The sequence below is a fragment of the Chenopodium quinoa genome, unplaced genomic scaffold (assembly GCF_001683475.1).
Source record: "Chenopodium quinoa cultivar QQ74 unplaced genomic scaffold, ASM168347v1, whole genome shotgun sequence".
Classification (NCBI taxonomy): Eukaryota; Viridiplantae; Streptophyta; class Magnoliopsida; order Caryophyllales; family Amaranthaceae; genus Chenopodium; species Chenopodium quinoa.
In genome coordinates this window covers 1,402,646-1,519,574 of record NW_018743099.1, presented here as the reverse complement: position 1 = coordinate 1,519,574, position 116,929 = coordinate 1,402,646, and the positions used below count along the sequence as shown (strand labels likewise).

The window sequence follows — 116,929 nt, the reverse complement described above, 5'->3', positions numbered from 1 at the left end:
GGGTTTGGTTTTGGGGAGACAAAAATGGGTCCAATATAACTTGCCTAATTTTTTGCAATAAATGTAATGTTTTGGTCAAAAAATGCATTTTAAACTTTCATCGAGTTATTAAGTTCAACCTAAATTAAAGTTATACAACTAATCTATAAACACAATATAAATAACCAACTTATACACTTATATTTAAAAATAAAAATAATAAACAATGAAAAAAGTACGATGTTACAAATAAGCAAGTGAAAAAAAAACGATGATGTACCCGATATGAGCATCCAAAATTCATCTTTTGAAAGGGATAACTTTTATCACTATTAACATCATCAACATTTTTAATAATGAAACAAAAAAATTTAGTTGTTTTTTAATAGGAAAATTAAAAAAACGGGTAAACGGATCTGGGTCCGGGTCTAGGGGCCAGACCCGGATCCAGATCTGTTTTTCTTAGAAGGACCCGGATCCGACCCGAATCCAACGGGTCCAAAATTTAAAGACCCAAATCCATGCAAAACGGATCTGGATCCACGGATCTAGGTCGGGTCAGGATCCATTGCCATCCCTACTCTGGCTATGACCAAAACAAGTTGACATTTGTGCAGTATACGGGAATAAAAATCTGGATTTACTAAAAAAAAACTATGAATCGATTTTAGGCATATTAATTGGTTCAAGTTAATTAATCAATTAATTAGGAAAAGTCCTTTAGTCGTTGGTTAGTTGGTTAAGACTTTAATTACAAACACAAGTCAAGACAAACGGTTAGTGTAGACACCTAAAAATGTCTCCCCAAAACCAAACCCGATGATGAACAACCTTTCACCGCCATTATTGGTCGGGTTGAGTATTTAATCATGGAGTGCATAAATCCATATTTCCATTTCATAAACCAACCCAACTTCTATCCCATTTCCCCAAACCATAACTTATTTTCCTCTTTTCGTGCCTTTAAACCCAAAATAATTCATTTCGTGTCCTTTAAAATCATTCATTTCGTGTCCTTTTTATAAAAATGTTTAGTCCAGTTTATTTTTGTCCATAATATGGGTCCGATGATTGAATATTTGGATGGGGCTTTAAAAGAGCTTTCCAACGATATATTATAAGCCCAAATCCGAGTTATAACGAATAAGTTATGGCCAAATTATTAAACTGAGCCCAAACCGAACCTAAGCCCACCTTACCTACGACCTAATGATCATGTGGAGGGTCCAAATTATTTTATCTAATTCCTAAACCAATTAGGATTAATTAGAAACTTCTATAAGTTTCTAAAAGATCCTAATTATCCTTTTTGAAAAGATAAGATTAAAGAGTTTGAAATTGAATAGAACTCCTTTTTTTGAAAGTCCTAATTTTATTCGAATTGAATTTCAAAGATAGACAAATATTATTTTCGTACCTCATATTTTTTATCCAAGTTTTATATGGTTGGATTTCCCTTGAAATTATCTTTTTAATAATATATTATAATATCAATTCCGAGCTATAACGGAAAAGATATGAATAAAATATCAAACTCTATCCAAAAATGACACTGTCTCCTATTTCGGCCATATATTTTATTATATAAAATATTTTAATCTTATTCTAATTGGGTTAGAAATTAGACTTCAAGAGATTTCCAATTATATCTTATTCATCTTATTCCGATTTCTGGATCAAAAGATATGATAAAAACAAAAACCGCAAAAATCGCAGTCTATCGAGTTTTATTCCGATTTAATTCGGATCTTATCTCAATTCTTCGACCCTTCTTTTTTCTCTATAAATAGAGGTCATATCACCCCTTTTCCAATAATCAACAAGCTTGATCATCAAATCATTCTCTTTTCCTCTCTTTTACACCAAAAATCATTCTCTTCTCTCTCTCTCCCATATTCTAAGCCTTACCATATATTCCTAACTACATTATTACTTCCCTAAAGCACTCCAAGGAGTCTATACTAAACCTGAGGTTCCATCCTTAAACCAAGGCATGAAAGGTATAAATAACTGAGGGTTTGGACCAAATCAACTCTACTTTTTAATTTAATTTCCATTTGATTTATATTTTTATTGAAGTTACGGACACTTTATTCATGATGTAGAAATTCAAGGAAACGTGAAAAGTGAGTAATTAATTCACTTAATTACTCTTATTATTTTATATTGCTAGTATCATGATTAGGGTTATTTTATATTTGATTTGACTAACGCTATTATTGTTAAATTGCTTCCTATATTAATGTTTATTCTATTATTATTGTTATGATCACCATATTGCATGTTTAAAGAGAATATGTAATTGAAAATCACGCCTAATAAGATAATTTGGACAACCGGTTTAGGTTCCTTTTTAATCTTGTTGTTAATTAAAGTGATCACAAATTTTAAAGAATTATGTGTTGCATTAATATTTAACCAATTTAGCCTAATAATAGTTTGGAGCAAATTGAATCTTTGTTTGCATGCCTTTGAGATCGCAAGAATCACTTTTCACTATAAGAATCGAGTAGAGGCCAATACGGGCGAATGTGACTCCATGACTCACTTCGTACCATCATCCCCGATCCTCTTTTCGTGGTTCCGAACCATGTGGAGTTAGTAATATCATGGATTATGAATGGGGTGTAACCTTCACGGGTCAATCGTTGTTGCCTATCGTTGTCCCTTATTCGTGGTTGCCTTTTATGATCCATTAACGGTTTACAAGTTCCTTAAAAACTTGTTCGCGGCTCCTTACTTTGCTTTGTCCCTAATCGTTGTCCCTAATCATATATGTCAATTCCCACTTCCTATGAGTGCCAAGCATATTCACAACATGCTTTTACATAGGCGCACTTCAAACGACGCCTACAGTTAGCTTAGTCACGTAATAAGTATGCACAAGTAAGAGATGCACAAGTAGTCAAGTAGTCACAACATGATGCAATGAGTTTGTAACCTAATTATGACTCTAGTTCTCTAAAGTTCAAGATATGGGTTAGTAAAAAAGGGTCCATGGTTGTAGGGAATATTTCAAGCATTAACCCAAACTTGAATCCCATTATGATCATACACTTAAGCATGGTGACGTCCAAAGGGAAGGAAGCTAGAGCAAAAGAGTCGCCAACAAGTTTTAGGAACTTGTAAACCGTTCACAGGGTGAAGGTTACACCCCTTAACGATCCAGGAGATTGTTAACTCAAATAGGTCTGGAATCAAGATTGGAAGTTTGGGGAAGAAGGTACAAATCCAATCTAAAAACGAAAGAACCTTCCATAATAATAGGCCTCTACTTTATTCTACTCGTATTCATGTGCGCTTTCTGACTAACATGCAATCAATAGATTAACCCTAAACCTATTTAATCTATGTTGGTTGAATATTAATGCACAAATAAATCTATTATTGGCGATCACTTGAATTTAATCAAATTAACCCTAAACAAGATTATTAATTATCTTATTAAGCGTGATTACAAGAACAAATTTTCTTTAAACATGCATAAAAGGCGTGATCAAGCAATAACAATAAATATATATCAAGCAACATAATAATAATAATCATAATCATTATAATAATAATCATAATAATCAAAACAGTCATGTTAAAGCATAATATTAATAGCAAGACCCTAACATAATACTAACATGATATTAGGAAAGACACTAGGAAGCATCATAGAAACCATAATTGATATTGGACAGTTATTCTTTACCCTAAACATGATACTAAAGAAAGCATCCTAACATGATACTAAGAATCAAAATATTAATTTAAACATGATATCTATATCAAAATATCAATAAAACAATTAAAGTACTTACTTCGATGCCTCGTATCTCTTTCAAATAACAAAATACACACGTTAGTAACTTCAAGAAAAATAATATACAAAACAATTAAATTAAATAATTGAAATAGAGATTTGGGACCAAACCCTCAACCTTTCACGTCTAGGATGAAGACAATTTCGAACTTGGCTAGGTGTGTCTAGTGCTAATGAATAAGGAATTGTGTTTGTAAAAGGCTAGGCTAGAAAGAGGGAGAGAGAGAATAAGCTTTAGCTTAGAGAGAGAAAAAATAATTAGAGAATTCTGGTTGAGAGTTGATGATTGAAAACGGAGGCCAGGGACCTTATTTATAAGAAAATAGTCCGGAATCGATAAAAACGAATTAGAGTTCGAAAAGGAATAAAAAAACGCCTTTGTTGCCAACGGCAGAACTTGTCGTTAGGCGACGGGCTTTATTTGTCGCCAGGCGACAAACCTGTCGTTTGGCGATGCAGGACAATTTTTGCGGTTTGTATTTATCATATCTTTTAATCCAAAAGTCTAAATAAGTCATATAATATGTCTTTGGAAATCTATTGAAGTCTACTTTCTAACCCAATTATAATAAGATTAAAATATTTTATAGATAAAAAGATATGGCCGAAATAGTGGAAGGGTGTCATTTTTGGATAGAGTTTCGTATCTCGTTCATTTCTTTTTCGTTATAGCTCGAAATTAATATTATAAAATATCATTGGAAAGATAATTTCAAGATCTATCCAACCATATAAGATTTGGATAAATATTATGAGGCACAAAAATAATATTTGACTGTCTTTGAACATCTTTAAAATTCGAATTGAATTAGGACTTAAAAAAAGGAAAGTTTTATTCAATTTCAAATTCTTTGATTTTATCTTTTCAAAAAGGATAATTAAGATCTTTTAGAAACTCATAGAAAATTATAATAAATCATAATTAGTTTAGGAATAGGATTAAACCTTTGGATCCTCCACATGATCAACCCAGGTAAAATCCGGCTTGAGACCAGTTTAGTATATTGGCCATAACTTCCTCATTATTCATCGGAATTGGGCTTATAATATATCGTTGGAAAGGTCTTTTGGATCCAAATCCAACTACATCATTTTTGGATCCTTATCATTGACCAAACCAAACTGGATTGGACATTTTCATAAATAGAGTAAAAGAAGAAATATTTTTTAAAACAGAAAGAGAGATATTTTAATAAAAACATCCACATCACTAGACCTTTCACACTTTTATTTCATTCGATAATCAAATGACATGAAAGGTATTCATCACTGGGTTTGGTTTTGGGGAGACACATTTGGGTGTCTACACAATTTTAGCTAGAACCGGTCAAAGCAAGAAGGCATACTTATGGCTAGGTATTTATAGACACCCAAATGTGTCTCCCCAAAACCAAACCCAGTGATGAATACCTTTCACGTCATTTGATTATCGAACGAAGTGAAAGTGTGAAAAGTCTAGTGATGCGGTTGTTTTTATTAAAATATATCTTTTTCTGTTTTTGAAAATATTTCTTTTTATACTCTATTTATGAAAATAGCCAGTTCAATTTAGGTTAGTCCATGATAAGGGTCCAATAATAGTGTAGTTGGATTGGGCTCGAAAAGATCTTTCCAACGATATATTATAAGCCCAATTCCGATGAATAATGAGGAATTTATGGCCAAAATTCTAAATTGGGCCCGAAATGAATTTTATATGCGGCCCAAAGATTTAGAGGATGGCCTATTAATTAGGGGGTTGTTAAACGTCACTCCCCTTTTACTAAGCATTGCTCGCATTTTTTGTTAGGATTTTTCATTTTTACCCCTATCAAATAAATACCCACGACTTACTCTACGGCACTCACAACTCTCATACTTCACTCTAATCATAATCTCATTCACTCTCATTTTATCACTCTAAAATAATATATATATATATATATATATATAATCAGGGAAATAAAAAAAAAAGAGGCACAACATTGATCACAACAACAGTAAAAGTACTAATACTAATTACTCAATTAATCACAAAATGAATAATAACCATAATAAAATAATAATACAAAGATTACAATAATAATTTAATTAATTAATCAATTAAAAAAAAACCCAACATCCGCCCAAAAATTTAGGATCCACCTAGGTGGATCCTAATTTTTTAAGTGGGTCCACCTAGGTGGACCCAATTAAATTTCTGGATCCACCAAGGAAGATCCGGAAATTTTAGGTGGATCTCCCACATACGCCTAAAATTTCCGGATCTTCCTTGGTGGATCCTAATTTTTTAGGCGGATGTTTTATTTCAATTTTTTGTATAAAAAAAAGTACGACGACTTACAGATTCTCCGATGAAGCTTTCGGTGTCGGATTTGGTAGTGTCGCGATTTTTTTTACCACGTGATAGTAGATGGAGGGGTCGGGAATGATATTATGCCATTATACACTACAACTTACACAAAGGGCAATATTATCCTTCCATGTCAAAAAGGGAGCGTTAGTATGTTAAATGGGAGTGACGTTTAGCAGTTCACATTAATTATTATTCCTAAAGTTATTACGATTGACTTTAATCTTCAAGAATTATCTATAAGGTTCTTTTATATTCTAATGGAATTAGGATTGATAATTATATTTTTAAGGGGTTTTACTTGGAATAAAATAAGTGTTTTATGATAAACCCGATTTTAATTTGATAAACATGGAATTTGCTGCTTAATCATATTAAGAAGAGGATTCCGCGTACCAAGCGCGTTTTATTTTGACTCGGCGCAAGGTGACAAGCTTGTGGCCAGACGACAAAGTATGTCGCCTAGCACTGGTGCCTGCCGTCTGGCGCTAGCTCCTGATGTTCGCGACAACATGTTTTTTATTACGAATGGAACTTGATTTCTTTTCTATTAGTTTCCGGACTATTTTTCTATAAATAGGGTCCTTGGCCTCTGTTTTAAAATCACCAACAATCACCCAGAATTCTCTAATTCTTTCTTTCTCAAGCTAGACAGGAAAGGTTGATACTTTCTGAGGGTTTGCTCCCAAATCTCTATTTTAATTATTTAAATTAATTGTTTGATTTATTATTTTCCTTAGATTGAAGTTACACTAACGCGTGTATTTTGTTATTAGAAAGAGATAAGAGGCATCCAAGTAAGTAATTTAATTACTGTAATTATTCTTTTGATATAAAAATCATGCTTTGATTATTTTAATTCCTAGTATCATGTTAGGATGTCTTTACGATTCCTAGTATCATATTTAGGGTAATAACTAATATTTCTAATATCATGTATGCTTCTAGTATTATGTTTAGGTTGCTTCCTATTCTTTCTAATATCATGTAGTAAAAGGGCAGTGGTTTTGGCGCCAAACCGCTGCCCATTATGCCTAAATAAATAAATAAATAAATTTTATTTGGGGGTTTTTTCAGTCAAATTGATATATACACAAGAAATTAACATATATATAAACATAATTATTTTCATTAATCAATTGCTTCAATATTACATTTTCTGATTTTCATAAAAAAAATACACTAAATAAGTTAATAAAATGGTTGTTGCTCTTATTCCAGTTCCACCACCAACCATGCACACCACCTACCTCGCGTTCCACCAGCTTCCACCTATCATAGCCACCACCAACCACCTTAAACCGTATCACCACCACCACCACTACCACCACCCTTTCCCTATTCACTCGTATCTGCCAAACAAGCACAAATTTTAGGGAAAAAAATTGCGCTAATCTAATCTAAATGTAAGTCCAAAAAATCAAAGAAATTCCAAAATCAAGAATGTAATTCCAAAATAAAAGAAATTCCAGAAAAAAAAAAGCGCAAACTAGCAAAGTCAAGTATATGATATCAAAGAAATTCTAGAAAATTCAGATCAATCAAATCAAATCAAAATGTAATTCAATTAATAAAGCAAGAAATTAAACCAAAATCACGAAAATTAAACATGAAAAAATCAATATTAGATACAAAAACCATACCATTCTGAAGATAAGGGCCATAAGTTAACAATCCAGATTTGTGACCTCTAACAATGGCTTCTAAGTATATGGCATGAATTTTGAAGTTCATAGCTCCGAATCCATACATGATGGCGGAAAATTGAGGGGTTTGTTAGGTCAAAAGCGTAAAAGTGGTTGAACCCTAACGCCTTCTTCAATTTACTCACTCGTTGTTGTCATTCGCCGCTCATCGTTGTCGCTCGCCGCTCGTCGTGGTGAGGCGTGAGAAAGGAAAGAAGGGAGGCTAAGAAAGGAGATGAGAGAATAAAGAGAAGGAGATGGAGAAAGGAGAGCGTGTGAGAATTTTTAATTTTGTGAATGGAGGGGAGAGAGGAGAGCGAAGTAAGGTTTAAAGAGGAAAGAGGAGAGAGATCGTGAAAATTGAGGGTTGAGAGGAGAAAGAGCGTGAGAAATGAAGGGAAAGGGGAGAAAGGAGGCGGGAGATTTTTAGGGTTTTTTTAACAAATGGCAAGCGGTTCAATGTTCAAACTGCTTGTCATTTACAATTTTGCAAGCAATTCACCCAAAACCGCTTGCCATTTGCTTGTTTCAGATTTTTTAAGGTGTTTTTGAAAGCGGAATTCAATAACCGCTTGCTATTTGGGGCTTCCCATTTACTTTTTTCTACTAGTGAATAACAACTTAAAATAAGGGTAAGATAGTTATTAACAGCGTCGTGAGTAATATTTTGTCATCGCTAATCCCTTTTACATGCACCAAGTGCACACCATTGCTAATGTGAATTGGGCCCTCCTACATGTGTGAACAGTACGTGAACAAAATCTCAAAAAAGCTCAAAGCCTAGCAACAATGGAAGAGAAAAAAAATCCTCAAACAAATGCATACAATTAATTTTTTTAATTTGTATTGTGAGAATTTGATTAAAGGTTTTCTTTGAATTAGTAGCAATGACAAAATTCGAGCTTTAATCATCAAAATAATAAAAAAAAAATTGGACTTGAAAATTGAAATCATTCAAACAAGTTAAATTTCTTAAATTAAGTTTCGTTATTACATTAAAAAAATGAACGGAAAATAGAAGCTCTAAGAAAGTTATCATTTTACTTGAAAAAAGTTCCTCTTAAACATACAGAGAGTTAGGCCCTATTCACTTCAACTTAAAAAAAATAGTCAGTAAAAATAATTTTAGTTCAGTAAAAATAAGTTCAGTTCAGTAATAATAATTTCAGTACATTAAAAATAAATTCAGTTCGGTTAAAATAATTTCTGTTTAGTAAAAATTATTTTAGTTTAGTAAAATTCAGTATTTTTAAAGAAGAAATACAATAGAAAAATCAGTAAAAATAATTTTAGTTTAGCAAAAATAATTTCAATTCAATAAAATTAATTTCACTTCAGCAGAAATAATTTTCGTTCAGCAAAAATAATTAGTTTAGTAAAAATAATTGGAAAAATGGAAACTAATAATCCCACCTTTGCTATTTCTTCTCAAAACAATCTCGCCTTTACGAAATCTGGAAATAATCCCACCTTTATACTTTATATTCTCAAAATGAGCGTTTTACCGGTTTATAAATTTGGTAACCTGTTTTAGAAGGTGACTTGACACATGTCACCTTCTGATTGGTCGTTTTAAATAATTTTATATAAAATAATAAAATATTTTTTTAAAAAAAAAATCCTCTTTCCCCTTCATTTCCCTGCCGGAACCCCTTTTCCTTGCCGTAGCACCCTTCCCCTGCCGGACCTCGCTGTCGTAAAACCCAGCCACACCGTCGGACCTTGTCGTCGGCTCCAGCCGGAACAACGCAACCTTATGCCCGCCCCTTCTTCGATTCCCTCCCCTTCCATATTGTACGTCGTCGAATTCCCTCCCCTTCACTCTTCCTTATTTCCCCTTCCCCGATTGTATTACAAACAATTAATACAATCAATCCCTTGTGATGAATTTTAGCTTTTATAATTCATACAGTCAAATAGTTTAAGAATTAGCAAACAAAGGGGATTTATCATCATTATACTTCAATAGCTAATTAATCATCTTAACCCCACCAAATTAAAGCTTTGAAAATGTGGCAAATTATCACAAATTTCTTACAAAAGTCACGAATGACCAGAAAAATGACTAATCAAAACCCAACTCCAAACTTTCAATTCGACAAGGTGGGGGTCGGGGTGAGGTGGTGTAGACACCCATTTGTGTCTCCCCAAAACCAAACCCAGTGATGAGTACCTTTCGCGTCGAATCATAATCGAATGAAGTGAAAGTGTGGAAAGTCTAGTGTTGCGGAAAGTTTTAATTTCTTTTCTCTTCTCTCTCTGTTTTTGAAAACTTATTTTAAGAAAACAGCCAATCCAGTTTGGATGGTCCATGATACGGGTCCAATAGTAGTGTAGCTGGATGGGGCTTGCAAAGACCTTTCCAACGATATATTATAAGCCCAATTCCGATGAATATTGAGGAAGTTATGGCCAATTTACCAAACTGGGCCCGTTTTGAGCTTTATGTATGGCCCAATGATCTAGGGGAGGGCCTAATATGATTTGTCATTCCTAATGCAATTAAGAATGGTTTTAGTCTTCTAGATTCTTCTAGAAGGTTCTTTTAATTCCTAATTCAATTAGCATTGATAAATTGACTTTTTGACTTTTCAGAGTTTTAATCAAAATCAAATAGCATTTTCGAGGAAATTATATGATTTTATCCTCTAGTACGGCAAACTTATCTGATTTTCGAAAACGCTTTAAAATTAGGCTTGGCGCTTGACCCCAGGCTTTGGCGCCTGGAACCAGGCTTGGCGCCTGGCGCTAGTGTTGGCGCCTAGCGCCAGTTAACTAGGGTTTGCGCCAGCTCTGTTTTTTGTGCGTCATAACCTGTTTTGTTTATTTTATCTTTTTTGGCTGATTTTCTCTATAAATAACGTATTGAAAACTATGTTTTCATTCACCAATTATCATGATTATTCACCGACAATCAGTTTTCTTATTCTCTTATCTCTCTCTCTTTCCCTTAATTCTAAACTTTGTTTTCACATACAAAATTCCGCATTCACAAGATCTAGACACACCTAGCCATATTCGTAGTCGCCTTCGCCCTAGACGTGAAAGGTTTAATTTCTGAGGGTTTGGTTCCAAATCTCTATTTCAATTATTTAATTTAATTGTTTGATTATTATTTTTCTTGAAGTTACTAACGTGTGTATTTTGTTATTAGAAAGAGGTACGAGGCATCAAAGTAAGTCCTTTATTGATTTTTATTGATATTATGATGTAGATATCATGTTTATATTGTTATTATGATATTCCTATTATCATGTCTAGGGTAACTTTAATATCAAATATGCTTAATATGATTCCTGTGATGCTTCCTATGTTCTTCCTAATATTTATGATTGTTAGTATTATGTTAGGGTTAAAGATTTGATTTTTAATGCTGTAGACACCCATTTGTGTCTCCCCAAAACCAAACCCGGTGATGAGTACCTTTCACGTCGAATCATAATCGAATGAAGCGAAAGTGTGGAAAGTCTAGTGTTGCGAATAGTTTTAATTTCTTTTCTCTTACCTCTGTTTTTGAAAACTTATTTTAAGAAAACAGCCAATCCAGTTTGGTTGGTCCATTATATGGGTCCAATAGTAGTGTAGTTGGATGGGGCTTGCAAAGACCTTTCCAACGATATATTATAAGCCCAATTCCGATGAATATTGAGGAAGTTATGGCCAATTTACTAAACTGGGCCCGGTTTGAGCTTTAAATACGGCCCAATGATCTAGAGGTGGGCCTAATATGATTTATCATTCCCAATGCAATTAGGAATGGTTTTAGTTTTCTAGAATCTTCTAGAAAGTTCTTTTCATTCCTAATTCAATTAGCATTGATAAATTGACTTTTGTTGACTTTTCAGAATTTTAATCAAAATCAAATAGCATTTTCGAGGAAATTATATGATTTTATCCTCTAGTACGGCAAACTTATCTGATTTTCGAAAACGCGTTAAAATTAGGTTTGGCGCCTGACCCCAGGTTTTGGCGCCTGGAACCAGGCCTGGCGCCTGGCACTAACCATTGGCGCCTGGCGCTAGTGTTGGTGCCTGGCGCCAGTTAGCCAGGGTTTGCGCCAGCTCTGTTTTTTGTGCGTCAGACTCTGTTTTGTTTATTTTATCTTTTTGGCTGATTTTCTCTATAAATAATGTATTAAAAACTCCGTTTTCATTCACCAATTCTAACGACCATTCATCTACAATCAGTTTTCTAATCTCTCTCTCTTTCCTCAATTCTTTCTTCTAAACTTTGCTTTACATACAAAATTCCGCATTCACAAGATCTAGAAATACCTAGCCATATTCGAAGTTGCCTTCGCCCTAGACGTGAAAGGTTTTAATTTCTGAGGGTTTGGTCCCAAATCTCTATATCAATTATTTAATTTAATTGTTTTTATTATTATTTTCCTTGAAGTTACTAACGTGTGTATTTTGTTATTAGAAAGAGGTACGAGGCATCAAAGTAAGTACTTTATTGTTTTTATTGATATTATGATGTAGAAATCATGCTTAGACTGTTATTTTGATTCCTAGTATCATGTCTAGGGTAATTTTAATATTAAGTATGATTAAAAGTATGATGCTTCCTATGTTCTTCCTAATATTTATGATTGTTAGTATCATGTTAGGGTTAAAGATTTAATTTTTATAGCTTAGTGACATGCTAGGGTTTGTTATTAATCTTGTTAGTATCATGCCTAGGATCTTGCTATTATTATTATGCTTTAATATTAACATGATCATGACTATGATTATAATTGTTATAATTTATGATGATTATTATTGTTATTATAATTATAATTATTGTTATGATTATTATTATGTTGCTTGATTATTATTTATTGCTTGATCACGCCTTTTATTGCATGTCTAAAGGGAATTTGTACTTGTAGTCACGCTTAATAAGATATTTAATAATCTTGTTTAGGGTTATATTTCAATTGATCTCCAATGATAGATTTATTTGTGCATTAATATTCAACCAACATAGATTAAACAAGTTTAGGCTTAATCTATTGATTGGATGTTAATAAGAAAGCGCACATGAATACGATCAGAATAAAGTAGAGGCCTATTATTAGGGCAGGTTCAATCTCTTTTAGGTTGGATTTGTACCTTCATCCCCGAACCCTTATTTGGTTCTAGACCTTATGGAGTTGACGATCTCTTGGATCGTTAAGGGGTGTAACCTTCACCTCGTGAACGGTTTACAAGTTCCTAAAAAACTTGTTGGCGACTCTTTTGCTCTATCTTCTTCCCTTTTGGACGCCATCGTACTTTAGTGTATGATCACAGTGGGGTTCAAGCTACTGGGATTTAAAGCTTGAAATCTATTCCCTATAGTTTTTAGCGACTCCACTGGGGAGGATTTCTATTTTAATTCCTGAATTTGTTTCGGCAATGATTTAGAATGAGTGGATGAGACTCGAAAAGTTCTAAGTATTTCATGTGCATAATTTTGATTAACATTATTGTCATATGCATAAAAAAGATCTCATTAGAAAGACCATTCGTAATGAGTTAAAAACATAGGATTTTACACGTAGGAAATTTGAGAAATATCTTTCACAACTAGGACTGAAATAACACCGCGCGAAACTGGAAAATTTTATCGAGCACAGAAAGCTGCTGAGGCATGTGGGAAGTAGCGTCAGGGGCCAGAGCTTGGCGCCAGTATTTTAGTTGTAGCGCCAGACGCCAGTAGGGCGCTACAGCTAAAAGTTGGCGCCAGTCTCTGTTTGCTGGCGCCAATTTCCCCCAATACCGAGCCAGAAATATGCGTTCTAATTTCGACCAGTTTTTCGTATTGTTTGCTCGATCCTACTTCCTGATTGAATTTTTTCTCACTTTTCTGAAACCCATATGTGTTCTACATATGGACATAACCCTCTGGGAACTCATGCTCCATCTACCCGATTGAACGCTCTGCGCAACAAAGGGTACATCCGAGATGTTGAATTCACCAAACCATGGAAGCGAGTTTTTTCTAAAGCTCGCGGTGTCCCATCCACTCGCGCCAACCCTTCACGGTTAGGCTTTCGCGCGATGTATCCGGACAATTAACCATGGACCCTCTTTGACTAAACCATATCCCGAACTTTAGAGAACTAGAGCCATGGTTAGGTTGCGAACTCATTGCATCATATTGTGCATACTTGACTAATTGTGCATTATTTGTTGTGCATACTCTGTGTGATTTTTCCTAATCGTTTGTTTGACTTGTGTTAAGACTAAATAAACTGATTAATGACTAAAGGACTTTGTTTAATTAATTAATTAATTAATTTGAGCTAATAAATAAACATAAAATCGAGTCATTGTTCCTTTAAGTCAACCCGGATTTTTATTCCCGTATACTGCACAAACGTCAACTTGTTTTGGTCATAACCGGAGTTCTAGGAAGAACTACGAGTCTTACAAACTATGGATCTGTAGCCCAGAGTTTTATCTTTAATTTGGCGGTGGTTTCATCCAAATTAGAGTAACAGATAAAACGTTATGACTAAAATATCACAGTCTGTCCAGTTTAATGCATATATGTGAAGTCTTAACTTAATCTTTGCTTGAGTCTAGTCACGTAGTCTAGCCACATGGTCATGACACAAGTCTTAACATGTCACATACACTCACTAGTCATAGCACACACTTTTTATATGTCACCATGACCATGTCCTAGGTTCATGCATGAGTCGGTCTTTTCCGTCATTTGAGTTGGGGGGTACATTCTATTCCTAATTCTTCATATCCCTCCATCTAAATCTTCTTTCACATTCTATTCCAATCTTTCTTCACTTCCTCCATCCATTTCATGTTGAATAAAGTTTGAGTCAAATAATTAACAATAAATATCCCCAATTTCCTTTTCCACAGTACTTGGTCGAGGAGAGAAGGGCAATTAATCAAGGACAACCTCTTTGTTCAAGTCTCACTTTTTGATAAACCAATTCGTCAAAAGAGGAAGGCGAAAAAGATAATGGCAAGTCAAGAAGAAGTCAATGATCTTACGAACCAATTGGTTACCGTGACTGAGACACTGAAGCTACTCACACTCAAGATCGATGATCCCGTGAAGCAACAACAAATGAGCCTCATGCAAGAGAGTCTAAGCAAGCTATCTAGAGACTATAAATTTCAGGGCATGAGTTCACAAGGGCTCTCGCTGGACAAGGAACTTCTTCCGCATAAGTTCAACGCCACTGACATCCCTAAATTCAAGGCAACAGATAACCCTTATTTTCATCTAAGAGCTTTCGAAACTATAATGAACATTAAGGGTATCGATAAGAAGGTTTTCCCCTCTCTGTTCTCACTATCTCTTGAAACCGTTTGCCAACAATGGTACTTCTCCCTTGACAAGGAGAAAACCTCTACCTGGGAATCGATAGTAAACGCTTTCATTGATAGGTAAAAGTGCAATATCCAAGTTGAAACCGACCATAGACAACTTGAGATGCTAAGACAAAAGGAGAATGAGGGTTTTACTTCTTTCTTTAATAAATGGAGAGAAACTTCCGCCAAGATGATTGAAGTCCCCACCGAAAAGGAATCTGTGAGGATGTTTATCAAGAATCTCCAAGAGAAGTATTCGAAGCATTTAAAATATCAACACAATCTGAATACTTTCAAGGTCGTTTATGACATCGGAATTGAAATCGAATATGACCTCGCAAAGCAAAAAGCTACTAACAATAGTAACCACGGTGGCTGGAAAGGAAAGAAGGGCGACAATCCTTCTTCTTCCGAAAACACCCACTCTAGTAACAATGTTAGTACCTTTGATCTCAGTGAAGTTTTAGCCATAGATAACCAAGGATCTAAGAAGCAACTAAGGAAAGACTTCACCCTCATTGGGATGAGCTACGATACTGCCTTCGATCAACTCTATGCCAAAGGACTCATTAATCCCATTGGACCTATTCAAGATCCCGCACCTGAAAAGAGATTGCCTAGTTGGAATCCAGACGAACACTGCAAGTACCATCAATGTAGGGGTCATGCTACTGAGAGTTGTTGGAAGCTAAAGGAGGCTATCCAAAATTTGATTGATAACAACAAGCTTCCCATGCCTCCAGTTAACAAGAAGAGCGAGTGATGATAAAGGAAACAACACAAGACAAGAGGCGAGCTTCAACGACAAGATTTCGTGACCTCTTTTTTCTATTTCTTTATATTGCATTAAAAAAATGTCGAACTAAGCACAAGGTATACCAATGATTTGAGGCACCCCTTTTAGCCACATCATATCACCTTTCACCCTTCAAATTTACAAGCCTTTCTTCATAAACCACTTTGAGCTTCGTCTAACGATATACCCTTCTTTTTTCAACCTACATCTACTAACCTTGGGATGGGATGGTGTGCAACCTTTGCAATTCTAAAGAACAAAAGCTTGAGTGATTCAAAAAAATTAAAATAGAAAAAATAAGCAAAAGCAAAAAATAAATAAGAGTATACAAAAGGGCAAGTGTTCCAATGTCTTTGATATGAAAATATCTTCGATAAGAACACGTCTCAGATTGCCTCTCTTATCGAGTGCTCGGTACCATGCCTGAGAAACATGAATTCCAAGTGAGTGATAGACCGCATGATCGGGATTGTCCACACTTATAAAAATAAAATAGATTCTAAAACAAAAGAAAGAGCTAAAAAAGAGTTAAAATCCTCAAGCATAAAAATACAAAGATTTAAAAGCGAGGTTGCACACTTTGGGGGCTTATCTAGGGTCTTGAGCCTTTATCCCCTTCTTTTTCAAACCTTTAGCCTAACCACGTTACAACCCTTAAAAGACCTTTTTGAGGTATACACACTTGTGCGAGGTTCGGCTAGAGCTACGTTCGGCCTGATTCCTAACGGATACGTAGGCAACCTCACATCGAGGTGCGGCCGTAATAAAAATGCATTCATATTCACATTCACACACTCACACTATGATCATATCAAGGGATTCCCTATGCTTATTCCTATTCATTTAGAGCTAAAATTGCGGGCTTGATCCCTATATCATTAGCTTACCTAGCCTAAGAGTCACCATCATTTGACTCTTCTAAAAATAATATTTTCCTAAACACTTAGCTCTTGTGGCCTAACTTTAGTGTCACTTTCACACACTGCACAGATACATGACCAAATATACTTCCCTTAGGAACCCTTTGTCATGAAATCTTAACACAACATTAAAGCATGCCTTGTCATATCAACATCAATCATAATCATCATTGCATCGAAGTATGAAGTGCTTAGCCTCCGTGCCTAAGTTACCCAAATACTTTCATCATTGAGTCAACCATTGAGATAGCCTAGGATGAATTAATCCTTGCACCTTGAGAGATAGTATCAAATGACATTTGACTAAGCTCATTCAACATCAACCTTCAAAACTTCGATTCTTTTTCGCGTCTTTCTTTTTCGGGAGAAAGTCGGTACCCTCCACAAAAATGACGAATTTTTTTTTCTTTTTTGAGTCAACACTATGCACACACGGGTCATGAGTCACACGTGTCATTTCACTTTGATTTGAGTCTAACACATGTGTCAAACAGTTTGAGTTGAGTCAACCTCGAGTCAATCAATCACAGAGAGTCAAGTTTATACCTTGAGTCGTGTCAAGTCGATGAGTCAAGCAATACTAAACCTTAGGTCAACCCTAAGATAATTGAAAAGATTGGCAAAGTTCTATGGTCAAAATAAATACAGGTGCAGCAAAATAGGGAGGACCCTACTCCAATTCTTGGCGCCAGAGATATCTCAGTAGCGACAGAGCTCGAAGCCTCTCAGAAAGGTGATTTCGACCTCATACAGCAATTTCGGGTTCCTTGGTACGCCAGTTAGCCCCTATAAGCCATTTGACATGATTAAGTAGTCGGTTTGATTACGACAGCAAATAAGTGATCGACCTGATGAAAGATCGTCTCACTTAGCTTAAAGCGCCTAAGCATTAGCTCGAAAGCAGAAAAGGCACCAACGTATAGGTTCAAAACAACGAAAGCGCTAACGTACAGGCATAGCGGAAGCAAAGTTAGAGCGATCTTTAAAGATCGACAAGTGTTGGTCTTCGGTAATTTTCTTCGGAATATTATCGCAACAACTGAGGATGACTTCAAGTAAAGTTGTTTTCGACAGCATTCGCTAATATTGTGGAAATTGTCACCAAAGATTTGAGAAGATAACACGAGATGGGCGGTCTTCAACGACATTCGCTAAGATTGTGGAGGTTGTCACCCAAGATTTGAGAAGATAGCATGAGATGGGCGGTCTTCGACGGCTTTCGCTAAGATTGTGGAGGTTGTCACCCAAGATTTGAGAAGATAGCACGAGATGGGCGGTCTTCGACGACATTCGCTAAGATTGTGGAGGTTATCACCCAAGATTTAAGAAGATAGCACGAGATGGGCGGTCTTCGACGGCGTTCGCTAAGATTGTGGAGGTTGTCACCAAGATTTGAGAAGATAGCACGAGATGGGCGGTCTTCGATGACTTTTGCTATGATTGGAAAGGCTATCACTATGATTCAAGAAAAGGCTCGAGATGTAGCAACATTGATCGACGGCGTTCCCTAGATTGCGGAAGATCGTCAAAACAAACAGCAAGATGGCGTTCCCAGATTGTGGAGGGTTGTCGCAAACAACTGAGGATTGTTTCAAGATAAGCAATCTTCGATAGTATTCCCTTAGACGAGGAATATTATCAATGCGGATGGATTTTTCAAGAGAAGCAATCTTCGATAGCATTCCCTTGGACGCGGAATATTATCAATGCGGATGGAGATTGTTTCAAGAGAAGCAATCTTCGATAGTATTCCCTTGGACGTGGAATATTATCAATGCAACTTAGGATTGTTTCAAGAGAAGCAATCTTCGATGGTATTCCCTTGGACGTGGAATATTATCAAAGCGGAGGAGGATCGTTTCAGGCGAAGCAATCTTCTAATTTGGAAGCAGTTACGGGCGTAGCGATTTTCAAGCGGGATGGAATTCTCTAGCTTGTAGGAGGTCATCAAAACAATAGTGAAGCGGCAACAATCGGTTACTTTCAGAGATGTGTGCTCGACGGTGCAAGATACGCGTTTCTTAACTCTTTTATCTTTTTAACTAATGCTAGTTTTGCAGGTATCGGCGTTATAAGAGTGATTTAGGATCGCAGAACGTTCTGAATCATTCTCCGTCTGTAGACACCCATTTGTGTCTCCCCAAAACCAAACCCAGTGATGAGTACCTTTCACGTCGAATCATAATCGAATGAAACGAAAGTGTGGAAAGGTCTAGTGTTGCGGAAAGTTTTATTTCTTTTCTCTTCTCCCTGTTTTGGAAAACTTTATTTTAAGAAAACAGCCAATCCAGTTTGGTTGGTCCATGATATGGGTCCAATAGTGGAGTAGTTGGATGGGGCTTGCAAAGACCTTTCCAACGATATATTATAAGCCCAATTCCGATGAATAATGAGGAAATTATGGCCAATTTACTAAACTGGGTCCGATTTGAGCTTTATGTACGGCCCAATGATCTAGGGGAGGGCCTAATATAATTTATTATTCCTAATGCAATTAGGAATGGTTTTAGTCTTCTAGAACATTCTAGAAGGTTCTTTTCATTCCTAATTCAATTAGGACTCTTCAGAGCTTTAATCAAGATCAAATAGCATTTTCGATGGAATTATATTATTTTATCTTCCAGTACAGGAAATTTATCAGATTTTCAAAAACGCGTTGAAAATCAGTTTGGCGTCCAACCCCAGGCCTTGGCGCCTGGAACCAGGATTGGCGCCAGGCGCTAGCCAGTGGCGCTTGGCGCTAGCCACTAGTGCTGGCGCCAACTAGCCAGGGCTGGCGCCAATGTGGTTTTTCGATCTTCAGACTCTGTTTTCTTAAATTATCTTTTTTGGATGATTTTCTCTATAAATATCGTATCAAAAACTCCGTTTTCATTCACCAATTATCATCAATTCTGATCAACTCTCTTCATTCACCAATTTTCATTCATCTAATTCTTCGCAATTCATTCATTCATCATCTTTCTTTCATCAATTCTCAATAATATTAATTCTAGTATTCTTTTCTAAACTTTGCTTTTTCATACAAAATTCCGCATTCGCAAGATCTAGATACACCTAGCCATATTCGAAGTTGCCTTCGCCCTAGACGTGAAAGGTTTAAATTTCTGAGGGTTTGGTCCCAAATCTCTCTTTCAATTATTCAATTTAATTGTTTTGATTATTATTTTCCTTGAAGTTACTAACGTGTGTATTTTGTAATTAGAAAACGGTACGAGGCATCCAAGTAAGTACTTTAATGGTTTAATTGATATCATGATGTAGAAATCATGCTTAGATTGTTATTTTGATTCCTAGTATCATGTCTAGGGTAACTTTAATGTTAAATATGATTGTTATGATGCTTCCTATGTTCTTCCTAATATTTATTCATGTTAGTATCATGTTAGGGTTAAAGATTTGATTTTTATAGCTTAGTGACATGCTAGGATTTGTTATTAATCTTGTTAGTATCATGCCTAGGATCTTGCTGTGCTTTAACATGATTATGATGATTATGATTATGATTAATATTATTATTCATGATGTTGATATTTATTATGTTGCTTGATATGCATATTATTTTATTATTTATTGCTTGATCACTTTTATTGCATGTTAAAGGGAATTTGGTACTTGTAATCGCGCTTAATGAGATATTTAATAATCTTGTTAGGTTAATTATGATTATAATTCAAGTGATCGCCAATAATAGTTTATGTGTGCATTAAATTCAACCAACATAGATTAAACGGGTTTAGGGTTAATCCTATTGATTACATGTTAATTAAAAAGCGCACATGAATGCGAGCAGAATAAAGTAGAGGCCTATTATTAGGGCAGGTTCAATCTCTTTTAGGTTGGATTTGCACCATCATCCCCGGACCCTTATTTGGTTCATGACCTTATGGAGTTGACGATCTCTTGGATCGTTAAGGGGTGTAACCTTCACCTCGTGAACGGTTTACAAGTTCCTTAAAAACTTGTTGGGGACTCTTTTGCTCTATCTTCTTCCCTTTTGGACGCCACCGTACTGTAGTGTATGATCACAGTGGGGTTCGAGCTAGTGGGATTAAGGCTTGAAATTATTCCCTACAGTTTTTGGCGACTCCACTGGGGAGAATTTCTATTTTAATTCCTGAATTTGTTTCGGCAATGATTTAGAATGAGTGGATGAGACTCGAAAAGTTCTAAGTATTTCATGTGCGTAATTTTGATTAACATTATTGTCATATGCATAAAAAGGTTCTCATTGGAAAGACCATCCGTAATGAGTCAAAAACATAGGATTTTACACGTAGAAAATTTGAGAAATGTCTTTCACAACTAGGACTAAAATAACACCGCGCGAAACTAGATGATTTTATTGAGCACAAACGCTGATGAGGCATGTGGGAAGTAGCGTCAGGGGCCAGAGCTTGGCGCCAACATTTTAGTCATAGCGCCAGACGCCAGTATTGGCGCCAGGCGCTACAGCTAAAAGTTGGCGCCAGTCTCTGTTTGCTGGCGCCAATTTCCCCCAATACCGAGCCAGAAATATGCGTTCTAATTTCGACCGATTTTTCGTATTGTTTGCTCGATCCTGCTTCATGATTGAATTTTTTCTCACTTTTCTGAAACCCATATGTGTTCTACATATGGACATAACCTTCTGGGAATTCATGCTCTATCTACCCGATTGAACGCTCCTGGCAACAAAGGGTACATCTGAGATGTTGAATTCACCAAACCATGGAAGTGAGTTTTTTCTAAAAACTCGCGGTGTCCCATCCACACGCGCTAACCCTTCACGGTTAGGATTCTGCGCGGTGCATCCGGACAATTAACCACGGACCCTATTTGACTAAACCATATCCCGAACTTTAGAGAACTAGAGCCATGGTTAGGTTGCGAACTCATTGCATCATATTGTGCCTACTTGACTAATTGTGCATTATTTGTTCTACATATATATTCTATGTTTCTCTTAACCGTTTGTTGATTTGTGTTGAGACTAAAATTAATGACTTAAAGAACTTTTTCCTATTTAATTAATTAATTAATTTATTTGAGTCAATAAATTAATGACCTAGTACGACTTTAGGCATACCCCAGTTGACTAATAATACCGAAAACAACCCCAGACCGAAGCTCCAATATTGGCGCCAAAGTCTGAGCTGTAGCGCCACTGTATAGTGTGTAGCGCCAGAAATTAACTAAATTGTCTAGCGCTAATCACCATATTGTGACGCCAGTCCTGTCGCTTGGCCGACAGTTCGGATTATTTGCCGAGTCATCACCTAATGTCTAATTAGTCAGTTTTCTGTTTAATTCGGTTAATTTTGCCGACTATAATGCTTAATTAAATTAATGTTCGAGTTTAGGCACTAAGTCCCATGCTCATGACACGAGTCTTAACATGTCACCTACACTCACTAGTCTTAGCACACACTTTGAGTACATATCACCATGGCCATGTCTTAGGTTCATGCATGAGTCGGTCTTTTCCGTCATTTGAGTTGGGGGGTACATTCTATTCCTAGTTCTTCATATCCCTCCATCATTCTTCTCCACATTCTTCCATATTTCTTCACTTCCTCCTTCCATTGCATGTCGAATAGAGTTTGAGTTAAATAATTAATAATGAATATCCCCAAATTCCTTTCCCACAGTACTTGGTCGAGGAGAGAAGGGCGATTAATCAAGGACAACCTCTTTATTCAAGTCTCGCTTTTTGATAAACCGATTCGTCAAAAGAGGAAGGCTAAGAAGATAATGGAAACTCAAGAAGAAGTCAATGAGCTTAGGAACCAATTGAGTACCATGACTGAAACATTGAAGCTACTCACCCTAAAGGTTGATGATCCCGTGAAGCAACAACAAATGAACCTCATGCAAGAAAGCTTGAGCAAGCTATCTAGTGACTACAAATTTCAGGGCATGAGTTCACAAGGGGTCTCGCTGGACAAGGAACTTCTTCCGCATAAGTTTAATGCCACTGACATCCCTAAATTCAAGCAACATATAACCCTTACTTCCATCTAAGAGCTTTTGAAACAATAATGAACATTAAGGGTATCGATAAGAAGGTTTTTCCCTCTTTGTTCCCACTATCTCTTGAAACCGTTTGCCAACAATGGTTTTTCTCCCTTGACAAGGAAAAAACCTCTACCTAGGAATCAATAGTGAACGCTTTCGTTGATAGGTACAAGTGCAATATCCAAGTTGAAATCGACCATAGACAACTTAAGATGCTAAGACAAAAAGAGAATGAAGGCTTTACTTCTTTCTTTAATAAATGGAGGGAAACTTCCGCCAAGATGATTGAGGTCCCCACCGAAAAGGAGTCTGTGAGGATGTTTATCAAGAATCTCCAAGAAAAGTATTCAAAGCATTTAAAATATCAACACAACTTGAATACTTTCAAGGCCGTTTATGACATCGGAATTGAAATCGAAGACGACCTCGCAAAGCAAAAAGCTACTAACTATAGTAATCACGGTGGCTGGAAAGGAAAGAAGAACGACAATCCTTCTTCTTCCGAAAACTCCCACTCTAGTAATAATGTTAGTACCTTTGACCATAATGATGTCTTAGCCATGGACAATCAAGGATCTAAAAGGAAACCCAGGCGAGAGTTCACAACCATTGGAATGACCTACGATGCTGCTTTCGATCGTCTCTATGATCGAGGATTAATCAAACCTATTGGCCCAACCGAGGATCCAACACCAGAAAATCGATCTTCGAGATGGAATCCAAATTCCTATTGCAAGTACCATCGAGGAAACGGTCATACCACCGATGAATGCTACAGGTTTCAAAATCTCATTCAAGACCTCATAGAAGCAAACAAGGTCTCATTGCCTCTAGCTAGCAAGAAGACTGGGTGATGATGAAACAACACAAGATAAGAGGCGAGCTTCAACGACAAGATTTCATGACCTCTTTTTCTATTTCTTTTTCATTTTTTCCTTTCCTCAATAAGTCTAGCATAGGCACCTTTTCTTTTCCTTTAGATTATTTTTTTAGTTTTTCTTTTCTTTTCCCTTTTTAATAAAATAAGCATTTATTTCCTTATATATGATCATTTCATTATATTGCATAAAATATAATAAATAAATAAAGAAAAAAAGAAAAAAACCATGTCGAATCGAGCGCAAGGTATACCAATGATTTGAGGCACCCCTTGTAGCCACATCATATCTCCTTTCGCCTTTCTAATTTACAAATCCTTTCTTCATAAACCACTTTGAGCCTCGTCTAACGATAGACCTTTCTTTTTTCAACCTACATCTACCTAACCTTGGGATGGGATGGTGTGCAACTTATGCAATTTTCAAAGAACAAAGCTTGAGTGATTTCGGAATATCAAAATAGCAAAAATAAGCAAAAAAAAATAATAATAAATAAATAAAAGTATACAAAAGGGCAAGTGTTCCAATGTCTTTGATATGAAAATATCTTTGATATGAGCACGTCTCAGATTGCGTCTCTTATCGAGTGCTCGGTACCGTGCCTGAAAAACATGAATGCCAAGTGAGTGATAGACCGCATGAAAATACAAAGATTCAAAAGAAAGGTTGCACACCTTGGGGGCTTATCTAGGGTCTTGAGCCTTTATCCCCTTCTTCTTTAAACCTTTAGCCTAACCACGTTACAACCCTTAAAAAGACCTTTTTGAAGTATACACACATGTGCGAGGTTTGGCTAGAGCTACGTTCGGCCTTATTCCTAACGGATACGTAGGCAACCTCACATCGAGGTGCGGCCGTAATAAAAATGAATTCATATTCACATTCACACACTTACACTATGATCATATCAAGGGATCTCCAATGCTCATCCCTATTCATTTAGAGCTAGACTTGGGGGCTTGATCCCTACATCATTAGCTTACCTAGCCTAAGAGTCACCACCATTTGACTCTTTTCAATAATATATCTTTCCACACACTTAGCTCTTGCGGCCTAACTTTAGTGTCACTATCACACACATCACGCATACATGACCAAATATACTTCCCTTAGGAACCCTTTGTCATGAAATCTTAATACAACGCTGAAGCATGCCTTGTCATATCAACATCACTCATCAATCATAATCATCATTTCATCACGAAGTATGAAGTGCTTAGCCTTCGTGCCTAAGTTACCCAAATGCTTTCATCATTGAGTCAACCATTGAGATAGCCTAGGATGGATTAATCCTTGCACCTTGAGAGATAGTATCAAACAACATTTGACTAAGATCATTCAACATGCATTCGAAAACTTCGATTCTTTTTTCGCGTCTTTCTTTTTCGGGAGAAAGTCGGTACCCTCCACAAAATTGACGGAAATTTTTTGCTTTTTTGCAATTTTCGAGTCTCACGATCACATTACAATGCACACACGAGTCATGTCATGTCATGTCATATCACTTTGATTTGAGTCTAACACATGTGTCATTACACTTCGAGTCGAGTCAACCTCGAGTCAATCACATCGAGTCAAGTTTATACCTTGAGTCGTGTTAAGTTATTGAGTCAAGCAACATTAAGCCTTAGGTTAACCCTAAGATAATTAAAGAGATTGGAAAATTTATATAGTCAAAATAAGTACAGGTGCAGCAGAACAGGGAAGCCCTATCACAGCGTTCGGCGACAGAATTAATTCTTGGCGCCAGAGATATCTCAGCAACGACAGAGCTCGAAGCCTCTCACAAAGGTGATTTCGACTTCATACAGCAATTTTGGGTTCCTTGGTGCGCCAGTTAGCCCCTATAAGCAATTTGACATGATTAAGTAGTCAGCTTGATTACAATCACAATAAGTGGTCGACCTGATGAAAGATCGTCTTGCTTAGCTTAAAGCGCCTAAGATATGGCTCATTACAGAAACACCGACATACTGGTTTTAGCGAAAGCAAAGTTCAGGCGAGCTTTAGAGATCGACAAACGTTGGTCTTCAGAAATTTTTCTTCAGAACATTATCGCAACAAACATTCAAGCACCGAAGCTCTATTGTTCAGAGACGTGTGAACATTTCCATCAGAAGCTCTTTTGCTCCAGAGGCGTGTGGGCATATCATCAAAGCTCTTTTGTTCAGAGACGCGTGGACATTACATTCAAGCTCTTTTGTTCAGAGACGCGTGGAAAATCCTTTTCAAGCTCTTTTGTTCAGAGACGCGTGGACATTTCATAGAAGCTCTTTTGTTCAGAGACGCGTGAACATATAAAAAAAAGAAGCTAATTGTTCAGCGACGAGTGAACATCGAAACAACAAGGTGGCGTTCCCTAGATTGTGGAGAGTTGTCGTAAACAACTGAAGGTAATTTCGAGCGAAGTTGTCTTCGATCATATTCCCTTAGGCATGGAAGATGATCATAATGCGGATAAGAATTATTTCGAGAGAAATAATTTTTGATAGTATTCCCTTGGACGTGGAATATTATCAATGCAGGTGAGAATTATTTCGAGAGAAATAATTTTCGATGATGTTCCCTTGGACGTGGAATATTATCATTGCGGAGGAGGATAGTTTCAGGCGAAGCAATCTTCTAATTTGGAAGCAGTTACAAGGCGTAGCGGTTTTCAAGCGGGATGACATTCTCTAGCTTGCAGGAGGTCATCAGAACAACAAAGCAGCAACAAATTGGTTACTTTCAGAGACGTGTGCTCGACGGTGCAAGATACGCGTTTCTTAACTCTTTTATCTTTTTAACTAATGCTAGTTTTGCAGGTATCAGCGTTATAAGAGTGATTTAGGATCGCAGAACGTTCTGAATCATTCTCCGTCCCTATCGATACTTTGACTTTCGTTTTCGAAACTTGCGTTTCTCCAAACTCAGTCAAAGTGGGGGCTTCTGTAGACACCCATTTGTATCGCCCCAAAACCAAACCCAGTGATGAGTACCTTTCACGTAGAATCATAATCGAATGAAACGAAAGTGTGGAAAGGTCTAGTGTTGCGGAAAGTTTTATTTCTTTTCTCTTCTCCCTGTTTTGGAAAACTTTATTTTAAGAAAACAGTCAATCCAGTTTGGTTGGTCCATGATATGGGTCCAATAGTGGTGTAGTTGGATGGGGCTTGCAAATACCTTTCCAACGATATATTTTAAGCCCAATTCCGATGAATATTGAGGAAATTATGGCCAATTTACTAAACTGGGTCCGGTTTGAGCTTTATGTACGGCCCAATGATCTAGGGGAGGGCCTAATATAATTTATCATTCCTAATGAAATTAGGAATGGTTTTAGTCTTCTAGAACATTCTAGAAGGTTCTTTTCATTCCTAATTCAATTAGGACTCTTCAGAGTTTTAATCAAGATCAAATAGCATTTTCGATGGAATTATATTATTTTATCTTCCAGTACAGGAAATTTATCAGATTTTCAAAAACGCGTTGAAAATCGGTTTGGCGTCCAACCCCAGGCCTTGGCGCCTGGAACCAGGATTGGCGCCAGGCGCTAGCCAGTGGCGCCTGGCGCTAGCCACTGGTGCTGGCGCCAACTAGCAAGGGCTGGCGCAAATGTGGTTTTTCGATCTTCAGACTTTGTTTTGTTAAATTATCTTTTTTGGATGATTTTCTCTATAAATATCGTATCAAAAACTCCGTTTTCATTCACCAATTATCATCAATTCTGATCAACTCTCTTCATTCACCAATTGTCATTCATCTAATTCTTCGCAATTCATTCATTCATCATCTTTCTTTCATCAATTCTCAATAATATTAATTCTTTAGTATTTTTTTCTAAACTTTGCTTTTTCATACAAAATTCCGCATTCGCAAGATCTAGATACACCTAGCCATATTCGAAGTTGCCTTCGCTCTAGACGTGAAAGGTTTTAATTTCTGAGGGTTTGGTCCCAAATCTCTCTTTCAATTATTTAATTTAATTGTTTTGATTATTATTTTCCTTGAAGTTACTAACGTGTGTATTTTGTAATTAGAAAGAGGTACGAGGCATCCAAGTAAGTATTTTAATGGTTTAATTGATATCATGATGAAGAAATCATGCTTAGATTGTTATTTTGATTCCTAGTATCATGTCTAGGGTAACTTTAATGTTAAATATGATTGTTATGATGCTTCCTATGTTCTTCCTAACATTTACTCATGTTAGAATCATGTTAGGGTTAAAGATTTGATTTTTATTGCTTAGTGACATGCTAGGATTTGTTATTAATCTTGTTTGTATCATGCCTAGGATCTTGCTATGCTTTAACATGATTATGATGATTATGATTATGATTAATATTATTATTCATGATGTTAATATTTATTATGTTGCTTGATATGCATATTATTTTATTATTTATTGCTTGATCACTTTTATTGCATGTTAAAGGGAATTTGGTACTTGTAATCGCGCTTAATGAGATATTTAATAATCTTGTTAGGTTAATTATGATTATAATTCAAGTGATCGCCAATAATAGTTTATGTGTGCATTAAATTCAACCAACATAGATTAAATAGGTTTAGGGTTAATCCTATTGATTACATGTTAATTAAAAAGCGCACATGAATGCGAGCAGAATAAAGTAGAGGCCTATTATTAGGGCAGGTTCAATCTCTTTTAGGTTGGATTTGTACCATCATCCCCGAACCCTTATTTGGTTCATGACCTTATGGAGTTGACGATCTCTTGGATCGTTAAGGGGTGTAACCTTCACCTCGTGAACGGTTTACAAGTTCCTTAAAAACTTGTTGGCGACCCTTTTGCTCTATCTTCTTCCCTTTTGGACGCCACCGTACTTTAGTGTATGATCACAGTGGGGTTCGAGCTAGTGGGATTAAGGCTTGAAATTATTCCCTACACCGTCCCTATCGCTACTTTGACTTTTGTTTTTGAAACTTGCATTTCTCCAAACTCAGTCAAAGTGGGGGCTTCTTTAGACACTTATTTGTGTCTCCCCAAAACCAAACCCGGTGATGAGTACCTTTTACGTCAAATCATAATCGTATGAAGCGAAAGTGTGGAAAGTCTAGTGTTGCAGATAGTTTTTAATTTCTTTTCTCTTATCTCTGTTTTTGAAAACTTATTTTAAGAAAACAGCCAATCCAGTTTGGTTGGTCAATGATATGGGTCCAATAGTAGTGTAGTTGGATGGGGCTTGCAAAGACCTTTCCAACGATATATTATAAGCCCAATTCCGATGAATATTGAGGAAGTTATGGCCAATTTACTAAATTGGGCCCGGTTTGAGCTTTAAATACGGCCCAATGATATAGAGGTGGGCCTAATATGATTTATCATTCCCAATGCAATTAGGAATGGTTTTAGTCTTCTAGAATCTTCTAGAAGGTTCTTTTCATTCCTAATTCAATTAGCATTGATAAATTGACTTTTGTTGACTTTTCAGAGTTTTAATCAAAATCAAATAGCATTTTCGAGGAAATTATATGATTTTATCCTCTAGTACGGCAAACTTATCTTATTTTCGAAAACGCGTTAAAATTAGGCTTGGCGCCTGACCCCAGGTTTTGGCGCCTGGAACCAGGCCTGGCGCCTGGCGCTAACCATTGGCGCCTGGCGCTAGTGTTGGTGCCTGGCGCTAGTTAGCCAGGGTTTGCGCCAGCTCTGTTTTTTGTGCGTCAGACTCTGTTTTGTTTATTTTATCTTTTTGGCTGATTTTCTCTATAAATAACGTATTAAAAACTCCATTTTCATTCACCAATTCTAACGATCATTCATCTACAATCAGTTTTCTAATCTCTCTCTCTTTCCTCAATTCTTTCTTCTAAACTTTGCTTTACATACAAAATTTCGCATTCACAAGATCTAGAAACACCTAACCATATTCGAAGTTGCCTTCGCCCTAGACGTGAAAGGTTTTAATTTCTGAGGGTTTGGTCCCAAATCTCTATTTCAATTATTTAATTTAATTGTTTTGATTATTATTTTCCTTGAAGTTACTAACGTGTGTATTTTGTTATTAGGAAGAGGTACGAGGCATCAAAGTAAGTACTTTATTGTTTTTATAGATATTATGATGTAGAAATCATGCTTAGATTGTTATTTTGATTCCTAGTAGCATGTCTAGGGTAATTTTAATATTAAGTATGATTAAAATTATGATGCTTCCTATGTTCTTCCTAATATTTATGATTGTTAGTATCATGTTAGGGTTAAAGATTTGATTTTTATAGCTTAGTGACATGCTAGGGTTTGTTATTAATCTTGTTAGTATCATGCCTAGGATCTTGCTATTATTATTATGCTTTAATATTAACATGAACATGACTATGATTATAATTGTTATAATTTCTGATGATTATTATTGTTATTATAATTATAATTATTGTTATGATTATTATTATGTTTCTTGATTATTATTTATTGCTTGATCACGCCTTTTATTGCATGTCTAAAGGGAATTTGTACTTGTAGTCACGCTTAATAAGATATTTAATAATCTTGTTTAGGGTTATATTTCAAGTGATCGCCAATGATAGATTTATTTGTGCATTAATATTCAACCAACATAGATTAAACAAGTTTAGGCTTAATCTATTGATTGGATGTTAATAAGAAAGCGCACATGAATACGATCAGAATAAAGTAGAGGCCTATTATTAGGGCAGGTTCAATCTCTTTTAGGTTGGATTTGTACCTTCATCCCCGAACCCTTATTTGGTTCTAGACCTTATGGAGATGACGATCTCTTGGATCGTTAAGGGGTGTAACCTTCACCTCATGAACGGTTTACAAGTTCCTAAAAAACTTGTTGACGACTATTTTGCTCTATCTTCTTCCCTTTTGGACGCCACCGTACTTAAGTGTATGATCACAGTGGGGCTCAAGCTAGTGGGATTTAAATCTTGAAATCTATTCCCTACAAATGCTTAGTGACATGCTAGGGTTTGTTATTATTCTTGTTAGTATCATGCCTAGGATCTTGCTATTATTATGCTTTAATATTAACATGAACATGATTATGATTATAATTGTTATAATTTATGATGATTATGAATATTATTATGAATATTATTATTATTATTTTGATGATGATTATTTTATTTATTATTATTATTAAGATGATTATTATTATGTTGCTTGATATATTATTTATTTTTATTGCTTGGTCACACCTTTTATGCATGTTTAAAGGGAATTTGTACTTGTAATCACGCTTATATAAGATAATTAATAATCTTGTTTAGGGTGAATTTGATTATAATTCAAGTGATCGCCAATAATAGATTTTTTTGTGCATTTAATATTCAACCAATATAGATTAAACAGGTTTAGGGTTAATCCTATTGATTGCATGTTAATTAAAAAGCGCACATGAATATGATCAGAATAAAGTAGAGGCCTATTATTAGGGCAGGTTCAATCTCTTTTAGGTTGGATTTTTACCTTCATCCCCGAACCCTTATTTGGTTCTAGACCTTATGGAGTTGACGATCTCTTGGATCGTTAAGGGGTGTAACCTTCACCTCGTGAATGGTCTACAAGTTCCTAAAAAAACTTGTTGGCGACTCTTTTGCTCTATCTTCTTCCCTTTTGGACGCCACCGTACTTTAGTGTATGATCACAGTGGGGTTCAATCTAGTGGGATTAAGGCTTGAAATTATTCCCCACAGTTTTTGGCGACTCCACTGGGGAGGATTTCTATTTTAATTCCTGAATCTGTTTCGGCAATGATTTAGAATGAGTGGATGAGACTCGAAACGTTCTAAGTATTTCATGTGCGTAATTTTGATTAACATTATTATCATATGCATAAAAAAAAAGATCTCATTGGAAAGACCATCCGTAATGAGTTAAATACATAGGATTTTACACGTAGGAAATTTGAGAAATATCTTTCACAACTAGGACCGAAATAACACCGCGCGAAACTGGAAAATTTTATCGAGCACAGAAAGCTGCTAAGGCATGTGGGAAGTAGCGCCAATAACCAGAGCATTGGCGCCAGCATTTTAGCCATAGCGACAGACGCCAGCATTGGCGCCAGGCGCTATAATTAAAAGCTGGCGCCAGTCTCTGTTTGCTGGCGCCAATTTCCCCCAATACCGAGCCAGAAATATGCGTTATAATTTCGACCGATTTTTCGTATTGTTTGCTCGATCCTACTTCCTGATTGATTTTTTTTTCTCATTTTTCTGAAACCCATATGTGTTCTACATATGGACATAACCCTCTGGGAATTCATGCTCCATCTACCCGATTGAACGCTCCGTGCAAAAAAGGGTACATCCGAGATGTTGAATTCACCAAACCATGGAAGCGAATTTTTTTCTAAAAACTCGCGGTGTCCCATCCACTCGCGCCAACCCTTCACGGTTAGGCTTCCGCGCAGTGCATCCGGACAATTAACCATGGACCCTCTATTGACTAAACCATATCCCGAATTTTAGAGAACTAGAGCCATGGTTAGGTTGCAAACGCATTGCATCATATTGTGCCTACTTGACTAATTGTGCATTATTTGTTGCGCATATATATTCTATTCTCTTAACCGTTTGTTGACTTGTGTTGAGACTAAATAAATTAATGGCTTAAAGAAATTTGCCTAATTAATAAATTAATTAATTAATTTGAGTCATTAAAGTCTAATATTTTAATCGGAATTGACCTAGTACGACTTTAGGCATACCCCAATTGACTAATAACACCGAAAACAGTCCCAGATCGAAGCTCCAATATTGGCGCTAAGGTCTGAACTGTAGCGCCACTTTATGGAGTGTAGCGCCTGACGACAGCTCTGTCGTCTGGCGCCAAGCTCCACGGTGTGACGCCAGTCCTGTCGTTTGGCCGACAGTTCGGATTATTGGTCGAGTCATCACCTAGAGTCTAATTAATCAGTTTGCTAATTAATTCGGTTAAATTTTGCTGTCAATAGTACTTATTTGAGTCAATGATCGAGTTTAGGCACTAAGTCCCATGGTCTTACATCAGAGTCCAAGCATGTCCCTCACACTCAACGCACACACCAATACACATACTTTGACCATGTTTAAGAGAGTCTTGTGTGCGCGTTTTTTCTGTCATTTTTTTAAGGGGGTAAGTCGGATATTAATTCTCCAAATAAAAAAAAAACTATACTTAGTTCCCTAAAAATATGTACATTATTTTTGCCAAAAATATGCACCCCTTTTTTCTTTTTTTCTCTTTTCCTCCTTAAAATAAACCGTGAAGTCAAAGTTTATTCGAGTCAAGTAATTAAAACGCAAAATGATTTATTTACAGCGCGTGGTCCAGAAAAGAAGGACGGTTAATCAAAGACAACCTCTTCGTACAAGTCCAACTTTTCGACAAACCCATAGCTCGTAAGAAGAAAGCTAAGACTATAATGGCAACACAAGAAGAAGTCAATGATCTTAAGAACCAACTGGCTACCGTGACTGAGACACTGAAGCTTCTCGCACTCAAGATCGATGATCCCGTGAAGCAACAACAGATGGACCTCATGCAAGAGAGCCTAAGCAAGTTGTCTAGCGATTACAAGTTTCAAGAGCTTACGTCATAAGGGGTCTCGGTGGACAAAGAACTTCTTCCGCAGAAGTTCAACGCCAACGACATCCCAAAATTCAGAGCAATTGACAACCCTTACTTTCATTTAAGAGCATTTGAAACAATAATGAGTATTAAGGGTATCGATAAGAAAGTTTTCCCCTCTCTGTTCTCACAATCTCTCGAGAAAGAAAAGACCTCTACCTGGGAGTCCATAGCAAACGCTTTCGTCGATAGGTACAAGTGCAACATTCAAGTCGAGACTGGCCATAGGGAACTTGAAATACTCAAGCAGAAAGAGAATGAAGGCTTCACCTCCTTCTTTAACAAATGGAGAGAAACCTCAGCTAACATGATTGAGGTGCCAAGTGAAAAAGAATCTATGAGACTGTTCATCAAAAATCTTCAAGAAAAATATTCCAAGCATCTCAAATACCAAAATAATCTCCATACCTTCAAGACCGTTTATGACATTGGGATCAATATTGAAGATGACTTGGCTAAGTTAAAAGCTGCCAACAATAACTCCAACAGTGACTGGAAAGGAAAGAAGAACGACAATCCTTCTTCTTTCAAAACCGCCCACTCAAACAATGTTAGCACCTTTAATTTAGGAGAAGTTCTTGCTATGAACAAAGAAACCATTTAGGAGGAACTTCACTCCTATTGGTATGAGTTATGACACTGCATTTGATCGATTAAATGCAAAGGGTCTTATAACTCCTATTGGACCATTTGGGGACCCACCAGTTGAGAAGATGTTGGCTAATTGGAACCCCAATGCACACTGCAAGTATCACCAAGGTAGGGGCCATCTCACCGAAAACTGTTGGAAGCTTAAGGAAGCTATCCAAGACTTGATTGACAATAACAAGCTGTCATTGCCCCCTGCCAGTAAGAAGCCAAGCATTGGCAATGCACCTCTCGCTCATTCCCTGGCTATTTCAGATGAGGAAAATGAGGTTGACCCCTCATCTCTCATTAGACCTGTCAAAGAAATCCGTGCCATAGAAAAAGAAGAGGAAATCTTTTTCGATGTCAAGGATAACCTTCCAGAACCGGCAAATAAGGATGATATACAATTGCTCACACTGTCTATGAGGGAGGTATCGCAACTACTACGTGAAGCTCTCAAGGCTATGAACGAACTCCATAAGAAATATGATGAGCTTCCACTTCCAAAAGAAAAATCTAAAAGAGAATTCACACCCATAGGAATGACCTATGATGCTATTTTTTATCGTCTCTATGATCAAGGACTAATCAAACCTATTGGTCCAACAGAGGATCCAATATTAGAAAAGCGATCTCCGAGGTGGGATCCCAAATCCTACTGCAAATACCATCGAGGAAACAGTCATACCACTGATGAATGCTACAGGTTTCAAAACCTCATTCAAGATCTTGTGGAAGCTAATAAGATCTCATTACCTCTAGTTAGCAAGGGAACGACTTATGAGGCAAAGCATTTTCCCTTACAAGTCACTCAAAAACCCAAGAAGAGCAATAGAATTTACACTCCAATTGGGATCCCATATGCACAAATGTTCGAAATGCTCTCCGAGAGTGGCGATATCAAACCTCTCGAACCGAGACCATTCAACATTGAAAAGGACAGATAGATATTACTGTCAGTATCATCAATCAGGGGGTCACACTATAGAAAATTGTTTCAAATTCAAGGATTTGGTTCAGAAAATGATTGATGAAAAGAAACTAGTCCAAATTGAACAAGAAGAGGATGCGACCATCAATGGAGTTTGGGACAGTGATGAAGAAGATTTCTATCTAAAGGACCTAGTAGGACCTACACCTTTTGTGTCATACACCACAAATGACATTTGGGCTGAAGAAGACTCGTCAATAGACGTCCTCACAAGATCCGGGAGAATGCAACCTCTCGTTTCAACACAACCTATGCCAACCACACAACAAGTTCCCATACCTATCATTGAAGATAATGACATTATTAAGCAGTTTAAGAAGACAAAGGTTGAGATGAATGTGTTGAAACTCCTGGCAACGTCTTGAGAACATAGGTTGGCTGTAATGAATGCCTTGGACAAAATTGGGATAGATTCTAACACTACTCCTGAGGGACTAGCCAACTTCCTTACAAGTGACCTTCCTAGCCCGATTAATTTGATCACCTTTTCTGACAAAGATTTACCCCCAGAAGGTGACAAACATTACAAGGCATTAAACCTCACAGTAGTCTGCAAAAGGATGAATGTTCCTATGACCCTTGTAGACAATGGATCGGCCATCAACGTCTGTCCACTTAGAACTGCAAGGATGCTCGACATTAGGGACGAAGATTTAACTCCTTCCTACACAAGGAATAAGGCCGGGCCTACGACGACACTCGTCGCCAAGCTCTTGGCAAGATTACCCTAAATGTAACGGCAGGAGCAATAGAACATGCTACTACTTTCCAAGTAGTAGACATCAAAGCTTCATTCAACTTATTGTTGGGACGCCCTTGGCTCCACGATCTAAAGGTCGTCCCTTCATCTCTCCACCAACAAGTAAAAGCTATAGTTGGGGGAATTCCAATCACCATCGATGCTTCGCCTATGAGGATTAAATCCATAGAGAACCCAATTATTAATGTGGAGCACGACGAGGATGATGAAGATCTATGGGGCTTTAACGAAGAAGTCTCCTTAATCCAGGAGGATGAAAGGACCCCTCTTTGCCATGACCCCCATTCCAACATGATTGTCAATTCCATGCTGAAGAAACAAGGACACTTTCCTAGGATGACCCTAGGGAAGAAGAAAGGAATGGCAAAACCGTCGGAGTTACCTGACCTCCCTAAGTTAGACACTTTCGGACTTGGTTTCGAACCGACTCGGAAAGATCTCAAGCGAGCCCAGGAAAAGGCAAAAGCACGTAGGGACACTCGCATTCAAAAGAAAGCAATTCCAATGGATCAGTACCCTCTTACGCTTAATGGTCAGTTTATAAAAGAAGGAGAGGACTATCCATGCCATGAATTTCCCGAGCCATTTGTTGTAAACGGCATACGACAATCGGGATTCGAGATTTTCTTGGATTGCTACTTCATTGATGAAATCCCAACTCTTGTCCACAAGGAGAAAGCACCCCCATGCTTTGACTTTAACGTCATGGGATTACTGTTTGGGCGAGAAAAGAATGAGCCAACTTGTAAAGAGGATAACTCCTCGCTCATTCAAACAGTCCTACAAAGTGAAAACTTCGATCCCTCGAAGTTAATTACTCCAGCTGAAGGATCACTACAAGGGTGGCGCAAGACTATCAAGGTGACTACTCCAAGCGGAAGGAAGATATCCATCACGACAGGGCAAGGACCGATGTTTGAAGAGTCGTTTGAGTCAGAGTCCGAGTCCGAGTCTTTCCCCCTAGTGTCTTCTAAGTCTTTAGTAGTAACACCTCCCCCTCCTATTTCTTCTCCTAGGATAGTTGGTGATCCAGTCCCTGAGGACATATCACTCTTTGATGTAATGATCTCAGAGTATAATAACATCTCTCATTCTCCTTACTTCTCGTGTTCTTCTCTAACCCAAGATGACGAGCATTGCTTAACTAACAATGAAAAAGACAAAGAAATTATTAAAGCAATGGAAACACTCGAAAATAAAACACCAGTAATTGAAGAAACTGAAACAGTTGATATCTCAATTGATTCAACTCATAAAAGAGAAGTTAAAATTGGATTAACACTGAATAAACAAGAAAGAACCGATTTAATTAACTTACTTAAAGAATTTATCGATGTATTTGCTTGGTCATATGAAGATATGCCAGGCATTAATAGAGAAATAGCTCAACACACTATACCACTAATTCCAGGAATGAAACCTGTAAAACAAAAGTTACGTCGAATGAAACCCGACGTAGCTCTTAAAATAAAATAAGAAGTTCAAAAACAAATAACTGCAGGTTTCATCAGGGTATCCAAGTACCCCGAATGGGTCGCCAACGTCGTCCCAGTTCCGAAGAAAGACGGAAGTGTAAGGATGTGTGTCGACTATCGAGATTTAAATAAGGCAAGTCCAAAGGACGAATTCCCTTTGCCACACATCGATATTCTGGTAGATAACACAACGAATCACGCGCTTCTTTCGTTTATGGAAGGGTACGCAGGTTACAACCAGATTCTCAAGGCAGAAGAAGACATGGAGAAAACAACCTTTATAACACCATGGGGCACTTACTGCTACACGGTAATGCCATTCGGGTTGAAAAACGCGGGTGCTACTTACCAACGTGCAGCAACTGCTTTACTCCATGACATGATGCACAAAGAAGTCAAAGTATATGTCGACGACATGATTGTAAAATCAAAAGACCGTCCAGGCCATCAAGTAGCCTTAAGGAAATTTTTCGAAAGGCTAAGAAAATATAATATGAGGTTGAATCCATCTAAGTGTGCTTTTGGAGTCACCTCAGACAAGCTTTTGGGTTACGTCATAAGCTCTAGAGGAATAGAGGTAGACCTAACCAAGATCAAAGCAATCATGTCAATGCCACCGCCCAAGACTGAGAAACAGATTCGAGGACTTATTGGCCGGTTGCAATACATAAGTAGGTTCATATCAAAACTGACGACAATATGTGAACCAATCTTCAAGAAGCTCAAGAAGAATGTACCAGTAATATGGGATGACGAATGTCAAAAACCCTTTGAAAAGATCAAAGTCTATTTCGCAAATCCTCCCGTATTAGCACCAGCACTTCCGGAATACCTCTTGGGTTATATTTGACAGTTACCAAAGAAACAATTGGAGCTATGCTAGCACAAGAAGTAGAAGGCAAAGAGAACGCAATCTACTACCTAAGCAAGAAGATGCTCGAATACGAAGCACGCTATACACCACTTGAGAAGTTGTGCCTCGCCTTGGTGTGGGCCACAACTAAGTTAAGACATTACATGCTGGTGCATACCGTCTTCGTAGTCTCCCGGTTAGATCCACTCAAGTATCTATTCGAGAAATCTACACTCAATGGACGCATATCAAGATGGATAGTCAATCTAGCCCAGTTTGATGTAAGGTTCATGCCCTAAAAAGCTATCAAAGGATCCGTGGTGTCAGACTTTCTAGCAGATTTTCCAATAGAAGACTCGACGCCAATACAAGACAATGAATTTCCAGATGAAGACCTAATGGTTACTGAAGATGATACTTGGACCTTGTATTTCGACGGAGCCGCAAACCAAAAGGGATGTGGCGTTGGAGTACTACTAGTATCACCTAAAGAGGAGCATGTTCCAATCTCCATAAAGCTCGATTTCGACGTCACCAACAATGCTGCTGAATATGAAGCATGCGTGGTAGGCCTTGAAACAGCTCTGGCATTGGGAGTGAAAAAGTTAAGAATATTCGGAGACTCTTCTTTGATCATCAATCAGATATCTAAGAGGTGGAAAGTAAGGAGCGAAAGCCTAGCCCCTTACCAAACCTATCTGGAAACTCTTACCGATCAATTAGACAAGGTAGAATATACATATCTACCTAGAGAGGAAAATCAATTTGTGATGCCTTGGCAAGATTAGCCTCAATGGTTAGGATTCCCACGAAAATCGAGCAAATGCCTCTAACTATAGAAAAAAGGCACAAGCCAGCATACATCCAGGCCATAGAATACGACGAAGTAATCCAAAGCGAAGAAGAAGAAGAAGAAGAAGAAGAAGAAGAAGAAGAAGAAGAAGAAGAAGAAGAAGAAGAAGAAGAAGAAGAAGAAGAAGAAGAAGAAGAAGAAGAAGAAGAAGAAGAAGAAGAAGAAGAAGAAGAAGAAGAAGAAGAAGAAGAAGAAGAAGAAGAAGAAGAAGAAGAAGAAGAAGAAGAAGAAGAAGCAGAAGAAGAAGAAGCAGAAGAAGAAGAAGAAGAAGAAGAAGAAGAAGAAGAAGAAGAAGAAGAAGAAGAAGAAGAAGAAGAAGAAGAAGAACCGTGGTACACGGACATACTCAATTATGTCACCAAAGGAGAATACCCTCCTCATGCTGACAAAAGAGCAAAACGAGCATTAAGGCTTTTGGCTTCCCAATATGTACTCATAGACAACGAGCTACATAAAAGGGTACCTAAAGGTCGAGCTCTCCTATGTGTAGGAAAGAAGGATGCACAAAGAGCAATGAGAATAGTCCACGAAGGAATCTGCGGTACTCGTATAAATGGCAAAATGTTAGTCCAAAAGATAATGCGAGAAGGATATTATTGGACTACAATGAATAGGAATTGCCATCAATACGTAAAAAGATGCCCTAAGTGCCAAATTTATGCCAATTTACAACATGTTCCTCCATCTTTGCTCTACACCTACACATCGCCATGGCCATTCTCTACATGGGGAATCGACATCATTGGCAAAATCACTCCCCCAGGAATAGGAGGCCACGAATATATCCTAGTAGCAATCAATTACTTCACAAAGTGGGTCGAAGGGCAATCGTACGCTAAACTTACTGCAAAACATGTAGCACTCTTTATCGAGAGAAATATTGTTTGTCGATACGGAGTCCCACATGAAATGATAAGTGACAATGAAACTCACTTTCAAGCCGAATGTGAAGACTTGCTACAAAAATACGGCATTCAATATCATCATTCTTCCCCTTACAGACCTCAAGAAAATGGAGCAGTCGAGGCAGCTAATAAAAATTTAAAGACTATCATCGAAAAAATGACGGAGAATTATAAGGATTGGCCTGAAAAAATTCACTTCGCATTGTGGGGTTACCGCACGTCAATTTGTACATCAACAGGAAATACGCCATTTTCCTTGGTATATGGAATGGATGCCGTACAACTTGTCGAACTAGAAATACCATCTCTACGCATTGCGTTGGAGAGTAAACTCGATGAAGTTGAATGGACTAGGGCAAGATATGAAGAATTGATTCTACTCGATGAGAAACGACTAGAAGCTCTACATCACACTCAGTGTTACCAGACTCGTATGGCTAGGCATTTTAATAAGAAGGTCAAGACAAGAAATATCAAAGTAGGAGACTTGGTGTTAAAAGCACTAAGGAAAAATGTTTTAGATCCAAGGGGTAAATTTAGACCTAATTGGTTTGGACCCTACATTGTCAAAACAAATCCTATCAGGAGGTGCAGCAAAACTAACTGATATGGATGGCAATGAATTCTTGAACATGACAAATCTTGACCAACTTAATAAATACTACCCATAATTACTTAAGTAGGATACTCAAGAGAGCTACGTTCGGCCTGATTCCTTAAGAAAAGGATACGTAGGCAACCCTTTACGGGTGCGGCCCCTTTATTTTTCAAAACTCCGCACTTCAAAATTAATTAAGAATTCAACAGAAGATCGGCGAATTATCGGCATCGCAGAGAAGAACCTGGCGCCAGCCAATAACCTTCAGCGCCAGCTGATGAAATTGGCGCATGGCGCCAGACTTCAATGATAGGGGCCAATTGCAAATAACTGGCGCCAATTTGTAAATTCTGGGCGAAGTTCGGTGTTTTTCGGAAAATTTTCGACTTCCGTACTTGAAGAATTTATGGAAAATTAATTTTTCGGTTTTCATTGCTTTAATAAAATAAATTTAAAGTAAATAATTTAATTGAAAGCTGAAATTTCATTAATAAAATAAAATTACATTATTGGTGGAATTTAAATAAAGCTGAAATAAATAACTTTAAATAAAAATAATAATAAACTAAGTCTAATAAATTGAAAGTCAAGCAATGATCCTAATCTTTCTTTTCCTTTCTAGCCCTTTTCCAATACTTGTCTGCCTCCTCCTCCTCATCCATAACTTTAGCTAGTAGACACCCTTTAGAGGACCTACATTCAATCTTGGAGTAGATAGTCTCCCCTTCAGCTAATACTCCATGCTTCTTTTCCACCCAAGTCTTTTTATCTGTGGTGTTAGCTTTCCTTTTTCCTTCATCTTTGGTAGCACCTTTCTTCCTAGCCATTGCAGGTGTTTTGAATTCAATTCTTGCACCTAGACGTTCCTTGGCAGGAATCACCCTGTCACCCAGACGACTCTTTACATCAGTTCTACCCTGATCTTTCTTCGAATCCTTCGAAGGTTTCTTCAGCAACCACTTCTTCACATCATTGGGCAAAGAAGGAGGAACCTTTTGGGTAATCACTTCCCATAAAGGTCTAGCACTCCATGAAGCATCAAATCTGTCTACTTCTTAAGAAACAGGGTAATCATAGGGAGGACGAAGATGCCCAGAAGGAATATTCTGAAGCAAGCCTGTAGACACCTAAAAATGTCTCCCCAAAACCAAACCCGATGATGAACAACCTTTCACCGCCATTATTGGTTGGGTTGAGTATTTTATCTTGGTGTGCTTAAATCCATATTCCCATTTCATAAAACAACCCAAATTCTAGCCCATTTCCCCAAACCATAACTTAATTTCCTCTTTTCATGCCTTTAAACCCAAAATAATTCATTTCGTTTCCTTTAAAATCATTCATTTCGTGTCCTTTTTATAAAACGTTTAATCCAGTTTATTTTGGTCCATTATCCGGGTTCAATGATTGAACAGTTGGATGGGGCTTTAAAAGAGCTTTCCAAAGATATATTATAATCCCAAATCCGAGTTATAACGAATAAGTTATGGCCAAAATATTAAACCAAGCCCAAACCGAACCTAAGCCCAACTTACCTACGACCCAATGATCATGTGGAGGGTCCAAATTATTTAATCTCATTCCTAAAACAATTAGGATTAATTGGAATCTTCTATAAGTTTCTAAAAGATCTTAATTATACTTTTTGAAAAGATAAGATTAAATATTTTGAGATTGAATAAAACTCCTTTTTTTGAAAGTCCTAATTCTATTCGAATCGAAAGACGTTCAAAGATAAACAGATATTATTTTAGTGCATCATATTTTTAATCCAAATCTTAGATGTTTGGATAGACCTTGAAATTATTTTTTCAATGATATATTATAATATCAATTCCGAGCTATAACGGAAAAGATATGAATAAAATGTCAAACTCTATCCAAAACTGACACCGTCTCACTATTTCGGCTATATCTTTTATTCTATAAAATATTTTAATCTGATTCTAATTGGGTTACAAAGTAGACTTCAATATCTTTCCAACAATATCTTATTCATCTTATTCCTATTTTTGGATCAAAAGATATGATAAAAACAAAAACCGCAAAAACTGCTGTCTATCGCAAGAGTTTTAATCCGATTCGAACTCGATCTTTTCTTGATTCTTCGACCCTCTTTTCTCCCTATAAATAGAGGTCATATCTCCCCTTTTTCAATGATCAACAAGTTTTATCATCAAATAATTCTCTTCTCCCTCTTTAGCCTAAACACTAGCCACACTATTCTCTCAAAATACTTCCCCTAAGCGCTCCAAGGAGTCCATACAATACCCGAATTTCTATACTTAAACCAAGGCGTGAAAGTTATAATTAACTGAGGGTTTGGACCAAATCAACTCTAAATTTATTTAATTTAATTTAATTTTCATTTAATTTATATTTTTATTGAAGTTACTAACGGTTTATTCATGATGTAGCAATTCAAGGAAACGCGGAAAGTGAGTAATTATTCACATAATTACTCTTATTTTTATTCTTGTTGCTAGTATCATGATTAAGTTTATTTATATTTGATTTGACTAACATTATCATTGTTAAATTGCTTCCAATATTAATTTTTATTTTATTATATTATTGTTATGATCACCATATTGCATGTTAAAGGGAATACGTAATTGAAAATCACGCCTAATAAGATAATTTGGACAACCGGTTTAGGTTTCTTTTTAATCTTGTTGTTTAATCAAGTGATCACAATATTTTAGAATAATATGTTGCATTAATATTAAACCAATTTAGCTTAATAATAGTTTGGAGCGAATTGAATATTTTGTTTGTATGCCTTTGAGATCGCAGGAATCACTTTTCACTATAAGAATCGAGTAGAGGCCAATACGGGCGAATGTGATTCCATGACTCATTTCGTACCATCATCCTCGATCCTCCTTTTGTGGTTCCGAACCATATGGAGTTAGTAATCTCATGGATTATGAATGGGGTGTAACCTTCACGGGTCAATCGTTGTTGCCTTCGTTGTCCCTTTATCGTGGTTGTCTTTTATGATCCGTGAACGGTTTACAAGTTCCTTAAAAACTTGTTGGCGGCTCCCTACTTTCCTTGTCCCTAATCGTTGTCCCTAATCGTTTATGTCAATTTCCACTTCCTATGAGTGACAAGCATATTCACAACATGATTTAACGTAGGCTCACTTCGAGCGACGCCTGCAAAGCCGTATTGTCTTTTTACCCTGCAGGGGTAATAATAAGTCACACGAGAAAAGCTTGGAAGACGGCAGAAAGGTTGCTAACCATCCTTTCTATTTTCCACCATGGGACGATCCACTTGATAGCAAAATCACGAGATTCGAAGACTTTTCTCCACCCATGGCGCCCAATCTTAGGGAAGCGTTTCTTCCTCCTCACGAAGCAATTAGGAGTATACTTCTCAATATCGTCCAGAGGCCTAATTAATCCTAGCCTTTCCATTAGCCACATCTGTAAAAATTGCAATGCAAATATATTATTATTACAATACAAAAATATATTTTTTTATTTCTGTAATTAAAAATATTATTTTTCTACCTGTAATAAAATTGGAGAGCCGCAAAAAGGTGCTTTTAGGTCCCTTTTCAGTTCATCAAGACTAATCATAGTCTCTCCAACTATCAATGGCATTAGATTTCTCCCTAATTCAATTTGTTCTAAAACAGTGGTTATAATTGATTGGCCTTCATTATTTTTACCACTACTAAGAAAAAATTAATTAAGCATGCAAAATAGGAACGCCCTTCTTCTATATATATGAAAAGATTCAGAAAGAGGTTTATCAAAATAATGGCGTGCAAATTCTTTCAAATTAACTATGTTGCCATCTACTATTTTTGATAAATCCCTTTCTTTTAAATTAAAGAAGCGCTCAAAATCCTTATAATAATATGCATCTACTCTAGGGATTACTATAAGGTCTATTGCAGGGAAGCCTAAAATAACACCAAATTCCTCTGGCAAAGGGATAATCTCATCATACCCTATTCTAAAACAATGAGTATCAACATTCCAGAATTCAAGAGCGGTATGTACGAAATCTAAGTCAAGATCTACCCCTTTGATGCCATAAATCCCCCCCAAGTGAAATAAATCTAATTCTTTTCTCTCCCTAGCATTAAGAGATCGACACCATTCATAAGTGTATTGGGTGAAGGTTTTGATGACTAAAGACATGGTTATTATTTTTTCTAAAGCAAAAAATTATTTTATTCGCTGGAATTATGAGAAGAATCGGCTGGGCAGGGGGCTATTTATACACAAATTGCGAGAAGTTTTAATCAGAATGAAATACGGCATCAACGTCAATTGGCGTCAAAACCCGTAATCGGCGCCAGCCGCCAGCGCTTGGCGCCACGCGCCATATTGTGGCGCCAGCTGGCGCCAAGTTGCCACAACAGACGCGCGTGTTTAACTTGTGTTTTTAATCCTAAACTCGAGTCGGCTAATGACTTTATGGCTCCGATTATCTTTCCTAAACATCTTTTTTTATCCTCTTTCTTAATTAATTAAAATAGCTATTATATTAATTATATTATTCTTTTTTTTAGATTTTATCTAGATTAATTTCCAAGTTTTTCCTTTTATAAACACCCGATATTTTATTTGATATTTTTCCTTTTTATTTTTTTCTTTTTGGGGGAGAGAGTCGGATACCCTCCATCAATAATAAAAATGACGGAATTTTTGCGCAAAATTGTTTGTCACACTTCTCTTGCACACACTAACATACACATAATAATAACAAACAATATAAACTCATAATAGCATAAATATACAAAATGTGTCTATAAATAATGAGTCTAAGGCAAAGTTCTATGAAAAGTCAAAATAAAATATACACAGGAACAAACTACGGCGCCGGAGGACGTATGCCCATTATATCATAAAATTGCGTCGTACGAGGAGTCACCTCTCCACCAGCCCCATCTCCAGCTCCAGTCTCCGTGGGAGGAGGAAGACTCAATATAGGTCCACTCCACCCAGGATCAATCTGAGGCTGAGGCTGCGGAGGCTGCTGCGATGATGAGCCTACCTCGTACATCCCACCACCTCTGTAAGCCGAGGTAGCCTCTCCTACCGGTGCAGCATGAGCACCCTCAGAAGAAGATCTCGAGCCCTCTGCAACGTCAGTACGAGCAGCCTCAGAGCGACCACCTCTACCCCCTGACGAAGTATGACGACGTCTCGAGCTGGACCTCGCCGGATCCCTACGCCCCTCAGGTCTCGTGCGGGTGTGAGAAACAATAGGCTGGCCCTGCAAAAAGAATTAAATCAGAAACAAGGCAAAATTGAAGTGGTAATGCAAAAAATATATAAAGAAAGACTACCTCTCGAATGACGTCGTCCCGACGGCAGGTGGCTGCATTCCTCATCCGGACGAGCTGGCTCCGGAAGGCATCTATACATCGTGCCATTGCCAAAACCACCTCGCGCGAAAACTGTCAGAAAAATAAGTCAGTAAATATGCATGATATACGAACACAAAAATTGTGAATAACTAGGATTACTCGAGTCTGGTGGCGAGGAATCGACCGCTCTACGAAGCGCTCGCCCTCGGGAGCTGGAGAAATCATCTCCTCAATCGGCTCGTACATCACCTGGTAGTGGATGGACATACAGGGTGGCACGAACTCAGCGGCACCGTCCTAATAAAACAAAAAAGTCAGTAAAACATTACTTGGGGGCTACTTCATGGAAAGTAAAAGCTGAAAAATCTTACCCTCACATCCTCAGCCGGTACGGGGGCTGGAGCTAACAACGGTAGTAGCTCCTCAGCATAGCACTGCCCAGGGATCGCGTATGACCGCCAAGGGGTACCAACTCCCTCGGACATGCTCAACAACCGCGCGTCGTCGAACATATGACGCGGTGGAGCACCAGGAACGACAAAGACATCAGAGGAATGTTGTCTAGCAACCCTCTCTCCTAAGTACACGATCGCTCCATAAGTCCTAGAAAATAGCGACGCTCTGCAGAATACTATGCGGCTAACCCAGGGACTGTCCAGCCGCCCCACGGCCGGTACACCACCTTAGGACCCTACAATCAATCAGGCGAGAGTATACCTAAAGCATCGCGAAAAGGCAAATAAATAATAAAAGTCGTACCGCAATGATCCAGTTCCGGACATGTGTAGTAGACATATCCACATGGTGACCGCCCCAAGAGGCGCTCATTGGAAATCCGTGCGGCGATGGTCTCACCGGCGCAGCAGAAGGGAAGTGCTCGTAGAACCAGATCTATGAGGAGTTAAAATTGTAAGTAAATGCTAACTAAAATGTAGAGCTAAACTTTACAGGGAATAATGTTTACCTTTACAACCTTCCAAAAGGCAGACAAAGCAACGTTCGTCCCAAAGGACCGGTGTCGACACGAGTCCCTTAGCGCACGAACGAAGTCAGCATAGGCCAAGCTGGCCCAGTCATAAGTCCCGATCCGGTGAAGATCGCGGACAACAGGAAGATAGTAAAGCAACGCCCTACTACCTTTGTCAGGGGGAAATGTCCCTGACAACAACATCAGTGCAAAGATGCGCACCCGCTGCTCTCGGGTGGTCGCATCGTCATCAAAAGTCGCTGCCAGCGTCGAGCAGCGAATTCCCCTAGAACTAAACTAAGTCGTCTCGACCTCAGCTCGGGCCCAAATAGCGATCGGCCCCAACAGCTCCTCGACCTCCGAAGAAAAGACGTCGATCCCACTGTCGAACGGCAGTGGCACAGAGTTGAAATCCAATCCTGTGATGAGACTGAAGTCCGTAGGGGTGACCATCATCTCGCCCCAGGGGAAATGGAAAGTGTTGGTGGTGTCCCAGAAGAACTCCACCAAAGCGCGCACTACATGATGACCCCCGCTGGAGGCAACCATAGCCTCAGAGGTCTCGAACAAGGTAGACAGTCCACAAGACTCCCATAGGAGTCTCGTCTCAAGATCCCCGACGATGTACATCTTGTACAAGTCACCCAAACCATCACAGCCGGAACCGTGATAGCGCGTCCTCCCGACCGTGATGCCCCGTCTCACCCTCTCAGAAATGTGGTGGACGGGGGCGAAGAACAGGGTCCGCTCATCCCACTCGGGAAGTCGACCAAGCGAAGTGGAAGGTGTGACGTCATCCTCTATGGGCTCATGCTCCCGTCGAATGTTTCGGGACCGTGAACCCGAGCCTCGCTATCTAGCCATACTACATTGTGCAAAATCATCATAAATTAAGGTTCTATAGTATCTAAGGTTCGCCTAGCCGCATGATACTATGTTCGCAAAAACAGAGTACGTAGTACTAAAACAGAGCACAAATTCAAATTGAGCATATACGGCATTTTTCGAGAAATCACACAATTTCTTGCAACAAAATAGTAATTATTGTGACAAATTGGACAAGAATTGCTAGCAAAAACATCAAGAACAAGTCACATTGTTCTTCACGACCTTAGGAGGTCCAACAATGGCAAATTGCTCATTTCTTCACCAAATTGATTCAAACAAGTCTCAAATTACTCCCAAGGCAATATGTAAACATAATCAAGCAATTTCATGGCATAAAACTTGATAAACAAAGCAAATTGAGCATTATAAATTTTGAATTTACATAAAATTCGTGAATAAACATGCCAAAAATTCATGAAAACTGATGAGAGTTTGAATAAAACTTACATAGATCGGGAAAATAGATGAAAAGAGCTTTAATTTGCAACAAATTTGAGCGAATTCGGTCCAGAAACGAGCAAGAACCGAGCAATTGAAGTTTTCGGATTTTTTTGAGCAGTTTCGCGACGAGCAGCCAGCAAAATGAAGAGGAAAGGGGTATTTAAGGAAATCCCCATGCTGGCGCCAAGCCCTATGCATTGGCGTCAAAAAATTAGGCTTAGCGCCTGGCGCCAATCTCAGCGCCTGGCGCTAAGACTAATTAAGTGGCGTTGATGGCTTTTCAGCGGCGCCAGAGCACCCAGCCACTTGGTGAGGTTGTTCTACCTTTAAGCAACATATTTTTGGGTTCCTTGGTACGCCAGTTAGCCCCTCTAAGCAATTTGACATGATTTAGTAATCGGCTTGATTACATAAAGTGATCGACCTGATAAAAGATCGTCGCACTTAGCTTAAAGCGCCTAAGCATTGGCTCATTAGCAAAAAGCACCAGCATATAGGTTCAAAAGCAAAAAAAAGCACCAACGTACAGGTTCAAAGCAACAGAAGCACCAACATACAGGCGTAGCGGAAACAAAGTTCCAGGCGAACTTTTAAAGATCGACGGGCGTGGGTCTTCGGTAATTTCCTTTGGAAAATTATCGCATCAAATGAGGATGACTTCAAGTAAGGATATCTTCGACGGCATTCCCTAGCTTGCGGAGAGTTGTCACAAACAACTGGAGGTGATTTCAGGCAAAGTTGTCTTCGATCATGTTCCCTTAGGCATGGAAGATGGTCATAATGCGGATGGAGATTGTTTCAAGAGAAATAATCTTCGATAGTATTCCCTTGGACGTGGAATATTATCAATGCGGATGGAGATTGTTTCGAGAGAAATAATCTTCGATAGTATTCCCTTGGACATGGAATATTATCAATGCGGATGAGGGTTTGTTTCAAGAGAAGCAATCTTCGATAGTATTCCTTTGGACGTGGAATATTATCATAGCGGAGGAAGATTGTTTCAGGCGAAGCAATCTTCTAATTTGGAAGCAGTTATGGACGTAGCGGTTTTCAAGTGGGATGGCATTCTTTAGCTTGCAGGAGGTCATCAAAACAAGGAAACAACAGTAAAGCGGCAGCAACAATCGGTTACTTTCAGAGACGTGTGCTCGACGGTGCAAGATACGCGTTTCTTAACTCTTTTATCTATTTAACTAATGCTAGTTTAGCAGGTATTGGCGTTACAAGAATGGTTTAGGATCGTGGAACGTTCTGAATCATTCTCCGTCCCTATCGCTACTTTGACTTTTGTTTTCGAAACTCGCGTTTCTCCAAACTCAGTCAAAGTGGGGGCTTCTGTAGACACCCATTTGTGTCTCCCCAAAACCAAACCCAGTGATGAGTACCTTTCACGTCGAATCATAATCGAATGAAGTGAAAGTGTGGAAAGTCTAGTGTTGCGGATAGTTTTAATTTCTTTTCTTTTCTCTCTATTTTTAAAAACTTATTTTAAGAAAATAGTCAATCCAGTTTGGTTGGTCCATGATATGGGTCCAATAATAGCGTAGTTGGATGGGTCTTGAAAAAAGCTTTCCAACGATATATTATAAGCCCAATTCCGATGAATATTGAGGAAGTTATGGCCAATTTACTAAACTGGGCCCGGTTTGAACCTTATATATGGCCCAATGATCTAGAGGAGGGCCTAATATGATTTATCATTCCTAATGAAATTAGGAATGGTTTTAGTCTTCTAGAATCTTCTAGAAGGTTCTTTTCATTCCTAATTCAATTAGCATTGATATATTGACTTTTGTTGACTTTTCAGAGTTTTAATCAAAATCAAATAGCATTTTCGAGGGAATTATATGATTTTATCCTCCAGTACGGCAAATTTATCTGATTTTCGAAAACGCGTTAAAACCAGGCTTGGCGCCTGACCCCAGGCTTTGGCGCCTGGAACCAGGCCTGCGCCTGGCGCCAGTGTTGGTGCCTAGCGCCAGTTAGCCAGGGTTTGCGCCAGCTCTGTTTTTTTAGCGTCAAACTCTGTTTTGTTTATTTTATCTTTTTGGCTGATTTTCTCTATAAATAGCGTATTAAATACTCCGTTTTGATTCATCTTCAATCATCTTCATTCATCTACATTCACCATCATTCACCAATTCTAATCATTCACGAGTTCTCATCTACAATCAGTTTTTCATTTATTCTTTAATCTTTCAATTCTTTCTCTTCTTTCTTTCTCTAAACCTTGGTTTTTCATACAAAATTCCGCATTCACAAGATCTAGAAACACCTAGCCATATTTGAATAGACGTGAAAGGTTTTAATTTCTGAGGGTTTGGTCCCAAATCTCTATTTCAATTATTTAATTTAGTTGTTTAATTATTATTTTCCTTGAAGTTACTAACGTGTGTATTTTGTTATTAGAAAGAGGTACGAGGCATCAAAGTAAGTGCTTTAATTGATTTATTGATATTATGATGTAGAAATCATGTTTATATTGTTATTGTGATATTCCTAGTATCATGTCTAGGGTAATTTTAATATTAAATATGATTGTTACGATGCTTCCTACGTTCTTCCTAATTTATGATTGTTAGTATCATGTTAGGGTTAAAGATTTGATTTTTATTGCTTAGTGACATGCTAGGGTTTGTTATTAATCTTGTTAGTATCATGCCTAGGATCTTGCTAATATTATGCTTTAACATGAGTATTATTATTATTATTATGATTATGATTATAATATTATGATGATTATGTTGCTTTATATTTTGTATTTATTGCTTGATCACACATTTATTGCATGTTAAAGGGAATTGGTACTTGTAATCACGCTTAATAAGATAATTAATAATCTTGTTTAGGGTTAATGTGATTATAATTCAAGTGATCGCCAATAATAGATTTATTTGTGCATTAATATTCAACCAACATAGATAAACATGTTTAGGGTTAATTCTATTGATTGCATGTTAATCAGAAAGCGCACATGAATACGATCAGAATAAAGTAGAGGCCTATTATTAGGGCAGGTTCAATCTCTTTTAGGTTGGATTTGTACCTTCATCCCCGAACCCTTATTTGGTTCTAGACCTTATGAAGTTGACGATCTCTTGGATCGTTAAGGGGTGTAACCTTCATCCTATGAACGGTTTACAAGTTCCTAAAACTTGTTGGCGACTCTTTTGCTCTATCTTCTTCCCTTTTGGACGCCACCGTACTTTAGTGTATGATCACAGTGGGGTTCAAGCTAGTGGGATTTAAGGCTTGAAATTATTCCCTACAGGTAGACTCCCCGGTAGCAGATCCGGTGGATGAAACCTCAACCTCAGTCACTGGTAAACCAGAACCCCCAGCAGAAACACCGACAGCAACCACGGAACCCTCACCTGCAGGAACCACCTCAAATGGTGGTTCATCATGGGCCACAGCCTCATAGACCACCACCTTCGGCGTCTCCTCCTCATCGCTGACATACTCAGTGAATTTTTCCCCCGGGATCCGCCTCCTCGCAATCACAGAAGCACGGCGAACAGGTTTCATGTTACCCGTTCCACGCCAGGGCTTATAGGTGACACTACCAGATCGGCGGCTAGAAGCACTGGATTCTAGGGTTTCATGGCAAGTTAGATATAGGGTTTTGTCAGTAGGAGAAGCCATTGACGGAGCTCAAAATTTGAAACAAAGAAAGGATGATGGGAGGAACTCACAGAAAACAAACCAAAGAAGAGAGACAGAGAGAGAGAGAGAGGATGGGATTCGGCGAGTGACAGGAGAGAAAATAGGAAATAGGGTTTATTTAGGAGAGATTTATTCTGGAGAATTCTCCAGAATAAATGAACTCCAACCAATTCATCAGATGAATTGAATGAGGAGCATTCAATTGAGGTAGTTGGGGAGTTGTTGAATTTGAAGGGTTGGGGTATAATTTTGGTGGGAATGATTAATTTAATTAATCAGTTTTGTTTTGTAATCTGATAAGGTTAGTAGTTTAATAAAGTTGAATTATTAAAACAATAAGGGTAAAATGGTAAATTTCCCTAAAAAACTTTACTAGAAAAGGAAATAAATGGGAAAGTTGCAAGTAATGTGGACCAGCCCAAAAAGAAAATAGTTGCAAGTAAAGTGGAACGGAGGTAGTATAATAAAATCATATTTGTAATTTAATAAGGTTGTTTTAAAAAAAAGTAAGGGTATATAAGTATATTGGTCAATTACCACCCCAAAACATACTAAAAAAGGAAAGAAACAAGTTTGTTGCGAGTAAATTGAACTACCCAAAAAAGGAAATTGTTGCGAGTAAATTGAACCGGAGGTAGTAATATATTTTGTAATTTATTTAATTTTTACCTTTTTTAAATTTTACAATATTTGATATTAAAAAAGAAATGGATTTGGTGAGCAATAAATTGAAAGTGACATTTGTATATTTTAGAGAGTCTCACACTCTCTCCCACCATTGGGAAATTAGGCTTCACATGAGTTGCTAAATTGAGAGTTGAGTATGGTATCACCATTGGAGGTTAAAAACAACCCATTTTGTATTTCAATACTCAAATTTGAGTCTCACCATTGGAGATGGTCTAATAGTCTTAGTTAATAATGGTAGGTTTTTTTTTTTTGTTTTTTTTAATCCTTAGCCAGTTAGTGAAATTTTTTGATCCTTAGTCAGTTAGTGAAAATCTTTCACTTGAAGTACTAAACCGCTGAACCCAGAAAAAACTCTTAAATAGTCTTGAATCACATTAATTTATTGTACACCACTAATATTAGAGTCACTGATCGTTTTATTAATTAAAAAAGTCATTAGGTTAAAATAAAAGTTATTGTGTTAAAGAAAAATCATTGTGTAAATATAAAGGTCATAAGAGTCTAATTTTTTTAAAATGAAAGTTTATATATATTAACTTGTCAATATGAATAATAAAAGTCATTGTGTTAAAATTGGGGTCACTATATTTAACAAAACATCCGCCGGCACATGAACTTTAGGTTCACAATTATATTAAAAGTCACACAATTTTTAACACGGGCTACTATGTGAAAATTATGACCACTTTGTTTAACGTAACTTCAATTGCATGTGTAGAGACCTCAGGTCCACTCAAGTTTTTTTTTGAATGCATGGTGATATTGAGTAGTTGCATTTCTATTCAAATCTAATATATATAAATAAAGTAGGCATTTTTGGAGAGTATTGGAAGCGCCACATAAGAAAAGGTATATTTTCGACCAATTAAAAATTAGATTTCTATTTTATTTTAGAATTAAAAAAATCACTGGTCACCTAAACAAAAGTGACGAATGAAATTCAAATTTTTGTCACGTAGGTAAAAACAACGAATAGTAATTTATTAGGATTTTAATTATTTAAGAACATTAAAATTTATCATTTTTATTTGTTACAAAACTAAAAATTATATTTAGATATTAGGATTTATATTATTTAAAAAACTAAAAATTATATTTTGATATTTAAAAAATATAAATTATCATTTGATGTTAATGGTTTTATGTAAATATCTGATGATGTGATACTTTCATACAAAATTTTAAAACTTATAATGCAAGAAAAAAACTAAGAGATCACCAAAAAAATATTTATGTAAAAAAATGTATATAAAAATTCGTGCATCGCACGCCACATAAGCAAAAGTAATATTTCAACCACTGAAAAATTAGATTTATATATTAATTGAGAATTTTAATTTTCAGTCGCCATTTAAGAAAAAATTAACAAATGAAATTTAAGAATTGAAAACAAAAAATAGTAATTTAAGGTTTAAATTATGAAAAAAACAATAATTATCTTTTATATTATCTTTTACATTAGGATTTATATTATTTTAACAAATAATTAGAAATTAAAAAATATATTTTGATTTAATGATTTTATCTAACTATCCAATGAATGAGATAATATTTATTTCAATTTATAAATTCAAGTTCTATATACGTAAAATTTGAATAAGAATAATTTAAAACTTAACAAAATATTTTACCTTAAATTAATGTTAAAATAATAGAATAGAAAATAAAAACAAAAATATTAAGAAATTACAAAAAAAAAGTACAAAATGAAATATTTAAAAACCATGCATCGTACGGGCTTACATCTAGTTATATATACTTTTGGAAAATTTGATAATTTACCCATACTATAGTTCATGTTTTAGTTATTACCACCAAATATTTATTTATTTATTCATTTTGAATTGCTTTAAACCTTAAATTTTACCATCAGCTTGCCCAAATACCCTTTCATGACGTCATTCCCTTTAATGTTCCTCAATTCCATTTTATTTCTTCTTTAATTACCAATGATGTTAACCCATCAAATTAATTATTTCTCTATTGCTTCTCTGATCTCTCTCTCTCCTCTTTCATTTTCAATTTTTTTTGGGTAAATTTTTTTAAATTATAATTTAATGTCGATACAGGATAATAGGAGAGCCATCCATAAAAGCTAGCTCAGGAGGAGGAGAACCCATTGTCCCATATAAACCCCACATTGCCCTCATATGACCGATGAGGGACTCAAGTCCTATACCTTGCAATGGATCATTAAATTCGCAATTAAGACACCCTCATGTAGCCTCAACGAGAGGGTCATAACAAGTTCTACCTCTGTTTCATATTTTTTGCAACTTTGGAATATTTTATATCTCACAAATAATACTCAAAGTTGCAAAAAAATATGAAACGGAGGTAGTATATAATTTCATCGTAAAAGAACGCAAAGAGGGACAAAAAATGAACAACAAAGACGATAATATTAACCTTTGGGAACCTATTGCTTTCAAACTCGCGCATATTTATCAGACAAATAACTAGGTAAATTTGGGGTTTTTTTATTTATTGATTGTGGTAAATAAAACATCAATGACAACCATAATTTTGTTAATAATAATGTGAAATTCACAAAATTTGGGCTAATTCCCTGCACACCTCACTATAATCAAATTCTCAATTTGATTCCAAAACCCTAACAATTATTTGATTTCAAAACCTCGAATTTAAGTTTCCGAAAGCGCAAAACAATAGTTCATACCTTTTTCTTCGATTACATTTGAGTATTAAAGCAAGGAGAATGATTTTTGAAAGCCTAATTTTAGTTTTCACTTTTAGATTTTAGGTTTTTTCGCAAATTTGAGATAGATTAATGAATAGAGAAGGGAAAATCGTGAGAAAAGGAAAAAAAAAAAAGCGAAAAGTAAAGGTAGAACCCAAAAAAAAGACGTCATGCCAGAGGCTTAAGGCAAAGAGGTGGTACTTTTTGATGTTTTAGAAATGGTTGGTGGTAAAAAAATATTGGTTATAATTACTAAAACGTGAAATATAATACGTATTAATTATCATTATATAAAATTTTTAATTATGAATTGAGTAAGACAACTCGGGTCTCACGAGCAATTCGAACTTGACTTGATGAACTCTCGGTCAAAACTCAACTCGAGTTTGCTCGTGCTTGCTCGAATTAGCTCGAAACTCTATAAATGCACCAGAAATTCATTCAATCAATCAATAACTTAATACTAAAACAGACACCGAAAGTGACACATGTCACACCTGGATGTTGTTTTTTCCCTCCAAAATTCCCCTTCCCTTTTTAACTAATTTTTATTTTTGAAAATAATTTATTCTATCTATACTAATATTATTCTTAATCTTTCATTTTATCTTTATAAAATTATATTCCTTTTTACTCCGTATTTGGTGTTCATAATTTTTCTATACACATTTACCTAAATAATTATTCCAACTCTTTTTTAATCATCTTTTAAGCGGAGCATTATTAGATTTTGTCAAAAAATGTGATAATAAAATTAAGTCATAAAATTGATGTTAGAGAAATTATTTTAAAACATCACTTAAATATTTTTTCCAATACGTACCTCTAGCTAATATTTTATTTCAATTTCAATATATATAACTATGTACTCAAATTAATTACAATTTTGTTTGTAAAATTTTACTTTTATGTATATATTATCACAAGATAAGGATTTGTAGATCGAGTATAGTATAACAATAAAATAAATGTTGTGTTTGACAATTATATCAATTATATAAAATATCAACTATTGTTTTTGTTAATTACTTTATTAAAAAATCAATATCTTAGTAAAAGCAAAAAAAAAATTATTTTCTTTTACCGAGACACTTGATTGAGATGATAAATTTATTACATTTGACATTCATAAATATCTGCATATTGAAAGACACGCACGCTGTACATAATGACAATTGACATCTCCTTTTGTTAAAGATACGCGTACAATGAACAAAAATGATTCAACTACAATTATTGGATAGCTTCAAACACATTTTTTATAATAACAAAGAACGACGATATTATGTCCATAAAGCATCAATCCATCAATCCATAAACCAAAATTGTAATAATATAGATTGGTGTTGCCCAATTATCGATTGCTCTTGCCTTTAATGATCATAATAGTATTTATTTCCATTGAAATGTCTGTCTTAGATATAAAAGGTGATGTATATGGTACTTATAATTAATATATCTATGTGTATGTTGTGTACTTTGCTAATAGTTTTAGTGGAGATTATAGTCTATTGATTGATTAATTATACCAATTGGATGTTGGTGTAGTGGTGATTGGGACTACACTTGGTAACATGTGTTCGATCCCCCGCAACAACAATTGGGAGGGGACTGGAACCTAACCACCCAAAACTAATCCCCGAATCCGGATTAGCCTAAAGAGTGAACCGGGTGGAACACAAAAAAAAAAAATTGATTAATTATTTTTGATGTATATTAAAAGGCATTTACAAATAAGTGTTTACTTATAAGGCCACTAGACCTGATCAAATCAAGCCCCGCCTGAAAAAATTCTCGAGTTTTGGCAGCCTAAAAGCTAAAAAATCCATTTTTTTTTCTTTGTCTATCAATTACATACTATTAAAAGCGAATCTAAAAGGACACTTGTCAATGTGTTATTTAAAAAATTCCCGCCAAAATTACTTTCTAAAAAAAATATTATTACATTAAAAAAAAGATTGCATTTAGATTATGACTTTTATTATTACATTACATACTACTAAAAGCGAATCTAAAAGGACACTTGTCAATGTGTTATTTAAAAAATTTCCACCAAAATTACTTTCTAAAAAAAATATTATTACATTAAAAAAAGGATTGCATTTAGATTATGACTTTTATTTTATATAAAATCTAAAGTAAACTTCCTAAACTATCGACTTGCACATTATAACTACCACATAGTTAAATATTTTCTCTCTCATGTTTTTATTGTTTTAATACGAACTGCATTTCAATTTTAATAAGAACTGTATTTCATATAGTTTAATAGTGATCAATCGATTTAGTTTTTTAATATCTAATTATATTTTTATTATAATTAGTCAATATCCGTGCATTGCACGGGGTTTCACCTAGTTTATAGATTATGACAATATAATTTTTATATATTTGATGTGTATGTTTTATCAAACTTTGTTTGTTAAATATATATAAATAACTTCTTAAAAATTATTAGAATTGTGGTGTATGCTTGTATTTTTCTATTCTTCTATCTTTAAAAACAAAAATTACATTTAACATTTAATAAAATTTAAAATAATACTCAGGAAAATTTTATATAAAAAGAAAAATATATAATCAACAAATATTTGACAGACCTAATAACCTAAATATTTAAATGAGCAAATTGCCAAATCGTGATCGACTCGAATTTAAACTTAACGAGTACGAGGCGAACAACTCTGCTCATAATCGACTCGCTCGATTAAGATTAGGGATGTTAGTGGGGCGGGGCAAGTAGGAGACCCGTCCCATCCCCGACCCAATTGTGTGTGGATGGGTCTTGGTTTGGCGGGTGGTGGGGCGGGGATGGGGATAAAAATTATACCCGCCATGGGTGATGGGGCGGGGGTGGATTTTACATTGTACCCGCCCCATCCTCGCCCCGCCCCGCCCCACTTCGTACCCACCTCACCCCCACCTCACACCCACATCGATCTATATATTTTTAAAAACAAAATTATATATTTTTAATACTATTTTATAAAAAAAAATATAAATTAAAATAGTAGATATAATAATAGTAATACACTAATATTATAACTAAAAGAGCGTGTAATACTTCTTCAAAAAAAAAAATAAAAAAAAAAAGAAAAGAGTGTGTAATATTAACAATAAATTTTTTCTTGTAATCTATATTAATTATGTTGAATTGTGTATTGGGAGGTGGGGATTAGGCGGGTCTTAGGTGGGGATGGATATCTAAGTGGGGGGTGGGGTGGGGCGGGGATGGTTTTGAAAATGTACCCGTCGGGGCGGGGATGGGGATGAATTTTGAACCCGCCGCGGGATGGGGATGAAAATTTTTGGTGAGGATGGGATGGGAAGGCCAAACATCTGCCCCGCCCTGTCTCGCCCCGCCCTGCCCCGCCCATTGACATCTCTAATTAAGGCAATGCTCTTTTGAGCTTTTGGGCAGAACAGAGCAGATTTCATCATTATTATTATTATTATTATTATTATTATTATCATCATCATCATCATCATCATCATCATCATCATCATCATTATTACTATTACTACTATTTTACTACTCTTAATATTATCGCATTATTATTATAATTATTAGATATTAATTATTATTATAATTATTATTACTAAAAATTAATAATAATTATTTTTATTATTAATATTAAAAATGAATAATTAGTATTATATTTAAATATTATTTATTATCTTTAAATATTTATTTATATTATAAAAAATCAGTTATTATTATTATTAATTTTTTTAATAATAAGTATTATTATTACTATTATTGTAATTATTAATTTTTTTGAGAAATTATTATTACCATTATTTTTTTCTATTATTATTTATTTATTTATTATTATTAAATATTTATTATTATTTATAATTATTAGTTATTTATTATAATTATAATTCAATATTAATTATTAATTTAATTACTACCTCCGTTACATATTATTTGCAACGATTAAACATTTTTCCTCTCTACTTTATGTCAAATCATTGCAAATAATATGAAACAGAGGTAGTATTAAATAGTTATATTTATTATTTTTTATTAAATATTAATTTTTAATAATATTATTGTTATTAAATATGATTTATTATTATTATTATTATTAAATATTAATTTTTAATAATATTATTATAATTAAATATTAATTATTTATTGTTGTTATTATTAAATATTAATTTTTAATAATATTATTATTAAATATTAATTAATTATTATTAAATATTATTTATTTATTTATTATTATTATTAAATATTAATTATTATTATAATAATTCAATATATTATTTGTAAGCAAAGCAGAGTAGCGCGGAGCATAACATTTAGCGGTCTAAAAGATCCCTATCAAACACAAATACAACCCGTCCCGCACAGGGTATCTGAAGTGCCCCATCATCAACAAACTCTGTGCTCAGTGGTCACCGTGCTCGATAGTGAGACAGAAAAATGTGGAGAATGAGACGTTTTACAGACCAAGCAGCCACTGTAAGACGATCAATTCTAAGCTCTCGGAAACAATTTGCAAATCATGATTCTTTCGCATTTTCCCCATTTCCCAATCCTTCAAACTCTACCTCTGTCCGCTTTCTCGATTTCTACCAGGTTTCTCTTACTATAAATGTCCTATTGAATCTTGTTCAATTTTGATTTTATTTTGAATTTTTTTTTGGTATTTTGTGAATGATTATTGATGTTAATATGTAATTTCAGATGGGTAACAAAGATGCAATTGAGAAAGAACGTGCTCGACTGTATGTATTCATGATTTGTCAACTGTGTTTTTTTTTTTTTTACGAGTATTTTGTTGGGTTTCAAAATTTTGATATTTATGCATTTTGATGTGTGTTAATTTTTGTTTAAATTTAGGACAGTAAAGATGAGATGAGTAGGGGATATTTTGCTGATATGTCTGATCTCAAAAAAAATGGTGGCAAGGTAATCTTTTAAGTTGTTAGTTTAAAGGATTTTTCAATTTATTTCTGTGAAAAATTGTTGAAATTTGGTGTTACTTTGCTTGTTTTAGTCAATATGCAAATTGGGTTTTTGGTAATTTGATGTATTTCGACTTGTGTTATTCTGGTTAGATTGCTATGGCAAGTAAGACTCTAATCCCTGCTGCTGTAGCTGCAAAGTTTCCATCAGTGGATGTTAGTTATTCAGATGGTAAAAGTTTTAAGCTCCCAATTGGGTCAGATGGCAATGTGGTTGATCGCGACAATGTGGATCTTCCTAAAGCAACTTTACTTTGTCTGTCGTTTCGTGCTAGTTCTCAGGTTTGTATTTGAACTGTCCTATGCTACCTCTTCATATATGCCTTATATGTTAATTGTCTCGAGGATTATGATTTTTTCCGAAGTTGTTGAAATTGGGGATTGAAGTTATAGTTTATGAAGATCAAATTGCTGAATACTTGTTTGCATTTCAAAGATTAGGTAGGCATGGTTATTAAAATTGGCTTACCTTGTCAATTACTATTTCTCTGAAGTGATTCAGCCTTTTGGATTTTTAGTGTTGCTGTCTTATCGATCCTTCTGTTTCGTCCAAATTAATTTGTATTATACCATAATGAAGAATTGAAGAGATTAATGTATCATATATCCGCCAGCAACTCTTTTGTGTTTTCCTAATCTTCATGCCAAAAATGTCCTTACCTGTGAATTGCATTAGGCTTCACCCTCTATCCATTTTTTAGGAAGGATTTCACATTCACTCTCACATCTACGGGCTACAATCCAACTCTTATAAGGACCTGGTGGCTGCATTACTACTCTAGGAATTATCACACCAGAAGAAGCTCTGCTTTCTGAATATTCCCTGGTGGTGACGAAGTATGAAGTATTAGGTAGGAATTTCTCCTGAGTGATCTCTTGTAGCCGTTGCACTTGCTCGGTGACCCAGATATCACCCTCCCAACTTTTGGGTCTAGGCGTGGCATTTCAAGCGACATTCTTTTTATTATTGATTTATTTATTTTTATTATCATGGCCAACAGCTTGACTTTTTTAAACTATTAGGTTGTTTCAATCATAGGCTATCATCTGATCAGATATTACTTCGTTTAGATTCTCAACCACTACCATCTCTAGCCATTGCTAATTTGCTATATTAAATTTACACTGAGTTGACTGGCAAATGAAATTTTTGATGTATACTTCGGCATGTAATGGAACTCTTGTAGCACTCCCATCCCTGTTCAATGATCTTTCACTTCGACAATTAAGAAGACCAGGAAATATGACCCATAGGGGTATGACTTGTAGAGATTTAGCTGTTAATATCAATATTTGAAATCCAGTGTTTAAGGATGATGGCAAGATCATTCATGATGTGTGGCTCAGATTAGAGGACATTTCTATCCTCAATTGTCCTTAATTTCACAATGCAGTATCTTCATGTTGAAGTATGGTAGGTCGTGATAAGATTCCATATTGCATCAATAGGTTTTCCTAGATTTATAATTGTCAGTCTCACACACAACACGAGATTTAAGAGTAGCATGTTATTTCTCAGATTTACTTATAACCTCATCTTCGTGCGATTGAGCCACTGGATTTTGAATCCTCAATCATAGAAACAATATAAGTCAAACCCTTTTTATTAGCAGCAAGTCTACCTCCCTTCAAATCTTTGGTGAGGGTTCCAATTGAAGCTCCCTATCTCTTTTCTGAACAACATTACCATCCTGCAAATTCAGCCTTCAAGCGACATATTAGCATGAGAGGATTTCTGGTGGGTCATTTGATATGGCAGGCTTTGCCCAGACTTTTGGCCCTTTCCAGACGTATCACTTTGTCCATTTTTCTCCGGGCTGTCCACTTGATCTGAATGTTTGAGGTTGTTGAGTCTGTTTATATAAATGTAAGCTTGTGTTCTTGCTGCATCAATATTGTCCTTTTGAACGTTATTTATGGTTGAGCACTTACACGCAGCCATTGCTAATATGTGTAGTATCAGGAGATTTGGTTTAGCTGTAAGAAGAATGGTCGGTTATTTTTCATTTGGGAATCTGTTTTTCAATGTCTTGCTTTTTTCAATTGCATTGCTCTCTTGGTCCAGTGTGTAAAGTGTTGACTAAACAGCTGTGATATCCTAAAATACAAAATGCTTAATATCTTTAATTTTGTGCAAATCTGGATCTTGGGCCCTACTGCCCTAGGGCATTTTTTTTTTTAAAGATTATTAAGGTGACATGTGCTTTTGCAGTAGCTCTTTGGTCTGACTTTTCCATGTTCATTTACAGGCAATGAACGATACTTGGAGCAAACCATTTCTGAATGCTTTCAGTGATTCCAAGAATATCCACCTTTACGAGGTACATTATGCTTTAAAATGTATCTTAGGATTAGATAGTGGATTGGCCTTTTGCATCCCCTATGTGCACAAGGTTAACCACAGCCCATAGGTTCTATGATTTCTTTAGTAAGCTGTGTTGTGCAGTTGACTTCTATGTTACTTGGACTTGGATGAAGTGTCAAATTAGACACGGGTGTCCAAGCATCAGACTCGACCATTTTCTTGAAAAAAGTTGTGTTTTTAGTTAAAAATGAAGTGTCCAAGTGTCGGTGTCGGTGTCCGACACGAGTCGTGTCGACACGGACACGTCGTGTCGACACGGACACGTGAGGTAAATGAAAGAGTCCGAGTAACATAGGTTGAGTTTTTAGTAGCTGATGCTTTCATACGTGTTTTAAATGCATATGGTATAATTCTAATCTTTGATGGCTCAATAAGAAATATGAACAAATCCATGCATTGTGTTATGTGGCTTAGGTATGCTCTGGGGGCTTCCTCCCTAAATTATGTATATGCTTATTTTTATTTATTTGACCTATTGATAATATGAAATGTGTTTAACATAAAATTAATATGTTTATATTATTTTAAGTGCATTCTTGTATTAACCTGCCTGGATGACTTTGTCTAATTGATAACAAAGTTCAACCATCCTAGCATTACTTCTTCCAATTCACAGGTCATATTATCATCTATGTTATGTATCTTTCAACTGAAATTCTCTAGCCTTTTGCATCTACGTATTTAATTTTATGTGGGATGTTCAGCATTGAATTTAATCCCTATAATTTGTGCAAAAGGTGAAGTCTATTACATACTTTGTATCTATTCGTGTTTTCATCCTTGCAGCATTCCAACTAAGTTATTTAAAGCTCTAATGCACTTTCTGCTCAACAAATTAATAGTTACTGTATGAATCAAAATGATCATATTTAGTGGGTTGTAGCTAAAAATCCTTTGCATAGACATTGTTGCTGGGCAGTAGGCTAGACATTTGAATGCAGCTTTAATTTCTAAGGTCTAGTGACTATAGAGTTGAACTTCATTTTAGAAATTTTTATTTCTAAACTTTTTCCTTCCAAAAGAGGTCTTGGCACAATCACCTAAATTTCCTGGCAGCTTAGCTGATCTTTGATTTAAATTTTTAAGGATTTGATGTCATTTCAGAGCTTTTAACTTTTTGCAATACTGGTATGACTAGTGCTAGTAGCTTTTACTATTTTGAGGGCTGATCCTAGTCAATTCATGAGGTTTGGAGTAACTAAAAAAGAATAACCTGCAGAATCATCTCTGATGAGTGGTTCCAGCTCCCCCTCTACAGAATATTACTAATGCAAAATGTAATGAGAAGCTACATCTAGATTAAATCTTTCTAGTTTTATGCCTGTGTATTGGTGGCCAGTAGTATATAACATGTTAATTACTCCTAATAGAGAATGAAAGTTCTAGAGAACTATGTGCAGTATGGAATGGTGGGTTTTGTATAGATTCAGAAGAATTTTCCTGGTACTCGTATCTAGCAACTACTTACTCTTGGGTTTAGCTATAGTAGTTGGGATTTTTGTGCAGCGTGTTGCCTGTAGGTTTATGATGGTGCTGCTATGTCCGCAATTTATTGATCACTTGAGGGGGTAGTTTTCCTGGAGAAACTGCAGTTTGAAACTCGGTGACTCGTCATCCCCAGTAATTAAAAGCTTAACTTGTCCAGTATTGACAGTATGATTTGTTTTATGTGGATGCTTTGAGCAACTCTTTGATGGGGATGAGTATGGCTGGAAGAGCAAATTGGTTGCGTTTTTGCCCTTTACCTTTTTTAGTCAAATTGGTTCAGTTGTAAATGGCGACAGTAGTAGTCATAGAATGAAATGGCCAGGGATCTCACTGAAGTCTGAAGGCCAATCCTCATTTTAGTTTTCTTCTTTGGGTTTTACTGTAAATGAAAGGAGGATAGACGAGCACAAGCTTCTCTAACTTGAACATATAGCTTTTTGCCTTTAGGCCTTTCCTACACAAATAATAGTCAATTTTACTAATTCTCTGAGATCCATGAAAATTTGGATGGCTAGCTATTGCTTGAGGCTACCCCTTTAACAGGTAAGGTTAAATTTTGAATATTCAAGCTCACTAGTCAGTGAGGGCAGCTGAAGTCATGCTCCTACTTTGTGTTGCAAAAATGGCAAAGCATGCACCATGAACCAATTGATTAGGAATTTATTTTGATTTTTTGTATTTAGTTGGCTTGTCACTAAGTGAAAAAGCTGAATTCAAAACAACATAATAGAGTTAACTACTAGTAACGAGCGATGATATATGGATGGAATCACAGTATATAATAGATAACGTGTATTAAAACCGAAATCTGAAAATAAAAATGAGGATAAAGGAATTTGGGAATGTAGGCGTTGTTCGAAGTGTGCCTACGTTAAAGCATGTGTGAATATGCTTGACACTCATAGGAAGTGGGAATTGACATATACGATTATGGACAAAGCAAAGTAGAAAGCTGCCAATAAGTTTTTAAGGAACTTGTAAACCGTTCACGGATCTATTAAGGCAACCACGATTAAGGGACAACGAAAGGCAACAACGATTGACCTGTGAAGGTTACACCCCATTCATAATCCATGAGATTACTAACTCCATTTGGTTCGGAACCACAAAAGGAGGATCGGGGATGATGGTACGAAGTGAGTCATGGAGTCGCATTCGTCCGGATTGGCCTCTACTCGATTCTTATAGTGAAAAGTGATTCCTGCGATCTCAAAGACATGCAAACAAAGATTCAATTTGCTCCAAATTATCATTATGCTAAATTGGTTGAATATTAATGCAACATATAATTCTATAATATTGTGATCACTTGATTTAATAACAACATTAAAAAGGAATCTAAACCGGTTGTCCAAATTATCTTATTAGTCGTGATTTTCAATTACATATTCCCTTTAACTCATGCAATATGGTGATCATAAAAATAATAATAAAATCAACATTAATATTGGAAGCAATTCAACAATAAATTGTTAGTCAAATCAAATAATAATAATAAACCTAATCATGATACTAGCAATATTAAAATTAAATAAGGAATTAAATTAATTACTCACATTCCACGCGCTCCTTTAAATTATTACATCATGAATAAATTGTTAGTAACTTCAATAAAAATATAAATCAAATTGAAACAATTAAATTAAAAAGTAGAGTTGATTTGGTCCAAATCCTAAGTTAATTATACTTTTTACGCCTTGATTTAAGGACGAAACCTCGGGTGTTGTATGAACTTCTTGGAGTGCTTAGGGGAAGTATTATGGAAGAATAATTCTTAGGTCGTCAGACCTAATGGATTGACTTTAAATAATTTGTGTTACCTCTAGTAAACCTAGTACTATTAATTCTTTGACCACTCAAAAAGAAGTATTTGATTTGCGATTAGATATGCAACCTTCGGTTTTACAAAATATACCTTCAGAAACAAAAAATGATTTTAATAATCAAAGACTGCAGGATGCCATAGTCCAACATGCAATATGGTGATCATAAAAAATATAATAAAATCAACATTAATATTGGAAGCAATTCAACAATAAATTGTTAGTCATATCAAATAATAATAATAATAAACCTAATCATGATACTAGCAATATTAAAATTAAATAAGTAATTAAATTAAAAACTCACATTCCACCCGCTCCTTTAAATTGCTACATCATGAATAAATTGTTAGTAACTCCAATAAAAATATAAATCAAATTGAAACAATTAAATTAAAAAGTAGAGTTGATTTGTTCCAAACCCTCAGTTAATTATACCTTTTACGCCTTGATTTAAGGACGAAACCTCGGGTGTTGTATGGACTCCTTGGAGTGCTTAGGGGAAGTATTATGGAAGAATAAAGTAGCTAGGGTTTAGGCTAACGCAAGAGAGAAAGAGAGAAGAGAACGATTGTTGGTGTAGAGGGAGAGAGAATGATTTTTGGTGGTCCGAACTGTAGAAAGGAAGGGGGGTATTTATAGAGAAAATGAGTAGAGGGAATACACGGAACCCTAAAAAGATAAAACCCTAGTTTTGGGGCGTCGTGACATGACAAAGGTTGCCGCGACACGGAAATACGTGTCGTGACACGGTATATAATACCGCTTCGCGGTGCAATAGCTGCCTTAAATTGATAAAACGCGTGCAGGGTTTACGCGAAGAAAACATGGGAAAATCCCGTGACACGGTACATGTACTGTGACACAGTAGAAAATGCCTTTACACGGCAAAATCTACCGTGGCGCGACACGTGGCACCATGTCACAGTGTACAGTTTTTCCCGATATGTGTCCAGGTTAATAAACAGGTGAGGGAACGCGGAAAGTACATGAAAAAAGCACCGTGTCACGGTGTAGAATACTGTGTCACGACAATATGCACCGTGCCAAGTCAGCTTTTGCCGAGTCGCGGCATTTTAGCTGCTGCGCGGTAATTCCAGTTTTTTACGCGTTTTTAAAACTACGATAACTTTTGATCCGTAACTCGGAATAAGGCATATAATATTTCATTGGAAAGATTATCAAGTCTACTTTCAAACCTCGTTGGAATCAGGTCAAAATCATTTTTAGATTTTAAAGATATGACCGTTTTAGTGAAAGGGTGTCGGTTTTGGGCCAAGTTTAGTATTTTGCTCATATCTTCTTCGTTTTAAAACGGAATTGGGCTTATGATATATTGTTGGAAAGCTTATTTCAAGGCCTATCCAACCAAATAATAATTGGATCAAAATTATAGGTCCACAAACTCAGTTTCTCTCGATTTAATGATGTAGACATGAAAAGTGGAAAGTAAGTTATGGTTTAGGGAAATGAGATAGGAATTGAGTTGATTTATGAAATGTATTGGGAATGAATATGGATTTAAGCACTCCAAAGGTTAAATACTCAACCCGACCAATAATGGCGGTGAAAGGTTATTCATCATCGGGTTTGGTTTTGGGGAGACATTTTTAGGTGTCTACAAGGAGAATTGATTATTAATATACAATCCCAGTCCTTTGATTTGGCCGGACACTCCCTACTACAATGTTTTAACAAAATTAGATTCACTCAATAATTTTTTGATTCTTTTACCTAACAAAACAAAGTTCATTCAATAATCACACGTACTACCTCATACCCTTTTTGTTCTTCCCACTTTGACCTTTTTTTTACAGAAAAAAAAAAAAATCTCACAAAAAGATTTTAAATGGGTAGAACAAAGAAGATCATAGGGCAAATTGTCATAACAATAATTTCACTCATTAATTTTCTAACCTCCTTCTCATTATAGAATCTAGGCTAGTTTATTACCATCATATCTTGTAATCAACTAGTATTGAACATGGAAAATTCAATTCTTTTGGCAGGTTCAATTGCCCTTCTTGAGTCTAGTTTTACACATGAGGCAAGTTATCACTTGACATGCTAAGCTCCCACTTAAATGAACATAGCTTCTTCTCATATAATGATTTGAGGGTATATGGATATAACTTATTGAGGTCAAGCTTGTTATGGCTGTGTTATGGTGTTTGAAAACTTTATTTGGAAACATTAGTGGCATTTCAATGTGAGTTGAGATGTTCAGTGTGCGATGTTAGAGTATATTTGGGGACATTAGTGGCATTTCAATGAGAGTTGAGATGTTCAGTGTACGGTTTTAGAGTGGACAACTGATGAGCGTAGTGAATCGTACTTTTTTAATGCCCCTTTTGGTCTAGTTGATGAAAAATATGAAAGTTACTATTTTTTTTATTGCCATACATTTACAAACGAAAGAATTATATATAATATGAAAGTCTTTTTTTTTTTTAATGCTATAGATTTACAAACGAGAGAATTTTATGTATTTCGATTGACGAATGAAAGAAGGGAAGCAACCATGGAAGATTATCAATGATTTTCTTGATGTAGAATGGTTGGATTTTGTTAGATATCGTGAATTGAATGTTGGGATCGAATATATTTTTCTTGGACAGATGATGATATTTCAATTACAAGTTTTTGATCCCTTTCATCCTTAAGAAAAAATTAGAGTGTTCGAGTTCATTCACCTAATAAAAAATGGGATTGTTGATAATTTGCGTCATAAAGAATCATTCTCAGCAAGTATGATTGAATTCTTATTCAATCAGTTAATCAAAATCTTAGGTTATAAATAATTGATTAGGTATCTTATGATGGTGTACAATTGATGTTTTTTAATTGAGATTTTCGAGTAAACTTGTTGAAAGTCATATATCTATTCCGAATTCAAAGGGTAATTTAATTAGAGTGAGGGTAGAGACCTTAATTTCTTTAATTTTTAGATTATGATGATGTTTATTGAAGAAATTTTTAATTGGTTATGATGGAATGACCCTTGAATGGCGACTTAAGATATATGATTGTTTTTAACAACAGTTTATAATTATTAAGGCTGTAGTTATATGAGGAGAGATTGTGGGTTTGTCTCTTTATTTACAATGTGTAAGCATAGTTTTTTGTTATGCATAGGAAAAGTTGTCCTCAAATGATACCAGCTTAGATGATGATCTGTTTCTTTACTTCACATAGGTTGCCCTTAGTGCCTATGGTTGAACTAAGCACTCTCCCTTAGTGGTTAGTGCCTTAGTCTACATTTACGACTAAGTGTCGTAGACAATTAAGCACACAAGCTATCACCCTTGCTAGTATGCCCGAACACTCACTTGACCCCCTTGTGTCTTGGTTTTCCTCATACTCTCTAAATGTTTGTAGGAAAGAAATTGAGTTGCAAGAGACCACAAGTGTTTTTGGAATGCTTTTACTCTCAACTGGAATGTATAAATGAGCCTTAAAGCCCTATTTATAGGGCTCCATCCTACTTACAAGGAGTATGTAGAAAATTCCTATCCTCCTCAAATGGAGGGTAGACTAAAAGGATCTAGAGAGTTCTTACCTCCTTAGGAACTACATACATGGAGGTTTCTACATCCTTCCTACTTAGAATGCTAAGGAGAACCCTGGAACATTCTAAAATATTACTCCCTCCATCCCTTATTGATAGTCCCTTATGGGGAAAAATCACGGGAATTAAGAAACGTAACTAAGAAGTAGTAAAAGTACGCTGGAAAGGTAAATTTATATTGGGTGTGCAAAAAAGTAGAGAGAGAAAGTAATAAAAGTACATGGAAAAACAATATTTACATGGGAAAGTTAAATTTGCACCAATATTGTTGCAAATTGGAGGGAATTTTAGTAAAAAATTAATATTAATGATATTTGAAAAAAACAAATGTGACTATCATTTTGGGACTTAAAATTGGCCAAAAGGGACTATCAATAAGGGACGGAGGGAGTATAAGAGATATGTACATATATAGAACTTAGAAGACTTCTAATGTGCACCAATCTTTCCTTGATTATTCTAAAGTCATCCACTCTAGAATAGTTTTCAAAAGAACCTCGTAGAATAGCCTGAAACCTTCTATAAGCTTCTATAAGCTTCTCGGGTTTTTCGGACTACCTACCGCCAAAAGTCGTACATTGGGACCTCATCTCGGATTATCGACACCACCATGGTCTTCATTGGCCCAAAATACAGTGGACCCCTAAATTTAGGTCCATTTAGACTTTGTTTGGGTCCCTAAATAGCCCATTATTATTATTAATTTTTTTTTTTGAAAGACCTAAATAGCCCATTATTGTGTTACTTTCACTTACGAATTTTAAGGCTACTACTAAATAAAGCTCTATAGGGAGAAGTGTGCTGCTAGGCATCAAGGGCAAGCCCCCTAGTCATGATTAGAGGTGGTTATTGGACAGGGTAGCCCAATGATAATAGGGTCAGGGCCAAGCTTATAAGGCTTTTAATGGACAGGGCTATTAATGGACAGGGCCCTTATTGGGTAGGGTCAATATAGGGTCAACATGTTTTTCCAATTTAGTTGATAAAGAAAATACATAATGTAAAAATAATTATATAGATTAATTTGTATTCATATGTATTTAATAATGACTTTGTCCAATATTTATTTTAATTGATATTTTGTAGGCCCGCCCATTATCAACCCGCGGCCCGCATTGTCCCGGCCCTATATTGACCCTATAAAATGTGACCCTCTTTGACCCTGACCCGCAACCAACCCTAACCCGACCCGCCCAATTACAAGGTCTAGTCATGATTATGCCTTGTTGCCTAGTGACCCTAATGACGCCCATCCTTGGTGTGAGAGATGACTAGTGACAATATGCTATAATATTTAAAGGAGATGTATGTACATTCTTTCAATTTCTTTGTTCATTTTCTTTTCACTGAAGATGAACTTTTTAACTGCTCAGGTATCATTTGTGGACTCATGGTTACTGTCACGAAATCCGGTGAAATGGCTCTTGCTTCGAATGATGAAAAAATCAAATCCAGCTGAGAATTCAGGCGCTCTGCAAAGACAGTTAGTCTATTCTTTTGGCGATCACTATTACATCAGAAAGGAGCTCAAGATATTGAACCTTTTGACTGGGTATTGGACCTTTGGCTTCTCTTAGTAGTTACCTTGTTCAGTAATCTAACCTCTCAAGTCTTGAATACTTTGTTAATATTTTTCAAAAAATGTCTTTTCACAGGTACATGTTCTTGCTAGATAGTTTCGGTAGAATAAGATGGCTGGGTTACGGAGCAGCAACAGAAGAGGAGTTATCATCACTTCTTTCAAGCACTTCTCTTCTACTGGAAGAAAAGTAAGCTGTCAAAATCGTTTAATGTCAGCAGCTGTTAACGTGGATCATCTGTCAAAATTTTGGAACATAACATGAATAAAGAAACTTCTGGGACTTCTTTAGTAAAAAGAAGCATTGATCACTTGTTATCTTTGTCTCTGTCAACCGTAAATTCCCAGTGGTGATTGACAGCACAAGTCACCCTTATAAAGATACCCCTCTTTACTTTGGGTTATGTTGTTTGCTTGCTTGATGCACCCACCAAGCTCGCATTAGAGGTTCTCATTTCGTTCTTAACTTCGACCTACAAACACCCCTTTTTGGTCTTTGAGCTCTATAGGGATTAAGAGTTTCATATTACACTTCGGTTTGGTTATTGTATTTTGAGAAGATTCCTCATTTATAATGTCAGTTTACCCCCAAGAATTCCCTGTGACGGGGTTGAATTTTTTTTAGTGTGGATGTGTACATTTCATTTTAATTACATATACAAACAAAATGTGTAGTCATGCCATATTGTGTTTTGTATTCCTTTGTTAATTCTAACGGTGGCCTCTAATCATTTCACTTTCTACACGGTGAAATTTTTTTTGGTTATATTCTATACTATCCCTCTGCCTTTGCTTTTGCTTTTGCATATATATTTGAAACGTGCATTTACTGGTGTTTTACATGACTAATAAACCTGGGCACGGGCCGGGTTGGCCCGCGTGCCGCCCGGCACGGCCCGAATTCAAGCACGGCACGGCACGAAGTTCAACTCCCATGCCACGGGCCGTGCCACGGACAGGGTGAATTCCCAGGCACGGCCCGGCACGAGCACGGGCATGGCCCGCCGTGATGGCCCGCGGGCCAACGGTAATGTTACCGTTTATTCTAGCTCCTTAATAAGCCAAAAAAACGGCTAGTTTTTTGCCAATTTGCTCCCCAAAAATTCTATAAATACTCATCTCCATTTCATTCCCAAATCACAAAATCACAATCTCTTCTTCTTATCTCTTATATTCTCTAAATCTCTAATAATCCTTATTTTCTTAAATTCTCTAATTATTCTCTTAAATTCTCTAATTATTTACATAATATCGGAAAAAATTTAAAAAGTTCGTAATCGTAATTAGTGGAGCGTTGAAGCACGGTTGTAAGATCTAAACTAATCTTAAATTTATTATTGTTTTATTGTTATTATTAGAATAATCTTGTTTAATTATTATTGTTGTTAATTGTTATTGTTGTTGTTATAATTGTTGTTATTAATTATTATTATTGTTACAATTGTTGTTATTATTTATTTTTGTTGTTATTGTTATTGTTATAGTTGTTATTAATTAATATTATTGATATTTTTATTGTTAAAATTGTTGTTATTAATTATTATTATTATAGTTAACCACTTTTTATTAAAAAATTAATTGTTAATTATGGCATCGAACAACCCATCATCTAGGTCTAGGGGGAAAGGTCGACTTATCCGTAGTAGTAGTTCTAGGGAACCACCAAATACAACGAGCCCCCAAATTACGAGTCAAACCAATGACCCCATTTACTTCCCCCGGGCTATGAGCCATATAATACGTCGGGATTTCCAGCACCACCACTAAACCAATTTCCACTACCACCATACCAATTTCCACCTAATTATATCGGTGATCAACAAAACTATTGTTCTAGCCAAGGTAGCCAAGAAAGTACCCGAATTCCCTCCGGTTCTACCCCTTCTACTGCCACTCCCACTAGTCCCACTACTAACCATCACACACATCATGAATGGTTAACCGAAACTGAGATGCTACTTTTGAAAAACCGAAGGAGTGAGGTATGGCGTTATTTTGTCCTAAGTAAAGATGGTGAACAATGGGAAAAATGTAAAACATGTAATAGTGTATTCACGGCAGTTACCAAAAACGGGACGGGACACTTATCTAGACACATGAAAGCTTGTGCAAAACCAGCTAGTGATCCAACCCAGCCCAAAATTTCTCAATTCCATCCATACGGCTTTACATACAACTATGAGAGGGATAGGGATGAACTAGGAAAAATGATAGTACACGCCGAACAACCTTTTCTTTTCTCGGAAAGTGACGCATTCAACACCTACATTAACAAAGCACTACAACCCCAACATAAAAGAATCTCTAGGAAAACCGTTCGTTCCGCCGCAATGAAAAATTTTCTAGAGTACAAAGTCCGGTTACAAGCCGAATTGAGTAACCTTAACTGTAGAGTATCTTTAACAGCCGATTCTTGGGATAGTGGTTATAAATATCACTATTTATGTGTGACTTGCCATTGGGTAGATGATCAATGGATGTTACAAAAAAGAATAATACATTTCAAAATGCTGGAATACCCACACACCGGCATTAACATTGCTCACCATTTAATGCAAGCAATAGACGAATACAACCTTCGAGATAAAATGATGTCTATGACTTTTGATAATGCAACCTCTATGACATACACAGCTAATCTTATCAAACAAAACTTAACCGATGTACTATTAGACGGTGAAGCTCTTCATACTAGATGTGTTTGCCATGTACTTAACTTATGTGTACAGGATGGAGTTCGGGCAATTGGCCCATACTACAGCAAAATCAGAGATGCTATTATGTCTATTAATAGCTCTAACATGAGATACCAAGAATGGAAGAGTTTTCTAAAACAACAAAAGATAAGGGTAATAAAAATTAGAACCGATTGCCCAATAGGTGGAATTCCACCTATGACATGTTAACAAAGGCAATTGAGTACAAGGGCCCGTTAACATTATTTTACAACCAAAAATTTCCACAAAATGCTTTGTATGATGATGATTGGAATAACTGTGAAAGATATATGCAATTTTTACAGTTATTATATAACATGACGTATTGTTTTTCTACTGTTTACAATCCTTGTGCTCAAAACTTTCTTTCTAATGCATGCTTACTCGCCCAACTTTTCGCTGATCATCGCCATCAAAGTGATTATGATCAGTATCTTCCAGCAATGGAAAAAAAGTGGCGTAAATATTATAGTGAGATTCCTTTGATTTATATTTTTGCTTCCATATTAGATCCTAGGCAAAAGTATGAAAACACATTTATGTTAGTTGACATTTACTTTCAATGCATGTTTCTTGACGATGATGTAGAAAACTATAAGACTAATGTGAAGGATCAGTTTTCTGCTTTATATAGAGTCTATGAAGCCAAATATGGCACCGTTCCTCGCTCAGGGCCTTCCCAACCATCCAAAAACGTAAGTAAGAAGGCCAAACATTTATTTTCACAAGCTACTAACTTGATTTCAAGGTTTTCAGGTGATTCATCAATCAGGAGAACGCAAAGCGACGTCTCGGAGTTGCAGATGTACCTGAGTTACGACTTCACCAAAGGCATGGACGACGATGAGATAAACAGCCTCGACCTCCTTGCATGGTGGAAACAACAAAGCTCGAAGCATCCAACTTTGGCGGCAATGGCACGAGACATTCTTGCTATCCAAGTTTCCTCCGTCGCCTCCGAACGAGCTTTCAGCGCATCCGGAAGGGTTTTAGACGATAGAAGAACAAGTCTAAAACCCGAAACACTAGAAATGTGTGTGTGTTTCAAAGATTGGTTGGATGCGGAAAATCGCTCACAAGACCGTTCTTACGACCACAACGACAACGAAGAAGGAACCTCCGCTTCCGGTTCGGGTTCGGCTAGTTCCCAATCTATGAAACTAGCCGATGACCTTGAAGGCGAAGGCGAAGACGAAGACGAAGACGAAGACGAGCAAGAAGAAGGAGAACAAGAATAGACAATTATTGTATATTGTACGATTTTAAAAATATCAATTTTATCATTTTCCAATTTTTGTTTAATACCATCATTGTATGATTTTTATCATTGTTATCATTGTACAATTTTCTCAACTCAAGTAATAATAATATAAAGTACGCATTATTCACATCCAAAGTCCAATTTGCCTTTTTTCCCCGTTTTGTTACAATTTGTAAATTCATATTAAAAAAAAATAAAATTATACCAATTACTAATAAATCATAAACATTAAATTTTAAAGTAATAGTATAAAGTAAATATATAAATATAAATATTGAATATACAAATTATAAAACATAAACATTCAACTTATAATTATAAAATTCATAACTTAATAACTTATAACTTATAAGTTATAAACTTATAAGTTATAACCTTATAAAACTTATAATTATAATTTTATAACTTATATACATTATAAACTTATTAATTTATAATGTTGTCATATAAAAAAACAAAAAAACAAAAAAAAAAATAAAAAATAAAAAAAATTTGAAAACTGCACCAGCCCGCAGGCCGGCACGTGGCCGGCACGGCACGAGGGCCGTGCCGTGCCGTGCGCTGGCCTGTGAAAATGGCCGGCACGGCACGGCACAAAATCCTGGGCCCACCGGCACGACGGGCATGGCACGAACCAGCCCGTGGCCCGCCAGGCACGGCCCGCGGCGGCCCGGCCCGGCACGGTGCCCAGGTTTAATGACTAACTTTGCCATTATATTATATGACTAAATTTTAACCTTGATCTAAAAATTACCAACTCACCCTTGGCAATACCATACCACCATACCACCATGGCGCCACCAGTGCCCACCACTTAAGCCACCCCTACCTACCTAAAAGGCCGAAAGAACCCACCCCCACCAAATCACCCACCTATGTCTAGAATCTACTGAAAAATCCCCAATAGCATTTATTAATCAACTTTTGTATTACTTAAAAAATGCTCAATAGCATTTATTATTCAACTTTTGTACTACATAAAAGGTGCTCAAAAATCTACCCTGTATAAGCTCAAGTTTATATACATATGCACTAATGGCATGTCTGAAATTCCAGAAATTAAAAAGGGGGTAATATCTAATGGGGTAGATTCTACTTGAGTATTGATTCATAGAGTAATAATTCATTTTCAAAGGTTTGGCAAGAATCCTGTGGTAAAGACAACCACTTCATGGCAATCGACGGCAACAATCATGTCGTTGATAAATTCGAGACCACCACAAGCATCACCTCACTTGAAAGATCCAAAGTCCTAACCTTTTGTTCGACTATCTCTTCAACCAATGGCTCAATTCATGATACTTGTTTGTAATTTGCTAGAATTGATGAGCTATGGTGGCGGCTAGCAGCTGCCATCGGGAGGCTATAATGGCGGCCAACAACTTTAATTGGGCGGAGTGATATGGAGGTGAAGGAGGTAGTATAAGCAGGGGAGAAGGAAGATACAGTATAACAATGGAGAGTATTTATTTTTTTACAGGGGAGATTGTTACCCTAGGGGGGGGGAGGTGGGTAATTATTAACCCTCTTTTTAAGGAAATAGATTACCCCACTAATTTCTACCAAAAAAAAGATTACCCCACTAATTAATTACCCTTGATCCATACTAAAAAAAATCCAGAAATTTTACTCATGTATTTTTCCCCCTCCCATTACACCCATTCTAGGCAGCCCCTAAGAGTTAAACTACATAATCTACATGAATACACATACATAATCTACATTTTCCCTCATGAGGAAGGCTATCTAATACTCCCTCCGTTTCTTATTTCTTGCAACATTTTCCATTTATGGAAGGTTCACATTTCTTGCAACAAATGTTCTTTTTTCCTTATTTAGTATATTTTAGTAGGTCAATTTACCTTTTTAACCTTGTTTATGTATCATTAAAATACTAACTGCCCCAAACTAATTTATAATGAGATTGTTAAGTCTTCATCATTTACTAACCATTCCCACCAAAAAAATCACAACCCTTTTATCTCCCCTCTATCTGTATCCTACTGATTGAAGAACAAAACTCTTCATCTTCCCAACCACCTCATTCAATTCATCTCCAGATTTTTCAACTACCTACAATTACTCCATGGCTTCACCGTCTCTCTCATCTTCCTTTAAATTCGACACTTTCTCTCTCCTGTATTTTTGGAACCCTAGTTTTTCTGCTGTAACTCGCCGCTTTCTCCTTGTTCCTAAATTTCCACCTTATCCCCCTTGAAGATCTAGCTTTTTTCCTCTCCAACGACCATGAGTTCCTCTGAAAAAACGACCCTTCCTTGTTTTGCTTTGAGAATCTCCCCCCTAAACCACCAAAGGATGACCTCCCTCCAGGTGCGACTCGATACATCTGTGAGAGAGATTCTGGGAAGATAAAACCCTTGCGCCATGCTCGGATGAGGCCGCTTTCTTGTAGGGTTCGCCATGGTGCGAAGCTTGATGTGCCTTCTGATGAAGAAAGTGAGGTCCAGTCTGAATTGGCCGGGAAAACCCCCAAAAACCCTATTGAGGTTTCAGATCTGGAAGAGGAAACTAAAGGGCAGGGATCTGTGAAGGGGGAAGGTGTTGGGTCTTCTAAAGGGGTGGTGATTGAGTTCGCTGCAAAGGCGGCGGTCGAAGGTGGTGATTCGGTGACAGCCAAACAGCAGAAGAAAGGGTCCCTCTCAGGGATGAAAAGGGTCATATCTAGGCTACCTGTTGATCCTGAGCTTCTCTGTGATGAGGATTACATGGATTTTCTGAGGGATATGCATCCTGATTGGTTCTCTGCCAATTAACCCTGCAGCATATAACCTTTCTTCTCCTCATTTCATCTTTATTTTTTCCTCCATTTGGTTTATTGTTGCTGGTTTACTTGTGTTATGAGTCCCTCTATGATTGTTGTCTATACAAGGAATGTTCTTATTATTGTGTTGGATTTGTTTGTCTTGTGATGAAGTGTGTGTGCATATGGCTTGTGGTACTCTCTGTGTTGGTTGTTGTGTGATGCCTTGTAACACCCTAGAAATTCCTTTCTTTCAAAATACACGTTTTGCCCTGTTTAAAAATTTAAATAGGAATATCTAAGATATTACCGCCACCGTGAAAACGGCTAAGTCAACCATCAAAGACACACAGCGGAAGACTAACTTTAAAACCGTTCAAAACAAGTCAACTTGAAAAGTCAACCAACGAAAGTAAAGTCAAAACCAAAGTCAAACGAAGTAAAAGAAAACCATCCTACAACTTGGAACCATTGTAGGCCCTTATTAAAACCAAACCGACTTTAAAACTTTTGCGTTAGTCATGCATGATAATAATATCATAAATAATTAAAGCGTTAAACACATCATATACTTATAGAAACTAGCATGATTCGCTCTTCACCCATGCCCATTCATGAATATGCTTCATCACCTGAAAACCTCCTCTCTACTTGTCCCCACTACTCGCCATTAGAAAATGGGTCGTCGTAGGGCCAAAGTAAAGATATGGCCAAACACACAAACACACACAACAACAAAGCTGAGTACATAAGCGTAAATTAGCCACACTAACATGCTTTCACCTATCAACACACACTTACCTCATTGCACCTGTTCACAAGCATACACACCAATCAACAAGACACAATGACTAGACACTAATTAATTCATTTTGCATTGATTACGCATCGAACGGGTTTCCACCTCCTAACCTCCCCCAAATAAATTTGAGGTTAACTGACACGGGAGCTAACCGTGCCAGCGACAAAACCACTCAAAGGTGGCGGAATTCCTGCGCATAATAATAATAATAAAAAAAGAATATACAACGTCCTGTACTCCATTAGAAGTTATGGTTAAATATAAAACCCCATAACTCCCCCCATTGTTCATACTCAAGGTATATACGTTCCAAGAGTTTTGGTGCGTAATCTCTTTCACTTTACGTTATTTACATGTTATTGGACTTGGTGATGACTCTCAAAGCATAATAAATCAATCAACCATAATTATTCAATCAACCAAACATACCAATTTAATTCTTGAATGATTAGTGGCCACATATTATTTAATGTTGAACCCTTTTTAATTCTACCTCAGTGTCAAAGACAACTTAAACGCATAATGCGCCAAAAATCCTATCCCTCGGTGTTAAAAACACCTTAAGTGCACAAAGGCACCAACATACAATTTATTCCTTGTGTACATAGACACTTATATAGCTCCTTCCTCATGCTTAAAGCATCAATAAAAATTATTTGAACCATAATAAAATTCCTTTTCAATATTCCAAACATAATTAAACATGTAGTTTAATTAATCATGCCTTCTAACATGCCATAAATAAAAATGTGGTTCAAACACAACATGCCCAAAATATAATCTTCCAATCTATAACCATCACAAATAATTCATGCTTCCCAATTCAATCACAAACATCATAAATTCACAATTCCATACATAAACCTTAGCATGATACTACTTGTAATTAATTGAAATCAAACCTAGAATGATTCTACATCACCAAAATATGCTAAGTACGCGTACGTACCTCAAATAAGCTCTTAAAATAACCGAGTACTCTACAACAATTCTCGAACCAAGTCTCCTACATAAAGGGACAATAATACTACATTAATTACCCTTGTATACACAATTTCCAGCAACTTAAGCTCACTTTAAATAACTTATAATAATCTGAAAATTATTTAAAAACCCCTAATTAAACTCCTTTTTAATGGATAATCACACCCTTTTATTAAAAATCACAATTATACTACTTTAAATAAAATTCCAACATTTTAAACTAATCAAAAATCCTTTAAAACTTCATCAAAATACATCTTTATACTTAAATTATCCATAGAAACATTAAATTATCTCATACCCCTTTTAAACTCAATGATAAAATTTAAAGCATAAAAAAAACTTCGTTAAAAATCAAAAACTGCTCGAAAATCGTATTTATTAGAGGCTGAATTTGGCCACGAGAGGGTAGTGCACATTACCAAAGGTAGTGATTCTTTCTTAAAACGTTGTTTCCACTCGAAACTACTTTTTTTTATCAAAATTGGAGGAGTTTAGAACCTGATCGGGATTAAAACGAGATTAATATTAACAAACGGAAATCTAATTATTAAAACATGAATTTGCGTGTTCAAAATAAATCTGGAATTAAGTTAAACTAATAAGTAGTTATAATCACCGAAATTTCAAAAAAAATTTACTATAAAAGCCCTAAATCGATTATTCATAAAAACCCTAAAATCACTACAACAAAATAAAGCAAAGGTAACAATGAAAAACCATTGCCTAATATAAAAAAAGTGTTGCCTTGTAGCTAAGGCAACACATATGAGGCGTAATTTATGCCCCCGTTGTCTATTCATAAGGCAACACATTTTTATTCAAAGGCAACAATTTTGAAAGCCAAGGTAAAATGATACATAAGGCAACACTTTTACAAAGACAACAAATGAAAAATGTTGCCATCTAAGGAGATAATGAAAAAATGTTGCATTTTCAAACAATAGTTTTGTTATTGTTATCTTTTCATGCAACAATTATTATATTTGTTGTCTTAGACAAGAAAAAGGTAACAACTGTTGCCTTATATAGTCTAGAGTAACACTTTTTTTTTCCGTTACTTCAGTTCAAGGTAACAAATAAATATTATTGCGTTATATTATTAAGAGGAACATTTCTGTAAGTGTTGCAATCTTAAGTGTTGCCTATTCTCAGTTTTTTTGTAGTGAATCATGATTTTCAATAATTAAAAACCCTAGATTATAAAATTTACAAAATATGAAAATTATAAAGTTCAATCATCAAAATACAATTTGATACTAATTAAATTAATTTCAAACAATAAAATCAAAACCCATAAATCAATAATTATAATTACACAAATTAATAAAACAAAGGAGAGAGAAAATAAGACTAACCTTTTTGTGTGGGAAATTTTTGGGGATTTATAGAGTAGAGAGAGTAGGGTTAAATTTGGGCTTATAAAAATGTGGGCTTGAGTTATGGGATAGGGCTTAAGTTATAGGTTTTGAAATGGGTTATTCCAATAAGAGTATGTAGGAATAATTTTACATTGCCAATAATTAATAAACGTTTGGCCCAAAACATATTTTACTTTTATAAAACTTTATATTTAAAATACTTTAACCCTTTAAAATATTTAATTAAAATACTTGAGCCCTTGACAATACATTTTATTAATACTTAAATACTTTATAAAAATACATAAAAATACGGGGTATTACATGCCTTAAGTTTTGGTTAAATAATGGCCAGGGGATTGTTTAATTGATGAATGATGCAGTGTTATGTTAGGAATTTGGTTAGCCTGTTATTTGCACAAGCCTTGTGGTACTCTCTGTGTTGGTTGTTCTGTGATGCCTTGAATGTTCCACTACTAGTCAGGTTGTGTTGTTCTTGAGTTTATATTACTAAGAGTCCCACTCTTATGCACATTGACAACCCTATGGAATATCTTTGTGCATATATGTCTGTGTTTCAACTGCCCCCCTAAGATCTTATTATGTTATGCCTACCCTCTAAATTTGTTTGTCATGCTATTCTGTTGCCTAATGAAGATTTGGAGTTATGAGTCCCAACCTATTTGATTTTATTTTGAGTCCCAACCTAGGTATTGTCTTACTATGCCTTATTAGATTGAGCCATATGATGAAGGGACTCATTTGAATAGCAGTTGCTAGTGGTAGCATTCTCCATCAGTGGCCTTATGGCACTGGTGTTGAGGTAACAACCCTAGCTAAACTGAGTGATATACACATACCCTTGCTGATGGTCTTTCAATCTTAGGTTTTTTCCATGCATGCATTCATATCAAAGTAAAAAACATCTTACCATTTAGTCCACAATTTCCAAAATACAAATCCCCTTACTTTACATGACTGCCTTACATCTGTTGCATTTGTTTCATCAAAATACACATAACCTAAGAATTACATACTAATACTAGTAACATGTAAATAACAAACAAAAATTCTTACCTAAGTGAGCAAAATACTAAGAAGGTTATGTGTGGCAGTCATACATACTTGTGAGGGACTTTGCATTCCATTGTCTTTAGTCAGCATCAACTTCCATGTGTAGATCTTCTTCTGCTCCATTTGTTGTTGGGATGAACATTGTGTCTAGATAATTGACTGCATCATGTATCAACTGCCTAGGCACATGTAGGTGTTTAGGTAGTACACCTAACTTTTCAAGCCTCTTCTTCTTCATATGAAGAGGTGAGAAGTTGTTTCCTCCCTGTTTTTCAAGGACCTTGATCATGACTGACTGTAATGTGAGCCATATGTACTTGTTTGCTTTTACCTCAAAAGCATTGTATGCATTGGTAACCTCTTTGATTAAATCATCCAAAGTTGTGGGGAAGGATTGATATTGTAGGGACTGAATGACTTTAAACAACCCTAGGTCTAAAACATTCAAGTCAGGAGACTGAGCTGGTTGATAAACCATTTGAATATTAAAACCATTACCATGACAAGCAGTAAGAAATTCTTCATCTTTAGGGATTTGATGAGGCCTTGCATTGTCCCATTGAATTTTCACATTTTTAAGGACAGTCTCTGGCCATTGTTGGTGTATTGCTGGTATGATGTGCTCCATTAGCATTTTTCTGATTTCATCCTTGTTGACATTCTGTACAGCCTTTGTTTCCAATGTATCAGCTTCTTTGTTTTTGCTCTTTTTCTTTACCATCTGTTTTATCACAAATGGAAAGATACTATACTTTCCATCATGCAAAAGAGTCCCATCTCTTGCATATATTGGTTTCCCAATCATAGCCATGAATATGGCCTTGATCTTGAACCTCTTACTCTGTTGGCACCTGTATGGATCTTCCTCTTTTGGAAGGAGGTAGAATTTTCTGGTTTCAGGGTTCAAGTAGAACCATTTTTCATCTATGTGAATGACTTCTTGCATGTCAAAAAACTTTGGGTCCCCTTGAGTTGGAATTGGGTTTATATGACTTAAAACCACTTCAACCTTGCCACTTATGATTGGATGTCAATGCAGGATGGTTTTTGCTTGTATGTGTCCTCAGTCTTCCTTTCTTCCTTAATCTGTGAATTGTTGAATGTGAATTGTTGAATGTGAAACATTTAGTGCACCTGCATAGCTTCTCTCTGTTGTTCTTTTGTATAATGGCACAGATTGCTACCATTCATCAGAGTACTCTTTGGGTTTTGGACCAGTCCTTCCCAATTTTTTTGATCTGACATCAATGACATTCCCCTGGGCCATTTGTTTTTTAATGTCTGCATACAATCTTGACATTGTTGATCTGTGAATGTCATGCTCTCTAGCTTGTTGTGATAAAAAAAACCCCTTGGCAGATCTCCTCCTTGCATTTTTAACAGAATGACATCCACTATTTGCCTCTTCTGTTTAATGGTGAGGTCCCTCCTCTTCTTTCCTTGTTGCTGTGTCTGTTGATTCTGTCAAATCTGAGAGTATGCCCACTCTGCAGCATACTCATCCTCTGAATCTGTACTGGACAGTGATGAGTCACTTGATAAAACTTCTTGTTCTTCTCCTAGCAACTGCTCTAATGAAAAAAAAAAATCTTCCATATCCGTTTCCAGTAACAGATATTACCTTGTTCTAAACCAGGTATGGCGATGGTGATGATGGTGAGGATGCAACTTTTTGGACAACTCAAACGGAACCAGCTTTTGGAAGAAATCTGAATGATGCCGCTGCCCCTAATTTAGCACTAATTATTTTTAGGAAGTAATTTGGTTGTATTTATGGTAGTTGAAGAACTTTTTTAGTGCTAACTTTTGCTGATTTTAAAGCTCATATGTATTCATTAGGCGGTAGATGAAAATGTTGGTGTATGACAATTATGAAACTCTGTTTTTGCTTTGAACTATTTATACCCTCTCTTCCTTGGGGAAAAAGAAAGAGGAGGGAAAAATTAAGTGCCTAAATTCTGATTTTTAAAATTTGGTGAAAATTTGGGAGGGAAAAGTACACCCTCCCAAAAATCAGCCCATGTCAAACTTTAAAAAAAAGGGTGGTCCCTTATACTTCCTTCCATTTTAAAACTTAATCACATGCTATTAACCTTACCTTTATTCCCTTAAAAATTTTGACTTGGGAATTGTGCTACCCCCCTTTGTTGTAAGAAATAAGAAACGGAGGGAGTATTTATTTTTCTTGCCAATCTAAAAAAAAAAACCTGCATATATAACTAATAGTATTTATATTTGCCCCTTTTCTTTGTATCATGAATGACAAGCTTGTTCTATCTTGGATGATATCCACCTTCCAAACAATAAGCCTATTCATACTAGTGCTCAAGCTCAACCCTCCCCTATTATTATATCTTGGTCCCCTCCCCAGGTGGGCTACTGTAAGCTGAATTTTGATGGTTCCGCCCTTCACAATTCAGCATTTGCTGGTGTTGTTATTAGAGACCATTTAGGGAATCATTATGCTGGCCGTACTTACAACCTAGGCTTTGCCTGACTTTTCTCGCAGAAGCCTTTGCTCTTCGCAATGGCCTCCTCTTAGCAGAGATCATAATATCTTCAATATCTTTATTAATCCAACACTTATTTATATCTTGTAGAGTTAATATAAATGCTCTTGGAAGCTCTAACTGTTGATTAATAATGTCAAGCATATTTTGGATCCTTTCTTGAACTTCAAGTCCCAACATATCTACCAAGTAGGAAATCGGGTAGCAATTCATGTTGTCTTTCTTGGATATTCTACTCCGATACACCAAGATATAGACCCTTTTATGAACACAATTTTTTTTTTTTTTTTTTTAAATTAGGACACAGTCTTGCAAGAAGACATTCCTAACCTACATTTGTAGATTATGTATATTATATTTTTTGTTCACTTTTGTTACATCCGTAAAATGTAAATCTAAATGCCCCAATCTACTTATGAGCTTAATTATGTAGTTTTTACGCTATTGTACATCCTCAAAATATAAAGACATAATATATTGAGAGATCGGTACCTCTGAAATAGGAAGGAAAGAACGTCGACATTTACTAGGATGCTTAGGCCCTGTTCTTTTGAGCTTCTGGGCATAGTAGAGCTGGACAAAACAAAGCATAGAAGTGCAAAGTAGAGCAGAGTTGGGCTTCCACACGTTGCGGAGCAGAGTAGAACAAATTTTGACAGAGAAAAACATGCAGAGCATATTAGATTTCAGCACATAGCAGAGCGAAGCAGCACAAAGCAGAGAAGAGCACAGCAGCTCTAAAGAACAAAGGAGTGCTACTATCGTCTATAATCATAATTATAGTGCATTAGTGCCCCTACATAGTATTTGTATCTGTGGGATGGAATATTGCTTTTCCCTTGTCTTAATCTTAGCCTTTTGAGTTGTGATCACATACTTATGTTTAAAAATATGTACCCTAACACAATATTAAAAGAATGGAGAATATGTACTAGTATAAAAATCTAAGAAAAGCAAGGGTGTGGTTATTGGGTGGCATCTTCGTTGTGTATACTAAAGGTACAAACCCAAAGTGGCCAAAGGTTGGCATGACGACTTGTTTTTCTCTTCAACCCCATTACACATTACACTCTCCTCAACCATCAAAATCCCCCAATTTGTTCCTCTCCTAAAACTAAAAATAACCGCCTTGAATGACAGACCAATCACGCCCCGCCACCGGGTACCCGGCCCCACCCCAAAACGGTTACCCGCCACCGCCACAATCCAACTATTATTATCCTAACTACAACGCGCCACAACCATATTACCCTCCCCAACCACGCGCTACCTTCTTCCGCCGCTTCTTCGCGGCACTCATCGCTGTTTTCATCATTTTTGGTGTCATCCTCCTCATCGTTTGGCTCGTACTCCGCCCTCGTATCCCAGCTTTCACCGTTGATTCTGCCACGCTTTCTTCCCTCAACACCTCCACCTCTCCCTCCCAGATCTCCGGCACTTGGTCCCTCCACTTCTCCGTTGCTAACCCTAACCACAAGCTCCACGTCTACTACGACGAGATCGAGGCCCGCTTGTTCTACAAGAACTCGCTTGTTTCCCAGAATCAACTTCCGCCATTTGAGCAGGGGACTAAGAATGTCACCACCATGGATGCCCAGCTTGTGGCATCCTCGGCGTACCTTGAGTTGGATTTGGTGAATAAATTGAGGGATGATCGTTCTAGAGGTAGCGTCAAATTCGATGTTCAAGTGTTGGCGTTGGTCAGGTTTAAGGCTGGAGGTTGGAGAGCTCGAAGACGGTTTCTTAGGGTTTTCTGTGACGATTTAGCGGTTGCATTTTCATCTAATTCTACCAAGGGGAATTTATCCGGTGGGCCCCGACGGTGTTCTGTTGGTATCTGATTCCTGTTCTTCATCTTCTTTTTCCACTTTTCCAGGTGATTGAATTGATTAATCTTTGCTATTAATTCACTGTATGTATATGAATTATGTATGACACTGAAATCAGAGATACGCTAGCATGTTTATTACCTATTTCGTGTCTATTAATTGACAAATAGGTGTAGTTTGTTACTTAATTTGTATCAATTTATCATGTTTTCGTCATTGCAGCATTTCATCTGATGAAGTCGTAGGTATTTAATAATCCTTTGCATAATGGCATTGTTGGTTGTATGGTAGGCTAGACATAAATGCAGCTTTAATTTCTAAATTTTGGCGGAGACCGTACCACAATCACTTGACCTTTGATTTGGATTTTAAGGATTTGATGTCGTGCCAGAGCTTTTAACTTTTGCGATACTAACTAGTGCTAGTAGCATTTAGAATTTGGAGGGCTGACTCTAGTTTTATGCCCGTGTATTGGTGGCTAGTGCAATATAGCATGTTAATTGCTCGTAATAGAGAATGAAAAGTTTAGAGAACTATGTGCAGTATGGAATGGTGGGTTTTGTATAGATTCAGAAGAATTTTCGTGGTATCATAGCAACTATTTTCTATTGGGTTTAGATATAGTAGATGGGATTTTTGTGCAGCACGTTGCCTGTAGGTTTCTGATAGTGTTGCTGTCTCTGCAATTTATCGATCACTTGAGGGGGTGGTTTTTCTGGAGAGACTGCAGTGTGAGACTCATAATCCCCAGTAGCTTAAAGCTGAACTTGTCCAGTATTGACAGTATGTTTTTTTTTTTTTTTTTAATATTTAAATTTTGGGTACAATTATGTACTCCATAAGAGGTGTGGATGCTTGAACAAGTCTTTGATGGGAAGAGTGTAGCTAGAAGAACAAATAGGTAGCTTTTCGCCCTTTACCTACTTTAGTCAGATGGGTTTTGTTGTAAATGGTGACTATACTAGTCATAGAAAGAAATGACCAAGGATCCCACTGGAGATCAAGCCTCATTTTTGTTTGCTTCTTTGGGGTTTACTATAAATGAAAGGAGGGTAGATGAGCACATGCTTCCCTAACATGATCTTATAGCTTTTAGCCTTTGGGCCTTTCCTACACAATTAATAGTCGATTTTATTATGGTTTGGTAGCTAGCTATTGCTCGAGGCTACCTCTTTGATAGGTAAGGTTATATTTTTGTCTAGAGTATTGAAGTTCACTAGTCAGAGAACTGAGGGTAGCTAAAGTCAGGCTCCTACTTTGTGTAGCCAAAAATACCCAAACATGGTACATGGACCAGGCCAATTGATTAGAAATTCATTTTGATTTTTGTTTGATCTGGCTTGTCACCAAGTGAAAAAGCTGAATTCAAAACAACTTAGCAGACTTAACTACTAGTATCAAGCTATGACTTGCGGATGGATTTACATTTATTTAATAGATCCAATGATACATTGTATTAGAACTGAAGATTCGAAATATAAAAATGAGGACAAAGGAATTGGGAGAATATTGATTATTGGTATACAATCCCAGACCTTTGATTGGCTGGACACTCCCTATTACAAAGTTTAACAAAATTAAATTCACTAAATAATTTTCTGATTCTCTTACCTAACAAAACAAAATTCACTCAATAATCACATTCCTTTGATTGGTTTGACATTTCCTACTACATTACTAGATTTACTACCTTGAATCATTTTTGTTCTTCCCACTTTGACTTTTTTTTATCTCACAAAAAGATTCAAAATGGGAAGAACAATGAAAATTAGAGGGTATATGCAAGGAACCAGAAGCCTCCTATTTTATTCACTTATTCCTGCAAGAAATGGCGCCAAGGCGGTTAAAACTACCTAAGGGTAGAGTAGTATTTCAACACTAGTTTGTTATGAGATGCCTGACAAGAGGAGTTTGTTATGGGTTGCTTAGGATGAAGAGTTCTGTTAGAGGCCTTTAAATATAGATGCATTGTAAGCTGTTTTGCATGCTGAATATAACTCTGGGAATTTTTCCTTTTAAATTCCTTGTGGGAAAGCCCTACCTCTCAAAAGTAAGGAGGTTGTTTTGTGTGGTTACTTGGATCATCAATATAATTTACTATCCTTGTTCTGTTCTCTCTTTAATCTGCTGCTTTTCACCTCTAGTTTCTGGCAGTATATTGTCATAACAATAATTCACGTAATTATTTTCTAACCTCCTTCCCTCTGTCAGCTCTAATTGACTATTTGCCTTTTTCACCAAGCTAATCTTAATCAACTAATATGCCATACCAATTACCTCTAGGATTCAGGCTAGTCTATTACCATCGTATCCTGTATCCAGCTATAACCAAACATGTAAAACTTAGTTATTTTGGCAAGTTCGTTTGTTTTTTTTTTTTAGTCTAGCTTTACACATGAGGCAAGCTATCACCTGGTAAGCCAGGCTCCCACTCAAATTAGCGTTCTCATGCAATTATTTGAGGATATATGGATATAACTTGTCGAGGTCAAGCTTGTTATGGCTGCTTTCGGCTTGTTTGTTGATGGCTGCGTTAAAGTTGAGATCTTTATTTGGGAACATTAGTGGCATTTCAATGAGAGTTGAGATGTTCAGTGTGCGATTTGACAGTGGACAGCTGATGAAGGTAGTGAATTTTACCTAGAATTTGTGCAGGTTCATCATATAGCCTGAAATTAATCTGAGTGCTCTCTATACTGGCAGTTTGTATCCCCTGGAGGATTAAACCAGAAGCTCGGGCTCTTCAGCTCAGTAGCCAGCCTTTCTTAGCTACTCAGATGGATATCCCGGTTGTTTGGTGCAGAATATGCCTCTAAAATTGGATAAAGGAGGTCCAACTCTTCTCCTCTCTAGTGTTGGCTTTGGTATTAGAAATTTAGAACTAAGCAGCAATAGTGGCACCAATGGGTTAGTATTCTGAGGATGATTATATTCAAATTTCTTTCGTATTTGGTGGCAATTGAATCAAAGCTCATCAGTGGCTGCTATGCTGTTTGTTCAGTCAAGTTAGATGGATAAGGTGTCCATCTCACAAAGTTAGGGTTGATGTATGAACTTAGGCCTAAAAGATGTTTGTATCAAGTGGCAAAAGGAAACAAGTGTGTATCAATTGGTATATGTTGAGTAGAAGTGTGTAGCTCTACTGCAGTATGTTATGGAGCAGAGATAGCTCTTCTCTCATCCATCTGCCCCCTCCCAATTCTATTTTCCTTATCAGTATCGAACTTTTCGTTAAAACATTTTTATCTCCATTTTCATCTGCCCCCTCCCAATTCTATTGTTTAGTTTAATTAGTTGTTTAGTGGGTTAATTTTGTTAAGCATGTAAGTGGCGTATTAATATATTATACGCCACTTACATTTTGTTAAGCATGTAAGTGGCGCATGTAAGGAAACTTCTCTTTTGTTCCACAATTTGCACCTTTTCATTCAACTCCAAATGAGTTTGGAAAAATTGCTGGAAATAATTCGACGTTTAGCTCATCCACTCAAAATAATTCCACTTTTTGATTACTTTTTAATAATCTCACCTTTAATGTCAATTTGCTTAAAATGGTCCTAACTGGTAATTTAACTTGTTATAACAAGTTACATGACACGTGTTGACATCTGATTGGTCAAAAAAATTAAATTTAAATTTAAAAAAAATAAATTTTTTGTAATAATTTTTTTTAAAAAATAATAATTAACTAATCAATAAACCACTACTAGCAACCCAACCACCCTCCACAGCTGCCCCACACCTACCAGCTCGACCCCCTGCCTGCCACCCAACACCTGGGCAGCCCGCCGAACACCTACCCTCCTCCCCTCCCCCTGAACCATGAAACTACCCTCGAAAATTCCCTTTCCCCTTTCTCGGCTAAACTGAAAATAAGCTGAAGATAACATACCCTAAATCATATACATAAAAAGTATTTGTAGAATATGACATTTCTATCTCGCGTTGATTTAGTACTCAAATTAATGGGTGGTTATCTCGGTTTATGTCCATTTTTGATGTGAATGTCGCAATGGTTAAGGGATATATTATTTTTTGTCTAGGAGAACTTGAGAACATAGGACAAAGGTGATCGATTGGTTGATAATGTGGCCCATTTGTTTTTTCTATTGTACGTACATAATGTACAAAAAGATGAGCAAGTTAAGAGAAGATAATTAGGTTTTATTATAGATGAGGTTTTTGCATTCCTTAACTCCATTCAAAAATTGATGTAAATAATTTTGTTGAAATAAGTATTGGATAAATCTACATTTTTAGATTTTGAATGTAAAGGTAAAAAAGTGATAAAGTTTATTAATATTAAAACTTGGGCCTCACACAGTCACATGTACACCTCCCTTAATTATGTTTATTAGTTTAAGACAGATTGCTGGCATTACTATTGATTGAAGCAACCACAATTATAAATAGATTCATTTTGCATGTATATTATCATTCATTACTCTTGTTTTACGTAGACATTTAGCCTTTAAAATCAGCTTCTTGAATTTGGAAAGCATGAAGAACTCAACTTTGGTCTCTATCCTTTTAGTCTTGTGCTTTCTTCTCTCATCAGGTAACTTAAATCTTCTAATAAATATTTACTTTTTTGTTGCATGGTATTTTGTACTCCCTCCCTTTTTTTTTTTTTTTTTTTAATATATATATATACTAGTTTTGTGCCCGTCCGATGTCCGGATTGTTTATTGAATTTTAAGATAAATTTTTAATTTATATGTCAAATTTTAAAATATATCATTGATACAAAATTAGTTAGGAATTGATGTGTTTTTGTGACGATTTAAACTATGAGGTAGACATGTAATGACAAATTATAATAATATTGGTGAAAAATACATCATAAAATTCTATCCAAATTTAATTGAAAATAGAATTATAAACTAATTTTTTTATCCTGCAAATTGAATTTTATATAACTCTATCCTACCCTTCAAAAAAAAAAAAAACTCTATCCTACATGGCGCGACACTTGACGAAAAGTTAAAACGCCAATTCTATATAACTCTATCCTACCCCCTCAAAAAAAATATAACTTTATCCTACGTGGCGCGACACTTGGCGAAAAGTTAAAGCGCCAAGTGTCGCTATCTCATTGTCTGTCTAAAAGTTTAGCTTTATATATTAGTTATATGATTATTTTATTTTTTAAAAAAAAAGTTAAAGTGGGAAGAACAAAAAGATTATATTGAAGGGAGTATTATGGTCTTAAGTAACAATCTATTTTGTCCATTCTTTGGTAAAAGTAGAGTAGTATTTTTTTTTTTTTCTATTTTGTGCTAATTTGATTTTTGTCTTTTTATTTGTCAATAAGTTTATAGTTTTTTTTTTTTTTTGAAATATGTCAATAAGTTTATAGTGAATCAGGTGTAATTAATAATTTATATTTTGATTTTTGCCACGCACAAATTTAATTTAAGTATTATGTTTTTTTGTCAAGTCTCGTATTGTATTTTACTTGCACCTTCTCTCTCTCTCTTTTTTTTTTTTTTTTTTTTTTTTTTTTTTTTTTTTTTTTTTTTTACCAAAATCAATACATCAATTATTACCAAAGATTTCAAATTCGTGTTTAACTCAAATTGAGGCTTATTATAGACTAATATTTCATCTCATAATTAAGCATGTATGATTCATAACTCAATAAATTTGTACATTTTGGCATTATAATTGTATTTCTCTAAAAAGGCTTTATTTATTTATTTATTTGTCTTGGAAATTCAGAAACAAGAGGTAGCATGAGCATGCCATGTGGATTTATAGGCAAATGCACCCCAAATGCTTGCAAGAAAGTATGCGAAGGAATTGGATCAAAAACACCTATTTGCATCTCTACTACTAATTGTTGCTGCCTTAGTGATCAACCAACAGCTTTGCACTATCTTTTTTATAAGCAACAAAAACTTCAAGGGAACTAATTAATTAGGCTCTTTCTACTCTTAATGTTTCCTTTTACGCGCTTATTGTATGTATTCTTGTAATTTTAATCTACTCCATTCGAATTTAATTGTTCAAGGTTAACCTCGATATTAATTTTGGACGGAGATAGTAGTATTTAAATCTAATCCCTTTTAATTGTAAAGTTTTGACTAACGTCAAAGTTGCATTTTATTGGGGTTTGGTCTTTAATAATATAATACAAAGTTGCTTCCTTTTACATTCATTGAATGGTACGATACTGAGTTACTTCAACACCTTGATAATATTTCTCTTATTGGAATAATAATTTCTTAATACAAGTATATCTTTTAGTAAACCTGAAGCATCTCCCTCTATGTCCAATTGTTCTTAATTGCCAAATTGGCATATTTTACTGGTTTAGGCTAAGAACAATTATCAATAAACCCATTTTATATGTAATTTTCTTAATTAACAAGAAAGAAAAACTCGAAGTTGTAAAGAGGGCATCATCATTTATGCACTACTTAGGTTTTTATGCAATTGTCTTTAATCAGGTAATTTAAATCCAGTTATTCACACAAAATGACATTGTGAATGAAATTAGCACGTCTAATATAGATTCCCGGAAGCCACCCAACTACTAGGATTTAATTTGGGAATACATACATCCGGCATTACAATAGACATGTCACACATTCCATATTAACCCATCAAGCCTTATAGCACTTCTAAACAAGCTTGGGTTGCAATCACAATGCTATAGTCGTTTGATCAACTCACACCAGAGGTAGCAAGAGGCACAGTATACTTGTAGATTTATGGATACATCGGCATATGCACAATGGAAGCCTGCGAGAAAATATGCAGTAGCGCGATCACCCAAATGTGTCTGAGAAACTAACTGTTGGTCTGTTGCTGCCTTAATTGTCAATAGCTTCCTATCAAATGGTTGCATGCTACTCTATTTTCTAAGTAAGAGAAGCATCCATGAAATAACTTCTCCCAGCTCTGAATATATTTCTTATTTTATGAAGTAATTTGCTGTAAAGTTGTTCAAACATCAAGTTTGCTAGCTATAACAGCCTTTTTTTTTTGGTTTTTGGATTCTTTTTTTTTTTTATCGTAACTTGCTACTCCAAGTTCTCCAACCTCAGACTTATTGACAGTAGTAAGCTGAAAGCCAGCCCGGCTGTCATCTGACATTTTTTAATCTTTAACAAGCATTTGAAGTAGAATTGAAAACAAAATTGAAGTAATCCAAATCTACAAAATATAAACTAAAAATAAGGGAACATTTCTATAGTTCTATATTTAATCTTCAATATCTATTCTTATGCCCTAGTTGCCATTTGATGCCTTGTTCTTGAGATCAAGATAGAAATCGGCTCAATCAGTGATCATGTATAAGGTATGATACAATTTCGGGTAATCCCTTGTCCCAAGACTCCAGGAGTAACCATGTAATCTGGACATTTGAGTTCTGGACCCTGAAGTACGAAAAAGGCAGCATTAGGCTAGCTAAAACAGACAGCTATAACAAAAGATCTACAGCATTCCATCCTAACTTTATAGTCTACCTTGCTAATTTTGATCTCCTTATTATATTGTCCTTTTTGGTTAATAAAATATGCTTAAAAAATTAACCCTTTCTTTTCCCACTGCAATTTTTAGGTTAGTTTGCTTACACCCCCTAAGCATTGACAATATCTCTGAGACTTGTTTATGTTTCAGCAGCAAAGAGAAAGGCGGGAAGAGTTGTGGTTTCACAGTGCAATTATTCAAAATACATAGAAGTTCATAAATGCCTGTCTTACTGAGGAAAATCTAACTCTACAAACCCAAACACCTCAAACAAATAAATAAATTTGACAATTGATAAATACATGGTATATGATACTAGTTGTTAGAAATAATCTATGGAGAACAATGTCAAAACAATATTCCAGCAAATATAAAAATGCTAGCCTTTCCTAGCAACACCAATGCTGCAGAATTAACATTTATTCAATCAAGTATAATAAAACAACAGTTGCTGATTGAACACTCAGCTGGTAACAATATCAGATAATTTCAGATGCGTATGCAAGAGTCCGAACGCAGAACAAAGAATGAACAGACTTAATGATTTAAAGCACTCTTCAAGCATGTCACACAACTGTGAGTAGCAATATACCCCTTCGCTCACCCTCCCCCCCCCCCCCCCCCTCTCTCTCTCTCTCTCTCTCTTCAACAGGTCTTCTAAGTTCTTGACTTAAATTATTCCAACATTTTGCTTAAAACATTCTTAAATGGGGATGGTAACACAGACACCAATCTGCTTCATCATTTAAATAGGCCCAATTGACTACATTTGCTCAAAATGTAAAGATGTTTACATTGGGGGATTGGTACTAGGATGCTTGCAATTAAAACATTTGCAATTTGTTACTAGGATGCTTAATGCTACTATCGTCTATAATCATAATGATAGTGCCCTTACATGGTAATTGTGGAATGGACTTTGTCAGGTTGGGGCAAGAATGCTTTTTCTCTGGATTGTGTTCCACAGCTCACTCTTCTTTTCTTCCTGGAAACAAAATCACACTAAGATATTCACTCCATGCTAATGCTTACAATAACAAAACATCGACAGCCAAGCCAAATCCGCAAGAACTTACTGATTTTTACTAAGTTGTTTAGCTAAATATGAACATCATAGGAGCTTCAAAGATCTAGTAAAATTATACTGTTTTTATTTTCTTTGACAAAAAATTTTAATTTCTAAATTGAAATTGGAAAACCTCAATTTGGACCCGAGGAAAGGGCAATGCAACGAGATGATAATTAATCTTGTTTATCAGCCGCTATAATGTTATCTAAAGTTTATCTTATGTGAATAGTGCAGCTATTAGCCAGGACTAAAGTAAAAGACAAACTTATTGCATCATCTTATAGCTATTAAACAGATTATTTCCAGCACAAAACATAAGAATATACAAAGACATAATCCGAAAAGAAGCAAGTGCTAGGAACTGACTTCATTACAACACTAAAGATGGCAGTAAAACAGAAGAATTATGACAGAAATTAAGAATGAAGATGATGTTTATAGTATTAAGATGAGAATTACAGCTAATTGAACGATAATCCCACTATAGAGAGGTGGATTCTCTCCTAATATGAGCTTTCGAGAGGCTCACTCTCTCCCAATAACAAACCTCACAATATTAAACATGTCCTTATTCCTCCTAATGAGCTCTAATTACAGAAAATCTCTCCTAACAAACCTCTAGCTTATTCCCCAAGTCACTACTAATGGACTATGACTAACATACCCTTTTCCTTAATATTGAGTCCTTGCAGTAAGATGATATGGAAAGGAGAGGGAAGATAATGTGACAAAATAACGCCTACTCTAAAGGAAAGACACGAAGAAATATCCGAGGTGGAATTACACTGCAAACTACAGGGCAAATTTGAGCAATTACAAATTTACAAAGAGGATAAGCTCATTGGGTTTTAAGCTGGGGCGAGTAAACAGAGGGATAAAACCATATTGCAAAAACATAAATTTCAAGTATAAGAGACATACCAAAGTGAAAATGTAACAGAGATGAAAACAAGTGATACACTGCTCAGATGATATCCAATGCTGTTGCAAGAGCCGTAGGGAAAACTGTAAAATCCAAAGGCAATCTGTAGCATTAGTTATCAGATAAGTCAATGCTAACAGTTCAATAGTAACACTAAAAGGTTTGGACTGAAATTGGATTTAGGAAAGCCTAATCTATTCCATCCAATGTACACGCCTATATATGGCAATTAGCATCTTACAAAACACATACTTCATACTTAGAACAAAATTAAGAGGCTTTTGACCAAATTAAAACCTTAGTTAAGATTTTTCCTGGATAGTGTATTCACTAAGTATTTTGGAAGCTGGAACTCGAACAGCTAATTTGCAAAGTATTATTAGAAGCGCCATACAAATTCAGCATTTTGAAGACTTATATTGGAGAATGTTAAACTCCATTCATTCTGTTCATAGCATTTTCAATTAACATATACCCTCATATGTTATTATATATTTCCAAAATGCTACTCCTTGTTAAATTGCTGACTAGGAGCTACTAGTTTACCAAAATCTTCAGCTAAATTGCTAGAGCTAACAACTACAAGTAAAACATCAGGTTTGACTCAGACTTGAGAGAATTAATCAGCAAGTGAAGAAAAAAGCTCATATCTGTTTTTGAACAAGTTTAGAAATAATTAAGCATTGAATACAGGAAATACATATTATCAAACTATCAAAGAATTATTTAAGGAAAAAAAAAACATAAACAAACAAGTGGAATAAAATTCCCTTCATCCCAAAGATATTTTGATTATGAATTATGATTGGCGGAGGACAAGTAAATTCATCAACCCATAAAAAGGTCTGTCCTTTCAAGGAACAGTTTGATTACAACCTGGGGCCAAATTTTTGCAAAGACCAAACTGGTTTGTGCTGGCGCTGGGGGGTTTATCAGACAAGTTCAAAAATAGAACACTAAGTTGAAAAGGTTCATACATAATAGTAACTTACAGAACCACCAAATCATATCTTTGATCGTTCTTCCAATATGCTGCAAAATAGCCACTGCCAGATATACACTAAGTCAGTTTAAAGCCATTCCATAAGTGCAGTCCCTAGCCCAGCAAACCAAACAAAGTCAATTTTAACAGACATAACAAAGGGCTTTATCAGTTGTCTATATTAAACCAATGAACCTGACTTACCACCTCAGCTTTATCTAACCGGCATATTCAAGAAAAAATTTCAATTGTATCTCACCACTGAGAAAAAGCAAGTTCCTATTGTTTATAGGGAAGAAAGAGCATATCCATGCTCACAAAGAGGAGCAATCAATGAGTCTAGACTGGCATAGATTGAATTAGCTTCAGGATGATTCTGGTCACCAGTAACGAAGATATGGACACTATTATTGACCTCAATCCAGCTATAACCAGGATTCTTGTTTATGTTTTGTCCTTTCATAGTCAATCTTAAATCCGACACTGCTTCATATTGACCAGCAGCACCATAAATATTTGACATTAATACATAACTTCCACAGTGTTCGGGATCAAGTTCATTTATATGCTTGGCAGCAACTTCAGCAAAAGTAGAATTTCCATGGAGCCTACATGCTGCTAAAAAAGCCCTCCAAACAACAGCATTACTCTCAATAGGCATTGCCAATAACAATTCATAAGCCTCATCAAGCTGCCCTGCCCTACCAAGCATATCAACCACACAGGCATAATGTTCAATAGTAGGAACCACACCATATACAGACTCCATTTGTGAAAGGTATTCACGGCCCTGCCTTAGAAGACCTGCATGACTACAAGCTGACAGAATAGCAATGAATGTCACCTCATCTGGTGCTATTTTTTCAGCACACATAAAATCAAACATAGATAATGCTTCGTTCCCTTGGCCATGCATGCCAAATCCCATGATCATGATATTCCAAGATGCCACATCTCTGAAAATCATCTTGTCAAAAACCATGTATGCATATCTCATAGTACCACATTTTACATACACATCCATAAGAGTATTGTTTACAAGCAAGTGGTCAAAATCACTCACAGTTTTACTACTCCCAAGCCCATTGACAATCATGTACCTATGGATTTCCTTAGCATGCAACAGAGCAGCCAGATGAGAACAAGCAGGAAGTACTATTGTAATAGTGACTAAATCGGGTCTAGCACCAGCGTCTAACATCCTGTGGAAAAGTTCCACTGCTCCATGTTGATCACCAGATTGTTCGTGAACACTTAAAATTGTATTCCATGAGAATAAGTCCTTTTCTGCCATACACTCAAAGATCCTTGAGGCATCATCAACACATTTGCATTTCCCATACATATCAATCAATGTATTTGAAACTGAAACAACCGATTCATAACCCTTCTTTATAACAAAACCATGCATTGAACGTCCGTTAATAATGTCCGCACTCATAGCCAAGGCTGATAAAACCCCTGTCGCGGTGAAGTTATTTGGCAAAGAACCATCTTCATTCGTCTTCCTAAATATTTCCAAAGCCATTTCAAATTCCTCAATATGAACATAACCATTGATCATAGCATTCCAAAGCACAACATTCCTCACAAGCAACTCATTGAACACATTATAAGATTCACTCATAGCCCTGAACTTCAAATAGCAGTTGACCAAAGCACTGCCAATAAATACATCTGATTCCAACCCAAACTTAAACAACAAAGCATGAATCTTTTTCACTTCAACAACTTCTGAACAGCCCTTAATTGCACAAGGAAACGTAAACTTATCTGGCTGCAAACCTTGATGCCTCATATCCACATAAAGCTCAAAATCTTCATCATTTAAATTATTCCCAACAAAACCCGCTATGATTGCATTGTATGTATAAACATTATGAATATCTTTGGATGTCAAAAACACAGACAACGCATAGGATATGTGATCACACTTAGAATACATGTTAATGAGACTCGTAATCGATAAAGGAGAACCCAAAAGGTCGTGCTTAAACATCCATGAATGCAGTTCTTTGCCTTTGTACAAGTTGGAGTTCTTAGCAAACATCTGTAAGAAGGAAATACATCCAGGAATAGTCTCAATGTTCGGTTCAAAAGGCTGTAGAGAGGATATTGAGGCAACCCCAAGAAAGCGAAACCGAGTTCTACTAGCAACAACGGCAGAAAACAGATTACTTCTTCCATAAAACATGATACAAACAAAGTAATCCTTCCCTAATCCCTACCAAACTGCTTTCCGGCCTTTCGGGTTTTTTAATCAGGCTCGGCGATGAACATGGGCAGGAGCGGCCACCAAGATAATAGGTACATTTGCATAATTCAGTCCTAACATTAAAGGGTTATAAACAAAGGTCTGCAACACATTAGCAACCAAGTTTGACTCAAATTAGGCTTGAAATTTCGGATGAAATTCTTGTTGCTTAAGATTATCAATGTATATTGTAAATAGAATAATTCTAACAACAATTTTGCTGGTTATAATCTAGCATAAGTTCGGTGATTGTAATCAATAGTTCAATAATACACCTTAGAAGAAGTGAAGTACCCTAAATTACTCAACACAAACCAATGATAGTGTGAAACTAAACCCTAGAATGAAATCAGTAATGAATGATTAAAGAAGAAAATCTTATCTGAAAAGCTGTGTCAATGGAGTTGAGAAAGGTCAGAAGCTGCTTCAAAATGTGCTTCAATGGAAGGGAGAGAGAAAAGGGTGCAGCACTGCAGCCGTGCAGCATAAGAGTGTACTGTGTACATACTTCTAAGTTTTTTTTTTTTTTTTTTTTTTTTTTTTTCCTTTTTTTTTTTTTTAATGAAATTCCCACTAGTATACTCCAGGTTTCGACTTTTCCAAGCGGTACCACAATTTTTTTTACTTCCGGCTGATATTGGTTTATAAAGTTTAATAGCAGCTTAGGTTAATAAAAATTAAAGAGAAAATACGGGTTAATATGTCATATTAACAAGTTACGTTTATAAAAGGGTCAAAAGGTCATTTTCATACTGTTGGCGTTAACTGCTTCTGTATCAACACTCTGTTGCAACACCTATTGTTACTCCGTTCTCCTCACTCTTATGAGTTCTGACTCTCCTCCCTAAGATACTGGCCATACTGCAATTCGAGAGCTGTTTCTCCACAAGTCCGGTATGTCGCAATTCGAATCAAATTTCAAATTAATGTGGCGGCTATTTCGACGAGGAATTCTGGGTATGGTGGTGGTAGTGGTGGCGGAGGAGGGAATAGGAAGAAGAGGATGAAGGAGTAGATGAGTATGAGGAGGAGGATGGTGGAAGGAGAGAGGATGGTAGTGGGTTCTCGAAGAAGATAGGAGGTATGGTGATGGTAGTGGTGGCGGAGGCGGAAGCGGGCATGATAATTATTGGTTTGGTGGTGGCAAGGGTGGGCTTTCTGGAACCAATTTGTTACCCTTTCCTTCCATTTGATTGTGAATGTTGATTATGCAAATTTACTGCAAGTTTTATTGGACTTGATTGTTTCACGATTGGTTTTACTAATTTAATTTTTTATGAAATTGAAATTGATGGAATTGCTAATGGTGGGATGTTGTTATTGCTAGTGTATGATTTAATTTTCTTTGGTAGCTGAATGATTATGTTTATGTAGTTGATGAGGCTTGTTCAATGGAGAATGTTTGCTAAATTACAGAGGAGAGAGGAGAGAAGAATGGGTGAATGAAGAAGAAACAGAGGGTGTAAATCGTTAGAAAACGTCCGGTTAATGTCACATCATATTTCACTCTCTTGAGTCATTCCCTTATTTTTCCTACAATGGTGAGTAACCCCACCATTCTCTCTCCTTTATCAATACCCCACCATGTTTTATCTCTCCTATCAATGGAGTTTAGAGTAAACATAATGGTTGCCCACAACCATTGTGATTATAGATTATTTTATTAATTTTTTTATCTTCTATCTAATCCATAACCATTTTTATACTTATTTAATAACCAATGTATCCCAATAGTTAACCACAACTTTTTGATTTTTTTCTCTCTCGTACTTTTACCCAACCACACCGCACAATCTATATCTTAAATTCTATCATATATAACTAATGCACTTGATAATATTCAATCAACACTAATAATTATTTATTAACATATATTAATTAGATAAAATGACTTATAAAAATCAAAAACTTTTGCATGCCCCCGGTTTACAATAATTTTATTGTACATCGAATATTTTGCGAAAAGTGACCCCTTTTTTCTTATAAAAGTGACTCTTTTGTTTTTTACAAAAATGACCCATATTTCACAAAGTGGCCCTTTTTCTCACAAAAGTGACCCCTTTTTTTCCACAAAAGTGACCCACATTTTACAAAAACACACTAATATCTGCCAGTCCCCGCCATATCCATTGTTGGCGGGTTGCATCCCTGTCATTGCATTTTACATTAGCAACACAGTAATTGCAGTACAAAACTAGCTCCATCAAAATGAATATAATCACATTACTTTGCCACATTTCAAATGATTTCACAAATTTGCAGATAGTAAACTATTTAATTATCAATTTCATGTGAAATACCAAATATTTAATGAAATCAACTACGTGTATTACCCAAAAACAGTTGTACATCAAAACTGCCATGACTTGCACAAAATGAACACATAAAGTGTATATGATCTAATAAAAGTTACCCTTTATTCTAATAAAAGTTACCCTTTTATGCACAAAAGTTACCCTTTTAAAATCAAAAAAAGTTACCCATTATATTTTCACTCATAAAAAATTACTCTTATATATACGGAAGTTACCCATAATCTTGAAAAAGTTACCCATAATCTATTAAAAGTTGACAAAAAAATTGAAAAATCAACAAAATAAACAAAAAAAGATTAAAAAAAAAAAAAGATAAAATAAAATAAAATAAAGTTACATCACAACTTCAGAAATTATACTGGTACTTTGTATAACATCGATTCCTTTGTTTGAAAAGTACAAGGAGCAATTATCTTCTCCAAAAAAAAAAATAACACTTACCATTATAATTAGAAGCTGAGAAAAAAAAAATCATAAAGTAATTAAGACAATAAACCTGAAAATCGAAGGGATATAATAAATGGAAGGCAGAAACTTGAATCACCCAAAAAGAATGAAAGAGAAAGTTTGAGTAGATGAAGAGGAGAAAGAAAAAAAAAGGAGGAGAGAGAAGTTTTAGTATCTGACAGTGGGAAATGAGAATGGAGCGAAAAATATGTTTAACTTGGGTGGGTGAGTAAAACCTTCCTTTTCTTTCCGCCGCCATTCAGTAAAATACTGTACACCGGGTTTTATTAAATATTTGTGTATAAAAATTCACTTTGATTAACAAAAGAGTATTATTCACTTTCATAAAAACTGTTTTAAAATACCTCAATATTGGGCTCATTTTATAGAGGAAAATAAAATAGAGCCGATAGTATTTTTATCTTATTTTTTAGAATTCCCTACCTTATAAAAAGTAGAAAATAACTCTTAGTAATAGTGTGCTACCAACTGTACCCTAAAAAATATGTACTAATTGTGTACAAAAATGTATATTTACTTTTTTACCTTCATTAATATGTTTACTCTCATTAATATATTTAATTGAGATTTTTTTCATTAAACATACCATCAATTAATTCCAAGTTTTTTTTTTAAACAAAAACTTGTAATGCCTTTTTTTAATAAAAAAATTATAATGTTTTGTACTTCATATGTTATTATTTTTATTTTAAAAGGAAAAAAAATTGTATGTACGAAGACTTTGTTTATTACCACGAGATGATTTATTTTCACTCCTTCGTGGTTGCTCTTCTTATTTACAATTTTGTTGTCCTTTAATTATTACAAATATTGTTAAGGTTTATTAGTTTTTTAATTGTACATTATTTGATGGCACGCACATACACAATGTGGAATTTAAATGACATTCATATTAAATAATGATATTTGAGCAGAAGTTATCAAGAGGTATAAATAACTTTAAAATCCTAAAATCGAAGGAAATCGATGATAGAAAAAAAATGTATTAAATATGGAGAGAATTTAAGAGGAAAAATATAACTAAGTGGTTATTGCTTTAGTATTAGATATAGATAAAGATATTAGATGGTCGTAGAACATTGAGCTTACATTATTAAGTTTTTAGCTACAACAAACATTTCACATATGAAAATAATACGTTAAGTATTATTGAATCATGCAAATAAATTAAGAGTTCTAAACTAGCTTAAGATATGAAGGGATGCAAATCAATTAAGAGTTCTAAACTAGCTTAAGATATGAAGGGATTCAAATCAATTAAATATTATTTAATAATAATTTTGAAATAACACTGTCAAACTTTTGAGAGTTTTAAAATATAATTATCATTTAAGATTTTGGTGGCTTTTTTATATTTCTACAAAACCACTATATAGGCACATAAGCCAAATAGTACGTAATAAAACTACCAGATATACCACCCAAACCAAAGGTGTAACTACGCGCTAATACAACTTCTATGCAAGAGCTAACTCTTTCGCGTGCATCGCGCACGTAGGATACCCTAGTGTATTTTAAAAATTATGTTCGTTACAAAAATTACAACGGTTATAAATTCATAGTAAATCTCAACCGTTCATCAAATAAATGGATGTCTCAATCTCCTTGTGCCACATTACCAAGGACAAAACTTAAACTCAAAAAGTGGTTTTTTTTATTCAATAACCACCCTTCATAACCAGTTACAACAATAACCTGGTTACAAGAATTTTGCTCCATAATGTTCTCTCTCATCAATTTTTTATTAATTTTCTAGTTTCTCTCTCTTAATAACCATGCATAATGGTTATCCGCTGTGCATGCTCTAAGTTTAATTATTCTCCTCAAAGGCAGAAGAATCTTGGACCAATCTATAAGTTCTTGAATTTGTCATTAAATTAGTTTATGTAATAATTATTTGTACTTATTTTGAAACCGTCCACTATAATGAAATTGATACTAAAAAAATTCACACCTCACTAAAATAACTTAAATACAATTTTTAAATACACTAATAAGCTAAATCATACATTATTAATCTTTTAATCTAGTTACAACCCACCATTGATAATCAACAAACTATATATCCTAATCTTCCCACACATATGCATCAAACATATACCAAATCTGTTTAGGGTAAAAATACCCTAGACATGTGGACCAATGAGAGGAGGCCACGTGTCAAGTTCATGATGGCCCAAGTGGCCCAATAGCCTCTTGACACGTGTCCCCTTCAGATAAGCTTCTGAAATGGCGGCCTTCAAGGGCCCAAATCCCAAGAAGCGTAGTAATTCGGCGCAGCCCACCAAAACCTAGGTCAAGTGACCTAGATAGGGGCACTTCTACCAACGACCCTATAAATAGGGAGATATTTCCCCATTTTGGGGACACATTCAATCATTTATTACGCCTACTTTCTCTCTCATCAGAGAAACACCTGAGCTTGGAATCCAAGCAGATCCCCACCTAAATTTTCGTACTCTTTATTCTCTTTCAAGTTACTAACTTGATCGTGGGAGGCGGAGCTCCACCACCCGGAGTCTCCGTTGTTTTTGCAGATACAGCTTAACCGGACCAATCTTTGTGACGTAACTCTCTCGAAGGACAATAACACCCAAAACATTAGGCGCCGTCTGTGGGGAAAGTACATCAAGGATGGTTCAAGAGTTTGTACCGCCTCCTGAGCGTCCGGTAGACGAACCGGAAGTCTTTACTGACCAAGAGGATGATGATCCTCAGGTTGAAACTTATATAGCCAGTGATGGCTCTCTGATAACCAAGCGCATCCTGCCCAGAGACACTTTGGAGCGGGGTGCCAGCCAGGCGGGTACAAACCGAGCCCCTGGACAGCCAGAAGGGGAAACCCATATGGCAAGTGGATCAGCTCCTGTTACTCGAGACGAACTCATGAAATTCATGACTAGTTTCAAGGGTGAGATTAAGGATCTAATCACCAAGAGTCGGGCTGGCCCAAGCAGGAGTCACTCGGCAAGGAAGACTCCTCTAGAGAAGGGGGAGTAAGTCAGAGATCGGCAGCCAACTCCTCATCCAAAGGAGAAGGCAACCGGGATCATTGATTGGTCCAAGATTCTTCTGCCTTTGAGGAATACTAGCAATCCCCGTCGGACTGAACAGTCGGTGGGAAACAAAAAATCAACTCTTGACGCCCGGGAGATCATCACCCGCAAGAGAAATCAGCAGTTGTCTGAGTCAGCTTCTACATCAAGCTTTCCAGACAACTTCAAGAATACATCTGCAGGGAATGTGCCATCCTTGCATGAGAGCCATACAAGCGGTAATACCGTCCATTCTGGCCCTCATATGATTAGGAATGCACCGTATGTACCACCTCTGGTCTACGGTCCGTATTCTCCTCATTTCATGCAGTCGACCCTCGTCGAAGGTTAGGCGGCATACAACAACATCCAGCAACTGGACTGACAGCTTCGTTTGCTCCGCCTAGGTGAACAACCTTCTGCGTTCACCCGGGAAATAACCGAGGCGGCACAACCGGCCAAGGTTAAAAATGTGTTGGTAGGTACCTATGACGGTACCTCCAACTCGGAAGATCACATCATGTCTTACACCAACCTCATGTATTTATAAGGGTTGGATGATGCCACCTAGTGTCGATGCTTTCCGGATACATTGAAGGGTACTACCCAACAATGGTTTGGCAACTTGCCAGTCGGGTCCATCGATAGTTTCAGGAAGCTTGCCTTCCTGTTTGCTTCCAACTTCTCAATGAACATCCCTGCGAAGAAAACAAGTCTTGACTTGAGCACCATTAAGTAGGGAGAGAGAGAAGGATTACGCTCCTATGTCAGGCGGTTCAATCTGATCAGAATTCAGATTCAAGGACTGTCTGACGAGGTAGATTTTACAGACTTCTTTAAGGGTCTGAGAGACGGGTCGACCTTTAAGTTCGACATAGTGAGAAAAGGGGCTTTTACTTTACAGGCGGCCCTGAGGGAGGCGGAAAGCTATATTCAAGCAACCGACCTTTGCTCTCCTGGTAGCCAGTCGGACTCCAAGAAGTCTGGCATGCAGAAAGACAGCCGGCCTGCTCAGCCGGCCAAGAAAAAAGAAGAGAGAAAAAAGAGAAAATAAGTCTGGGCGGTTAGTGATTCTGACCAGCCGTCCCAGAAGAAAAAGAAAGAATTTAAACCGTACGTTCTTAGGTACGAGTTTAACAAGGACTGCAACTCCATCCTCATGGAGATCAAGGACCGGCTGTCTCTAGAGAAGCCGAATCCAATGAAAAGTTCCATTTAATCAAGGAACAAAAATAAATTCTGCCAATACCATGAGGACGTTGGCCATGACACCAACGACTGCTTCAGCCTTCAATGGGCGTTGGATCGTCTGGCTGACAAGGGGATGTTAAAGTCCTGCATTTCTAAGTCCAAAGGGACTAATAACAAGAACCCGGGGTAGTCATCTAAGACAACCCAGCCTGCTAGTATTTCGGACACCGATAAGGAGTTGGTCTACACCATAGCTGGCGGGTTCTCATGCGGTGGCCCTACCATCCGGGGCACCAAGAGCCATCTTCGAAAGATGGACAATGATGATGATGATCAGGCGGCAGGAAGCTCCTACTTCCCAGACGTTCTGATCACAGAGAAGGATAGGGGCACTGTCCGTCGTCCGCATGACGATCCAGTGGTCATTGAATGTAAGGTCGCCAACCAGTTGGTTGGACGAATTCTTATTGACACCGACAGCTCGTCGGACATCATCAGTCTCCGGTGCTTGCAAAAGCTGAAATACAACCTCAGCAACATGCATCCGGTTACCCACCTCTTGGTTGGTTTTGGGGGTGGGATGGTTCTAGAAGGTTCTTTTCATTCCTAATTCAATTAGCATTGATAAATTGACTTTTGTTGACTTTTTAGAGTTTTTATCAAAATAAAAGAACGTTTTTTGAGGAAAATAAAATTTTATCTCCCTGTACGGAAATTTCTATATGATTTTAAGAAAACGCGTCAATTTCTTAGCCAGCGCCAAACGCCAGTTGTAGCACCTGACGCTACGCTTGGCGCCTGGCGCCTGGCGCTAACGTCTGCGTTTGGCGCTAACCTGGTTTTTCGCGTCAGAACTCTGTTTTTGATTTTCTATCTTTTTGGCTGATTTTTTCTATAAATAGCTTCCTAAAAACTCCGTTTTGATTCACCAACTCCCATCAAGATTTTCTTGATTACTTTCTCTCTCTTTTCTAAACTAGCCTTCTCAAATATAAAAATTCTGCATTCATTAGACTTAGATACACCTAGCCATATTCGAAGTTGCATTCGCCCTAGACGTGAAAGGTTTTAATTTCTGAGGGTTTGGTCCCAAATCTCTCTTTCAATTATTTAATTTAATTGTTGTTTATTATTTTCCTTGAAGTTAATAACGTGTGTATTTTGTTATTAGAAAGAGGTACGAGGCATCAAAGTAAGTACTTCAATGGTTTTTATTGATGTTATTATGTAGAAATCATGCTTATATTGTTATTATGATTCCTTGTATCATGTTTAGGGTAACTTTAATATTAAGTATGATTGTTATGATGCCTTTTATGTTCTTCCTAATATTTATGATTGTTAGTATCATGTTAGGGCTAAAGCTTTGATTTTTATTGCTTAGTGACATGCTAGGATTTGTTATTAATCTTGTTAGTATCATTCCTAGAATTTTGCTATTATTATGCTTTAACATGATTATGAATATTATTATAATTATAATTAATAATTGTGGTTATTATTATTATTGTAATTATTTATTATGTTGCTTGATATTTATTGTTATTGCTTGATCACACCTTTTATGCATGTTTAAAGCGAATTGGTACTTGTAATCACGCTTAATAAGATAATTAATAATCTTGTTTAGGGTTAATATGATTATAGTTCAAGTGATCACCAATAATAGATTTATTTGTGCATTAATACTCAACCAACATAGATAAAGAAGTTTAGGGTTAATCCTATTGATTGCATGTTAGTCAGAAAGCGCACATGAATACGATCAGAATAAAGTAGAGGCCTATTATTAGGGCAGGTTCAATCTCTTTTAGGTTGGATTTGTACCTTCATTCCCGAACCCTATTTGGTTCAAGACCTTATGGAGTTGACGATCTCTTGGATCGTTAAGGGGTGTAACCTTCACCTCGTGAACGGTTTACAAGTTCCTAAAAACTTGTTGGCGACTCTTTTGCTCTATCTTCTTTCCTTTTGGACGCCACCGTACTTTAGTGTATGATCACAGTGGGGTTCAAGATAGGGATTAACGCTTGAAATATTCCCTACAGTTTTTGGCGACTCCACTGGGGAGGATTTCTATTTTAATTCCTGAAATTTATTTCGGCAATGATTTAGAATGAGTGGATGAGACTCGAAACGTTCTAAGTATTTCATGTGCGTAATTTTGATTAACATTATTGTCATATGCATAAAAAAGATTTCATTGGAAAGACCATCCGTAATGAGTTAAAACATAGGATTTTACACGTAGGAAATTTGAGAAATATCTTTCACAACTAAGACCGAAATAACACTGCGCGAAAACTGGGAAATTTTATCGAGCACTGAAAGCTGCTGAGGCATGTAGGAATTAGCGTCAGCGAATAGAAAATTAGCGCCAGAACTTTGACTATAGCGCCAGACGACAGCTCTGTCGCCAGGCGCTACAGCCAAAATCCGGCGCCAATCTCTGTTTGCTAGCGCTAAATTCTTCCAATACCGAGCCAGAAATATGCGTTCTAATTTCGACCAGTTTTTCTCATTGTTTGCTCGATCCTACTTCCTGATTGAGTTTTTCTCACTTTTCTGAAACCCATATGTGTTCTACATATGGACATAACCTTCTGGGAATTCATGCTCCATCTACCTTATTGAAGGCTCTTAGCAACAAAGGGTACATCCGAGATTGTTGAATTCACCTAACCATGGAAGCGAGTTTTTACTAAAACTCGCGATGTCCCATCCACTCGCGCCAACCCTTCACGGTTAGGCTTCCGCGCGGTGCATCCGAACAATTAACCATGGACCCTCTATTGACTAACCCATATCCCGAACTTTAGAGAACTAAAGCCATGGTTAGGTTGCTAACTCATTGCATCATATTGTGCCTACTTGATTAATTGTGCATTATTTGTTGTACATATGGTATATGTTTCTCTTAACCGTTTGTTTGACTTGTGCTGAGATTAAATAAATTAATGACTAAAAGAACTTTGCCTAATTAATTAATTAATTAATTTGAGTAAATAAAGTCTAATATTTTAACCAGATTTGACCTAGTACGACTTTAGGCATACCCTGTTGATTAATAACTCCGAAAACAGTTTCAGATTGAGTTCTAGCAATGGCGCCAAAGTTTGAACTGTAGCGCCACTTTGTGGAGTGTGGCGCTTGGCGACAGCTCTGTTGTCTGGCGCTACACTGCAAAGGGAGGTGCCAGTCCTGTCGTTTTGACGACAGTTCGGATTATTGATTGAGTCATCACCTTGTGTCTAATTAACCAGTTTGCTAAATAATTCGGTTAAATTTTACTATCAATAATACCTTGTTAAGCCATTAATTGAGTCTAGGAACTAAGTCCCATGGTCTTACACAAGAGTCCAAGCATGTCACTTACACTCAATGCACACACCAATACACATACTTTGACCATGTCTAAGAGAGTCTTGTATGCGCGTTTTTTGCGGCATTTTTTTAGGGGGGTAAGTCGGATATTAATCCTCCAATGTAAATACCATACTTAGTTCTAAAAAAATATATACATTATTTTTGCCAAAAATATTCACCTATTTTTTTTTCCTTTTTAAAAAACCGTAAAGTCAAGGTCGATTTGAGTCAAATAATTAAAACGCAAAATGGTTTAAATTACAGCGCGTGGTCAAGAAAGGAAGGACGGTTAATCAAAGACAACCTTTTCGTACAAGTCCAACTTTTCGACAAACCCATTGCTCGTAAGAAGAAAGCTGACAGTAATGGCAACACAAGAAGAAGTCAATGAGCTAAAGAACCAACTGGTTACCGTGACTGAGGCACTAAAGCTCCTAACCCTTAAGATCGATGATCCCGTGAAACAACAACAGATGGACCTCATGCAAGAGAGTCTAAGCAATCTATCTAGCGACTACAAGTTTCAAGGGATTAGTTCACAAGGGGTCTCGGTGGACAAAGATCTTCTTCCGCAGAAGTTCAATGCCAACGATATCCCGAAATTCAAAGAAACCGATAACCCTTATTTTTATTTAAGAGCCTTCGAGACAATAATGAGTATTAAGGGTATCGATAAGAAGGTTTTCCCCTCTCTGTTCTCACTATCTCTCGAGACCGTTTGCCAACAATGGTTCTTTTCTCTCGAGAAAGAAAAGACCTCCACCTGGGAGTCCATAGCAAATGCTTTCGTTGATAGATACAAATGCAACATTCAAGTTGAGACTGACCATAGGGAACTTGAAATCCTCAAGCAGAAGGAGAACGAACCTCCTTCTTTAACAAATGGAGAGAAACCTCAACTAAGATGATCGAGATACCAAGTGAAAAAGAGTCTGTAAGGTTATTCATCAAAAACCTTCAAGAAAAATACTCCAAGCATCTCAAGTATCAAAATAATCTCCATACCTTCAAGGCCATCTACGACATTGGAATCAATACTGAAGACGACCTGGCTAAGTTAAAAGCTGCCAATAATAACTCCAACAGTGGATGGAAAGGAAAGAAGAACGACAATCCTTCTTCTTCCAAAACCACCCACTTAAACAATGTTAGCACTTTTAACCTAGGTGAAGTCCTTGTTATGAATAATCAAGGACAAAAGAAACCATTTAAGAGGAACTTTACTCCTATTGGCATGAGTTATGACACCGCATTTGATCGATTAAATGCAAAAGGTCTTATAACTCCCATTGGACCATTTTGGGACCCACCAGTCAAAAAGAGGTCGGCTAACTGGAACCCTAATGCACACTGCAAGTACCACCAAGGTAGGGGCCATTTCACCGAAAACTGTTGGAAGCTTAAAGAAGCTATCCAAGACTTAATCGACAACAACAAGCTGCCATTTCCCCCTGCCAGTAAAAAGCCAAGTATTGATAATGCACCTCTCGCTCATTCCTTGGCTATCTCTGATGAGGAAAATGAGGTTGACCCCTCGTCTCTCATCAAACCTATTAAAGAAATCCTTGCCATCGAATAAGAGGAGGAGATCTTTTTCGACGCCATGGATAACCTTCCAGAACCAACAAGTAAAGAGGACATACAATCGCTCACGCTGTCTATGATGGAAGGATCGCATTTGCTACGTGAAACTCTCAAGGCTATAAAGGAACTTCAAAAGAAATATGACGAGGTTCCACTCCCGAAAGATGAACCTAAGAGAGAATTCACCCCCATGGGAACGACTTATGAGGCAAAACGTTTCCCTTTACAAGTCACCGAAAAACCCAAGAAGAGTAATAGACTCTACACTCCAATTGGGATCCCATATATACAAATGTTCAAAATGCTCTCCGAGAGTGGCGAGATCAAACCTCTCGAACCGAGACCATTCGAATCATTGAAAAGGACAGATATATATTATTGTCAGTATCATCAATCAGGGGGTCACACTATTGAAAACTGTTTTATATTTAAAGATTTAATTCAGAAAATGATTGATGAAAAGAAACTAGTCCAAGTTCCACAAGAAGAGGATGCAAGTATTAATGGAGTTTGGGACAACGATGAAGAAGCCGTCTACTTAAAAGACATGGTAGGACCTCCATCTTCGGTGTCATACGCCATGGATGACTTTTGGGCTGAAGAAGATTCATCGATAGACGTCTTCACAAGATCCGGGAGAATGCAACCTCCCGTTTCAACACAACCTATGCCAATCACACAACAAGTTCCCATACCTATCATTGAAGATAACGATATCGTCAAGCAGTTCAAGGAAACAAAAGTTGAAATGAACGTATGGAAACTTTTGGCGACATCCCGAGAACATAGGTTGGCTGTAATGAATGCCTTGGACAAAATAAGAATAGATTCTGACACCACTCCTGAGGGGTTGGCTAACTTCCTCACGAGTGATCTACCTAGTCCAATCAATTTGATCACCTTTTCTGACAAGGATTTACCCCCAGAAGGTGACAAACAATATAAGGCATTAAACCTCACAGTAGTTTGCAAGAGAATGAACGTCCCTATGACTCTTGTAGACAATGGATCAGCCATTAACGTTTGTCCACTTAGAACTGCGAGGATTCTAGGTATAAGGGATGAAGATTTAACCCCGTCAACACAAGGAATAAGGGCCTACGACAACACTCGTCGTCAAGCTTTTGGTTAAATTACCATGAATGTAAAGGCGGGAGCAATAAAACATGCTACTACTTTTCAAGTATTAGACATTAAAGCTTCCTTCAATTTACTGTTGGGACGCCCTTGGCTTCATGACCTAAAGGTCGTCCCCTCATCTCTTTACCAACAAGTAAAAGCCATAGTTGGGGGAATTCCTATCACCATCGATGCTTCACCTATGAGAATCGAGTCTATAGAAAATCCAATAATTAACGTGGAGCACGATGAGGATGATGAAGATTTATGGGGCCTTAACGAAGAGGTCTCCTTAATCCAGGAGGATGAAAGGACCCCTCTTTGCCATGACCCCCATTCTAACATGATTGTAAACGCTATTCTGAAGAAACAAGGACATTTTTCTAGGATGACCCTAGGAAAGAAGAAGGGAATAGCAAAACCGCTGGAGTCACATGGCCTCCCTAAATTAGATACTTTTGGACTTGGTTTCAAACCGACTAAGAAAGATCTTAAGCGAGCCCAGGAAAAATCAAAGGCACGTAGGGACGCTCGCATTCAAAAGAAAGCAATCCCAATGGATCAATACCCTCTTACACTTAATGGTCAATTCATAAAGGAAGGAGAGGACTATCTATGCCATGAATTTCCTGAGCCATTTGTCGTAAACGGCATAAGGCAATCGGGATTTGAGATTTTCTTGGATTGTTATTTCACAGATGAAATCCCAACTCTTGTCCATAAGGAGAAAGCACCCCCATGCTTTGACTTTAACGTCATGGGATTATTATTTGGGCGAGAAAAGGATGAGCCAACTCACAAAGAGGATAACTCCTCGCTCATTCAAACAGTCCTACAAAGTGAAAACTTCGATCCCTCGAAGCTAATCACTCCAGCGGAAGGATCACTACAAGGGTGGCGCAAGACCGTCAAGGTGACTACTCCAAGTGGAAGGAAGATATCTATCACGACAGGGCAAGGACCGATGTTCGAAGAGTCGTCTGAGTCAGAGTCAGAGTCAGAGTCTCTCCCTATAGAGTCATCTAGGTCTTGAGTAGTAGCACCTTTCCCTCCTATCTCTTCTCCTAGAATAGTTAGTGATCAAGTCCCTGAGGACATATCACTCTTTGATGTAATGATCTCAGAGTGAAATAATATATCTTCTTCTCCTTACTTCTTGTGTTCTTCTCTAACCCAAGATGACGAGCATTGATTAACTAATAATGAAAAAGATAAAGAACTTATTAAAGCAATGGAAACACTCGAAAAGAAGACACCGGTAATTGAAGAAACTGAAACGGTTGATATCTCAAATGATTCAACCAATAAAAGAGAAGTTAAAATCGGACTAACACTTAATGAACAAGAAAGAATCGATTTAATTAACTTACTTAAAGAATTTATCGATGTATTTGATTGGTCATACGAAGATATGCCAGGCATTAATAGAGAAATAGCTTAACACACTATACCACTAATTCCGGGAATGAAACCTGTAAAACAAAAGTTACGTCGAATGAAACCCGACGTAGCTCTTAAAATAAAAGAAGATGTCCAAAAACAAATAACCGCAGGTTTCATCAAGGTATCTAAATACCCTGAATGGGTCGCCAACGTTGTCCCAGTTCCGAAAAAAGATGGAAGGGTAAGAATGTGTGTCGACTATCGAGATCTAAATAAGGCAAGTCCAAAGGAAGACCTCCCTTTACCACACATCGATATTCTGGTAGATAACACGGAAAATCATGCAATTCTCTCGTTCATGGATGGATATGCAGGTTATAATCAGATTCTCATGGAAGAATAAGATATGGAGAAAACAACCTTCATAACACCATGGGGCACTTACTGCTACACGGTAATGCCATTCGGGTTGAAAAACGCGGGTGCCACTTACCAACGTGCAGCGACTGCCTTACTCTATGACATGATGCATAAAGAAGTCGAAGTATATGTCGACGACATGATTGTAAAATTAAAAGACCGCCCAGGCCATCAAGTAGCCTTAAGGAAATTTTTCGAAAGGCTAAGAAAATACAATATGAGGTTGAACCCATCTAAGTGCGCTTTTGAAGTCACCTCAGGAAAGCTTTTGGGTTATGTCATAAGCTCTAGAGGAATAGAGATAGACCCAACCAATATCAAAACATTCATGTCAATGCCACCGCCCAAAACCGAGAAGCAAATTCGAGAATTTATTGGCCGGTTGCAATACATAAGTAGGTTCATCTCAAAATTGACGACGATATGTGAACCAATCTTTAAGAAGCTTAAGAAGAATGTACCAGTGATATGGGATGACGAGTGTCAAAAAGCCTTTGAAAAGATCAAAGTCTATCTCGCAAATCCTCCCGTATTAGCACCAGCACTTCCCGGAATACCTCTTAGGTTGTACTTAACAGTTACCAAAGAGACAATGGGAGCTATGCTAGCACAAGAAGTAGAAGGCAAAGAAAACGCAATCTACTATCTAAGCAAGAAAATGCTCGAATATGAAGCGCGTTATACACCACTTGAGAAATTGTGCCTCGCCTTGGTGTGGACCACAACCAAGTTAAGACATTACATGCTAGTGCATACCGTCTTTGTAGTCTTCCGATTAGATCCACTCAAGTATCTATTCGAGAAATCTACACTCAATGGACGCATATCGAGATGGATAGTCAATTTATCCCAGTTTGATGTGAGGTTTATGACGCAAAAAGCTATCAAAGGATTTGTGGTGACAGACTTTCTAGCGGACTTTCCAATAGATGACTCGACGCCGATACAAGACAATGAATTTCCAGATGAAGACTTAATGGTCACTGAAGATGATACTTGGACCTTATACTTCGACGGAGCCTCAAACCAAAAGGGATGTGGCGTTGGAGTATTACTAGTATCACCTAAAGAAGAGCAAGTCCCAATCTTGATGTGTCTATTTTATATAGTATTTTGCCCCCGTCCCTTGGTCGTTATTAGTAGTGTTTTTGGTTCTTTCGGGCCACTTTTATTACTAATTTGTGTTTTCTAGTGTTTTCGTAGTTTTAGTTGTATTTTACAGGAAATTGCACTCTTGGAGCATTTTCCCGGGCTTTAAGGATCAACTACGGAAGCTAGAAGGACACGACCACTTTTGGAGCCCAGGATCAGTGAGAGCCGGTGATTAAGGGCTTGGTAATTGGGATCTCGAGGTATTTGAACCGAGTGTTCAAGACCCGAAGAGGAAATCCGGATTGGGCCGAGAAATCAAGCCCAATCAAAGTCCGAGCCTCAAAATGGAGAAAGGGCCCAATCGGGCAACCTCTAGCACGATCAGGCGCGGCGCTCTAAGTGTTGTGCGTGCTATAGCGCGCCCGATCGGGCGATGCTGCTGGGAAGGAACGCGAAGAAAAAGGCGCGCCCGATCGGGCGGCCCTTTGCCCGATCGGGCGCGCGTTTTTAAGAGACCTAATTAGTTTAGTTTTAATTTTTGTTTTAGAAAACGTTTAAGTTCGATTTTGTACGGATTTTTAGATTATCTTCTTTCTCAGACTTTCTCTCTCTAATTAGGATTTTTCTCTCTCTTAACTTTTCTCTCAAACCTTGTTCTTGATTATTTCCATTAATACAGATTAGTTTGGTAACGATTTCTCTTCTCTTAATCTTAGTTATTTACTTTACTCCTTCCATCATGACTTGTTTTATTACTTTGATTACTTTAGATTTAATTATGTCTGAGTAGTTTTATTTCTAGGGTTTATGGGGATCCATAAATAATATGAAGGGGTAATTTATTGTTGTTGATTTTCAATGCTAGTTTAATTTCATATTGATTGATTTAATGCTCTGTGACTAGATTTGCACAGATCTTTTATGCATGAGTTTGACAACATTGATTCGAGAGTCGACAGATGAGAATTAATGTTTAGGTCTAGTTTCAATAAGCAGGTTAATTTATAAATGGTTAAGTCGAGATTCGAGAGATGAGATTTAATACCGGTAGATTAATTCTGTGATTGTAATACGTAGGAAAGCCCTTTACAATCTGGTTAATTGATGCATTGATGATTGACTATTATTGATTATTGGTATTGCATGATAATTTCTTATTGAACTGTTTTAATGTTTTACAATTGCGGCTTGTAAAAGTATAGCAATATTAAATTGATGAATCGAGCAGATGTTGGTTTGATATTAAAGGCTATTTTCAATAAGAACTTAGATCTAGTAAATTGCGAGAGCCTGTTAGATCTATGTTGATTAATAAATTACGAGAGTCTTTTAATCGTATTATTTATGCAATGACAATGATTGATTACTATGTTTTACCCTGGAGTATTATTTATTGGTGAACCTATGCCCTAGATCCTTTTATATATTGCTTTCTCCCTATTCTCAATCTTAGTAGTTTAGTTTCTTATTCGAATATAAATATTGGTTACTTAGATAATTTAGATTATAATATTTAATTAGTAGTAAAAAGACGTGTTTCCCTGTGGAGATCGACCCTACTTCCATATCTACTTTAGTTAGAGGACTTAGGGATTATTTTTTATTAGGGGATACAACTTTACCCTGTCAAATCTCCATAAAGCTTGACTTCGACGTTACCAACAACGCTGCTGAATACGAAGCATGCGTGGTAGGCCTTGAAACAACCTTGTCATTGGGAGTAAAAAAGCTACGAATATTCGCAGACTCTTCATTAATCATCAATCAAATATCCAAAAGGTGGAAAGTAAGGAGCGAAAGTCTAGCCCCTTACCAAACCTATCTGGAAACTCTTACCAATCAGTTAGAGAAGGTAGAATACACATATCTACCTAGAGAAGAAAATCAATATGCTGATGCCTTGGCAAGACTAGCCTCGATGGTTAGGATTCCCACGAAAATCGAGCAAATGCCTCTAACTATAGAAAAAAGGCACAAACCAGCATACATTCAGGCTATAGAAGATAATGAGGTAGTCCAAGACGAAGAAGAAGAAGAAGAAGAAGAACCGTGTTACACGGATATACTCAATTATGTCACCCAAGGAGAATACCTTCCCCATGCTGACAAA

The 116,929-nt window shown here is 36.4% G+C and overlaps 4 protein-coding genes across 9 annotated transcripts; 2 read left to right on the top strand and 2 right to left on the bottom strand.

Moving 5' to 3' along the window:
- The first annotated feature begins 59,377 nt into the window (after window positions 1–59,377).
- Window positions 59,378–71,607, top strand: LOC110731838. Of its 2 annotated transcripts, none has more exons than XM_021911729.1 (7): window positions 59,378–59,629; window positions 59,738–59,778; window positions 59,899–59,962; window positions 60,112–60,300; window positions 62,268–62,339; window positions 70,636–70,814; window positions 70,918–71,607. In XM_021911729.1, the coding sequence occupies exons 1-7, from the start codon at window positions 59,474–59,476 to the stop codon at window positions 71,033–71,035; spliced, it is 819 nt and encodes a 272-aa protein (XP_021767421.1). In that variant the 5' UTR covers window positions 59,378–59,473; the 3' UTR covers window positions 71,036–71,607. The 2 variants fall into 2 exon arrangements, with proteins under 2 accessions (XP_021767421.1, XP_021767422.1); XM_021911730.1 differs by having other exon boundaries at window positions 59,573–59,629; window positions 59,894–59,962.
- Window positions 71,608–81,880: 10,273 nt separating this feature from the next.
- LOC110731907 lies at window positions 81,881–82,747 on the bottom strand. The gene has a single exon (XM_021911825.1). The coding sequence runs from the start codon at window positions 82,745–82,747 to the stop codon at window positions 81,881–81,883; it is 867 nt and encodes a 288-aa protein (XP_021767517.1).
- Window positions 82,748–85,243: 2,496 nt separating this feature from the next.
- Window positions 85,244–90,698, top strand: LOC110731837 (NDR1/HIN1-like protein 10). Its single transcript, XM_021911728.1, has 2 exons — window positions 85,244–86,187; window positions 88,844–90,698. The coding sequence occupies exon 1, from the start codon at window positions 85,445–85,447 to the stop codon at window positions 86,150–86,152; it is 708 nt and encodes a 235-aa protein (XP_021767420.1). The 5' UTR covers window positions 85,244–85,444; the 3' UTR covers window positions 86,153–86,187; window positions 88,844–90,698.
- A 2,509-nt stretch (window positions 90,699–93,207) lies between these two features.
- Window positions 93,208–100,662, bottom strand: LOC110731836 (pentatricopeptide repeat-containing protein At3g14730-like). Of its 5 annotated transcripts, none has more exons than XM_021911725.1 (5): window positions 96,797–100,662; window positions 96,603–96,706; window positions 95,610–95,693; window positions 94,518–94,604; window positions 93,208–93,525 (listed from the first exon to the last, which is right to left on the bottom strand). In XM_021911725.1, the coding sequence occupies exon 1, from the start codon at window positions 98,784–98,786 to the stop codon at window positions 96,879–96,881; it is 1,908 nt and encodes a 635-aa protein (XP_021767417.1). In that variant the 5' UTR covers window positions 98,787–100,662; the 3' UTR covers window positions 93,208–93,525; window positions 94,518–94,604; window positions 95,610–95,693; window positions 96,603–96,706; window positions 96,797–96,878. The 5 variants fall into 5 exon arrangements, with proteins under 5 accessions (XP_021767417.1, XP_021767418.1, XP_021767416.1 ...); XM_021911726.1 differs by having other exon boundaries at window positions 96,603–96,656; XM_021911724.1 differs by having other exon boundaries at window positions 96,588–100,662.
- Between the last annotated feature and the right edge of the window lie 16,267 nt (window positions 100,663–116,929).

What these genes read in the sequence shown, in the direction of transcription:
- LOC110731837 (XM_021911728.1), top strand. Translation starts at nt 85,445, where the DNA reads ATGACAGACCAATCACGCCCCGCCACCGGGTACCCGGCCCCACCCCAA.
- LOC110731836 (XM_021911724.1), bottom strand. Translation starts at nt 98,786, where the DNA reads ATGTTTTATGGAAGAAGTAATCTGTTTTCTGCCGTTGTTGCTAGTAGA.
- LOC110731907 (XM_021911825.1), bottom strand. Translation starts at nt 82,747, where the DNA reads ATGCAAGAAGTCATTCACATAGATGAAAAATGGTTCTACTTGAACCCT.
- LOC110731838 (XM_021911729.1), top strand. Translation starts at nt 59,474, where the DNA reads ATGTGGAGAATGAGACGTTTTACAGACCAAGCAGCCACTGTAAGACGA. An exon ending in TCAAAAAAAATGGTGGCAAG is followed by an intron (nt 59,963 to 60,111) that starts GTAATCTTTTAA and finishes TATTCTGGTTAG; the next exon opens with ATTGCTATGGCAAGTAAGAC. An exon ending in CGTTTCGTGCTAGTTCTCAG is followed by an intron (nt 60,301 to 62,267) that starts GTTTGTATTTGA and finishes GTTCATTTACAG; the next exon opens with GCAATGAACGATACTTGGAG.